Genomic DNA, 144,179 nt, shown 5'->3' on the forward strand with positions numbered 1-144,179 from the left:
ACATGTGCACCACCAAGTCAGAACAGTAGGATAAATTATGAGGGGAAAAGGGACCAAATTATTAGGATGAGGCACATGGGCTACTAACAGCTTACTACACAACCTACACTTACTACACAACATACACTTAGTATTACTTTCTTAGCTACAGTATACATATCTCCCTCATTTATGCAGCAGCATACAAGACATTTTTGGACTCACCTTGTTGTCCTGTGCTCACTTGAACAGGAAGGTGGTGCGGCAGTCCTTCGTGGGCAAAGTTTGTCATCAAAGTCTGTCATTCTCTGGATTTATGGTGCTTTCAAGACAACTGGGAACTCGGAAAAAACAAGGTTATCTTCACGACGTCAATGATCTTCTGGTCGGAGCTCTAGAAAGAGGCCCGAGTTCCCGACTTGGAATTCCGAGTTGGATGACCGTTCAAAATGTATTTTCCCAGTCGGAGCTCGTTTTTTTCCCCAGTTGTCTTGAAGTCTGAGATTTCCCAGTTCAGAATTTCCAGTTGTTTTGAACGCGGCAGAAGTCATGCTGGATTGACAGCATGCCCAATGTTGAATGTTTATCCTTTTAAGCTTGGAAAAGAGACCCTTAAATACAGACTTGGACCACACTCCCACTCCACTGAATAGCAGGCTAGTGATTGCTTTGCAATGCTTGCAGTTAGCCACTGATTCCTTCCAAACCACTCATTGTTGAATTTGCAATTTCCAAACTTGTGTAATGTTTATGTCCAGTGGCTGATGAGCACCGATACGAATTATCTATAATTTCTCTTCATAATTTGTTTTCATATGACAAGGTTTGAAAATAATTTGCCAGTAGATTGTTGACTTGATTCATGATCATGACTACTAGCTTGTTAGCTAAGATTTTGAAAGTATGATGTTGACATGATCAGTCCAAGCAAAGCTACGGTAGATATAACGTGATTTGATGTCATTTTATCTGTGGCCAATGACCTTGAGGCTTCATGGATGGGCACTTCTAATGTAACTCTATGGCAGCACCCAAGGGGCTTGAATTTCCGAGCTCTCCCCGTAGATTTTACATCATGTAGTGTCCCCATGAGTGACAGAATACTGAGCCAATCACGGTGCAACTAGAGAACATTACCAACCCCTACGCTCCATATTTTACGCTGGCTGATATGTGGCACGTATTAATGCCAAAATAACATGCAAAACAGGCACACAAAAAAAGCTAAACAGGTGGGGCTCAAAACAGCCCTGAATGACGGGTCGCCATTGATAATGTGTACCATTTTGCACAAGACACTGTAGATGTGATCAAGGCGTAAAACATCCGGTGCTGCAGCGCCATAATTGCTAACTAGGAAATTAATAGTAGTTGGCTACTTAGCTAGCATAAAATGATAAGTTCGTATTTCTTGATCCAACCAACAAATGAGTTATATACGCACATTGACTTGTTGCTACCAGATCCACTAAAAATCATTGGGCAATGTTTATTTCCCGTTAATTATCAGTTTGCTCTGGTGGTGTTACTTTTGGCTAGCACAGCAAAGCTCTTCGTGTGCTTCCTCCAAAACGTAACTATATTTTACCCAGGTGTATTGCTCACTTAGTTTCAATTAAGAAACATACTGTAGTTTTAATGAACCGCTAGCTTGTGCTAGGCATGTATTATTGACCTCACGTTACGAGACCAAGCTATTGGTTTGTTTACATGTAGTAAAACAATTGCTAGCGCTGACACCTTGTGGTTATAATGTTGAACTGCATATTAGTTACACTAATTTGTGAATCCTGTTTCAGTATAGAAATGACAAGCCACATGTACAAGTGCATTGGACATGCCCACAAGGCCAATACTAATCCCACCATGTCTGCATTGGGCATGCATACCATAAATAATCTCACATCCACTGTAACCAAAAGGGTAGAGCACGGATAGTGGAGGCAAGAGAAAAACACCCTGGAGTGACCACAGTTAAGGGTAACTTTTATGTGGGCTGCAAAGTAGCTATGTAATGTATGAGTTCCATCCCTGTATGGCTGTCCGGCCAGGACACAAGCCCTAATAAAATTACACTTGTAGCTAGCATGCCAACCACTGGAGAAGGAGGACAGTGAGTGTAGCAGAATGAAGCAAATTGGCGCAAAATTGCAGGAGGAGATCCTCCCGCAGCCGAGATGCTTACAGTATTAAAATATAGATACATTCATGACAAGACAGGAGGAGACACTACTTCAAGTCTCCTCTGCTACAGTCACACCCATTTCACCTCTTACCCCACCGACAGTATAACTCAGCCACCGAATGTGATCTGGGCAATGTAGCAGAATTAAATACCCACAAAATTAATTATGTGGGTGCTAGATTGACTCAGTTCACAGTCTGCTCTGCTGGCTGCTGAGGTTGATGAGGAGGAGGTCAGTGAGTGTAGCAGAGGGGTGAGTGTGTTGAGGTTGATGAGGATGAGGTCAGTGAGTGTAGCAGAGGGGTGTGTGTAGCACATGTGAGCTAGTTTACAGGTGAGTGCTAGGTTCTTTCTCAATTCATCCTTCCTCGATTCCTCTCCTCGTCTCCTTCTAAAAAACCCATTGGAGAAGAAGGTCAGAGGGGAGGGACCTTGTACCTTCTCCTCCAATACAGATGCAATACAATACAGGTGGGGAGATAGGATGCGAGTAATCAAGGAAAGACAAAGTGAGAAAGCCCTAGTAGCCATTGTGTGGTGATGTCACCCGCCCTGAGACCTAAAGTACTGTTATCCTAGCCCAACCAAGAACATGGTTTTGGTATGATAATGGATGCTGCTTTGTGGGTATGAAGTGCTGTTGTGAACAGGGGTTGCATCCTAGGTCAGCCATACAGGGAGTGTTACACCCACACCAATGATCAAGGACATCAGCTACAGCTGCAAATCTGTGCAATATCATCAGACAACATGAGACTGAGTGACAACAAAATAAAACAGACAAACAGGGAATGTTCAATGACAAAAAATACACTATATTTAATTCAAAGAATCAACACTTTATTTCATTTCATACAATGAATGCCTATGTAAATGGTTAGTGGGTTTAGACATTAATCTTACTCCAAAACAAGAGATGATTGAATAGTTAAATTAATAGTGTGTAATACAAATAATAACCAGAATGTCAGGGTTGGGCAGGAACAGAAACCTGCACACCCATTTGCTAGATCTCTAGGAGCAAGTTCGCCATGCATGTTCTAGGTCTATGCATTGTTACTTTTAACATAATTTTTGTAGTCCTGCAACCAATTCTAACAGTAAACCAGTAGCACGTATAACCCATTGGCAATATACCCTTCAGTGTCTCCAGGATTTGGGACTTTCTTTGGGACTTTCATCCACAGACAGGGTTCAGCAGCTTTCACAGGTCTCTCTGTATCAGAAACCTAGAAAATAGACCAGGGCTTGCTTCATTATTTTCAAGTGATATAGCATTTGATATTTCGTTGTAATTGAGTTTTTGTACTGTCATAGTTCTCTCTTTGGGACTGGAAATATGTTCATTAGCTAGTTAGCTTAGCTACTAGCTAGGGTGCTAACTTGTAGTTTTTAGCAGATTAAGCTAACGTTTGTGTAATAAAAAAAAAAAGAATATTGGATGTCTGTCTATCCTATTTATATACATTACCTAGAATAGATGGTTAACTTGATAAACAGCTTAGCCTGTGTGCTACACATCATCCTGGCGCCGCCACCTCCTTCTGCTGATAACCCTTACTGTCCATGCAGGCAATGCAGCCGGCTGCGATGTTTCTTTGGAAAATCTAGCAATACATTTACATTTTCCCAGGACGTAAGGACCATTCCATCCAGGAATACTATTGTCAAAAACTATCATTTAGAAACTCTGTGGTTAATCTTTGGAACCAATGACTGGCCATTTATCAATTAGATTTCCTCACCTCCTGCGTCCTCTCTTCTCAGTCTTCTGGAGAGTGAACGTGGATGGGAATGTGTTTGCTTGAAAGGTCCGTGCTATTCGGGATCCTTATTGGGACGTCCATACCCCATTGAAGTTGACATTTAAAATAGTTAAGGTTAGGGTTGGAACGTCCAAACCCAGTGGGCAAAACCTGGTTGAAAAGACGTCAGTATGACGTCTTATTCTGGTCGCAAACTGGTTGAAAAATGACTAATTTTAAATATATATATTTTTACTGACCAAAATATGACATATTTTTCTGACCACCATAAGACCAGTTGGTCATAATATCTGACCAGCTGGTCATAATTCTGACCACTATATGATGTGTTCTATGATGTTATATTGTGTGTTATATAGTTAAGACCTCATCAAAACCACCTAACTACAGTTTATTACCTACTGTAAAAAGTATTGCAGAGGATAAAGTTGGATATTGAAAACATTGTTCATTACATTTCTATTTGTTTCCATAGTCACCAATTAAAGTTTAAATCTGCAACATATTCTTACATTTAAAAATAAATCAAGCAATGGCAAAAACAAATCAAAGAATTTTGCACATCTGCATTCAGTAATTGTTTCATAATTCACCCAAATATATTACATGCATAGAAAGCCTGGGACACAGAGTATATAATAGCAGATTGTTTTATTTTATTAATGATTAATACGAGTGGTGTGATGGGTCAGATCTGCATTGAAGAGAATCAGCACATTACAACTTTATCAATTTGAGATTTTAAAAGAAAATTAGAAAAGGACATTCCTGAAGAAACTGTAGAAAATGTAGTCTGTCTATTTCTATGATGAAACACACCGATATGTAGTTATACCCAGAGGCGTTATTTGGGTTCTTGCATTGGAATTATATTGAATCTCGCTTCACTCTATCAGCACCATGGACAGTGCCCTACACACTAAAGCAAGATTTTGATATAAACCAGCCAGCTAGATTGTTTCAATCTTACCTTTTCAAAAGTTGCAGCTTCCTTGATGCTCTGTGGAACTTCCTGAGTAATCGGTCATTCCATTCTCCCCAAAATCTTCTAGTAAGATCCCCCCTCAAATACCAGTTGGATTAGTTGAGTTTTCCTCGGGTGTAGCATGCTTCTTCTGTGCTCACTGAAAACGTTTGTCAAAGTGGAAAATGGGTTCTCTCATGTAGCTGTGGATGCCCTAAAAGTCAGTCTATGTTTCAGTGCAGTAAGCACGGTCGGCATAGCGGAGAGAATCCCTGATAATCGTTGCAGGATATCTAGTGGGGTCCATTTGTCCTCATTGGCACCAGAGCGGGCGATTTCAGTCTTGGCGAGCAACACTAAACTCAGCTTCCACCCAATCTGTTTTGCTTATATCCAGCAGTGGTTTCACCTTTTTCACATCTAGAAAGTTATGGCTCTCTGGGTCAAGGGCACACAGGGCCTCCACCAGTTGGCTGTTGCGTTTGCTGAATCATTCTGACATTCTCACCAATGACAGCATCCAACGTGCTGAATAACAATATTTTACACTCAGTCTCTTCTCCTCTGTCCTGCTGGCCTACTGTACTGTCCACCACATACTGCTGGAGATTTGTACTTACATAACGACATACTATCAATAGCATTCTTCCAGTTAGAATACCCAGCTTGGGTGAAGACCTTGTCTGCGTTAGCATTGGACCCAACACAGAACTTTTGACGTGGGAATAAAATGCAGCATCTGCAGTAAACGAGTATTCCAGCCACTCTTTTGAACCAGTTGCTATTAAATGAAGGTTTCTGGACAGAAAACGATTAGTTACCGGAGTGTAACTCCAGTTCTATGAGTGGAGCGGAGCCCCATAGGGTAGCTCTGCTCCTATTGGTTTACCCACTGCCCTAAGGCAGCATCAGCCTGGGACAAAATTATGCACACACCTGCAGCCAATAGGAGTACAGGTGTCCCTATAAGAGGGGATGCCTCCCCTCAATCAGCCTCCCGAGATATTTATCTTCAGCGAGACTAGAGAGGGTCGGCAGGGCCTTAAGTCCTATGGGGCTTACTCCGGTAACTAATCGTTCTATATCGTGGAGCTCCGCCCCATAGGGGAGCTCTGCTCCTATTGGTTTAAGGCGGAGCGTAGCGCTCCAAAATGTACTCCCTGCCGAGCCCAACACTTCCCATCAAAATGAAAAGGTCAGGCCTAGCAATGGCTGCAACCAATTCCCGCAGTACTGTAACCACTGTACCCACACAGGTGTCACAATATACCGCGTCATCGGTTAAAGACCCGCCCCACCTAGTCCAATGGCAACACCAATGACTAGTGGGCAGATCACCAGAATACAGGCCATACTAATCTGAACTAGCAGGTAGATGGTACCTCAGTATCCTGTTACAATACTACCAACCACTAATGGAATGACACAAAGTGTCACTACATTGTGTACACGGTAGGCCGCCTCACTCAATCAATGGACCCCAGAGATTAGTGGGCAGATCCCAAAACATGATTCATACTAATCTGAACAAGCAGATAGATGACATCACATTCTGTCCAATTGTCATGACCGGTCTAATAGTATCATAACCCAGGTTACTACTATTATCCCTCATCATCCCGCCTCACTCCAGTGAAACACTGGTGGGCAGATCAATACATGACCTCTACTGTACTGAACCTGTCAGTCAGGAGTCATGCCAAAAATATGTCCTTCTATCGGAAGCAGACCTCATAGAGACCTTGTCTCCACAGTCCTGCATTCCTCTCCTCCTAGCTCAAAGTCTCCCTTCAGCCACGCTGAGTACAGACTGAGCCAAAGAGTTAGAAGACATATCCAAGAGATAGAAACGGATAAATGGAGACGGTGTTGACCATGACGCCGCTCTACATATATCCTCTACCCCTGTTCCTCTGAAAAGGGCAGTAGAAGCTGCTACTCCACGAGTGGAGTGAGCTCTGATACCCTGAGGCAACTGTCGCCCTGCTGCCTCATAAGCTGTCTCAATGCTCTCACAGAGCCAATGAGACAGACGCTGTTTCGAAAGTGGTCTACCTAGTGCAGCCGCACCATGACACACAAACAGCTGAGGCGATGACCTAATCGCTGCTGTGCGCTCAACGTAACACGCCAAGGCGCGTACTGGGCACAGGCGATGGAGCCTTTCTTCACTCCTCTCTTTATGAGGAGGAGGAGAAAAAGCCCACAGCTCCACGGTCGTGATCTATATGAACTCCTAATAACCTTTGGCACAAATGCCGGGTTAGGACGTAACACCGCTCTGCTCAGATCGCCATTAATTAACCCCTCATGACAAGCTGAAATCGCCGCTGCAAACACCTTAATGGTGGCGGGCGATCGCTGCTTGTCAAACGTAAGCTGTAGGAAAGAGAGAATACTCTCAACCTGACATGCATACAGAAGAACTCTCGGCCACGGGTGATGGGCAAAGGCGTCTCTTCCTAGTGGCGGTTCTTCCTGTTCCCTTAGAGAGAACCATAGGGGACATTGCGCGTTCACACGTGACGCGAATAGATCCACCTCGGCTCTCCCGAACTGTTCCCAAATTTGGAGAACAATGTCCGGATGCAGACACCACTCGTCGTCTCGAGGACCCCCTCTTGACATGAGGTCTGCTCCTACGTTCAAGTAGCCCGGAATGTGTGCTGCTCTCAATGAGCGAAGGTGCTCGTGAGCCCACAGCCACAATTCCTCTGCCGCCCGATGGAGAGCAGGAGACCTGACTCCTCCCTAGCGATTTATGTGGGCTACTGTGGTCCGGTTGTCTGACCAGACCAGCACATCGCGACCCCGAAGGGTAGACGCGAAGTGGGTCAAAACCAGTCTAACCGTTTCCAACTCCAGGAGGTTGATGTGGCGACTCGAAGGAGGCCACACACCTCCTATCGCTTGGGTCTGACATGTCCCTCCCCATCCCGTCAGAGACGCATCTGTGAACACTGGGATGTAAGAGGACACTTTGCCTATCGGGACTCCGTGCGTGAGAACGCGCGGGTTTCTCCAATAGTTCAGATCTGCACTGAGCGAGAGGGGAACCACCACCAACCGATGACGTTGACGCAACGGGTCTAGTCTCAGTTGGGCGAACCATCGCTGCATCCTGCGCATGTGCAGGAGTCCCAGCGGTACCACAGAGTGGGCTGACGACATGAGACCCAAGAGTGACATGATCGACAGCGTCGTCACCGTGTGATTCGGACGACACTTCCTCAGGGCTAGCAACAAGGCTATCCTTCGGGGGTCCGAAATTCGAGCCCTCATCATTACAGTGTCTAGCTGTATCCCCAGGTAGACAATCTGATGACTGGGCCAGGGCGTGCTCTTTTTCCAATTCATAGCGAACCCCAGACGTGTGAGATGAATCACTGTCTGTGTTGTGTGAGTGATCGCCAGCTCTGCTGACGGGGCGAGAACCAGTAGGTCGTCTAGGTAGGCTAGTAGCCGTATTCCCTGACGACGCAACGGTTCCAATGCCGCCTCCACACACTTGGAAAACGTGCGAGGTGCCAGGGCGTACCCGAATGGCATCCTCGTGTATTCGTACGCCACCCCTTGAAAGGCGAATCGCAGAAACTTCCTGTGACGCGGCTGTACCGGCACATGAAAGTACGCGTCCTTTAGGTCTATGCTCGTACAAAAGTCTCCTTTCTGGACACATTCCAGCAGACGTTTTGTCGTTAGCATTCGAAAGGGCCGTTTGGTTACGCTCTCGTTGAGAATGCATAAATCCAATATTGGCCTCATTCCCCCCGTCTTTTTTGGCACTACACAGTAAAAACAGAAGTGTTAATTTAACTCCTATCGAGTTGAATTTAACTCTGTTTCAGATAACATTTGGTCCCACTCAAAATCAGTGTAAAATGTACTCTTTGGTCAGTGTAAAACTTTTAGAGTTAATTCTACTCCATATTGTGTAAAAAATAACAATGAAATGTGTCAAAATATTTAACACTGTAGTTTAATCACACTGTTGAGAGTAATATGATTACACTGTATAGAGTTAAGTCAACTACAATTTTACTTTAAAAAATGACACTTTAAAGTGTAATGATATTTACTTTTCATTTCTCTACAGTGTTTTTTTTTTTTTTAAATTTAAATCATATGATGTAGTGTTACTGAATTATAGAAATATCAATACTATCAAATAAAACAAAGCACAATAATACAAGATGAGAGCACCCACATTTATTGAAAAAAAAAAAAGTATAATTTCAATGTCCGTGAATTTACATTGTACACCCATTGCCTTGTCTATGACAGAAGTATAACATCATAAAAATGTTCACCAGAGAAAGCAATATGGCACAACAAGGAGAGCTGTGTCATTTCCTCCATATGACCTTTGTATGTCAAAAGGTCTAGGGTAGTGCAGGTTGTCGACATGAAAAAAAACTAAATCATGCTTTGATCTGATCACCTCATATGCATGGAAATGTTCTTGAAAAGTTACTGTAACTAAAGGCACTGTGAGTAGTAACAGTTTTTCACACATTATCAGAACTGACTCAATCTGATAAAACAAGGGCACTTCAGAGTCAACTTCGCCACAGATAACCAAGTGTGGGCGATAAACATACCCATTATGTTTAGCCCAATTAACCTTCATAACCTGAATGCTACTGGGCACTTGCATTGCCAAAGCAATTTCAGAACCTCCTTTTACCATATTTAAAGCCACCATTTTTCCTGGACCAATATCTAACCGACTAAAAGTTGTTGATCTTCGCCAACTATATGCCATATGATTCTGATGCTTTTTTGCCAGCGTTTTGGTAATATTTTTAAACGATTTAAGCTGTTTTTTGAAAAAATTATGTTTGCCTTCATACCTCATACACCAACTATGAAGTACAGGCCCTATTTTCTGGATGCAGCGGGGATAGTGGATAAGAAAATGGTGCTTTGGTAAAAGTTTTTTCTGAGGATACAACTTCTTAAACAGTGTATGGTGATCAACAATCAAATGTTTTAAATATACACATAGACCTTGAGATAACATGGGCGAGAATATAATGTTAATTATTTGCAATAATAAAAGAAGCAGGCCCCAGTGTTGGTCAGTAGAAGTTACCAAATCTCCAAAGATAAGAGGAACATTCCTAAGTAAGCACCAGGACTGAATTGCATTCAGTCCCAGATCATTAGATCCTTCACTTAAATTAACAGTCACAGGCCTGTTATTTCTCTCTGTGAAACCATAATCAAAACTTTGTATTCTTGAATGTATTTCTCCTGATGTAACATGTTTTTCATTCAAATACAGAAATAATAACTTCAATTCGTACTGGCCAACCCCTTCTAACACATCATGCATCACATCAACTGAGAAGTTCTCAGTTGTGTGAAAATACCTCAATGAATTTAATATGCATGACCTTTTCACACCAAAAACATACGGAAGGGATGGATTACAAGCCATTTCTTGACAGTGAGCAGTATGCATATCTTTGGTGCGTAAAACTATTTTGGAAGAATCTTCAGAGAATTCTGTTTGAAAGTCCTCCTTTTCTGCTAAACAGAACCTGCAACAGTACCTTGCACTGAAAGACTCCACCAGACCAAACAAACTATGCAAACCCAAATTATCACCTGTTACCTGTACTACAGTGCCACGTACATAACCACTGTATAATGGAATCTCAATACCATCGCTCTCTAACACTTTAATGTCTCGAACAATGGGAGCAAAAATTTCACTAAAACCATATCGTTTAACATCTTGAGTATGAAATAAGGCGCACAGGTGTATGTTAGCCAAAAAAGAATTCCATTTTGGAGAGAAGTTTCTTAAAGTAAAATATACTCCACCCAATTTATGAATACCTCGCTTGGAACCCAATGGGTTGGCGACCTCAAAATCATCATAGAACATCTGGACCTGTATTGTCTGCTTCTCAGTTGAGAACAGGGGGTGACTTTTAAAAAAAGATCCATCACAAATATCTCTCAGTCTAGAGTTGCTGGTAGCTGAGCTTTGCAACATTTCTGCAAAATACTGACTTTTAAATATTGACTGCAGTGTAGATAAAATTGGAATATACATGAATTTATCTTGAACTACTACCTGATCATATGTTCCAGTCTTTTTATTTAGTCTTGTGTCAAATCTTGAACCAATCACACATTCAACTGGTTCTACTATTTCCCACTTGGCAGTCATAAATTTTGATCGCTTGTATTCCGAATTTAGAACTGTGAAAGGATTCTCTAACCCCTCAAAACACGCCTCAACTTTCTTGCACATTTCTGTTTCTCTTTCATTACTAAATACATGCTTTATCACTGTTTCTTTAGCATGCTGATGAATATCTTGAACAATCTCTTCCATGGAAATCACTACAGTATTTACTGTACTTTGACCAACACCTGCTGCCTTTAGATCAGAAATAACAGCTGCACAACTATTTACAATGTATGGCGAAGATAACTCTGACTCAGCCTCTAAACATTCAGTCGACACTTCAACATGAGAAATATTACTGGTGTTGACGGTACTTTGAGGGTCTGAAAGATCATCTTCTATAGAATCTACTAAACTTTCTCCGTGGCACTTGTTAAGATGTTTTCTAAAACCAGAAAAGCTACCAAAAGAACGTGAGCATCCTTCTTGACCACATTTCAGAAAAAGAGTCCTGCCTGTACATAGCCCATGAATTATCTTAAGGTGCTTAACAAGGTTGTTTGGACTTCCATGGTCACTTTTGCAAAGAAAACACTTCATAGTTTTATCTCAACTAACGCACCATTCTTGCTCGCAACTCAGCAACTCTAGGAGTCTCCTTTGTTTCCCCCATGTCGATGTTATAGATGGTTGTTTGCACAAAAGTGAAAAAGCTGCTCAAGGAAGAACTGTATGACGTACCAAATACGTAATGGGCTTTAAAGACTTCGTCAAAAGCTCCTACTGAACCTGTTGCCTTGCATGGAAGAGCATGCTTGTCAACCACAATGAAGTAGGAGTGAATGCTGCTCTGTGTGGATCCCTGGGCGAGAAGGTAGGGCTGACTGCTTTGGGTGATGTTGTCAAGATGCTGCTACACACTGGTTCCAACCTACAAAAAAAACACATTCAACAGAATTGTTTTGGTGACTAACCTCTGACAATAGATAAGATCACCTCAAACTGTGCACAAGATTGAGATGATGGAATATATATTTTAAACAACTGTTAAGCATACCTTTTGAAATCTGATGAGCTGATCTACAGCTTGATATGCAGACATCTTTCCCGGCCTCTTTCTACCTTGTGCAGATGGTGGTAGCAAATGTAGCAGCAGCAAGATGGCAGACATGTCACTGTCCCAGCCTACAAATAAGTAAATAAAAACCTGGTTAACATTGTGCCGTAGCATAACATTCTTATTCACAACTTGCACCATTATGGACATATAATGCACACCTACATTATCCACATAAAAAGTAAAACAGTTCATTCATACCATTCTCAACTTCAGCAGCTGACTCAGCATTGCGCATCAAATCCAAGAGTTCTGTGGTGGATACAAGTCCATGGCTTTCCTTTAGTACTTTTGCTTTGAAAGTGGTTGGCCACTTCTCCAAGAATTTGTTGGCTGTGGCCTCACCAAACAGAAGTCTGAAATCTTGTTCTATCTGCAATGTAACACACAAAGACAGAAATAATGAGTGTTACCTTATTCTTCATTGGATATTTTTGGTGATGCAGTGAATTAAGTTGTCATACCAGTCCTGGTGTGTCCAGAAATCTTGGGAAGACCGAGAAGACATCTGATGATTTGGCTTCATCGTTGACCATTGCTTGCCGATATATGAAGGTCATTTTCATCTTCTCACGGACAGTGTTTTCATCAGCAGAGTGTCTCAAAACAGCAATAGCTGCTTCCACATCCTCATCAGATGGCTCTCTGTCATAGGTGAAGGGCTGACGATCACGGCCTGGCCCACCAACTTAAGACAAAATACAGTGTTAAGAAATCCTTTCTGTACAATTCACAGGTCACCATTATAATTACATGTCACTGATCAGAAAACATACCTTTAGGAGATTTGCTGACTGAGGCACCTCTTTCCTCTGCTGTTTTTCTTTGTATGGTCTTCAATCGCCATGCAAGGTATCCGGAACCACTCTCCGGATCGTAGTAATGATCCTATATTATTATAAATAAATTATAAAGGAGTACTATTCCCATTTCATAGAGTGAATATGTGCATAATGTTGCAATAACCCATTTACTTACATATCCATGTTGTGAGTATGGGTCTTCTAGATAGGGAAACAAAGCTACTATCCCCTGTGCATACATCACTCTGACACTTTTGGGGGGGGATGTCCTAGCATATGAATTCAAAGTTAACATCACACTGAATTGATATTGCACAACACATTTTACATAATTAATAACCGGAAAATAATAACAATGTTTCTTTACAGCCCATCTATATGCTTAATGCTTACCCATGTGTTTCTGTCATCTCAGCAGCAAGTATGTTGATCATCTGTCTTCTGGTGGCATCTGTCAGAGATTTGGTTTTTCCATACTCTTGCATAATGCGTTCACCACCAGGCTTTGATGTTAGGATTTTTTCAATCAGCTATAGGTGGAAAGAAATGTGCTTTCCGTAATTGTAAAACAATATGTAATGCTGTCACATGATGAAACAACATTCAGATTGGACTTAACAGCAATGTTCACCACTTACTGCTTTTGCCTCATAGTTTATGTGGCATGGCCTTTTAGGCTGGCTTCCTTCGCCAGCCGCTACTTCTTCAACATCGTCACACACAGTGAAATTCAGAATGATGGTGTCATCAGATGTACCCGAGCATGATGATGAATGAGAGGTATCTGTTCATTATGAAATTTGTGCAAAACATAGAAACATATTACAATAAACTGTTATTTTTAAGACAATAAAGGTTCTCATTCTGGCCTTTAAACTAAAAAACTAATTGAATGAATGAATACCAAGTCCATTGCCCAGCATGATTCTGAAAGTTCCAGGTGACTCCTTTACTAATTCTTCAAAAACATCTGAGTCAACTTCTGTGTCAGACTGGTCATACACCTTAATGTCTGGCTTTCTGCTTTCTGGTATGTTGAATTTTAGACACACTGTTAAAAAAAGAAGAAAAAAAAGAAAAACATGCATTCCCTTCTCACAAGAATCCAAGTTCATACTTAAGGTTGCCTCATGTGTTCACAAAATGATGAAAGACAAGGATCTGCACCTGATTTTATGTTACTGAAAATATAAAGCACAGCAGAAATTACTATAGACCTAAATAGATATCATAAGATACTAGCTTAATGCTGTATTATTTTGTCATTAGGGTGATATGTATTGCTTTAACCTATTATACCTACCTTCTTTCAAGAAAGCATTGAATGTCAGCTCAGACAGCTTGACGTATTTCTGCTCTTCCCCGAGCTGAACACGCAACAGCATTTTGCCTCTGTTAACAAAGAAAATATATATTCAAAATCATCATTTAGTGCTGGTTCAACTAAGCGTTAGCTAACTATCCATTTATCTCAGTAGTACTAGCTACGCAATGCACTATGCATTACTTAGACGTTACACTGCAATTACAAAGGCTGAAGTAGACAAAGTTGTGCTGGTTGAATATAACGTTAAGCTGCCATTTTCTGCAGCAAATGGGTGTAGGCTAGTTCAAGTTTAGAGGCACATTGTCCCATTAGCTACCAAATAACTAGCTATGTGTCAAAGTTAGCTAGCTCATTAGCCATTTTAGTTCGAACAGTAGCTAACCATTAAAATGGTTAAGCAATGTTAAACAAACCCATCATGCAAATCAGTGATCTAAGTTATCGTTTTATAACACCAACATTAGCTGGCTAACTATCAGAAGCATGCTAACATTACCGTTATATATAGCTTTATAAAAAACAGTTAACGTTAGTGTAAGGAAGCCTGGGAAGCTATACAATAACGTTAGCTAACAATACTATCTGTATAAATGTTTTGTTGTTAGCGAACGTTATTTTACGTATTTACCATTCTGACAACCTTCATTCGTGAAAATATTGCAACACAAAGAAAGACAGTTACCGATACTGATTGCAAGCTAGCTAACCGCATGACAAGCACAATCTGCGCTCATGCCAAACGGTGGTGTCCTTCAAACGAACTGATTAGCTAAGTTAACGTTACCTATTTTTAGCCATATGAAACAGCAAGCCATTCACAAAAATATCAAACATATTCCATGGGTATATCATATAACAGTTATTACTGTCAACCATCTGAACTTACAAGCTAATTTAGCTGGCTGATGACGAGCTCACTGCAAGGGGGACCGCCGCATGGAACTCGTAACTTAAAATATGACCTTGACATCAGCACAACTCTAAAATTATGTAAAGTTAAAAAATACCGGTTTGGTGTTGAAAAAACGGGGATGTAACTTACCTAGCAATATCTGTGGCCTAGCTACTCCTTCGCAATCTTCCTCCACCAACGTACGTGCCAAACTTCAGCAAAGCAGAGTGGCGGGTATTCATCACTGCTGTAGAGTTGAAATTGTCACTGCGTATCTGCAGATTTTTACACTCACTTTTAACTCCACTGATAGAGCAACTTTACTCTCAAAAATGTTGAAAATACTCTATCTGGGTTAAAATAACTTTACTCTGAAATATTAACACCCCATTTTTTACTGTGTAGGAAGTAGGGCGAAAATAGCCCCTTGTTCCTTTGCTCCTGGGGAACCACTGTGACTGCCTCCTTCGCCAAAAGTTCCGTAATCTCTGAGACCAGAGCGGCCACTTTTTCGGGCGTTTTCATCACCGTCTCCACCACTCCCCTGAATGGGGGTGGGGTCCGGTGGAATTGGTGAGCATAACCCTTCTGCAACGTCTGTTGTAGCCAGCGTGAGAGGGTGCAGCTTCGCTGCCACTGCCAGCAATACAGAGAAAGCGGCCGAGCGCGAAGCTGAGGTACATTCAGTAGGAAGGACCTGTATTCCTCTATGGCCCTTGCCGCCACTGTTCTCCAGCACTGAGGTGGTGGAACAGCCCAAGGCGGGCCTCCCAAGAAAGGGAGAGGAAACATTAGTGCGTTCTGAACCAAAAGGGGGGGCAGAAACGTCAGTTAAACCCGTAACCGTCGTATTCCTGCCCTCCGTGAACGCAGCGTGGGTCTGAATTGCACTGACCGAGGCCACAGCCTGTGACAGGGCACCATCCCCAGCAAGCGATTGCGTCATCGTAGGTGACTGCAAACCGCTATTAGAGCCACTCACTACAATACTCCTCGAAGTCTGTAATATGAGGTCTCTATGAGGTAACACAAGGCGGCGCCTTGATAACGTCTTACCCTTCACCTTCTGTGTGTGTTCAACTCTGCACCTCTGGTGGGTTGAGTCACGCTCAGTGTGGTGAGTATTAGTGCGTTCAAAGGAAAGTGGGGGCGCCGATACACTGGGCACCTTCGTGACCGTGGTAATCGGGCCCTCCGTGAACGCAGCATGGGTCTGAATCGCACTAACCGAGACCTTAGTCTGCGATAGTGCGCCATCCCCAAATGGCGGCTGCGTCATCATGTCTCCTGACTGAGACTGCAGCCTGCCATGAGAGACACTCACTACAGTACTCCTTGGGGTCTGTAATGTGAGGTCTCTTTGAGATAAACCAAAACGGTGTCTTGGTATCTTTCCTCCTTTCACCTCCTGTGTGCGTTCAGCTCTGCACCTCTGGTGGGCTGAACTACACTCAGTGTGGTGAGTATTAGCGCGTTCAGAAAGAAGTGGGGGCGCCGATACACTGGGCACCTTCGTGACCGTGGTAATCGGGCCCTCCGTGAACGCAGCATGGGTCTGAATCGCACTAACCGAGACCTTAGTCTGCGATAGTGCGCCATCCCCAAATAGCGGCTGCGTCATCATGTCTCCTGACTGAGACTGCAGCCTGCTATGAGAGGCACTCACTACAGTACAGTACTCCTTGGAGTCTGTAATGTGAGGTCTCTTTGAGATAAACAAAGACGGCGTCTAGGTATTATTCCTCCTTTCACCTCCTGTGTGCGTTCAGCTCTGCACCTCTGGTGGGCTGAACTACACTCAGTGTGGTGAGCCTTGGCGCGTTCAGAAAAAGGTGGGGGCGCCGATACACTGGGCACCTTCGTGACCGTGGTAATCGGGCCCTTCTTGAACACAGCATGGGTCTGGGTCGTACTAACAGAGACCTTAGTCTGTGATAGTGCGCCATCCCCAAATAGCGACTGTGTCATCATGTCAGAGTCTGACAGAGACTGCCGTCTGCTATGTGAAGCACTTCTTATACCTGAAGTGTTATGTGAACCTACTTTGAATGCCTGTTCAGCAACGCACCCTTGGTGGGCTGAACGGCGCTTAGAGTGGTAAGGGAGAGAGGGTGAGATTTGAACGCTCTCGGACGTATTATGGAAAAGGGGCTCTTTTTTGACAAAGTCAGGTGAAGCCAACTCTTTATTAAACACATCAACAAAAGCATTTACATCATCACCCATCCCTTCAACCGAAGGGTGGGGGGGAACAGTGGTCACGTTCAAGGATGGCGTGTCCTCCATTCGCTCCCCCGCGTCCCGTCATGTGCACCTCCTCTTGTGGCCTCCCTTAGGGGCCCAGGTCGGCGCTCTCACCACCTCCCTCGCCGGCTGCAATGGGGCCACCGTGGCTGCTGGGGGGGCTGGGCCCGCTCTCCTGCCTCCTGTGGCCGCCGACTGACGCCGGATACGCCGCCTCGCTGTAGATCCCTGTCTACTCTGGGGGGTGGAAGTGGATGGTTTACGAGACGGTGCAGGGCCTAACCTCCCTGCCAGTGGCAGGTGTCTGGCCAGCTGCTTCTTTTCCTCGTCCAGTTTGGAAAACCTCTCAGTCGCCTCTTTGACGGCGACTCCAAAGAGCCCGACGTCAGAGAGGGGGGCGTTCAACAGGGACGTTCTGTCTGCTTCCTTCATGGTTGTCAGTGACAACCAGAGGTGTCGCCCCGCGACCACCGAGGTGGCCATGGACCTCCCCAAGCAGACGGCCGATGCCTGTGGTAGGTGTAGGATGGCGCCAGAAATTCTAGACGCCTCCTCCACCTCCTCTGGCTCCAGCTCTGTCTTACCCGTGGTTAAACGGGACAGAGCGGCTGCCAAGAGGGCAATGTTGTTAGCTGCTGCTACAGCTTGGGCTCCCAAATTGAAGGACTTCTCTAACAGCTGTGCTGTGAGACGGTCCTTCTGAGATGGCAACGTGGCTTTCTTGGAAGAGGGCCAGGGACTCGAACCCGGTACGAGATACGCCGCCATGGCGCTCTCTAACCTGGGGATTCCCTTAGCTTGGCCCTGGAACCTTCCCTCCACTCTAGTGAATGGGAGGTACGTTTTAGCCGGCGAACGCGCCGCTAAAGGTGCCTCCCATGAGCCCTCGACGTATTTCGCCAATGAAAGCATGGCAGGAGCTAAAGGCTCTGCCGCTCTTCTTGGCCTGGAATAGGGGCCGCCCTCCATTAAGTCAACCTCTGGTGCGGAGGGAATAGGGGGCAGCGGTATTTCCAGCCGTCTAGCAGCTCTCTCAATGAGACCCGGAAAGTCCGTTCTCAGAGACGCTGCGGTGAAGGACAGGGCTTCTGACTTCTCAGAGCCCGTGTCGTCATCACTATAGGAACTACAAGCCCTCTCTCTAACCAAAGGAAAGGGGAGCTTGAATGTATGAGGGACGGGGTCTGACTGTTCCATTGGAATGTCAGCCTCCTCCTCATAGTACCCATCATCCCCTGAGTCTGCGCCGTCTGATGACGCCTCTGAAGCAGAGGCTAGTATCGACAGCACGTCCTCTAGGGGGATATCCTTCCTAAAAAACGCCCAACGCTGCTTCCTCTCCTTTTTAGAAAGGAGGGCGCAGGAGGCGCAGTTAGGGGGATTGCAGACGCCCTCTTTGGCATGCTGGGACCCTAGACACACGAAACATAAGTCGTGGGAGTCGCCGGCCGCCATGGAGGAGCATCTGCATTGAGCTCTGAAAAGAGCTTTTGGGGGTGGAAAATCTCCTGGTGTGCTCATTTTAGGACGACGTCGATGACTGGAAATTCGACGGCGTTCTCGTCCTGAGTCTTCTCTTCTTTTCTTCGTCTCTTCTTGGCTTCTTCAGTCTAGTCCAGTCGCTGAAGATAAAGGGAGGCTGATTGAGGGGAGGCATCCCCTCTTATAGGGACACCTGTACTCCTATTGGCTGCAGGTGTGTGCATAATTTTGTCTCAGGCTGATGCTGCCTTAGGGCAGTGGGTAAACCAATAGGAGCAGAGCTCCCCTATGGGGCGGAGCTCCACGATATAGAATCTGCAGCTAGGGTAGGATTCTAGGCTAACCTGGGCTGGCTCCTATGTTCCAAGATAATCAGGAACATTCGGAGGTGGAGGCAGCTGTGGAACCATTATCCTGGCAGCGCTTGTGGAAGGGTGGGTAGGCTCTGCACACGGAGCTAGCTGGGGCTCGGCAGCATCATCGCTGTTGGGCTTGGCGGTGGCCTCGGTGGTTTGATGCTGCTGCTGCTGCTCATCACTCTGCTTCTCCTTTGTTTGGTACTTTGGTGAAGCCAATATCTGCAAATTAGTTGATTCGAGCTAGCTAAATAGGCTAAGGCTAACAACACTAACGCTTTTAACAGCTAGCTAGATTTCTTTTGCACCAACCTGTCACTCAATCATTTAAACTTTTTTGCTATTTTTATATAGGGACATAAAAAAACTGAGGGGGCTAAAGTTTGATCTGAGGGGGCTACGCCCCCTTTAGCCCCCTCGTCCAGCCGGGCCCAAAGCAGGCTGCCTGCGTGCAGAGCTCTATTGCTGTGCAAGGCACAGATTCCAATCCAAGTTTTAGCTGGAACTGATATGCCTACCTCTTTATTTAGATACTGAAATTAAAATAAAATTATTGCATGCATTATGTTAATTGCTTAAAATCTTTAAGGGAAAATATAATTGTCATATTCTTAGGGTCAATCAGGTGTTTCATTTATTTCAGCTTTTATTTTTTTCATCACGTTCCTAGTGGGTCAGAAGTTTACATACACTCAATTAGTATTTGGTAGCATTGCCTTTAAATTGTTTAACTTGGGTCAAACGTTTCGAATAGCCTTCCACAAGCTTCCCACAATAAGTTGGGTGAACAGAGCTGGTGTAACTGAGTCAGGTTTGTAGGCCTCCTTGCTCGCACACGCTTTTTCAGTTCTACCCACACATTTTCTATAGGATTGAGGTCAGGGCTTTGTGATGGCCACTCCAATACCTTGACTTTGTTGTCCTTAAGCCATTTTGCCACAACTTTGGACCAATACAAAACAATACATACAAATCACAAGAAGAAAAATAAATTAAGAAATAACAGAACGAGCAATATCTCCGGAAGTCCGGAATATATACAGTACCAATCAAAGGTTTGGACACACCTACTAATTTCATGGTTTCTCTTTATTTTTACTATTTTCTACATTGTAGAATAATAGTGAAGACATCAAAATATGAAATAACACATATGGAATCATGTACAGTGAGGGAAAAAAGTATTTGATCCCCTGCTGATTTTATATGTTTGCCCACTGACAAAGACATGACCAGTCTATAATTTTAATGGTAGGTTTATTTGAACAGTGAGAGACAGAATAACAACAACAAAATCCAGAAAAACGCATGTCAAAAATATTATAAATTGATTTGCATTTTAACGAGGGAAATAAGTATTTTAACCCTCTGCAAAACATGAGTTAGTACTTGGTGGCAAAACCCTTGTTGGCAATCACAGAGGTCAGACATTTCATGTAGTTGGCCACCAGGTTTGCACACATCTCAGGAGGGATTTTGTTCCACTCCTCTTTGCAGATCTTCTCCAAGTCATTAAGGTTTCGAGGCTGACGTTTGGCAACTCGAACCTTCAGCTCCCTCCACAGATTTTCTATGGGATTAAGGTCTGTAGACTGGCTAGGCCACTCCAGGACCTTAATGTGCTTCTTCTTGAGCCACTCCTTTGTTGCCTTGGCCGTGTGTTTTGGGTCATTGTCATGCTGGAATACCCATCCACGACCCATTGTCAATGCCCTGGCTGAGGGAAGGAGGTTCTCACCCAAGATTTGACGGTACATGGCCCCGTCCATCGTCCCTTTGATGCGGTGAAGTTGTCCTGTCCCCTCAGAAGAAAAACACCCCCAAAGCATAATGTTTCCACCTCCATGTTTGACGGTGGGGATGGTGTTCTTGGGGTCATAGGCAGCATTCCTCCTCCTCCAAACACGGCGAGTTGAGTTGATGCCAAAGAGCTCGATTTTGGTCTCATCTGACCACAACGCTTTCACCCAGGTCTCCTCTGAATCATTCAGATGTTCATTGGCAAACTTCAGACGGCCCTGTATATGTGCCTTCTTGAGCAGGTGGACCTTGCGGGTGCTGCAGGATTTCAGTCCTTCACGGCGTAGTGTGTTACCAATTGTTTTCTTGGTGACTATGGTCCCAGCTGCCTTGAGATCATTGACAAGATCCTCCTGTGTAGTTCTGGGCTGATTCCTCACCGTTCTCATGATCATTGCAACTCCACAAGGTGAGATCTTGCATGGAGGCCCAGGCCGAGGGAGATTGACAGTTATTTTGTGTTTCTTCCATTTGCGAATAATCGCACCAACTGTTGTCACCTTCTCACCAAGCTGTTTGGCGATGGTCTTGTAGCCCATTCCAGCCTTGTGTAGGTCTACAATCTTGTCCCTGACATCCTTGGAGAGCTCTTTGGTCTTGGTCATGGTGGAGAGTTTGGAATCTGATTGACTGATTGCTTCTGTGGACAGGTGTCTTTTATACAGGTAACAAACTGAGATTAGGAGCACTCCCTATAAGAGTGTGCTCCTAATCTCAGCTCGTTACCTGTATAAAAGACACATGGGAGCCAGAAATCTTTCTGATTGAGAGGGGTCAAATAGTTATTTCCCTCATTAAAATGCAAATCAATTTATAACATTTTTGACATGCGTTTTTCTGGATTTTGTTGTTGTTATTCTGTCTCTCACTGTTCAAATAAACCTACCATTAAAATTATAGACTGATCATTTCTTTGTCATTGGGCAAATGTACAAAATCAGCAGGGGATCAAATACTTTTTTCCCTCACTGTAGTAACCACAAAAGTGTTAAACAAATCAAAATATATTTTATATTTGAGATTCTTCAAAGTAGCCACGCTTTGCCTTAATGATAGCTTTGCACACTCTTGGCATTCTCTCAACCAGCTTCATGAGGTAGTCACCTGGAATGCATTTCAATTAACAGGTGTGCCTTCTTAAAAGCTACTTTGTGGAATTTCTTTCCTTCTTAATGCGTTTGAGCCAATCAGTTGTGTTGTGACAAGATAGGGGTGGTATACAGAAGATAGCCCTATTTGGTAAAAGACCAAGTCCATATTATGGCAATAACAGCTCAAAAAATGACAGTCCATCATTACTTTATGACATGAAGGTCAGTCAATCTGGAAAATTAAGAACTTTGAAAGTTTCTTCAAGTGCAGTCGCAAAAAACATCAAGCGCTATGATGAAACTGGCTCTCACGAGGACTGCAACAGGAAAGGACCCAGAGTTACCTCTGCTGCAGAGGATAAGTTCGTTAGAGGTAACTGCACCTCAGATTGCAGCCCAAATAAAGGCTTCACAGAGTTCAATTAACAGGCACATTTCAACATCAACTGTTCAGATGAGACTGTGTGAATTAGGCCTTCATGGTCGAATTTCTGCAAAGAAACCACTACTAAAGGACACCAATAAGAAGAAGAGACTTGCTTGGGCCAAGAAACACAAGCAATGGACATTAGACCGGTGGAAATCTGTCCTTTGGTCTGATGAGTCCAAATGTGAGATTTTTGGTTCCAACCACCGTGTCTTTGTGAGACGCAGAGTAGGTGAACAGATGATCTCCACATGTGTGGTTCCCACCGTGAAGCATGGAAGAGGAGGTGTAATGGTGTGGGGGTGCTTAGCTGGTGACACTGATTTATTTAGAATTCAAGGCACACTTAACCAGCATGGCTACCACAGCATTCTGCAGCGATATGCCATCCCATCTGGTTTGCGCTTAGTGGGACTATCATTTCTTTATCAACAGGAAAAGGACCCAAAACACACCTCCAGGCTGTGTAAGGGCTATTTGGCCAAGAAGGAGTGTGATGGAGTGCTGCATCAAATGACCTGGCCTCCACAATCACCCAACCTCAACCCAATTGAGATGGTTTGGGATGAGTTGGACCGCAGAGTGAAGGAAAAGCAGCCAACAAGTGCTCAGCATATGTGGGAACTCCTTCAAGACTGTTGGAAAAGCATTCCTCATGAAGCTGGTTGAGAGAATGCCAAGAGTGTGCAAAGCTGTCATCAAGGCAAAGGGTGGCTACTTTGAAAAAAATATATTTAGATTTGTTTGACACTTTTTGGGTTATTACATGAGTCCATATGTTATTACATAGTTTTGATTTCTTCACTATTATTCTACAATGTAGAAAATAGTAAAAATAAAGAAAAACCCTTGAATGTGTAGGTATGTCCAAACTTTGACTTGTACTACATACAGTGCCCTCCACTATTATTGGCACCCCTGTTTAAGATGTGGTCGAGGACTTCCAAATATTCTCATTTTTTTTTTAAACAACATAGAACCCAAATGCAAAAAAAGAGAAAAATCCAACCTTTTATTTAAGTACATTACTTTGGTGGTAAAAAAAAATCACACATTTAGAAAAAAAATAACTTGAAATCATGTGTCCCACAATTATTGGCACCCCTAACAATTCCGCTGAACATTTTAATTGATTTTTTTTTAAATATATTTTTCTGTAGTTGCTAGTTGGTCAGGGTATCTAGGAACTTTTAATTAGTCATTCATGACTTCCTGTTTCCCTGGGGTATAAATATGACGTGACACAGAGGCCTAATTATCTTACCCATTTGTCAACATGGCAAAGACAAGAGAACACACCATTCAAGTAAGGCAGATTTGTGTCGACCTTCATAAGTCAGGCAATGGCTACAAGAAAATAGCCACTCGCCTTAACTTGCCCGTATCTACAGTCAGAGGAATCATTAAGAAGTTTAAAACAACTGGAACAGTGACAAACAAGGCTGGAAGAGGTCCCAAGTTTATCTTGCCACAACGCACAGTGAGGAGGACGGTAAGAAAAGTAAAAAAAAGTCCTAAGCTCACTGTCACAGAATTGCATCAAAGAGTGGCATCTTGGGGTCACAAAGTCTCCAAAACAACCATCAGACGCTCTCTACATGCCAACAAGCTGTTTGGGAGGCATGCAAGGAAAAAGCCTTTTCTCACTAACACTCACAAATGTAAACGTCTGGAGTTTGCTAAGCGGCACTGGGACTTCAACTGGGATCGTGTGCTTTGGTCAGATGAGACTAAGATTGAGCTTTTTGGCAACAAACACTCTAAGTGGGTCTGGCGTAATACAAAAGATGAGTATGCCGAAAAGCACCTCATGCCCACCGTGAAGTATGATGGAGGATCTGTGATGCTGTGGGACTGTTTCTCTTCCAAAGGCCCTGGGAACCTTGTTAGGGTGCATGGCATTATGAACGCTTTGAACTACCAGGACATTTTAAATAAAAACCTGATGGCCTCTGCCAGAAAGCTGAAGATGGGTCGTCATTGGGTCTTTCAGCAGGATAATGATCCAAAACATGTGGCAAAATCTACACAAAAATGGTTCAGCAGTCACAAACTCAAGGTCCTCCCATGGCCATCTCAGTCCCCAGACCTCAACCCAATCGAAAACCTGTGGGGCGAGCTAAAGAGGAGAGTGCATAAGAGAGGACCCAGGACACTGGATGATCTAGAAAGATTGTGCAAAGAAGAATGGTCAAAGATCCCTCTCTCTGTGTTCTCCAATCTTGTGAAATGTTATAGGAGGAGATTAAGTGCTGTCTTGTTGGCAAAAGGGGGTTGTACAAAGTATTAACATCAGGGGTGCCAATAATTGTGGGACACATGATTTCAAGTTTTTTTTTTTCTAAATGTGTGATTTTTTTTTTTTACACCAAAGTAATGTACTTAAATAAAAGGTTGGATTTTTCTCTTTTTTTGCATTTGGGTTCTATGTCGTTTAAAAAAAAGGAGAATTTTTGGAAGTCCTCGACCACATCTTAAACAGGGGTGCCAATAATTGTGGAGGGCACTGTATATATATATATATATATATATATATATATATATATATATATATATATATCAGTGCATTTGGAAATTATTCAGACCACTTCCTTTTTTCAACGTTAGTCTTATTCTGAGATTGATTAAATTAATGATTTTCCTCATCAATCTACACACAATACCCCATAATGATCAAGGGAAAACAGGTCTTTAGACATTTTAGCAAATTTATAAAATATAAAAAACAGATACCTTAAATATTCAAACCCTTTGCTATGAGACTCGAAATTGAGCTCAGGTGCATCCTGTTTCCATTGATCATCCTTGTGATGTTTCTACAACTTGATTGGAGTCCACCTGTGGTAAATTCAATTGATTGGACATGATTTGGAAAGGCATACACCTGTCTATATAAGGTCCCACAGTTGACAGTGCATGCCAGAGCAAAAACAAAGCCATGAGGTCGAAGGAATTTTCCGTAGAGCTCTGAGACAGGATTGTGTTGAGGCACAGATCTGGGGAATTGTACCAAAACATTTCTGCAGCATTGAAGGTCTCCAAGAACACAGTGGCCTCCATCATTCTTATATTGAAGGAGTTTGGAACCACCAAGACACTAAACTGAGCAATCGGGGGAGAAGGGCCTTGGTCAGGGAGGTAACCAAGAACCCAATGGTCACTCTGACAGAGCTCCAGAGTTCTTCTGTGGAGATGGGAGAAACTTTCAGAAGGACAACCATCTCTGCAGTACTCCACCAATCAGGCCTTTATGGTAGAGTGGCCAGACGGAAGCCACTCCTCAGTAAAAGGCACATGACAGCCCGCTCGGAATTTGCCTAAAGGACTCTCAGACCATGAGAAACAAGATTCTCTGGTCTGATGAAACCAAGATTGAACTCTTTGGCCTGAATGCCAAGCGTCACGTCTAGAGGAAACCTGGCCCCATCCCTACAGTGAAGCATGGTGGTTGCAGCATCATGCTGTGGGATGTTTTTCAGCGGCAGGGACTGGGAGACTAGTCAGGATCGAGGCAAAGATGAACGGAGCAAAGTTCAGAGAGATCCTTGATGAAAACCTGCTCCAGAGCGCTCATGACCTCAGACTGGGGTGAAGGTTCACCTTCCAACAGGACAACAACCCTAAGCACACAGCCAAGACAATGCAGGAGTGGCTTCGGGACAAGTCTCTGAATGTCCTTGAGGGGCCCACCCAGAGCCCGGACTTGAACCTGGAGAGAACTGAAAAAAGCTATGCAACGACATTCCCCATCCAACCTGACAGAGCTCGAGAGGCTCTGCACAGAAGAATGGGAGAAACTCCCCAAATACAGATGTGCCAAGCTTGTAGCGTCATACCCAAGAAGACTCAAGGCTGTAATCGCTGCCAAAGTTGCTTCAACAAAGTACTGAGTAAAGGGTCTGAATGCGTATGTAAATATTATATTTCTGTGTAATGTTTTTATTTTTTTGCTAAAATGTCTACAAACCAGTTTTTGCTTTGTCATTATGGGCTATTGTGTGTAGATTGATGTGGAAAATAAACAATTTAATCAATTTTAGAATAAGGCTGTAACCTAACAAACTGTGAAAAAAGGCACTGTATATGTATATATACAGTGGGGAAAAAAAGTATTTAGTCAGCCACCAATTGTGCAAGTTCTCCCACTTAAAAAGATGAGAGAGGCCTGTAATTTTCATCATAGGTACATGTCAACTATGACAGACAAAATGAAAAAAAAAAATCCAGAAAATCACATTGTAGGATTTTTAATGAATTTATTTGCAAATTATGGTGGAAAATAAGTATTTGGTCAATGACAAAAGTTTCTCAATACTTTGTTATACACCCTTTGTTGGAATGACACAGGTCAAACGTTTTCTGTAAGTCTTCACACACTGTTGCTGGTATTTTGGCCCATTCCTCCATGCAGATCTCCTCTAGAGCAGTGATGTTTTGGGGCTGTCGCTGGGCAACATGGACTTTCAACTCCCTCCAAAGATTTTCTATGGGGTTGAGATCTGGAGACTGGCTAGGCCACTCCAGGACCTTGAAATGCTTCTTACGAAGCCACTCCTTCGTTGCCCGGGCGGTGTGTTTGGAATCGTTGTCATGCTGAAAGACCCAGCCACGTTTCATCTTCAATGCCCTTGCTGATGGAAGGAGGTTTTCACTCAAAATCTCACGATACATGGCCCCATTCATTCTTTCCTTTACACGGATCAGTCGTCCTGGTCCCTTTGCAGAAAAACAGCCCCAAAGCATGATGTTTCCACCCCCATGCTTTACAGTAGGTATGGTGTTCTTTAGATGCAACTCAGCATTCTTTGTCCTCCAAACACGACGAGTTGAGTTTTTACCAAAAAGTTATATTTTGGTTTCATCTGACATTCTCCCAATCCTCTTCTGGATCATCCAAATGCACTCTAGCAAACTTCATACGGGCCTGGACATGTACTGGCTTAAGCAGGGGGACACTTCTGGCACTGCAGGATCTGAGTCCCTGGCGGCGTAGTGTGTTACTGATGGTAGGCTTTGTTACTTTGGTCCCAGCTCTCTGCAGGTCATTCACTAGGTCCCCCCGTGTGGTTCTGGGATTTTTGCTCACTGTTCTTGTGATCATTTTGACCCCACGGGGTGAGATCTTGCGTGGAGCCCCAGATCGAGGGAGATTATCAGTGGTCTTGTATGTCTTCCATTTCCTAATAATTGCTCCCACTGTTGATTTCTTCATACCAAGCTGCTTACCTATTGCAGATTCAGTCTTCCCAGCCTGGTGCAGGTCTACAATTTTGTTTCTGGTGTCCTTTGACAGCTCTTTGGTCTTGGCCATAGTGGAGTTTGGAGTGTGACTGTTTGAGGTTGTGGACAGGTGTCTTTTATACTGATAACAAGTTCAAACAGGTGCCATTAATACAGGAAACGAGTGGAGGACAGAGGAGCATCTTAAAGAAGAAGTTACCTGTCTGTGAGAGCCAGAAATCTTGCTTGTTTGTAGGTGACCAAATCCTTATTTTCCACCATAATTTGCAAATCAATTCATTAAAAATCCTACAATGTGATTTTCTGGATTTTTTCTCCTAATTTTGTCTGTCATAGTTGACGTGTACCTATGATGAAAATTACAGGCCTCTCTCATCTTTTTAAGTGGGAGAACTTGCACAATTGGTGGCTGACTAAATACTTTTTTCCCCCACTGTATGTGTGTGTGTGTGTGTTTCTGTGTGTATAATGATGTGTATGGACAGTATATAGATAGTATGGACAATATATGAAAAGAAAAGGTGTGTAGATCAGTAGTTATATAGGATGAGCCTTGACTAGAATACAGTATGAACATATGAAGTGGGTAAAACAGTATGTAAACATTATTAAAGTGACCAGTGTTCAATGACTGATTCCAAGATGGCATAACAGTGCGGTCGTGTTTTCTGTAGTGTCCTCATGTAAATAGCCAGTTTTTAGTTTTTTTGTATTTTTCGTATATATTTCTCAATCTCACTTTCCATCCTTTAACTAAATATACTTTCCTGCAACCCGCCTCACCCAATGTGGAACGGATTCTGTTGTTTCTTCATACATTTTTATCCAGAACCTCTGGCTGAAACTAGCCAGCTAGCCAGCTAACTAGCTACTTGCTATTAGCCACCGTTAGCGGTCTTCACCATTGTCCGTGGCCGTGGCCTGCACTACCTACCAGCCAGCTCTAGCCTGGACAATTGTCGGCCAGTCTGCACAGTCTGCACATCGCGCTATCGCGCCAGAGCATATCAGATTTTCTGCCGGAATCACTGAATCACTGGACCTTAACACCGGATCATCGCAACTAGCTAGCTGCAACCGAATGGCTGTTGTCATTGTTGGATAATCACCACTGTCCTGAAGCTAACCCCAGTTAGCCTTGAGCTAGCCTCGAGCCAAGCCCATCTCCCGGCTATCTACCTCTCTGTCAACCGGACGGGACCTCCTGGTGTTGACACGGAGCCCCGCCGATCCATCACGACTGGTCTGCCGACGTAATCGTCTGATGTGGTTCAACAGGCTTCCCGTTGCGACGACCACGAAGATCCATCTGCTAGCCCCGGCCCGCTAGCACACGCAATCAACAGCCGTGCCTCCAGCTCTCCTGTAGCGTAGCAGCCACTGAACTGCTCCCGGACTTACTTATTGCTGTTCACTGGACCTTATGATCACTCAGCTACACTGCTGATGCCTGCTGGACTGTTCCTTTATACGGTACCCCATCTTGTTTAGCCTCAGCTCAAACTTTCGTCGCCATTACCAGCTGTTGTCTTAGCTCTCTCGAATAGCATCTGTGACTGCTTTATGCCTCTCTCCCATGTCAATTTGCCTTGCCTATTGCTGTTTCGGTTAGTTCTAACTGTACTTTTTAAATGTAGAGCCCCCAGTCCTGCTCAACCTGGCTCAGATAGCTCCTTTGTCCCACCCCCCACACACGCGGAGACCGGCTCAATCGGTGCCTCCAGTGATGCTATCTCTTTCATCTTTACCCAACGCTTAGGTTTACCTCCACTGTACTCATATCCTTCCATATCCTTGTCTGTACATAATGCCCTGAATCTATTCTACAACGCCCGGAAATCTGCCCCTTTTTTTCTCTGTACCCAACGTACTAGAAGACCAGTACTTAAAGCCTTTAGCCGTATCCTTATTCTACTCCTCCTCTGTTCCTCTGGTAATGTAGAGGTTAACCCAGGCCCTGTAGCCCCCAGTATCACTCCTGCTCCCCAGGCGCTATCATTTGTTGACTTCTGTAACCGCCAAAGCCTTGGTTTCTTGCATGTTAACATCAGATGCCTCCTCCCTAAGTTTGAGTTATTCACTGCGTTAGCACACTCCGCCAACCCTGATGTTCTAGCAGTCTGAATCCTGGCTTAGGAAGGTCACCAAAGATTCTGAAATGACCCCCCTCAGCCCCCAGCTGTGCCCTGAACACCATATGTGAATTGATTGCCCCCCATCTATCCTCAGAGTTCGTATTGCTTGGTGACCTAAACTGGGATATGCTTAACACCCCGGCCGTCCTACAATCTAAACTAGATGCCCTCAATCTCACACAAATTATCAAGGAACCTACCAGGTACAACCCTAAATCCGTTAACATGGGCACCCTCATAGATATCATCCTGACTAATTTACCCTCTAAATACACCTCCGCTGTCTTCAACCAGGATCTTATCCGATCACTGCCTCATTGCCTGCATCCGTAATGGGTCCGCGGTCAAACGACCACCCCTCATCACTGTCAAACGCTCCCTAAAACTCTTCAGCGAGCAGGCCTTTCTAATTGATCTGGCCCGGGTATCCTGGATGGATATTGACCTCATTCCGTCAGTAGAGGATGCCTGGTTGTTCTTTAAAAATGCTTTCCTCTCCATCTTAAATAAGCATGCCCCATTCAAAAAATTCAGAACAAAGAACAGATATAGCCCCTGGTTCACCCCAGACTTGACTGCCCTTGACCAGCAGAAAAACATCCTGTGGCATATTATATTAGCATCGAACAGCCCCCGCGATATGCAACTTTTCAGGGAAGTCAGGAAACAATATACACAATCAGTGTATATTGTAGGTTGGTGCTGTTGTTATTGTAGGTTTCCGTGGGTAGTTGTAGGTTAGTATCGAGGCACGAGGCTAGCTAGCTAGCGGGTAGCTACTGGTAACGATTAGCAACGCTGGAGAGCTGGTTCCAACGTTTATTTTTATTTTTTTTTATTTTTTTATTTTTTTATTTTTTTATTTTTTTTTATTATTATTTTTATTTTAAATTTAAAAAAAATTTTTGCTGCGTTGTGAAGGGAACTCGACACGGACTTGAATTGTCTGTTTGGTGTGCTGACACACTCTTGGCAGTTTGTTGTGGCCAGGTGTTGATGCTAAGTTGTGTGCTAATGGATGCTAGCTTGCAGGTTGGCTACGGCGTCATAGCTAGGCTTCGTGGGTTGTTGTGGGTAGTTACTGTGTCTTGGCAGTGTCCTCGGCCGTGCCGGCTGTAGCACGAAGCTAGCTAGCTAGCCGTTCTTCAAACAGAGTCAACACAGTGGCCATTGCTAGCTACCCAACATGACCAGCTGGCTGTACTGTAGTAGCTAACCACAATATAATTGTCCTAGCTAGCCAACGTCTAATCATTGCTGCGTCATGAAAGGAACTTGACACAGACACGAATGATCTGTTTAGTGTGTTATCACATTATTGGTGGTTTGTTGTGACCAAGTGTTGGTGCTAAACGGTGTGTTATTGTTATTGGATGCTAGTCTGCTAGTTGGCTATGGTGTCATAGTTGGCTAGCTGAACAAAGTGGGTTGAGTCTATTCCTTTAAACATTGAACCGCTGTGGTTCACAACAATTCTGATTTCCAAAGGCGGAAGTTGGGAGAGTTTTTTGTTCGGGTGGTTCAGTGAAACAATTTTAGTTTCTGAGGTAGAAGTTTTTGGTGAGGGAGGCCCTGCTCTCTCCGCTCCCAGATGCTTAGTCCATTTCATTCCGATCTCCTCTGCATTTTTGTAGCCATTTGCTACAGCCTGTCAACTATGCCTCTGCCTATCCCTGTTCTCTCCTCTCTGCACAGGCTACACAAACGCACCACACCGCGTGGCTGCTGCCTCTCCAACCTGGTGGTCCCTGCACGCACCACCCACGTGGAGTTCCAGGTCGCAGGCAGCCTCTGGAACTGCCGTTCTGCTGCCAACAAAGCTGACTTCATCCCAGCCTATGCCAACCTCCAGTCCCTCGACTTCCTGGCGCTGACGGAAACATGGATCACCACTGAAAACACCGCTACTCCTACTGCTCTCTCCTCGTCTGACCATGTGTTCTCGCATACCCCGAGAGCATCTGGTCAGAGGGGTGGTGGTACAGGAATCCTCATCTCTCCCAAGTGGACATTCTCAATTTTTCCCCTAACCCATCTGTCTATCTCCTCATTTGAATTCCATGCTGTCACAGTCACTAGCCCATTTAAGCTTAATATCCTTGTCATCTATCGCCCTCCAGGTTCCCTTGGAGAGTTCATCAATGAGCTTGACGCCTTGATAAGTTCCTTCCCTGAGGATGGCTCACCCCTCACAGTTTTGGGGGATTTCAACCTCCCTATGTCCACATTTGACTCATTTCTCTCTGCCTCCTTCTTTCCACTCCTCTCCTCTTTTGACCTCACCCTCTCACCGTCCCCCCCTACTCACAAGGCAGGCAATACGCTTGACCTCATCTTCACTAGATGCTGCTCCTCTACTAATCTCACTGCAACTCCCCTCCATGTCTCCGACCACTACTTTGTTTCCTTTTCTCTCTCACTCTCCTCCCACACTACTCACTCTGCCCCTACACAGACGGTAATGCGCCGCCGCAACCTTTGCTCTCTCTCTCCCACTACTCTCTCCTCTTCCATCCTATCATCTCTTCCCTCTGCTCAATCCTTCTCCCTCCAATCTCCTGATTCTGCCTCCTCAACCCTCCTCTCCTCCCTTTCTGCATCCTTTGACTCTCTGTGTCCCCTATCCTCCCGGCCGGCTCGGTCCTCCCCTCCAGCTCCGTGGCTTGATGACTCATTGCGAGCTCACAGAACAGAGCTCCGGGCAGCGGAGCGGAAATGGAAGAAAACTAAACTCCCTGCCGACCTGGCATCTTTTCACTCCCTCCTCTCTACATTTTCTTCATCTGTTTCTGCTGCTAAGGCCACCTTCTACCACTCTAAATTCCAAGCATCTGCCTCTAACCCTAGGAAGCTCTTTGCCACATTTTCCTCCCTCCTGAATCCCCCCCCCCCCCCTCCTCTCTCTCTGTGGATGACTTCGTCAACCACTTTGAAAAGAAGGTTGACGACATCCGATCCTCGTTTGTTAAGTCTAATGACACTGCTGGTCCTGCTCACACTGCCCTACCCTATGCTTTGACTTCTTTCTCCCCTCTCTCTCCAGATAAAATCCTGCGACTTGTGACTGCAGGCCGCCCAACAACCTGCCCGCTTGACCCCATCCCCTCCTCCCTTCTCCAGACCATCTCCGGTGACCTTCTCCCCTACCTCACCTCGCTGATCAACTCATCCTTGACCGCTGGCCATGTCCCTTCCGTCTTCAAGAGAGCGAGAGTTACTCCCCTTCTCAAAAAACCAACACTCGACCCCACTGATGTCAACAACTACAGACCAGTATCCCTTCTTTCTTTTCTTTCCAAAACTATTGAGCGTGCCGTCTTTAGCCAACTCTCTTGCTATCTCTCTCAGAATGACCTTCTTGATCCAAACCAATCAGGTTTCAGGACTGGTCATTCAACTCAGACTGCTCTTCTCTGTGTCACGGAGACTCTCCGCACTGCTAAAGCTAACTCTCTCTCCTCTGCTCTTGTCCTTCTAGACCTGTCTGCTGCCTTTGATACTGTGAACCATCAGATCCTCCTCTCCACCCTCTCCGAGATGGGCATCTCCGGCGCGGCTCACTCCTGGATTGCGTCCTACCTGACCGGTCGCTCCTACCAAGTGGCGTGGCGGGAAGCTGTCTCCGCACCACGTGCTCTCACCACTGGTGTCCCCCAGGGATCGGTTCTGGGCCCTCTCCTTTTCTCCCTATACACCAAGTCACTTGGCTCTGTCGTATCCTCACATGGCCTTTCCTATCATTGCTACGCTGACGATACACAACTAATCTTCTCCTTTCCCCCTTCTGATAACCAGGTGGCGAATCGCATCTCTGCATGTCTGGCAGACATATCAGTATGGATGACGGATCACCACCTCAAGCTGAACCCTGGCAAGACGGAGCTGCTCTTCCTCCCGGGGAAGGACTGCCCGTTCCATGATCTCGCCATCACGGTTGACAACTCCGCTGTGTCCTCCTCCCAGAGTGCGAAGAGCCTAGGCGTGACCCTGGATAACACCCTGTCGTTCTCCGCCAACATCAAGGCGGTGACCCGCTCCTGCAGGTTCATGCTCTACAACATTTGGAGAGTGCGACCCTGCCTTACACAGGAAGCGGCGCAGGTCCTGGTCCAGGCACTTGTCATCTCCCGTCTGGACTACTGCAACTCGCTGTTGGCTGGGCTCCCTGCCTGTGCCATTAAACCCCTACAACTCATCCAGAATGCCGCAGCCCGTCTGGTGTTCAACCTTCCCAAGTTCTCTCACGTCACCCCCCTCCTCCGCACACTCCACTGGCTTCCAGTTGAAGCTCGCATCCGCTACAAGACCATGGTGCTTGCCTATGGAGCAGTGAGGGGAACGGCACCTCTGTACCTTCAGGCTCTGATCAGTCCCTACACCCAAACGAGGACATTGCGTTCATCCACCTCTGGCCTGCTGGCTCCCCTTCCTCTGCGGAAGCATAGCTCCCGCTCAGCCCAGTCAAAACTGTTCGCTGCTCTGGCACCCCAATGGTGGAACAAGCTCCCTCACGACGCCAGGACAGCGGAGTCACTCACCACCTTCCGGAGACATTTGAAACCCCACCTCTTTAAGGAATACCTGGGATAGGATAAAGTATTCCTTCTAACCCCCCCCCCCCCCCCCCCCCCCCAAATTGTAAAGTGGTTATCCCACTGGCTATAGGGTGAACGCACCAATTTGTGAGTCGCTCTGGCTAAGAGCGTCTGCTAAATGACGTTAATGTGCCCTTGAGCAAGGCACTTAACCCTAATTGCTCCTGTAAGTCGCTCTGGTTAAGAGCGTCTGCTAAATGACTAAAATGTAAAATGTAAATGTAAGTTAGGAAAGCAAAGGCTAACTTTTTCAAACAGAAATGTGCATCCTGTAGCACTAACTCCCAAAAGTTTTGGGACACTGTAAAGTCCATGGAGAATAAGAGCACCTCCTCCCAGCTGCCCACTGCACTGAGGCTAGGAAACACTGTCAATACCGATAAATCTACGATAATCGAATATTTCAACAAGCATTTTGCTATGGCTGGCCATGCTTTCCACCTGGCTACCCCTACCCCGGCCACCAGCTCTGCACCCTCCGCTGCAACTTGCCCATGCCCCCAGTATCTCTATTTGCACATCATCTTCTGCACATCTATCACTCCAGTGTTAATACTAAATTATAATTGTAATTATTTTGCACTATGGCCTATTTATTGCCTTACCTCCCTAACTTACTACATTTGCACACACTGTATATAGATTTTCTATTGTGTTATTGACTGTACGTTTTGTTTATTCCATATGTAACTCTGTGTTGTTGTTTTTTTATCGCACTGCTTTGCTTTATCTTGGCCAGGTCGCAGTTGTAAATGAGAACTTGTTCTCAACTGGCTTACCTGGTTAAATAAAGGTTAAATAAAATAAAAATGTACATAGGGCAGCAGTCTCTAAGGTGCCGGGTAGAGTACCAGGTGATAGCCGTCTAGTAACAGTGACTAAGGTTCAGGGCAGGGTACTGGGCGGAGGCCAGCTAGTGGTGACTATTTAACAGTCTGATGGCCTAGAGATAGAAGCTGTTCTTCAGTCTCTCGGTCCCAGCTTTGATGCACCTGTACTGTCTCCGCCTTCTAGATGGTAGCGCAGTGAACAGGCCGTGCCTCAGGTGGCTGAGGTCTTTGATGATCTTCTTGGCCTTCGTGTGACACCGGATGCTGTAGATGTCTTGGAGAGCAGGCAGAATGCCGCCGGTTATGCGTTGGGCTGACCGCACCACCCTCTGGAGAGCCCTGCGTTTGCGGACGGTGCAATTGCCATAGCAGGCGGTTATACAGCCTGACAGGATGCTCTTAATGGTGCATCTGTAGAAGTTTGTGAGGGTCTTAGGGGCCAAGCCTAATTTCTAAAGCCTCCTAAGGTTGAAGAGGTGCTATTGTGCCTTCTTCACCACACTGTCTGTGTGAATGGACCTTTTCAAGTTGTCAGTGATATGCACGCCGAGGAACTTGAAGCTTTTCACCCTCTCCATTCAATGTGGATGGGGCGTGTTCTCTCTGCTGTCTCTTGAAGTCCACGATCAGCTCCTTCATTTTATTGACATTGAAGGAGAGGTTATTTTCCTGGCCTCACACTGCCAGGGCCCTCACCTCCTCCCTGTAGGCTGTCTCCTTATTGTTGTTAATCAGGCCTATCACTGTAGTGTTGTCAGCAAACTTGATGATTGAGTTGGAGACGTGCGTGGCCATGCAGTCATGGGTGAACAGGGAGTACAGGAAGGGGCTGAGCACGCACCCTTGTGGGGCCCTGAGGTCGGCCCATCAGGAAGTCCAGGACCCAGTTGCACAGGGCAGGGTTCAGACCCAGGCAGCCTTGTGAGGGTTAACACGCTTAAATGTCTTACACACGTCGGCCACGGAGCTGACAGTCCTCGTGAGCGGCGGTGGCCTGCGTCAGTGGCTCTGTGTTTTGCTAGAAGCAGGCTAAGAAGGTGTTTAGCTTGTCGGGAGCGATACGTCAGTGTCCGCGACGTGGCTGGATTTCCCTTTATAATCTGTGATTATCTGGAGTCCCTGCAACATACGTCTAGTGTCTTGTTATTGCGACTCCACTTTGACCCTGTACTGTCATTTTGCCTCTTTGATTATCTTACGGAGTACATAGCTGGTCTGTTTGTACATGTCCATGTTGCAAGTCACCTTGCCGTGGTTAAATGCGGTGGTTCGCACTTTCAGTTTTGCACGAATGCTGCCAGCTGCTACTCGCTAGTTATCGTCACAGATGGGGTGTCCTGAATCAGGCAGAAGTTAGCTAGCTTAGCTAACTACAGTGGCTTGCAAAAGTATTAACCCCCCTTGGCATTTTTCCTATTTTGTTGCCTTACAACCTGGAATTAAATTAGATTTTTTGGGGGGCTTGTATCATTTGATTTACACAACATGCCTACCACTTTGAAGATGCAAAATATATATATATATTTTTTGTATTTTACCCACTTTTTCTCCCCAATTTTGTGGTATCCAATTGGAAGTTACAGTCTTGTCCCATCACTGCCACTCCCGTACGGACACGGGAGAGGCGAAGGTCGAGAGTCCTCCGAAACACAACCCAACTGAGCCACACTGCTTCTTGACACCGTGCCCGCTTAACCCGGAAGCCAGCCGAACCAATGTGTCGGAGGAAACACCGTACACCTGGCGACCGAGTCAGCGTGCACTGTGCCCGGCCCGCAAAAGGAGTCGCTAGTGCGCGATGGGACAAGAACATCCCAGCCGGCCAAACCCTCCCCTACCCTGAACGACGCTGGGCCAATTGTGCGCCGCCCCATGGGTCTCCCGGTCGCGGCCGGCTGCAACAGAACCTGGACTCGAACAAGGATCTCTAGTGGCACAGCTAGCACTGCGATGCCCCCCCAAAGTCAATACTTTGTAGAGCCACCTTTTGTAGCAATTACAGCTGAAAGTCTCTTGGGGTATGTCTCTATAAGCTTGGCACATCTAGCCACTGGGATTTTTTCCCATTCTTCAAGGCAAAACTGCTCAAGCTCCTTCAAATTGGATGGGTTCCGCTGGTGTACAGCAATCATTAAGTCATACCACAGATTCTCAATTGGATTGAGGTCTGGGTGTTGACTAGGCCATTCCAAGCCATTTAAATGTTTCCCCTTAAACCACTCGAGTGTTGCTTTAGCAGTATGCTTAGGGTCATTGTCCTGCTGGAAGGTGAACCTCCGTCCCAGTCTCAAATCTCTGGAAGACTTAAACAGGTTTCCCTCAAGAATTTCCCTGTATTTAGCTCCATCCATCATTCCTTCAATTCTGACCAGTTTACCAGTCCCTGCAGATGAAAAACATCCCCACAGCATGATGCTGCCACCACCATGCTTCACTGTGGGGATGGTGTTCTCGGGGTGATGAGAGGTGTTGGGTTTGCGCCAGACATAGCATTTTCCTTGATGGCCAAAATGCTCAATTTTAGTATATCTGACCAGAGTACCTTCTTCCATATGTTTGGGGAGTCTCACACATGCCTTTTGGCGAACACCAAACGTGTTTGCTTATTTTTTTCTGGCCACTCTTCGGTAAAGCCCAGCTCTGTGGAGTGTACGGCTTAAAGTGGTCCTATGGACAGATACTCCAATCTCCGCTGTGGAGCTTTGCAGCTCCTTCAGGGTTATCTTTGTTGCCTCTCTGATTATTGCCCTCCTTGCCTGGTCCGTGAGTTCTGGTGGGCAGCCCTCTCTTGGCAGGTTTGTTGTGGTACCAGCAATTAGGGTTAGGTGCCTTGCTCAAGGGCACATCGACAGATTTTTCACCTAGTCGGCTCGGGGATTAGAACCAGCGACCTTTCGGTTACTGGCACAACGCTCTTAACCACTAAGCTACCTGCCGCCCCAGGTAGCTTGAATATAATGGATGTAATGGTGCTCCGTGGGATGTTCAAAGTTTCTGATATTTTTTTATAACCAAACCCTGATCTGTACCCTTCCACAACTTTGTCCCTGACCTGTTTGGAGAGCTCCTTGGTCTTCATGGTGCCACTTGCTTGGTGGTACCCCCTTGCTTAGTGGTGTTACAGACTCTGGTGCCTTTCAGAACAGGTGTATATATACTGAGATCATGTGACACTTATTATGTGACTTCTGGAGGTAATTGGTTGCACCAGATCTTATTTAGGGGTTTCATAGCAAAGGGGATGAGTTATTTTTTTCATTTCACTTCACCAATTTCAACTATTTTGTGTATGTCCATTACATGAAATCCAAATGAAAATCAATTTAAATTACAGGTTTTAATGCAACAAAATAGGAAAAACTCCAAGGGGGATGAATACTTTTGCAAGGCACTGTATGTTAGTAGTAGATTGCCACTCCTAAGTCCTAACATACTGTAGCTAGCTAACTGTTGCCTAGCTTATACTCGCTTAGCTAGCTAACTTGAGGGCAGCCCATCTGATACAGTGTTGCTAGCTAATATAGTGTTGGTAGCTAACTACCTTAGCTAGTTTGTCCCTACATTGTTAGCTATCCAACAACTTCTGTCTGACAATGTCTCCCCCATGCCATGATTATCCCCATCATTGCTGGCATGCCACTGGTGATACTCATGAAATGTCTAACTAGCTAAATTATTAAAAGTTCAAGTGTTGTTGTTTTTTACCTAACCATGACCATGTTTGTTTGACAGATGAAGACAACTGTGCTGATACTCAATGGGAGGTTTCAGCACTGACTGATCAAAGCTACGTGTCAAGTGAACCAGTCAACAAGCCCTCCTGCCACAAACAAACCCAATGTGGTGGTGGAGAGACATTCACCCACACCATCCTGAAGAATGACACTAGCTCAGCGTTGTATACGGACCTTCTTCTTAGTGTTTTCTTTGACCATGTAGCTTTACTGCAGAAATTCTACACGGCTAACTTCAAAATGTATATCACTGATCAAATACTGATAACCTTGATGAAGCTGAAGCTGAATCTACTCCAGGGTGATCTTGCTGAATGCTTTGCTGTGTCCCAGGGAGTAGTGAGAAGAATCCTTTCCTACTGGATTGACACAATGGAGGAGCACATTCCATGGCTGCCGAGGGAGACAATCCAGCCTCAGTGCTTCAAAGTGAAGTTCCCCGACACCACTTGCATCATCGACTGCCCTGAAACCACTCTTCAGAAAGCACACAATCTTGATTCCAGAGTCATACAGCCACTATTATTCCAGCAATACTCTCAAGTATTTGGTTGACATTGCTCCATGTGTACTCATTATGTTAATTTCTCCTGTATATAGAGGCAGTGGCAGTGACGTGACAAGTTCATCACCCAAAACTCTAGCTTCCTGGAATACCTTTGGCCTGGCGATGAAGTTATGGCAGACAGGGGCTTCACCATCCGAGATCTGCTGTATGAGAGGAAGGTGAACCTTGCCATACCAGCCTTCTCTTATAAAGGAGGCCAGCTGTCTGACGAGGATGTCACAAGCACAAGAAGGATAGCTAATGTGCGTATACATGTTGAGAGAGTTATCAGACAACTCAAGGTGTTCAAAATCCTCTGCCAGACTGTTCCCATCAACCTGACACACAAAATGGACAAAGTCCTTAGAATCTGTGCAGCACTTGTTAACATGCAGGGTGAGATCATCCATGAGGATCCTGAGTGAGCAGTGAGAATGTTCATACATCTGAAATGTAACTTTATACAATATAATTTAATCCACATGAGATACTGTGTATATACAGTGCATTTGGAAAGTATTCAGACCCCTTGACTTTTTCAACATTTTGTTATGTTACAGCCTTATTCTAAAATTGATTAAATAATAAATGTTCCTCATCAATCTACACACAATACCCCATAATGACAAAACGAAAACACATTTTTAGACATTTTTGCAAACGTATTAAACAGAAATACCTTATTTACATAAGTATTCAGACCCTTTGCTATTAGACTCGAAATTGAGCTCAGGTGCATCCTGTTTCCATTGATCATCCTTGAGATGTTTCTACAACTTGATTGGAGTCCACCTGTGGTAAATTCAATTGATTGGACATGATTTGGGAAGGCACACACCTGTCTATATAAGGTCCCACAGTTGACAGTGCATGTCAGAACAAAAACCAAGCCATGAGGTCGAAGGAATTGTCAGTAGAGCTCTGAGACAGGATTGTGTCGAGGCACAGATCTGGGGAATTGTACCAAAAAATGTCTGCAGCATTGAAGGTCCCCAAGACTCTTCCTAGAGCTGGGCGCCCGGCCAAACTGAGCAATCGGGGGAGAAGGGCCTTGGTCAGGGAGGTGACCAAGAACCCGATGGTCCCTCTGACAGAGCTCTAGAGTTCTAATATAATATAAAATATAATCAGGTAAATGTGCATATGAAGAGAACTGTGCAAGACAAAACAAAGCATAAATCAAGAGTTATGCTTAGATAATAAGGTAGAGCTGACAGAGAGAGCTTTACAAGGCACATAATATAAGAACTAAAATATTAGGCCCGAGCCTAGATACCACATAGATGACTATATTTGGAGCACAGAGTTAGTCTGCCTGACTGGAACTCATCTACTATCCTTGGCAGCATATGTGTGAAACAGATTGCCGTCAGTTTAGGGATGACATCAGCACAGAACTTCACATCAAATGGCACACCAATAACAACTTGCTCGGATGGAGCCCAGACAAGCAGTTTGCATCTCTCCAGTCCTGTGCAGAACATGCCCATTTGCACCATGTAGTACCCACGGGCTCCATTAGGTTGCAGCTGACGAACCCCATCCACCAGCTTCACATCGGTGAGTTTGCCAGAAAACAGTTCAGTCAGAGACTCACATTTCTTACTCAGAACAGGACATTTGATTTCTAGAAGTTCTTGAGAGATTAACACTCCATCTGGGCTTGCAGAAAGCCTTGGCTCCTTGACACTCACTACTGTGCCTCTAATTTCCAGACTAAACCCACAGCTCTCCATCCATGTGTAGGCCACCTGCTCGTTCTCCTTGCCATATGTGGTTGCTGAGTTCCCATGGAACGTGGGGAAGAGATGCTCCCGCACAAAGTTGTCAGGATTTGTTGAGGTGCGCACAGGAACCTTCTTTGCTGAGCTGGTAGTTATCTGAAATGTATGTGTGTCATACCACACATGGGAGGCACTCTGCTTTAGTGACCTCCTCCAAGCTGGCACATTTACACTCCTCCAGCTTAACATAAGCATCATAAAATGACAGCATTTCTGACACTGCATGTTGATGCCATGTTCACCATGAGGCTGCTGTTGCTGTTGCTGGAACTTGATGACGGTTTGGTTTAGCTTTGATACACTTGTGCAGAAGGCTCCCCCCTGGAACATTGGCCCCTTCCAAACTCTTCTTAAGTGCGTTTTGAGGTCACTAGCTAACGTTTGCAAAACGGCAAGAACGCCAAAACGGAAGTCCTCCACAAAACAGAACGTGACATTGTTTTGTTTCCGGGTTCTTAAATAAGGTGAATACATAAGGCCAACTTTAACTTTAATATCCTGGAGGCATACTTACACATCCTGTCTCATTACTTTGCGTGAATGATATCTCTGAACTTTAAACAATGCGAAATTCTAATACAAAATTATTTGCTTAGCTTCTTTCTATTCTGTGGCTGCATGAAATAGCAAACATAATGTGAATTCAACAATTACATTTACGTCATTTATGACATTACATTCTTTGTTACTCCCTGATAAAACAATAACATCCATACTGTAGTTAGGCAGTGGGTTGAAAATAGACTCCAAGATCCGGATTTAAGCAAGCTCTTGGCTCAGTTCTCGCCCTGTGTGCATCCATATGTAACCGGTGTGAAATGGCTAGCTAGTTAGCGGTGCGCACTAGTAGCGTTTCAATCGGTGACGTCACTCGCTCTGAGACCTTGAAGTAGTTGCCGCGGATTTTGAGGAGCGACGGGTAACGGTGCTTCGAGGGTGACTGTTGTCGATGTGTGCAGAGGGTCCCTGGTTCAAGCCCAGGTAGGGGCGAGGAGAGGGACGGAAGCAACACTGTTACACATATGCGTGCAGAAATGTACGCCCACCTTGATGTATAGCACCGCCCACCTTGATGTATAGCACCGCCCACTGGGCGAAATGACGTGAAAACAGTGTGTCCCCCAAGGAAAGAGGACTACCGGAGAGGAAGCATGAAGGTTCATGTAGCCAATGGGAGTCGTTTGACGAGCGGATATGGCTTGTAATAAATAATGGAGCCAATCACAATATCAGTTTCCGCATAGGGGCGGGACATAATACGGAAACGATACCCACACACGCCAATCAAAACCAGGCACCCCTTTCCATTGGCAGATCGAGATATGAATGAGGTGGGGCTTGTAGCAACGCTCGCGGTGTTCTGTTGAAATTCCTTTGCCGAACATTAGCTAGCTAAAATAATTGGAACTAAAGCTATAGCTACTGAAGTGTGGACAACGACAAATACGACCCAAATGTGGATTTAATTGCAGAAAAATGTCAAAAATCTGGAATGGGATTACTCAAGGATTGCATTGATGTGTACTGCATTAACCTCCGATTTAGCTGTGGCTACCTCTCAAGCTAGCCAAATCGGAACAATCGGTGGATAGCTTGCTAACTAACGTTAAACGTAACTAGATAGCTAATTATTTAACGTCAGGACAAGGACGGAGCACGTTTCATTGCTAAAAATACGCAAAACGAATGTTGTTACTGTCATGAGTCCAGCCGGGTGCCCCCATGTGAACGGGTTCAAAGTGGATAACTGGAAACAGAATCTACGGGTCATTTACCAATGCTTTGTGTGGAGTGGGTCTGCCGAAACCAGGAAACGCAAGGTAAATATTTAAACGTTAGTTAGCTACTACTAACTAGTTCAGAACATGTATGCGGACCGCTTCTCGAGAGAACAGTGCCTACGACGTCTCGCTGGCTAACTGTCGTACATAGTCATTGTTACCAAGCCACACACGAAGAGGCAACTCAAACAGTGTGTGACAGACCCTGTTTTGTCGATTAACTAGTGATATTTGCTACAGTTTCCCACGCACGGATAGAACTTGTCGAACGTTAGCTAGGTAACGTTTTACATTTTCAGGAATGGCTGTTTCTATCGGCTTGGGCACTTGTACATTTGCTAACGCGGACTGGTGCAGTTTTAGATAGAATTGACACTGACTGAGGGGTGTGTGAGATACTGTTAGCGAGCTCAGCTCACTACCTAAACCCCCTACATCTCTTGCATCACAAAATCAACCCTGCCTGCTATGTGTGCGCGCGCCTGTTTAAGCAGTCCCAGTTTTTTTTACGTCATTGCATTCCCAGCTAGCTACATCTCTAGTCTCTCTGGAAAGTCTCTTCTGGTTACTTTGAAAATATGTAAATCATGCCATGCTTCCTGAAGAACATGAACACAGTACTTTGGTTGTCTCATCCAAATGTGCATTTCCTCTGATATATCTACTTTTATGATACGCAATCAGCGCTCATCAAATGACATTGTATGTGTCACGTTTCGTAAAAAGATGTAGACTAACAATGAAATGCTTACTTACTGCCCTTTTCAGACAATGCAGAGAAACATTGAAAAATAACACGAGGAATAAATTCATAATGAGTAACAATAACTTGGGTATATACACTGAGTTTACAAAACATTAGGAACACCTTTCTAATAATGAGTTGCACCCCATTTTGCCCTTAGAACAGCCTCAATTCGTCGGGGCATGGACTCTACAAGATGTTGAAAGCGTTCCACAGGGATGCTGGCCCATGTTGACTCCAATGCTTCCCACAGTTGTGTCAAGTCGGCTGGATGTCCTTTGGGTGTTGGACCATTCTGGTCCTCTGTAGCTCAGCTGGTAGAGCACGGCGCTTGTAACGCCAAGGTAGTGGGTTTGATCCCCGGGACCACCCATACACAAAAATGTATGCACGCATGACTGTAAGTCGCTTTGGATAAAAGCGTCTGCTAAATGGCATATTATTATATTATATTATATTCTTGATACACACGGGAAACTGTTGAGCGTGAAAAACCCAGCAGCTTTGCAGTTCACACACAAACCAGCACGCCCTGCACGCCAGGCAACTACTACCATACCCTGTTCAAAGGCACTTAAATATTTTGTCTTCCCCATTCACCATCTGAATGGCACATGTACACAATCCATGTCTCAAGGCTTAAACATCCTTCATTAACCTGTCTCCTCCCCTTCATCTACACTGATTTTAAGTGGATTTAACAAGTGACATCAATAAGGGATCATAGCTTTCACCTGGATTCACCTAGTCAGTCTGTCATGGAAAGAGCAGGTGTAAGCAATGTTTTGTACACGCAGTGTACACGGGGTACCGAGTCAATGTGAGGGGTATGAATTCATTGGGGTAGATATGTACATATAGGTAGGGGTAAAGTGACTAGGCAATAGGATAGATAATAAGCAGTAGCAGCAGCGAATGTGATGAGTCAAAAGAGTTAGTGCAAAAAGGGGTCAATGTAGATACTCCGGTAGCTATTTGGTTAATTATTTAGCAGTCTTATGTCTTGAGGGTAGGGTCCTGTTGGTTCCGCACTTGGTGCATCAGTACCGCAACGGTACAGACAGACACAACATACGACTGATAATCTTATGTTCATTGTGACCCGAGTATGATCTGGGGATATTACTAACTAGCTGTTGTAAAATCAACATTACATGCATGTATCTCCATGGCATGTTAATGTAACCCATGCTCCCATTGGATACAGGCAGTGCGTATTAACGGACTGTAGAAGAGATGTCAACATTCCACTTTCAGACAGCTTTGGGAGAACCTAATCTCAAAGCATATTCAGCTAGTGTGCATTAGAATTCTCATGCAGTACTGTGTCTGTGTCCACACAATGCGTCATACACTACATGACCAAAAGTGCTCGTTGAACATCTCATTCCAAAATCATGGGCATTAATATGGAGTTGGTCCCCCCTTTGTTACTATAACAGCCTCCACTCTTATGCGAAGGCTTTCCACTAGATGTTGGAACATTGCTGCGGGGACTTGCTTCCATTCAGCCACGAGCATTAGTGAGGTCTGGCACTGATGTTGGGCAATTAGGCCTGGCTCGCAGTCGGCGTTCCAATTCATCCCAAAAGTGTTCGATGGGGTTGAGATCAGGGCTCTGTGCAGGCCAGTGAAGTTCTTCCTCACCAATCTCAACAAACCATTTCTGTATGAACCTCGCTTTGTGCACAGAGGCATTGTCATGCTGAAACAGGAAAGGGCCTTCCCTAAACTGTTGCCACAAAGTTGGAAGCACAGAATCGTCTAGAATGTCATTGAATTGAGTGTGGGTGGGCATCGACATCTCCATTCACATATCTTTTCAAAGGTTAGGCCAACTTAATCCCATTCATCCCACCGTTGCGTTTTGTCTGAGTTCATCTGTCAAGTTACACTGAGAGGCTGCAGTGACAGTTTCAGTGTACAGTGTAGCTTCCTTCTTAATGGTTTCAACATTGAAGAAATGTAACTGTTTCATCTCGGGGACCCTCAGCTTGCTTAACAGCAACACACACACACACAGTGTAGCCAGTGTTGGTAACGTAAATGGTAACCATCTCACTATCTAAAAACATTATGAACAGTACTGTCCTTCTGACTGACTGAGTCTTCATAACACTGCTGGTTTGTATCAGTAATGCTACATAAAAATCTGCAATGGCTCTTGAAAAGGGGCTGCATGAAAACAGACAATTCATAAAATCCCCCCCACCAACTGTCCATTTCTGCTGGAGCCTCTATATTTGTTTGACTCCATGCCACCCCATCATATAAGACGTTGAAGTGCTGTCATCCTGCGTTATGCCGGGCAATCTTAGATTTAATGCATGGATTGGTATCTGTGCACTGGATAGTGGTGAGTTATGGGGAGGGAAGGTGACACCTGTGTTCAGAGCTGTCACAGACCAGGCTTGTATTTAATCAGGGCTGGCGCGACTGTCTGGGGGGCGTGGACCGGCGACTACACAGAGATTTATCATTTATTCTTTCTCGCCCTTTTTCTTTCTCTTTAAGCTGTCCTTTCCTACTCTCACTTATTTTTCACTTCCCCATTCCCCCCACGCAGTTGCCCCTGCTCCATGGTTACCTCAATTAGGATAAATGGAGTGAATGATGCAGGGATGGCAACGGTGGGATGGAGGGATGAGGAGGAGGAGGAGGACTAACAGATAAACCATCTGGGGAGGACCTCCTAATGAGCTGTTGAATTGCTCATCGGTCTGCTTTATGAACACCTCGTTTCTGCCCTGAGATGAACAGACCCAAAGAGATGAGGTGACATTACGTTTGCAACCATCCAGGTTGTTGTGTACTGTACAGCACACCGTAGCAAGACGTTTTGAAACAGAAAATAAAACGGAGCGTTTCTAATCGGGAAAATGCAGGTATTATCTCCCCGTATCACTCTCTTTCAAACCTGTTCCGTGCCTCAACCGAGTCTGTTTCTCTTTTGATACTGTGCCCACCTCCTAAACCCCACACAGGCTCCATTTGAAGAAGAAGCAGTTGTTTTAAACACACCTTGTGATGTCCCCTCACCACCTTGGACCAGCCACTCTGCCCAATTAACTTTGTGAATTTCACTAGCATGAAATCCTCTGGCAGATGGGTCTTTGAGTGATCTGATTGTTGAGGAAAGCGTAGCGCCTAACAGGCTATATAGCAGCAGTACATCAATAATTCATGCACATTATAACCAGCAGCCATTCTTCATACTCATATATAGGCTACAGCGAGTGTGTTCAGAATACATATGATCTCCAGCCTGCTGGTTGAGATGTGGGGCTTGAGGTTATTTTCTACTTTGTTACCTCTTGAGAGAGACTAGTCCTGGAGACTGCAGGTCATTGACCACATGCCCAGTCCCTGCTGGGTTTTAGTGAGTGTGTGCTAATGCAATGGTAGGAGGAGTGGCTTGCACACACAGCCTCACACACACAGTTGCATATTTTTGCATCTTCATAATTCATGGACACATAATGAGGAAGTGGATAGATCTTGTTTCTTATGATTACCAGAAAAAAATTATGAATTTATAAAATATTGATTACTTTGTATAGCTTTTTAAGACTATACATTTATTTCCCTGCTTTTGAGAGGAGCTGGCTACTGTACTGGGAGACATTCAGCAATTGTGCTAAGCTCACGATATGCTAACTTCAATCTCCAAACTGCACGCAGAGACATAAAAACGGTATCCATGAGTTTCTCTGACTCTGAGTAAGTAAACGTCCTAAATCTCAAAATATCGCAGTATCCCTTTGAACATGTGGCAGCGTTCTGACTGGAATATACATTTATGTAATGTGTATTCATACAGGCTGGCGTCTGTCATTTTATATAAAAGCTCTGAGAGATAGCCTAAGGATTCTATTTTTGTTAACTTCAGGACTGTACGTACATTTCCCAACCAGAAGCCATGGATTACAGGCAACATCCGCACTGAGCTAAAGGCTAGAGCTGGACACTAATCTGGACGCTTATAAGAAATCCTGCTACGCCCTCCGACAAACCATCAAACAGGCATAGCGTCAATACAGGACCAAGATTGTACTCCCTGTTCACCCATGACTGCGTGGCCGCGTACGATTCCAACACCAGCATTAAGTTTGCCTGCGACACGAAGGTGGAAAGCCTGATCAACAACAATGAGACAGCCTACAGTGAGGAGGTCAGAGACCTGGCAGTGTGGTGCCAGGACAACAACCTCCCTCAACGTCAGTAGGACAAAGGAGTTGATAGTGGACTACAGGAAACAAAGGCTTGTAGTGGAGCAGGTTGACAGCTTCAAGTTCCTCGTGTCCACATCACTAAGGAATTATCATGGTCCACACACACCAACACAGTCGTGAAGAGGGCATGACAATGCCTCTTCCTCCTCAGGAGGCTGAAAAGATTCGGCATGGGCCCTCAGATTCTCAAAGTTCCACAGCTGCACCATTGAGAGCATCTTGACTGGCTGCACCACCGCTTGGTATGGCAACTGCTTGGCTTCCGACCGCAAGGCGCTACAGTGGGTATTGCGTACGGCCCAGTACATCACTGGGGCCGTGCTCTTTGCCATCCAGGACCTCTATACCAGGCAGGGTCGGAGGAAGGCTAATGGTTCATTATTTAACTACCTGCATTGACCCTGTTTGCACTAACTCTTTTGACTCATCACATACGCTCCTGTTACTTTTTTAGTATCTATCCTGTTACCTAGTCACTTTAGCCCGACTTATATGTACATATCTACCTCAATTACCTCGTACCCCTGCACATCGACTAGGTACTAGTACCCCGTGTATATAGCCAAGTTATTGTTACTCATTGCATATTTATTCTTCATGTTATTATTTTTATATTATATCTCGTTTTTTCTCTCCGCATTGTTGGGAAGGGCCCGTAAGTAAGCATTTCACTGTTAGTCCACACCTGTTGTTTACGAAGCATGTGACAATTTTGCGTTTGATTTGATCTATCTGGCACTTCTGAGCTCATTGCTTTCTATCCCATCATATCTTGCATTTCACAGTCACGCTCTCTGTCTCTCTGTTGGCCAGTTTATCAGTCCGAGCAGAACAGTGAGTCTTGTTGGTCAGTTCAGAGGTTCTTTCCATCAGCCTGCTGCTCGCCTCTCCTTTTGATGTTTGTTTCATTTAGTCGCCACTGTTACATGTCTGCTGCCTAGCCCCCTTTCCCCCTCACCCTCACTGCAGCATGCCCCCTCGCCAACACAGAGGAGCCCTTCTCTCACTCCGGCCCAGCCAAGCACTGATGTCATCCCTGAAAAAGACCAATCAACATTCTTAGACCTCTCTCACTCTTGTCCAATTTCACTTCCACATTGAACACATTGTGTCAACTAAAACACATCAGCATGAATGGGTTTGTGCTTGTATCATTTGTGCGTGTGTGTCAGGGTTTCCATGACCGGGAAGATTTTTATTTACCGGCCATTTGAGAAATGTACCGTACCCATATGCATTGCAAGTTACAGAAATATTTTAATTGACAAGTAACTCCTATGCTGTCAAGATCGCCTCTGAACACTGAATATTTTAACTTTACAAATAGATAAACATCTTTAGTTAGCTACATCACCCACCTTAGCCATTTGATCCCTGGTTCATTGAATGAGGGAATTATTTCATAAGTATTCGGTTGGAATTGTAATGTTGCAGAGTGGCCAACCATCCTCCAGGAGATTCCAGGAGAGCTACTGGGTGTGCAGGCTTTTGCTCCAGCCCTCCTCGAAAACGCCACATTGTAAAACATCAGCTGCTCAACAGGACCTTGATAAGCTGACTGCTGTGTTTTGAGCAGAGTTGGATCAAAGGTCTGCACACCCAGTAGCTCTCCAGATGGAAGGTTGACGGGCCATGTGTTTTATACAGTAGCCTATCAGTGCAGTATTTTACTTTGTGGGGGGTTAAGTGCCTTGCTCAAGGCCACAACGGCAGGAGATACTGTATAATACATGGGATCAGAGACCAGCAGCCTTCCATTGTCAATACCAGTGATAATAATGAAGGTTATTTTGTGAAGTGGTTCCTTGTACAATTTGCAGTGACATTTTTGGCCCATGGTGAAATACCTTTTTTTGGGGGTGGGGGGTGGAATTGACTTGAGCTTTTGGACAAGTGAAAAATCAGTCCTACTTGTCTAAATGAACAAGTGGCTAAAAAAGTTGATGTCAAGCCCTGGGCTTGCTAATATGACTAGGATTGTGCCTTTTGCTTCTGGACAACGAAAGAAAGTTGATATGAAAACCAATAGAACACGAGAGAAATGGCATAGCGTTGGGTCCAATAGGGAAGTAAATGGAAATAAATTATATTACTCCTGTCTATACAGAAAGAAAGAAAATAATTCACAATACTTCACCAAAAAGCATGACATGGCCACAGAGGAGACGAGGATCATTAGCTTATTTTTTAAAAATTGCTGTGGATTGTTTCAAACCACAAGCTCGTAGGTCTATGCCTATTTGGGAAGCCTGCAATTTGGGCAGCGCGTAGAGGCCTAGCTGATTATTGAGTTGCGGCTGTTGGTGAAAAGCATTTAAAATATGTGTGAAGATAATGTGTCTAGAGTATGATTTAAAATTGAGACAAGAAGGGGAGGGGCGTGTGTGCCGTAGATATAGGCGAGTCTCTCCAGAATGGCTCAGCTATCTCCATCCAATTCTTGCACATTCATTGTGTGAATTGTTTGCCCTTTTGATTTTTTTAATAAATTCCCAATTACATACACTACCGTTCAAAAGTTTGGGTCACTTAGAAATGTCCTTGTTTTCTAATGAAAAGCAAATTTGTTGTCCATTAAAATAACATCAAATTGATCAGAAATACAGTGTAGACATTGTTAAAATTGTAAATGGCTATTGTAGCTGGAAACGGCTGATTTTTAAAAAGAATGGAATATCTACATAGGCGTACAGAGGCCCATTATCAGCAACCATCAGTCCTGTATTCCAATGGCACGTTGTGTTTGCTAATCCAAGTTTATAATTTTAAAAGGCTAATTGATCATTAGAAAACCCTTTTTGCAATTATGTTAGCACAGCTGAAAACTGTTGTGCTGATTTAAAGAAGCAATAAAACTGGCCTTCTTGAGACTAGTTGTGTGTCTGGAGCATCAGCAATTGTGGGTTTGATTACAGGCTCAAAATGGCCAGAAACAAATAACTTTTTTCTGAAACTCGTCAGTCTATTCTTGTTCTGAGAAATGAAGGCTATTCAATGCGAGAAATTGCCAAGAAACTGAAGATCTCGTACAACGCTGTGTACTACTCCCAGCGCAAACTGGTTTGAGAAACAAACGCCTCACAGGTCCTCAACTGGCAGCTTCATTAAATAGTACCCGCAAAACACCAGTCTCAACGTCAATAGTGTAGAGGCGACTCCGGGATGCTGACCTTCTAGGCAGAGTTGCAAAGAAAAAGCCATATCTCAGACTGGCCAATAAAAAATAAAATATTAAGATGGACAGTCTGAGATATGGCTTTTTCTTTGCAACTCTGCCTAGAAGGTCAGCATCCCAGAGTCGCCTCTTCACTGTTGACGTTGAGACTGGTGTTTTGCGGGTACTATTTAATGAAGCTGCCATTTTGAGGACCTGTGAGGTAATAGTTTCTAGGTCAAACCGTTCGGATGCTACAGATGTTTTCGTGAGAAGACCGATTTTTCGGGATGTCTCCATGGTCTGACAAACACCGCTCTAGCTCTACCATTTACTGTTCTCATTCTCGGAGTGGAAACATTGTGTGCAGAGTTCACAACCTGCTACCCTTGTGAGAAACAAGTTTTGGTTTATAACCATAATTGACGAGATCTGTAAAAAAAAAATCATTGTTCGGAGTGCTCCATGTGAGCAATAAGTAGGTCTGGTTTCCCTGTCCTGATAATGTTGAAGGAGCGCGCACGCATAGAGGTACCTGGCCTGCTGCGCGCAAATGTAGGAGTGTTTTTAACATCCATTGCGAATTATAATATATAAAAAATATAGTTCCTTAGGGTAAGTTATTTGTAAAATCTTTCCAATAATCTCCCGCTTGATAATCACCAATCCTCAGTGTGAAAGCGCAATGGAAGTTAGTCTCACTGCTGCATTGGCCTATAGGCTATGAGTTCCACATGCTAATTTCTTTAGCCGGCAATGGATCAGTGTATCAATGCAATAATAATATAATTCAGATTTTTATGATTAACCACATGAAACGAAAACAACATTATTGAAATGAAACAAAAATGCATTTATGAAAATCATAACTCGCACGCAGAACAGTAGAAATGGTAGGATAAATTGTAAGCTTCCCCAAACTTTAAACTCACGCGCACCGCCTATGAAGTCTTCATAAAATAATTGCCTCCACGTTTCCATGCTCGGATTTTGCCTATTGGCTACCTTGAAACAAGGTAAGACATGCCTCATAATATGAAATAAAACATTCAGGATTCAAACAATTAAGTATGTTTTCAAAATGCATACTGCCTCCAGCTCACATTGTTAAGTGGTGGGTGACGCGCTGATATAGCCTGTTGCCTGCACTTGAATGGTGAATGGGAGACGCACTTCAATTACCAGTTGAAAAATGAAAAGTCGCTATTTTTAATCGTGCACCAAAAGTCTTTAAGAATTGTTGCACAATGAATGGGCTTATAAAAGCACGTGTTTTACTCCAAGAGCAACCAGCTGAAGAGTTGCAGGAGAAATCCCGTTCAAAATAGGCTCTGTATGCTGTGCGCGTGTGGTAGTTGTGTTGGATGAATAAGATGTATTTTGACAAATACACACTGGGCAATTTTAATTTCACTAAATTATGCAAATTAACCTATAGACCGATAAGCATGACGGTGAAATGTATTTTATTATTTTATCGGCTTTTAATAATTTTTTGGGGGGTGGGGCGCAAAAGCCGGCTAACGGAAACCTGCGTGTGTGTAATGTATCGGTGTGTTGGGAGCCAACAGCAGTCTTTTTTTGATTTTATATATTATACAGTGGGGAGAACAAGTATTTGATACACTGCCGATTTTGCAGGTTTTCCTACTTACAAAGCATGTAGAGGTCAGTAATTTTAATCATAGGTAAACTTCAACTGTGAGAGACGGAATCTAAAACAAAAATCCAGAAAATCACATTGTATGATTTTTAAGTAATTCATTTGCATTTTATTGCATGACATAAGTATTTGATCACCTACCAACCAGTAAGAATTCCGGCTCTCACAGACCTGTTAGTTTTTCTTTAAGAAGCCCTCCTGTTCTCCACTCATTACCTGTATTAACTGCACCTGTTTGAACTCGTTACCTGTATAAAAGACACCTGTCCACACACTCAATCAAACAGACTCCAACCTCTCCACAATGGTCAAGACCAGAGAGCTGTGTAAGGACATCCGGGATAAAATTGTAGACCTGCACAAGGCTGGGATGGGCTACAGGACAATAGGCAAGCAGCTTGGTGAGAAGGCAACAACTGTTGGCGCAATTATTAGAAAATGGAAGAAGTTCAAGATGACGGTCAATCACCTTCGGTCTAGGGCTCCATGCAAGATCTCACCTCGTGGGGCATCAATGATCATGAGGAAGGTGAGGGATCAGCCCAGAACTACACGGCTGGACCTGGTCAATGACCTGAAGAGAGCTGGGACCACAGTCTCAAAGAAAACCATTAGTAACACACTATGCCGTCATGGATTAAAATCCTGCAGCGCGCGCAAGGTCCCCCTGCTCAAGCCAGCGCATGTCCAGGCCCGTCTGAAGTTTGCCAATGACCATCTGGATGATCCAGAGGAGGAATAAGAGAAGGTCATGTGGTCTGATGAGACAAAAATAGAGCTTTTTGGTCTAAACTCCACTCGCCGTGTTTGGAGGAAGAAGAAGGATGAGTACAACCCCAAGAACACCATCCCAACCGTGAAGCATGGAGGTGGAACCATCATTCTTTGGGGATGCTTTTCTGCAAAGGAGACAGGACGACTGCACCGTATTGAGGGGAGAATGGATGGGGCCATGTATCGCGAGATCTTGGCCAACATCCTCCTTCCCTCAGTAAGAGCATTGAAGATGGGTCGTGGCTGGGTCTTCCAGCATGACAACGACCCGAAACACACAGCCAGGGCAACTAAGGAGTGGCTCCGTAGGAGGCATCTCAAGGTCCTGGAGTGGCCTAGCGAGTCTCCAGACCTGAACCCAATAGAAAATCTTTGGAGGGAGCTGAAAGTCCGTATTGCCCAGCGATAGCCCCGAAACCTGAAGGATCTGAAGAAGGTCTGTATGGAGGAGTGGGCCAAAATCCCTGCTGCAGTGTGTGCAAACCTGGTCAAGACCTACAGGAAACGTATGATCTCTGTAATTGCAAACAAAGATTTCTGTACCAAATATTAAGTTCTGCTATTCTGATGTATCAAATACTTATGTCATGCAATAAAATGCAAATTAATTACTTAAATCATACAATGTGATTTTCTGGAGTTTTGTTTTAGATTCCGTCTCTCACAGTGGAAGTGTACCTATGATAAAAATTACAGACCTCTACATGCTTTGTAAGTAGGAAAACCTGCAAAATCGGCAGTGTATCAAATAGTTGTTCTCCCCACTGTATAGGTCTAAGCCTATACTGTATTTATATTTTAATACAGTCATCTCGGTTTTCATTTGAAGCATCTTTTATATCCTTCGCTTGTTCGTAACAATTGCAAAGGAATTGGCAACTTTGTATTTGTTGTCCCATTCGTTCTGAAATTATCAGCGGTCACAGAAAGACAGATAAACATCTTGATTTTGTGTTTTAGCAGAGATCTTCTGTGTATAAAGTGATGCGGAAAGGCAAAAAAGCATCTAACGACGCAATTTAACGATGCTCCAACTAGGCTTTGGCGGGGTATTTGGAAAAAGCCACAGGATGCTCTTTCAATTACGTCATTACTGTCACAACTAATTTTTTCAATAAATTTGAATATTTGTAGCTACTTTAAGTTATTACCTGCAGTCAACTTGTGTAATACCTTAGGAGATAAAGCAGATTGCTTCTTCATTTCACTTGTCACATTATTTAAAATTATGATCTTACCGTAGTTCCCCAGAACAGTTGAGCCAGTCACGTGCTTGTTTGTAAATAGCACAAAGGGAGAAGGCGAGCTGGTGAGTCCATAGCGTTCTATATTTATCGACGAGTCTCTGTTGTGCGGCGCACATGAGATGATGAACTTAAACTTGTATGCAATTCACTACTAAATGTTTGCCATCATATATCTTATAATGGCTTTCTGCCAGAAGTCAAAGAGCTTTGGATGAGTTATCTGTACAGCTGCCATTTTTTTCCTGTGCTTCCTTATGGTGTTTTTTTTCTCCTCTGTTCTTCTCCCATCTGCTCCGTGTACACGTGCTGCTCTTCTTTCAGAAAAGCATGCATCACAACTTTGTTCATTTGCACAATTTTTCTCGTTCACTTTCTCTTGTAAATGACCACACTCGCTGAAAATGACATTTGGTAGCTACTAGCTATGCTTGTATAACTTTATGAGCTGGATTTGCCTGTCTTTGCAATTAGTTTAGGTTAGTTTTCACTCGTTAGCATTTAGCTATGTGATTTCGCTATTAGTTTGTGCTAGTTCTGCAGTCTGGTAAGAGGCCCAATGGGCTTTTCTTGCATTTTTAGCGCCCCCTTTTGTGCTATACCGGTAATGCCGTAAATCCCGGTATGAAAGAAGGACGGTATGACAATATGAAAATCTGTATACCACTCAAGCCTAGCTCCTACGAAGGTTTTAATGATGAATTTAGCCTTAAGATGGGCCCTGTTCTGATCTGTCTCCAGCTCTTTTAATCAGATGGTCTGGTCACAGGGGCGAGGCTGTGATCGATACACCTCCTAATAGGACATCAACACCAACAGGAAAGACTGCTGACAACACTGCCCTACCCTGGTCTGCCTGCTGCAGAGGAGGGAAGGAGGGATGGCGGGAGAGGAAGAGGAAGGTGGACTGTGGAAAAAAGAGAATGGGAGAGAGGATAGAGAATGCATCCATACTGGGTAAAATACAGATGGAGGAAGTGAAGAGAACGATGAGAGGAATAGATCGAAAGGAAGAAAAGAGGGGGAGTGAGCAATGTAGGAGGGATGTATGACGACGGGGGTGTGCGAGGGCAGGCTGTGAGTCTGGGACAGACCGAGGGGCTGAGAGCAGCTGTACTGCAGTGCAGAATACTGTTGTCACGATACCAATTTTAGGCCTATTAGCCAAAGTCACAGAATGGCACTTGATCCAAACAGATCTTTTGAGTTCAAGAGACAGCCATGTATGCGTTAATGAATCCATTATGCAATCATACAATCAATTTGACTTTGGTAAAAACAATCTAACTACATAACAACATAATGGTAATAATTTATTTGAATGGTAAATCGCATGATAAACTGGCTCTTCTTTAAATGTATTCGTAATCTTCATTTAAAAGGTTTTGGCTCCCCTTCTCTTCAACATGCTAGCACAATAAATGTAATTCTACATTTCAAAGGAAAAATGATCTCAGCTGGGATTTGAACTTGCCGCAAATGGCTAAAATAACCAGGTGCCAGGTGTGAGCTAGCTTAATCGTCCAATTTGAAAATTGGTGCGTGTTGTAGTATCTTTGATTAGCAGACGGTGCCATAGAATTGCTGTTAAGGAGGCTGTCATGGAAAAGTGTTCTATCATGTCCAACTACGTCAACAATTTTAATTGGCTGATATGGAATTTGAACCGTTTATAATAATATAATAATATGCCATTTAGCAGACGCTTTTATCCAAAGCGACTTACAGTCATGTGTGCATACATTTTTGTGTATGGGTGGTCCCGGGGATCGAACCCACTACCTTGGCGTTACAAGCGCCGTGCTCTACCAGTTGAGCTACAGAGGACCAATAATTATAATCACGGCCACCTGGTGAGGATGGCATAGGGCTAAATGGGCCAGGTTATGGAATGGGAATGGCTAACATGTAGCCTTTGATCACGTACAACTACGTCTACGATTTTAATTGGCTGATGCTTAAAGGGTTTTATGGAGATTTTGTCTTGTCTGTGTTTTCTTTCTCATGCGTGCACTCTCTCCTCTGACACTGTCTCTGTGTGTGATTTGTGCTTCCACTGCACCAACTGATTTTGTCTGAGGCAATAGTCATGGTGTAAAAATGTGTCACTGATCTCTCGGCTCATTCAGGTGGCATGTCACTAGGGACACGGTGGCAGGACAGCTTGCCATGTCAAAATGGGCTCGGTGCAAAATGGTACAGCAAAGAGACTGTAACAGTAAGGCTACCCTAACGGCAGCCTAAAGAAAAGGAAACCAAAAAGGTCTAGGTCTATTTCAAGATCAGGTTGTAAGCCTGGTTGTAGACCTACCAGTATTATTGATATAATGCCAAATGGGTTCTCTTTAATGTGAATACATTGTGTGTAGTGGACTTGTGATCTCCAGGCTGATGATGTCTTTGGTACATGAAATGGGATAAGGGAGGGGTTTGGCGTGTGTGGGAGCTGCTGATCTGGCAACCCTGTTCTCAATCTTCTCCACCCTGCAAAAGGTGCAGAGATGAGGCAAGAACAGTGTAACCAAACACCCACACGCCAGCTGAAAATGACACTGGCTTTCTCTTGCCCTGTCTCTCTCCATGACAAAAGGGATATGGTGTTTCATCATGTGCCCTTCATCCCTTTGTGTCCCAGAGATGCCAGGTGTTCTGTGCAGCCTGTTTGTCTTTGGTGAAAAGAAAGTAAAGTACAACAATTTTGTTGCAGCCTTTCTCTCTGTTAGGCTCCAACATGGCTGCTCACTATAAACTCGGTCTGATTCACCGACCTGAGACTTTGAGTTTATGATGGTAATGATGACCCTTTTGGTTTCTGTCAGTGATCCTCAACCTGAGGCCCTCTCTTTCTCGCCCCCTGCAGGCCAAGTCGTGTGTCTGTCACATGTGCGGTGCCCACCTGAACCGGCTCCACTCCTGCCTGTCCTGTGTCTTCTTTGGCTGCTTCACCAAGAAACACATCCACGAGCACGCCAAAAACAAACGACACAACCTAGGTAAGACCAGCGCGCTCACACACACGAGCACAACAAACGACACAACCCCGCTTGAGATCATCACAGCAAACTGCTCACTGTCCTATCAGGTTGGGTGGTGCTGTAGTGTAGCTCTCCTCTTCTCATATGGACCACAGTCCCCACCAGCTCTACTCTGCCCTCACAGAGGAGAAGCCATAGAATAGTGATGTGCCATACTGGTCAACCTATACGTAAATTGATAGTTGGATCAGATGATACTCGTGATTGGAAAAGTGTTTTAATATGCCTAAGTAGATATTGGCAAAATACCTCCCTGCACATTCTCACTGAAAAAAAACTGCAGATTAGGATCAGCGCACAGAGGTTTGCCTGAACTTGCAGCGGGCAGCCAAGTTTCATCTTTTTTTCCATACCCTTGCCCCGCTTGTTAGATATTATGCACATTGATAGCTTGATAGCAAACGTCCTTGCCGTGTGATTTATTATAGTAGCAGGCAGCAGCAATCTAAATGATCAGACCAAAAAACAGTGGACGGAGAAATACAGTTTCACTTTATCCAATCAGAGCAGCAGGCTCAACGTACAGCCCGCCCTTCTCTTTACAGACAGCCAGATGAGTTATTTAGACCATGTAGAACCTCGCACATGACTGACTGACATGAGAAAGATGTGTGTTGGCACCCGATTTTATATTTTTTATCACGGACAATTACTAAAAATACTCGGATCATAATCGTATCCACAAAATTCCCCATATCCGTTACAATACTCGTTTTGTCCGACTACTCGGCACACCCCTACCATGGAACATCTGCTCTGCTCCTCTACCTCAGTCTTACTCCATTCACATTCGACACATCAGACCTGTACAGCACCACCACACCACTCCGCCACCTGCCAGGTCTCCCACCCACACCCCTGAAACATTAGACTCCTAATTAACCCCCTCCGCTTAACTAGGCAGGCCTCCGCTGCCCCCATTCAGCCTCCAATCACACACTGGCCCAAACAAAGACTGCTAAGTAGCAAATTATACTGTTGAGGAGGGTAATAAGCACCCAGTAAATAAAATTGTGTGTCCTTTTGTTCTGCTCTAGGGAAAGCACTGCTTTTTTATGGTGGCAGAACCCCAAATGAGCCCATGACAAGCAGAACATGTCAACAAACCTTATTGTGTTGTTATCAGTGCTGTTGTTACTTCCACCTCACAGTACCACATCAGAGATGGAGCTGATGGTGACATAAATCACCAACTCGTTATGCAACATAATCGCAACACAGTGCAACACGCCAGGATTGATGCCCCAGGGGCTATTGAATGTCACCTGTGTATTTGGCCACACATAGGCACTAGGCACCAATGGGTTGCTGATTCTCTGCCTGAGCAGCTCAGTGCATTGCAGCCCGGGTCTATTAGCATATTGGCCATAGATAGATTTACGCTACAGCGGTAGGAGAAGAAAAGAAGGACAGATCTCACTAGACAAGTGTGCAGAGTAATTAACACATCTTAATAAACCCAACATAATTCAATTAAACCAGTTCCTTCTCCTGTTCTGGATTCTTTTCTTTTCACCTAATTTTCCGGTTATTTTTTGGTTTCTTTCTTCCTTTCAGATATTTGGTCTGTTCTTCCTCAATTTGGCTCTTGGTATTATGTTTGTCTCCCTGTATCGGGTTATTTATCTTTCTCTCCGTCCTTTTTCTGGGTTCCCATGGTAACCTGCAGGTCTGTGGGTTTATTTTCGTTTAGTCTTCTCTCAGCAAGTCTCACCTTGTTACGCAACCTCTCTCTCTCTCTCTCTCTCTCTCCAGTTCTTATTGTGCCATTAACAGTGTGCCTGTCATTCAATCTGAGGCCTAAGGCTAGGGTTTTACTTTTCAGTCTCTATCCTATTTTATTGTGCTCGATTAGGTAAATTGCCTCCCTTGTTGATGTGGCAATCTGCAGGAAAGTTATATCTTCACTACAATGACAGCATTATAGGCTGATGTCCAATATCCACGGCATATTACAGCTGTAAAACTTGTAGTATTTGGTTTGGTGTGTGAATTGAATCTACAGGCAGACTTGATGTTCCACTCTTTGCTATTAGCTGCAGCTTGGTATTCACCAACACCTGCAGGGCCCAGTGTGACATTTCAATACATTCAGTCACAGCTGGCTCTCCAGTCAACACTATCTATCCACATTAATACCGTAATTAATCATTTGGGTGATCATTTAGACACACACACACACACAACCTGCATGTCCCTTGCTTTCTCCACATACACCTGATGATCGTTATGTCTGCCTCAAGCAGCCAATTGAATAGGCATGTTGTCATGGGAACTGCAAACAGGTATTGGAGCTATGGTTGCTGACAAGGTGAGGAGGATATGAGGGATAAAGAGAGGTGCAGCTTTTACCTGGCTCTATCCTCTTCATATCCCTCTGTCTGTGTGAGTACCTACATGCATGGTAGCTGACTAGTGACAGTGAAAGGGGGATTTTCAGATGAAATGGTGGAAAAGATGTCAACTATGGCTGATGAAATGATGAAATGTTCAAGTGGGGATGTGTTCACATTGACTAATCCCTTTGCACTCCCTCTCACTCCGTATCTTTTTCTACACCTCGTCATTACTGTGCTAAGGATGTTAGCAGAAAGTCAAGATGTCAGCACACAAGCTGGCCTTGCAGAGGTAGAGAACTAGCTAGCTGCATACTCTCCTTTCTCCAGGACTAATCTTGGAATTGCGTCCCAAATGGCACCCTTTTCCCTCTATAGTGCACTGGGCCCTGGTCAGAAGTAGGACACTATATATAGGGAATAGGGTGCTATTTGGGACACACCCTAGAGCTACAAATGAACGGAATGTTCCAACATAGCCTTGAGCTGTTTCATAACTCCTTCTCCTCTCCATCGATCATTTTTCTCTCATTCATTCCCATTCTCTTTGGGTTTTTTTCTTCCAGCTATAGATCTATTGTATGGAGGGATATACTGCTTTGTGTGCCAAGACTACATATACGACAAAGATATGGAACAGATTGCCAAAGAGGAACAAAGGAAAGCGTGGAAATTGCAAGGTATGTTCTTTCCCCTTTTCAATCCCCCAGTATTGCCCTCTGACTTATACAGTGACCCCTTGGCTATAGTCACAGATGTATGGAGCCATAGTACAGTATAGGGTTGCATGATTAATCACATTTTAAATGGAATTGTGATATTGATATGCACAATATCCATATAACAAGAGGCTGTGATATTTAGAAACGCCACTTAGGAGCCTCTTTTTTTGTGTGTTTTTTTTTAAACTACTTTTGATGTATTGCTCGAGTTTAGCGTTCTCTCTCTGTCTCTCTTTTGGCATGTTCCCAATCCCACACACCAAGCCCCGCCCCCTGTCACTCAAGCAGGCAGTTTCTCATGCTCAAGATTCACTCTGCAATGCATGCATTGACCAAACAACAGCATGCAGTCAACAGGTTTTTCCAAAAAAGAACGACACGCCTTTCCACTTTGCTTCTTAATATAAATCCACATGTTCTCTATATTATACTATTCTTTTTGTGTAACTTGCTCGCTAGTAAGTTGGTTTTAGCAAGCTGCAAAAGTGCCCCAAAACATTTTTTTAGCCGCTAATGCCAATTGCTTGCTAGCTAAATCTGGGAAACTGTCTTTTCACACCACATCGATATCAGGTTAGGAGACTGAGGTTAAGGTTAGGAAAAGGGTTAGTGAAAATGCTCTCTAACCTGCTACGAAAATCTCTTATCGAAGTGGTGTGAAAAGAGTGTCTCAGCTTTAGGGCTGTCCCCGACGACATTTTCTTTAGGTCAACCAAAGTCTGTTCTTTCAACCAATCGATTGGTAGAAATTTTTAAACGTGTATTTTTCTGTGTTTTAATAAAATCAACTATATACAGTGCATTCGGAAGGTATTCAGACCCCTTTCTTTTTCTAAAATTGATATTTTTTAAACACCCCCATGACAAAGCAAAAACACTTTTTTTTGACATTTCTGCTAATATATTACAAATAAAAAACAGATACCCTATTTACATACGTATTCAGACCCTTTGCTATGAGACTCGAATTTGAGCTCAGGTGCATCCTGTTTCCATTGACCATCCTTGAGATGTTTCTACAACTTGATTGGAGTCCACCTGTGGTAAATTTAATTGTTTGGAAATTATTTGGGAAGGCACACACCTGTCTATATAATGTCCCACAGTTGACAGTGCATGTCAGAGCAAAAACCAAGCCATGAGGTAGAAGGCATTGTCCGTAGAGCTCCGAGATAGGATTGTGTCGAGGCACAGATCTGGGGAAGTGTACCAAAAAAATTCTGCAGCATTGAAGGTCCCCAACAACACAGTGGCCTCCATCATTCTTAAATGGAAGAAGTTTGGAAACACCAATACTCTTCCTAGAGCAAAGTACAGAGAGATCCTTGATGAAAACCTGCTCCAGAGCGCTCAGGACCTCAGACTGGGGCAAAGGTTCACCTAAGCACACAGCCAAGACAACGCAGGAGTGGCTTCGGGACAAGTCTCTGAATGTCCTTGAGTGGCCCAGCCAGAGCCCAGACTTGAACCCGATCGAACATCTCTGGAGAGACCTGAAAATCTCTGAGCAATGATGCTCCCCATCCAACCTGACAGAGCTTGAGAGGATCTGCAGAGAAGAATGGGAGAAACTCCCCAAATACAGGTGTGCCAAGCTTGTAGCGTCATACTCAAGAAAACCAGAGGCTGTAATCGCTGCCAATGGTCCTTCAATAAAGTACAGAGTAAAGGGTCTGAATACCTATGTAAATGTGGTATTTCCGTTTAGTTTGTATTTTTTACAAAAAATGTGTTTTGCTTTGTCATTACGGGGTATTATGTGTAGATTGATGAGGAAACAATTTAATCAGTTTTAGAATAAGGCTGTAACGTAACAAAGTGGAAAAACTCAAGAGGTCTGAATACTTTCCGAATGCACTGTATGCATTGAGCTTGTCTGATGCTTTAAGCGCACTGTTTGAAATAAGACACAAACAAGAGGGAGCCAGAGATCAAGAAAAAAAAACATACTCGACCATCCTCCTCCCGATCCTTCTGGCTTTCGCAGATTCTGATGTTACTCTCCTGAATTTGCCGGTAATAGGTTACACGAGGAGTCTGCAACCTTTCTGATGTGGAATTTCAATTTATCTTACAATTTCTACCGATCTGCGTGCCAGTTGTGGTTTTCATATGCACATTTTCGTGTAACATTGTCATTTCATTTATAATGTCTTTGTATCTCAAGATCATTGTTATGTGGTTAATAAAAATTTGATCTAAATAAAAATGATACAAACCTAAAAAGTAACTTCTATTGCCATTGCCAACTATGTAAAAATAGCCTATAAAGCCAAAAAATTAAAACATTGCAGCCTGCAGGTAAAAAATATCCTGATAATAAAATAATAATAATAATCCTATAAATCACATTGGCTATGCATGGCCTGTCTGCAATGAACTTGAAACATTGCATCAACTATTAACTTGGGTCTGGCCTGAAGCTCATGCTAGCAAACTTGCAACATTGTATAAAATATTCTGGGCCCTCACAGTTTACAAAGCCAGTGAGCTCGGGACGGACACAGCTGTCAGCTATTTGCGCAAGGGATAAGAAGTAATCAAGTGGGCCTATTTTATGACGTTTTTGCCTTTCACACTGAGTGGTTATCGAAAGGGAGAGGGCTGGGAAGATTTTTCATATAGATTGAGGAACTGTTGTTCTCAATGGATGTGAAAACAGACTTAGTTTGCTTGCTGTTTGAGGTGAAGAAAACATTACTTTGAGAAGCTCCACACCTCATTAGTGGTGGTGCGTTAAGCCAATCAGAAATACTATCAGATCCCCAAATGGTTACATTTAAATGCCTACATTTGTGCGCAGGCCAGGTAGCCTATAGGCCTGCTTCTATGCGTAATCAGGTACGTGTCCTTACGCAATATTGACAATTACTCAATTGACAACTCTACAGCATACAATGACATTCTAGACGATTTTCTGCTTCCAACTTTGTGGCAACAGTTTGGGGAAGGCCCTTTCCTGTTTCAGCATGACAATGCCCCAGTGTACAAAGCGAGGTCCATACAGAAATGGTTTGTCGAGATCGGTGTGGAAGAACTTCACTGGCCTGCACAGAGCCCTGACCTCAACCCCATCGAACACCTTTGGGATGAATTGGAACACCGACTGTGAGCCTAATTGCCCAACATCAGTGCTCGAACTCACTAATGCTCTTGTGGCTGAATGGAAGCAAGGCCCCGCAGCAATGATCCAACATCTAGTGGAAAGCCTTCCCAGAAGAATGGAGGCTGTAATATCAGCAAAGGGGAGACCAACTCCATATTAATGGCCATGATATTGGAATGAGATGTTCGATGAGCAGGTGTTCATATACTTTTGGTCATTTAGTGTATTTATTTATTCATGTAATTGCTACTGCTCAACCAAACAATCAACTAGTCGACTAATTGAGGTCAGCCCTACTCAACTTAATCCACTGAGCTAGGGCAAATCTTGCTAGCAAGTATATAAATATTGTTTGTGCAACAGCTTGTTCTTAATCAGAGAGGAAAAGGCAAAGAATATTCTACCCATCTTTTTAAATGTAATTAGGGTCCCATGGGAAACACTGACCAACATTTTGGTTCCTGCTTTGTCACAACAATCTCCTGCCTTACTTTTTCATTCGTTGTCATGCCAAACAAAACTGCATTCCGAGTGCCCACTGTATTCCAACCATGCAATTAGAATGATCATTCTGTTTCTATCATTCCAACAGTTTACCCAAGTGTTATCTATAATCGCAATTAAAATCGCAATATTTGGTACAGAAATCGCAATTAAGATTTTTGTTGCCCATATCGTGCAGCCCTAGTACATTACTGCACCTCTGGTAGACACAATGTAAAACACCCATATTGTCTAAGTCCTCCAAGGTCTCTGCTTTGCACTTGTTTTTTTTAACGTTTTCTTTCCTGTCGTTTGTGTGTGTCAGGTGTAGGGGAGAAGTATTCGACGTGGGAGCCCACCAAGCGAGAGCTGGAGCTGCTGCGGCACAATCCAAAGCGTCGGAAAATGACGACAAACTGCACCATCGGTGAGGGCTCCTCCAGTGCCGCACTGGCTGGCTACAGCAAGAGTTGTCTTGTGCCTGGTGTGAAAACAAACCATAGTCCCTTATCCTAGCTCCTTACCCTGCCTAGCCCCTACCCTCTCCCCTTTCTGTGTTTCCAAATCTGAAGAAACCCAATAATGGGATAAGCAATATGACAGAAGGAAGTTGTAAGGCTTGGTGGAGCCATTGCCATTTTGAACACGCCATATTGGTCCATTCAGACCCGCAAACACAGAAGTGTTAGGGGAAGGGACTAGGGCTAACACAACTCTGGTCTGCTTCTCTCTATATGGGTGTAGTTAATTCCCAAGAGGTTCAGTGTGATTACAGCAGCTGCAGTACAGACTGTGATGTCTGGAGTATGTGGGTAGATAGAACCCCCAGTCTCTCATTAATCTCATTGCAGACTCTCCTGTTGGCTATGTCTGAAAAAGTGTGTGTGTGTCCATGTGTGTGCACAGTAGTAGTATGTTATTGATCAGGGATTTAGAAAGTGCTGTCCAGTGGAGAAATAAGACATTCCTCTCCTTCTCTCTCATTCTCACCCCTCCCCCTCCACACAGCTATGGAGCAGCTCAGACAGGGTTGGAGAATGAATGGTGTTAAACCACATCGCAGCAGTCTACTGCTAGGTGCTAAACATTCACGGTTTCTCTCTCGCGCTCTCAAATCTCAATTTGTATTTTTGTCAAGGTGCCCTGTACCGTGTCTAATGGTGCCCTGTGGGGGGTGTTTTCGTATCCAGAAGGCAGCAACCTCCTCGCTCTCTGACAGGTGCTCACAGCCGGAGCTGCTTGTCTCTCCATTCCTTTTCTGTTTAGTTAAATACTAAACTCAGGATTCTAGGGTGAGCAGCTGGTCAGAAGCAACATGTTTTTTTAAATATGTCATTGTGTATTTGTTGTAAATGTTTTCGTGGCAGTTGTGTAAAAAGTAAATAGTTGGAAGAGTTCATTGGAAATAATGCCATTGTTGAGTAGATGCTATTTTCTCTTGAACCATATGGTCTATCTACTAGGAACTCATGGACAACATGGATTGCAGTATAAACAATATATACTGTATATATGAATCATTTTATAAAAGGTTATACAAAAATATATAAAAATGTCACATGCTTCGTAAACAACAGATGTAGGCTATTAGTGAAATGCTTACTTACGGGTCCTTTCCAACAATGCAGAGTTAAAGATGAACAAAAAAATTAATAATGAAATTGTGACATGAGGAATAAACGCACAGTGAATAAAGAATAACGAGTAAAAAATAACATGGCTATATACAGGGAGTACCAGTACCGAGTCGATGTGCAGGGGTACAAGGTCATTGAGGTAGCTATGTACATAAAGGTAGGGGTAAAGTGACTAGGCAACAGGATAGATAATAGACAGTAGCAGCAGCAGCATATGTGGTGAGTGTGAAAGTGCATGTGGCGTCAGTATGCATGTGTGCGCGTGTTTTGTATGCGTGTTGGGGTGTCAGTCTAAGTATGTGTGGGTAGAGTCCATTGTGTGTGCATAGTCATTCAGTGCAAAAGTTAATACAAAGAAGGGTCAATGCAGCTAGTCCGGGTAGCCATTTGATGAGCTATTTAGCAGTCTTATGGCTTGGGGGTAGAAGCTGTTAAGGGTCCTGTTGGTTCCAGACTTGGTGCACTGACATCGCATGTCATGTGGTAGCAGAGAGAACAGTATGACTTTGGTGGCTGGAGTCTTTGACAATTTTGTGGGCCTTCCAATGACACAAGCTGCTATAGAGGTTGTGGATGACAGGGAGCTCGGCCCTAGTGATGGGCAATACTCACCACCCTCTGTAGCGCCTTGCGCTGTGTGGGTGGGTGTGTGTGTGGGCCGTGTTTATTCCTTAGTGATGTGGACACCAAGGAACTTGAAGCTCTCAACCTGCTCCATTACAGCCCCATCGATGTGGATGGGGGCGTGCTCGCCCCTCTGTTTCCTGTAGTCCATGATCAGCTCCTTTTGTCTTGCTGACGTTGAGGGAGAGGTTGTTGTCCTGGCACCACACTGCCAGGTCTCTGACCTCTTCCCTATAGGCTGCCTCATTGTCGTCGTTGATCAGTCCTACCACCGTCGTGTCGTCAGCGAACTTGATGGTGTTGAAGTCATACGTGGCCACGCAGTAGTGTGTAAACAGGGAAAACAGGAGGGGACTAAGCACACACCCCTGAGGGGCCCCCGTGTTGATGGTCAGCATGGCGGATGTGTTGTTGCCTACCCTCACCACCTGGGGGCGTTCCGTCAGGAAGTCTAGGATCCAGTTGCAGAGGGAGGTGGTCAGTCCCAGGGTTCTGAGCTTGTGATGAGCTTGGAGAGGGGACTATGGTGTTAAATGATGAGCAGTAGTCAATTAACAACATTCTTACCTTGGGTATTCCTTTTGTCCAGGTGGGTGAGGGCAGTGTAGAGTGCCATAGAGATTGCGTCATCTGTGCATCTGTTGGGGTGGTATGCGAATTGGAGTGGGTCCAGGGTGTCTGGGATGATGGTGTTGATGTGAGCCATGACCAGTCTTTCAAAGCATTTCATGGCTAGAGATGTGTGTGCTACGGGGCAGGTTACCTTGGCGTTCTTGGGCACGGGGACTATTATTCAAGTATAAATTACCAAAGTTACAATAGATTGAAATTACCGGTAGCTTTGCATGCAACCCTACCTGTCAGGGTATCCCAGCTCTGTGGGTCTTACCCTGTTGTCCTCCTGACAGTGTGGGGCTGCTGTGTTCACTCCAACCTCCGTCTAGGGACCACTGTGACCATCTGTTACAGCCTTGGCTCCACTGGTTCTCATTTACTGTAGTGGTTTTGGAACTGGAAATAATATTCAAGATTGGTATGATCTCTGTGTTTCTACATCTCTCTCCCTCCCTCCCTCCCTCCCTCTCTCTCTCAAGCTCTTTTTCCCCCCCATTCACTTGTCTGTTCCTTTTTCTCTCCATCTCCTGCCTCCTGCTTCTCTCTCTGTTGCTCTTCCCCTCTCTACCTCTAACCCTCCCCTCTCTCCCTCAGGTCTTCGAGGTCTGATCAATCTGGGCAACACGTGTTTTATGAACTGTATCGTCCAGGCTCTCACCCACACACCCCTGCTGCGGGACTTCTTCCTGTCCGACAGACACAAGTGTGAAATGCAGTCCAACTCCTGTCTGGTGTGTGAGATGTCCCAGCTCTTTCAAGAGGTAAGGGGTTAAACATATATTTCTCTCTTTCAGGCTCACACCTCCTCCATTCTCCTCCCTCTTTGTTTCTCAGCCCACCTCTACTGCTGTCTAGCACTCTTCTTCTAAATCTTTCATCTCAGCCCAAAACGATCTTCTCTTTCATTTTCTCTTCCTCTAAAACCATTATTGTGGAAAGTACTTAGCTAGCTAAGTCATTGTCACATTGAGTCAGTACGTGGTGGGATTTGCATGGTTTAAGGGCCTGTTTCATCCCGCCCCTTCGCCAACCCTTATTCTCTCTTATCCCTCTTTTTCTTTTCCCTCGCCTCACTTTCTTTCTCCCTCTCCATTCCCCCGTTCCTTCTCCCCTCCCATTTTTAACATTTCCGTTCTTTCTCTCCTCTCTCTCTCTCTCTCTCTCTCTCTCTCTCTCTCTCTCTCTCTCTCTCTCTCTCTCTCTCTCTCTCTCTCTCTCTCTCTCTCTCTCTCTCTCTCTCTCTCTCTCTCTCTCTCTCTCTCTCTCTCTCTCTCTCTCTCTCTCTCTCTCTCTCTCTCTCTCTCTCTCTCTCTCTCTCTCTCTCTCTCTCTCTCTCTCTCTCTCTCTCTCTCTCTCTCTCTGTCAGTTCTACTCGGGCCACCGTTCGCCCCACATTCCCTTCCGACTGCTGCACCTGGTGTGGACTCACGCGCGCCACCTAGCAGGCTACGAGCAGCAGGATGCCCACGAGTTCCTCATCGCTGCCCTGGACGTGTTGCACCGCCACTGCAAAGGTCTGCATCATAGTACAGGAGCATATACACACACACTACATTATAAGACCTACCTTTTTATATATAGTGGCAGACACCCTAAAATTACACAGCCTTTCACCCACATACATGTACACACACAAACTTGTACAGACAATCCGATTGTAGAAAGCAATACTGCTCTACTCAAATGGCACCCACACTCTGTACTTCTGCTACGATCAAACGATTGGAGGAAAAGTAGGAATATGAGAAAGGAAGAGGACAGCGAGTGGGGGAGAATGAACTAGAGAGGAGGAGAGTGAAGGAACTGGCTGGTCTGCTATCTGACTGCCTGGATGTGCTGAGATGAGAGGCTGCTAATTGACACAGAGCCTCTTTACATAAGTGCTGATTGTGTTTGCTTGGCTGTGTCCTCCTCCAACATCCCTCATTTTCTCACTCTTTCTCTCGATCTGTCTTTCTCTGATACTGTGGGTGGGGGGGGGTTATGCGGCAGTCGACAAGCTTTAATTCTCAATCGTGTGTATGTTTGTCCCTGTGCTCTCCATGTTCACCAAGGAGATGATAACGGGAAGAAGGCCAACAACCCCAATAACTGCAACTGCATCATCGACCAAATCTTCACTGGGGGCCTGCAGTCTGACGTCACCTGTCAAGTCTGCCAGTATGCTCCTCTCTCTTTCTCTCTCTCTGTGTGTGTGTGTGTGTGTGTGTGTGTGTGTGTGCTTGTCAGCAGTGTGAAAGTTATTTTTCCTCTACATCTTTATGTTTCACCCTTACTGTGTGTGTGTGTGTACTCTTGTTGCATCATGTTGATCAGGCTTCAAACCAACACTTTTTTTACATCACTCACTCATCCCTGATCTGACCCCTTCTCCTCTGCAGGGAGTCAGGGAGAGTGGGACTGATTTTGAACACACACTACCCACTGCTCCACTCCCACTGCTTTAGCAGCCAGGCCCCCTACTGGCCAGTGTAGGCTCTGACATAGTGTTCTACCCACATCTGGGGGACACATAGATCATTGCACAATATTTACTCATTCACAAAGAATCAGTGATTTCATTTTGAGTTTGCAACCCTGATTGAGAAGCATTAGTGCAAATGTTTTTTTGATTTGTATAGACGGATTGGTTGTTTAGCAACAAAACCGACGTGTGCGCAACTATGGGGCAAAACAGACAGGGTTGGCTTAGATTGTTGACATGTAAACTATATTTAGTCTCCAATGTTTATTAAAAACATAAATTTGCACAATGAGCACTTGTTGTCTCTCAAATACATCGTTAAAGTTGTTGGTTAGCTAACTAGATAATTTTAGCCATATTAGCATTGGCATGAAATCAGTCAAAATACCTCAAAACAAGACATCTTATCAAGAAGATGAAACTAGCTGAAACGAGTCACTTACGATTGCCCACATTGCAGTTTCTTGACATTGTTGGTAGCCATCCCGAATCACTTAAAGGACTCAGACTTCTACCCCATTGAAGCGTGCGTGTCGTTGTCAGCTAACACGTCTAAATATACACTTGCATGCAAACTAACATTGTCAAAGTGTTGTTACTGTGACTACTTAGGTAGCCTAGCGGTTAAGAGGTTTAGGTCAGTAACTGAAAGGTCGCTGCTTCGAATCTCCGAGCCAACTAGGTGAAAAATCTGTTTGTGTCCTTGAGCAAGGCACTTAACCATAATTGGTCCTGTAAGTAACTCTGGATAAGAGCGTCTGCTAAATGACTAAAATGTACTTATATGGTGGGGGTCATAAGATGGTTTAATAGGCTTTGGGTCAGTCAAAGCCCAAACGTTACAGGGCCATTCCCTAACAGACCCCTCCCCTCTCGTCCTGTAGTGGTGTTTCCACGACGATAGACCCATTCTGGGACATCAGTCTGGACCTGCCGGGGTCGTCCACGCCTTTCTGGCCCCTCAGCCCCGGGGGGGACGGCAGCACACTCAACGGAGAGAGCCACCTATCAGGGGCCACCACACTCACAGACTGTCTACGCAGGTATCTCATCACTCTATCCCTCTCTCCACCTCTCAGGGGCCACCACACTTACTGATTGTCTAGGCAGGTACTACTCATCCCTTTATCTTCATCACTATCCCTTTCGCTGTTGCTCTCTTTCTCTCTCCCGCTCTCCGTCTATCAGCGGCCATCACTCTCACTTTGTCTATGCAGGTAATCATCCCTCTGGCTATTTCCTTCCACTTCCACTCATCGCTTTAACCTTCTCTGTATCTCTCTATTCGGCTGTCCATCTTTCTACCATGCACACACACTCACACACGCACGCACGGAGTGTGTTCTTACCCTTGTCCGTCTTCTGCAGGTTTACCCGACCAGAGCACTTAGGGAGCGGCGCCAAGATCAAGTGTAGCGGTTGCCATAGTTACCAGGAGTCCACCAAACAGCTGACCATGAAGAAGCTCCCCATTGTGGCGTGTTTCCACCTCAAAGTGAGTGTTTTTTCTCTGTATTTGTGTAAAGAAATATAACTTTAGTACGTTCTACCACTGTAATATCTCTTAACCGCTCCCTTTGTCTCGTGCTCTCCTCTGTCTCTCTCTCTCTCCAGCGGTTTGAACACTCTGCGAAGTTGCGGAGGAAGATCATTACGTACGTCTCGTTCCCCTTAGAGCTGGATATGACTCCCTTCATGGCCTCCAGGTCAGTCTGAACAATGAGCCAGTCACACAGTGGAGGAGACCAGGGCTGCATCTCAATAGTCTGAAGTCCCTTCCTTTATTCATATTATCCTTCTTCTGCACTGATCTGAGAGAAGTGACTAAGTGAAAATCAGTCCACTGATGGTCTCTTTGCTATGTAGCCTTCACCTGCCGATTCTTAAATCAGTGATAATGAAGGAAAGGAGAACGGGAAAGGCCCCTTGAGTCAATTGAGATGCACCCCCTCTCCCGCATAGAATTATACGTGTGTGTGTATGTGCTGTCCGACCAACCACATCCATTTGCTGTGTATGTAATTGGTGGTTTAACTTAATTAGCCAAACACAGGTGTGCGCGCACACACACACTCATCCGTAACTCCCCATGCGTATCCCCTGATGTTCCGCATGTCAAAACGGCACCTGCTGCTGAGGGGACTCAAATTAAGTCAAATGGATTCAGATCGCTCTCCTCCAGAGAGAAAGAAAGGGATGACTGCAACTGCATGAATTGAATGAATAAGTGTACGTATGAAAGGGATGTGTTACATTGGTGCGAAGGTGGGAATGTAATCTATGATTAGTGTCAGTAAGTCAGGGGCCTCATTAGAAACAGTGCCTGACAGGGTGAGGTGTTAATCTCATAGCTAAGTCAACTTCAAAGGGGTGCTCTGAGGATTTATTGTAATGTACATGTATGATATTAAGCTAGAGGATGGCTTAGTGTGATGGTCTTTGTTCGTTGTTGCTGACATATTGTGTGTCTTTCAGTAAAGAGAACAGGATGAACGGACAGTACCAGCAGTCAGTAGACGTTTTCAACGACAATAAGTAAGTGCACTGTCCCTCTAACAATGGTATTACACTGAGTATACAAAACATTAGGAACACCTGCTCTTTCCGTGACAGACTAATAACCAGGGAAATCCAGGTAAAAGCTATGATCCCTTATTGATGTCACTTGTTAAATCCACTTCAATCAGTGTAGATGAAGGGGAGGAGACAGGTTAAAGAAGGATTCTTAAGCCTTGAGACAATTGAAACATGGATTGTACATGTGCGCCATTCAGAGGATGAATGGGCAAGACAAAAAATGTAAGTGCCTTTAAACGGGGTATGTTAGTAGGTGCCAGGCGCACCGATTTGTGTCAAGAACTGCAACGCTGCTGGGTTTTTCACGCTCAACAGTTTCCTGTGTGTATCAAGACATCCAGCCAACTTGACACAACATGGGGCAGCATCCTTGTAGAGTCCAGGCCTGGACGAATTGAGACTGTTTTGAGGGAAAAAGGAAGGGTTGCAACAACATTTTAGGAAGTTTTCCTAATGTTTGGTATACTCAGTGTATGTTGCATGTAAAGAACAATACAATGACAGTGAATTGCTTTGATTTGAACCAATTCTCACCCATTTTCTGCCTCCCTTTCTCGCTCTCTTCCCCCTCTCCCGTTCTCTCTTTCTCTCCCCCTCCTTCCCTCCCTCCACTCTCTCTCCATGCCTTCCCCTCTCTCCCTCCAGGTATTCTCTGTTTGCGGTGGTCAACCACCAGGGTACTCTGGAGAGTGGTCACTACACCACGTTCATCCGGCAGCACAAGGACCAGTGGTTCAAGTGTGACGATGCCGTCATCACCAAGGCCAGCATCAAGGACGTGCTGGACAGTGAAGGGTGAGCTCAGACCACTACAACCTCAACCTTTATGGTGTTAACCCCTTAAGGTCGATGTCCCTGCCCCCGCGGAAATCAAATTAGCATAGTTTAAAAATCTGTCCGTTTAAGCTAGAGAAATGTATTTTTTTGTTGCATTGAAGGCATCTCAATCCACCGTATCCACTGATGTCGCACTTCCGCATCTGCAGTGACAGAGCTAGAGCGGTGTTTGTCAGACCATGAGACATCCTGCAAAATTGGTCTTCTCACAAAATCGTCTGTAGCGTCCAAACGGTTTGGCCTACAAACTATTGTTGGCCAACAAACGGTGGTGTTCTCCGTTTTGCTCTACGACCCCCACAAGCGTCACGGGACTCGTCTGAAGTCAGTACAGCCAATCTGCCAACTTCTGTCTGTAGCGTCCGAACAGTTTGGGCTACACACTAATATTACCCCTCTGTAGAAAGGTGAGACTCTCACGAACACATAATGTCATTTTGTTGTTTTGCTCTAGGACGCCCACAAGACTTGTCTGAAGCTTCCCTGGTACCAGTTGAAAACATTAATGGAAGTATATATGGACACTGTTTAGTGCCAAAAATAAGGGGTTAAATACATAAATACAAAAAAAAAGAATATATACAAATGTGTCCTGATCTTTCTTATATCTCTCAGATATAGGTCAGACACTTCAGAACAAACTTTCTTTAGGTTTTTTGGGGGGGACTATCTGTTGTTCCATGTATGGGCTAATAGCAGTAAGCCAAAAATATGTTTTCATCAAATTATATTTAAATATTTTTTGGGGATACTTCAAGGGGTCCTAACATTCAAAATCAAATAGCTAAATGATCATCGGTATGACCTTCTTAAAACAATTCCATATAGCTTAGTAGAACTGGGCCGCAGGTAGCCTAGCGGTTAAGAGCGTTGGGCCAGTAACCGAAAGGTTGGTGGTTCGAATCCCTGAGCCTATTAGTTGAAAAATCTGTCGACGTGCCCTTGAACAAGGCACTTAACCCTAGTTGCTTTGGATAAGAGCAGCTGATAAATGACTCAAATGTAAAAATGTAGAACTCCCCTCCCCTGGCTTAGACAGGGCTTAGACTCTTATGGGTTAAAAGCTCATACAATCCTTACCTTTACCATTACGGGGTTAAACATATAGCAGATCTGGTGTCAGGGGTTAGGGGCAACATCTACCCACTGTCTTTTGAGGGAGGTTTCCCAGACATCGATTAAGCCTAGTCCAGGAGTAAAAAGCACTTGGAGATTCTCCATTGAACATGCTTTTTAGTCCAGTTTATATTGTATTGTCAATCAGTAGACTTCAAAGCCACATTATTATTATTATTATTATTATTATTATTATTATATATTATTATTACATTATACACTTAGTATACATAATGAACACTTGCTATTAGGAAGGTGTTCTCAATGTTTTGTACACTCAGTGTATATTATTTAATCCTAAACTCCATCTCCCCCATTCTTTCTTTTGATGTATCATTCTGCAGTAGCTTCTACCTTGTGTTTTTCATCCTTTTTCATTATCATGAGGAATTATCTGTATGAGTGTGAAATCTGATCGCTGAGTCTTTTTCTGTTGTCAGGTACCTTTTGTTCTACCATAAACAGTTTCTGGAGTACGAATAGCCTCCTTCCTTCAGCACTGATGTCATCAGCCCCCAAGAGTTGTGCAACAAAAGATGGCAACGTAACACAAGCCTACCTGAAACTCTACATCAGTGAAGATTGAAGCTGTGGGAATGGAGGCAAAGGAAAATGAACCACGCATCTTTTCTAACTAAAGGACACTCCAAAACCAATCTGCATGGAAGCTACTACGTAGGATCTACTTAATAGGACTGAAAGGAGGAAGAGGAGGGGGGGGGGGGAGTCGAGCCTTTGTTGGAAGATGAGGTGCTTCGCTCTCTCCTCTTCTATTGTTTTGGGCAGATGGAGGAACAGGCCGACAGTGGCCACATCTGATAAAAACGGTCAACTTCACATTGTCATTTTAGAATTTTTCTGAAATCCATAATTCCACCCCCGAACTCACACCCATCTCCAAGTGACCAAACATTTGAAAGGAGGGAAGACATTTGGTTGTGTAATTTCTTTATATGCATTATTATTGCCCTGAATGCAAAACAAGCTGACAAATTATATTAAGAACATTTCAAAGACAAGAAGATATGACTATAATCATTGTTTGAACTTTTTAGTTTGTAAAATACTGTATGATTAATCTTGCGCACATTTTTTTTTACTGAGGAAAAGATGGAGGTAGAAAAAGGGAGGTTGTTGTTCTGTGAAAAGTCTACCCCCCCCTCTTTTTTCTTCTTCTTTGAGGGCAGGGAATATATAGAAGTATATTTTTACAAGTCATTTGAATCCTTATTCACGGTTTCCCATGTTCCCCCCTCCCTCGAACCCCTATCCTTGTTATGTTGTGCAGTCAATCATGTATTTTTCAAAAATAGAAAAAATGTATGCTTCTTATGAGACTGCTGTTGTGGAGCCTTTTTCACGTTTGTTGGTTGGTTTGTTTGTTTCTTGTGATGATGGGATAATGATTGTGTTGCTGACATGGTTGTGAAGATGTTTCAGGTGATGCGTTGTTGTGAATAAGAAAAAGACGAGCACTCTTCTGACATGGTGTGTATCCTGCCGGCGGCCGCGGCTTGATCCAACAGTGTTAAACTTTGGCCACATGTTGCTCTAATTGTGTGTGCGTACGCACATGTGTTGTGCCCATGTTTGTGTACTGAATCAGTACTTTTTTTCACATGTTAATTATGTATGTTCAAGTATGTATGTACAGTACGTATGTTTAAAAAAAAAAACAAGGTATAAACTGAGTTCCTTTATCCATGTTGCTGGAAATAGCCAAGCGTCGTCATGCTAGTCAAATACATCCCCAACACTTTATCTGCTGCAAGAACTGGACACAATGATGGTGAGATACACATAATAAAAATCTATATCTATACTCTCCTGTGTGCTTCAGGGTTTTATTAACTTGTACAAGATTTACTGGAGGTCTTTGCTGAATCATGGCACAAGGAGGCCACCCACATGTGAATGTCTCCCAAGAGATGTAGCAGGTGTCATTTGTTTGGTGTAAGTACATACAGGCATATATCATGTTCTCTGTTACTCCCTTGTCACTCCCTCGATACAGTTTCTCGTGTATCCTTCCATTTTCCTTCACCACCTATTCATTTCTGCTCTCCAGACTTCTCACATCACAGGGAGAGTTGTTTCTGGTCTGCGTGGTGTAGGCCAGGTGAAGTTGCCCCTAGACGTGGCTGATCTTGGGCCAGTTTAGAAGATAATTTTTTTCTCACTAATGGTTCCGGTTTGGATTGGGGAGGGCAAGCTGATCCTAGATCTGTACCTAGGGGAAACTTCACCCTGGAGTGGGTGGTGTCAGATCTGTCTAGGGTTGTTTATTGCTATAATAGAATTAGGAATGATAATACTAGAATGGCCATGAACCTCATGATGGTCCAAAGGTCAGCCATGTTGGTCAACCTTGGTTTACCAGTGCTGTGATAAGATATTGTGTAAAACAATGTATGTGAAGAATTGATCTGCATTGTATGGGAGTTTGCTTGCTAGCTAGCTGGCCAGCCAGTTTTAGAGGAATGACTCCATACGTTTTTCTAATTAACATCCAATATGCAAACGTTCCATTCAAATAAGGCAGTCAATCCACAGTCATACACTGGCTCAAATCAGTTGATGATAGGACGTAAGTACTGATATTGTATCATAGAATAGCACTCTGTTTTCCAAGAAAACAGTCTGAGACGTATGGTCTGTTTACATATATTTTAGAAGGTATTTGTACAGAAAATTGGTATTAAACCTTTATCAACTGTATTTATAATTATGACACTATTTTAGGTTGACTATAATTCCATTACACAATTTCTAATACATCCCCTGCCTTACTTTTATTTTCCTGCATAACTAAAAGCAAGAAATGCATCACCTATGCCTCTGCCATTCATTCCAATTAGTCTGGTTTTGGATTTCTCCCTGACCAAGATGGCTGCCATTTTCGGCCCATTATGGAACTTTGAGGGTTTATGACAGCCCCTCTAGTAATTTAATAGGATCTCTATGATTGCTGAAGTGTCTAGTCGCTTTCAGTTCTGCTCCTTTCAGAAGATGGGCTGAGAGGGGGAGCAGATTATTTTTTGTGATGATCCACAATGGAGTGGTCTGGTAGGAGTGTGGAGGTCCTGGGGGACAGCCTGCTGGTAGAGGCTGAGAGGGGGTCTCTGCTGCTTCTCTCCCCTGCCGGGCACTCTGAGGTCAGGGAAGCAGTGGACACACACACAGGTCTCTGTGGGGCTGGACAAATGGCCCGCTGTCACACTGTTCAGCTGGGGCAGGGATGGATCCATCAGGCTGTCTAAAGATGGTACATATGCACACACACACACACAGAGATAAACAAGCTAAAAGAAGCCATGTTGAGTTATAAGATTGTGATCTTTTTCACTTTTAGATCTTAATGAATAGGAATAAATGAACGGGGGAACCTGATTGATTAGCACTCCAACTCTGAGTGGCTTTATGAAGACATGCCCTGAGCTACATTTTAGACTAGAGTTGTGCCCAAACTGACCTTTGGAGGACTGGCTATGCTGGTTAGGTTCTTGGGCCTCCTTGCTTCCACGGCCCTGGTTGTGACTGCTCTGTGTGGCCCCTGTTCGGCGGCCCCTGGCACTGGCCCTCCTCAGCAGCACAAGCAGGGCCAAAGACAGGGTCAACAGCAGCAGAGCCAGAGACAAGCCCAGTAGAGAGTACACCAGGATGGCTGAGTTAGGCAGACCTCTGAGTAGGGAGCCCCCCCTGGTGGTAGGGTTCTGGAAGACAGTCCCGTCCACAGGCCTCAAGGTTGCACTCAAGGCAGGCTGTTGGGCTTAAGGGAATTAAATTACTTAAATTACTTAATTTAAATGTTAATTTACCTTGCAATAACATCCATGTAATGCAAAGAGTGTCTAAACAAACGTATGCACCATTTCCAAATGTCAAAGCTCTACTTCTAAAAGGTTCTCAATTCAAAAGATCAAAACCAAATGCATTTAATACCAAGGTTATCCTATTTAAATGTGACTGAATTAGAGAAGACACCAAATGGCACCCTATTCCCTAAATAGTGCACTATATTTAACCAGTGCCTTATGGCAGGGTGCCGTTTGGGACGTAGACAATACATTTCAGCCATTCACTAAGAATGGTGCTGGGATGTATAGCGGCTATTTTACAGGCTCCTGACCAATTATGCTATTTTGTGTGTTTTTTTTGCGCTGATCTTAACTATTTTTGTACATAATGTTTGCACCATCTTATGACTGAAAAGAGCTTCTGGACATCAGAACAGCGATCACTAGCCTCGATTTGGATGAAGAATTCTACTTCCCTGATTCGGCCGGCAGGACATAATGCCCTAATCCCCAACACTCGAAAGAGGAAAAGACGGCGATATAGAGGCCGATGTGGGGGCACCCTGATGAAACCCTCTGTTCTATTGGCGAATGTACAATCACTGATTTCAATGCAGGAAAACTGAAATCCATTTGACCTAATTCCTACTAGCATGTCACCTGTGCAACTAAAGGGAAAAAATACTCTAGATCACCTTTACTCCACACACAGAGACGCATACAAAGCTTTCCCTCGCCCTCCATTCGGCATCATCCAAGATGGCGTAGCAGTGCGGTCGTGTTCTTTGTTGTGTGTCCGTGTAAATAGCCAGTTTTTTTGTATTTTTCGTACATATTTCCCTATCACATTTTTCATCCTTCTACTAAATATACTTTCCTGCAACCCGCCGCACTCAATGTGGAACGGATTCTATTATTGACTTACCTTTTATCTAGAATCTCCAGTTGAAACTAGCTAGCCAGCTAACTAGCTACTTGCTATTAGCCACTGTTAGCGGTTTTCACCCAGAACATCGGATTTTCTGCCGGAATAACTGAATCACTGGACATTAACACCGGATCGCAACTAGCTAGCCGCAACCGAATGGATGTTGCTGTTGGCTAATCACCACTGCCCCCGAAGCAAGCACCAGTTAGCCTTGAGCTAGCCTCGAGCCAGGCCCATATCCCGGCTATCTACCTCTCTGTCTACCGGACGGGAGTAGCCAGCTAACTAGCTACTTGCTATTAGCCACCGTTAGCGGTTTTTCACCATTGTCCGTGGCCTGCACTACCTACCAGCCAGCTCTAGCCTGGACTATTATCGGCCAGTCTGCACTGTCTGCACAGCGCGTTATCGACCCAGAACATATCGATTTTTTCTGCCGGAATCACTGAATCACTGGACCTTTAACACCGGATCATCGCAACCAGCTAGCTGCAAATAATTGAATTTTGTTGTTGGCTAATCAGCCTTGAGCTAGCCTCGAGCCAGGCCCATCTCCCGGCTATCTACCTCTCTGTCAACCGGACGGGACCTCCTAGTGTTGACACGGCGCCCAGCCGATCCAACACGACTGGTCTGCCGACGAAATCGTCTGACGTCGACCACGAAGATCCATCTGCTAGCCCCGGCCCGCTAGCACATGCAAGCCGTGGCCTCTTGCTCACCAGTGCTGTAGCAGCCCCCGAACTACCTCCGAACTCTGCTATTGCTGTTCACCGGACCTTATGATAACTCAGCTATACAGCTGATGCCTGCTGGACTGTTCCTTTACATGGTACCGCATCCTGTTTATGTTTAGCCTCAGCCAAACTTTGTCGCCATTACCGGCTGTTGTCTTAGCTCTCTCGAATAACACCTTTGATTGCTTTATGCCTCTCTCCCATGTCAATATGCCTTGCTTATTGCTGTTTCGGTTATTTCTTATTGTACTATTTCACTGTAGATCCGCCAGCCCAGCTCAACCTGCCTTAGATAGCTCCTTTGTCCCACCCCCCATACACGCGGAGACCGACTCAATCGGTGCCTCCAGTGATGCTATCTCTTTCATCGTTACCCAATGCTTAGGTTTACCTCCACTGTACTCATATCCTTCCATATCCTTGTCTGTACACAATGCCCTGAATCTATTCTACAACGCCCGGAAATCTGCCCATTTTTTTCTCTGTACCCAACGCACTAGAAGACCAGTACTTAAAGCCTTTAGCCGTATCTTTATTCTACTCCTCCTCTGTTCCTCTGGTGATGTAGAGGTTAACCCAGGCCCTGAAGCCCCCAGTATCACTCCTACTCCCCAGGCGTTATCATTTGTTGACTTCTGTAACCGTAAAAGCCTTGGTTTCTTACACGTTAACATCCGAAGCCTCCTCCCTAAGTTTGAGTTATTCACTGCGTTAGCACACTCCGCCAACCCTGATGTTCTAGCAGTGTCTTAATCCTGGCTTAGGAAGGCCACCAAAAATGCAGAACTTTCCATCCCCAACTACAACATTTTCCGTCTCGATAGAACTGCCAAAGGGGGTGGGGTTGCAATCTACTGTAGAGACTATCTACTCTATCGTACTATCCAGGTCTGTGCCCAAACAGTTTGAGCTTCTACTTCTAAAAATCCACCTTTCCAGAAATAAGTATCTCACTGTAGCCGCTTGCTACAGACCCCCCTCAGCCCCGAGCTGTGCCCTGGACACCATATGTGAACTGATTTCCCCCCATCTATCCTCAGAGTTCGTACTGCTTGGTGACCTAAACTGGGATATGCTTAACACCCCGTCCAACCTACAATCTAAACTAGATGCCCTCAATCTTACACAAATTATCAGCGAACCTACCAGGTACAACCCTAAATATGTAAACATGGGCACCCTCATAGATATCATCCTGACAAATGTACCCTCTAAATACACCTCCACTGTCTTCAACCAGGATCTCAGCGATCACTGCCTTATTGCTTGCGTCCGTAATGGGTCCGCGGTCAAACGACCACCCCTCATCACTATTAAACGCTCCCTAAAACACTTTAGCGAGCAGGACTTTCTAATTGACCTGGCCCGGGTATTCTGGATGGATATTGACCTCATTCCGTCAGTAGAGGATGCCTGGTTGTTCTTTAAAAGTGCTTTCCTCTCAATCTTGAATAAGCATGCCCCATTCAAAAAATTCAGAACTAAGAACAGATATAGCCCCTGGTTCTCCTCAGACTGCCCTTGACCAGCACAAAAACATCCTGTGGCGTACTGCATTAGCATCGAACAGCCCCCGTGATATTCAACTTTTCAGGGAGGTCAGGAACCAATATACACAATCAGTTAGGAAAGCAAAGGCTAGCTTTTTCAAACAGAAATTTGCATCCTGTAGCACTGCCCACTGCACTGAGGCTAGGAAACACTGTCACCACTGATAAATCTACAATAATTGAGAATTTCAACAAGCATTTTGCTACGGTTGGCCATGCTTTCCACCTGGCTACCACTAACCCGGCCACCAGCTCTGCACCCTCCGCTGCAACTTGCCCATGCCCACCCCCGCTTCTCCTTCACACAAATTCAGACAGCTGATGTTCTGAAAGAGCTGAAAAATCTGGACCCCTACAAATCAGTTGGGCTAGACAATCTGGACCCTTTCTTTCTAAAATTAGCCGCCGAAATTACGCAACCCCTATTCTTTCGTAACATCTGAGATCCCCGGAGATTGGAACGCTGCCACGGTCATCCCCCTCTTCAAAGGGGGTGACACTCTAGATCCAAACTGTTACAGACCTATATCAATCCTACCCTGCCTTTCGGAAGTATTTGAAAGCCAAGTTAACAAACAGATCACAGACCATTTCGAATCGCACCGTACCTTCTCCGCTATGCAATCCGGTTTCCGAGCTGGTCATGGGTGCACCTCAGCCACGCTCAAGGTCCTAAACGATATTATAGCCGCGATCGATAAAAGACAGTACTGCGCAGCCGTCTTCATCGACCTGGCCAAGGCTTTCGACTCTGTCAACCACCGCATTCTTATTGGCAGACCTAATGGTTCACCAACTACTTCTCAGATAGAGTTCAATGTGTCAAATCGGAGAGCCTGTTGTCTGGACCTCTGGCCGTCTCTATGGGGGTGCCACAGGGTTCAATTCTCGGGCCGACTCTATTCTCTGTGTAAATCAATGATGTCGCTCTTGCTGCTGGTGACGCTCGGATCCACCTCTATGCGGACGACACCATTTTGTATACATCTGGCCCTTCATTGGACAATGTGTTAACAAACCTCCAAACGAGCTTCAACGCCATACAACACTCCTTCCGTAGCCTCCAACTGCTCTTAAACACTAGTAAAACTAAATGCATACTCTTCATCCGAACGCTGCTTGCACCCGCCCACCCAACTAGAATCACTACTCTCGGCGGGTCTGACCTAGAGTATGTGGACAACTACAAATACCTAGGTGTCTGGTTAGACTGTAATTTCTCCTTCCAGACTCACATTAAGCATCTCCAATCAAAAGTTAGATCTAGAATCGGCTTCCTATTTTGCAACAAAGCCTCCTTCACTCATGCTGCCAAACATGCCCTCGTAAAACTGACTATCCTACCGATCCTTGACTTCGGCGATGTCATTTACAAAATAGCCTCCAACACTCTACTCAGCAAATTGGATGTAGTCTATCACAGTGCCATCCATTTTGTCACCAAAGCCCCATATACTACCCACCACTGTGACCTGTACGCTCTTGTTGGCTGGCCCTCACTACATATTCGTCACCAAACCCACTGGCTCCAGGTCATCTATAAATCACTGCTAGGCAAATCCCCGTCTTATCTTAGCTCACTGGTCACCATAGCAACACCCACCCGCAGTCTGCGCTCCAGCAGGTATATCTCACTGGTCATCCCCAAAGCCAACACCTTCTTTGGCCGCCATTCCTTCCAGTTCTCTGCTGCCAATGACTGGAACGAACTGCAAAAATCTCTGAAGCTGGAGACTCTTATCTCCCTCACTAACTTTAAGTGTCACAGCCATTCTGAAATTAGCCCACCCAACTACCTCATCCCCATATTGTTATTTATTTTGCTAATTTGCACCCAATTATCTCTACTTGCACATCATCTTTTGCACATCTATCATTCCAGTGTTAATACAAAATTGTAACTATTTTGCACTATGGCCTATTTATTGCCTTACCTCCATAACTTACTACATTCGCACACACTGTATATATATTTTCTGTTGTATTTTTGACTTTATGTTTTGTTTACCCCATATGTAACTATGTGTTGTTGTTTTTATCGCACTGCTTTGCTTTATCTTGGCCAGGTCGCAGTTGTAAATGAGAACTTGTTCTCAACTGGCTTACCTGGTTAAATAAAGGTGAAATAGAAAATACAAATACAAATCTGACCATAACTCTATCCTCCTGATTCCTGCTTACAAGCAAAAACTCAAACAGGAAGTACCATCCTTAGCCCCACTGCTGTTCGTCTTCTGTTGCCCAGCACCCTCCATATACATCCCACTTTTCATGTGTCTAAGATTAAACTGTCTCACAGCCCTTTGTCTACTGTTGCCACGCCCAACCCTCTCCCCCGTCTCATCGACGGCCATCCGGCGTACACGGTGAGGCGCCTCCTGAGTGTTCGACCTCGGGGCAGGGGATTCCAATACCTGGTTGACTGGGAGGGTTATGGCCCGGAGGAAAGGTGCTGGGTCCCCGCTAGGAACATCCTGGACCCAGCCCTCATCGCTGAGGTCCGCCGCCGGCACACCGATAAACCAGGTATGTACCCGGGTAGGACGCCAGGTGGCGCCCCTAGGGGGGGGGGGGGGGGGGGGGATACTGTCACACCCTGATCTGTTTCACCTGTCTTGTGCTTGTCTCCACTCCCCACCAGGTGTCTCCTATTTTCCCCATTAGTATTTATACCTGCGTTTTCTGTCTGTCTGTTGCCAGTTTGTCTTGTTTTGTCAGGTCTTACCAGCGTGTTTCCCGTTTCTCCAGTTCTCAAGTTCTTGTTTTCAGACCATTCTGCCTGCCCTGACCCTGAGCCTGCCTGCCGTTTTGTCCCTTTTTGACTCTGCCTTGGATTACGAACCTCTGCCTGCCCTCGACCTGCCCTGTTGCCTGCATTTGTTATAATAAATATTCTGAGAACCGAACCATCCGCCTCCTGTGTCTGCATCTGGGTCATATCCTGAGTCGTGATATAAACTCAACAAAAAGAAGAAGAAACTGTATTATGAAGCCAAGATCAATGGTATAAAGAATGATGGAAAAAAACGTTGGAGTACTTTAAATGAAATTACGGGCAGAAAGACAAATTCAACTCCATCCTTCATCGAATCAGATGGCTTATTCATCACAAAACCATTTGATGTTGCCAATTATTTTAATGATTACTTTATTGGCAAAGTGGGCAAACCTAGGCAGGAAATGGCAACAACGAACAGTGAGCCATCGTATTCAGGCATAAAAAATCAAGTTTTAGAAACATCTCAAGGATGATCAATGGAAACAGGATGCATCTGAGCTCAATTTCGAGTCTCATAGCAAAGGGTCTGAATACTTAAGTAATTTGTAATACATTTGCCAACATTTCTAAAAACCTGTTTTAGCTTTGTCATTATGGGGTATTGTGTGTAGATTGATGAGGAATTGTAATTTTTAAAATCCATTTTAGAATAGGGCTGTAATGTAACAAGATGTGGAAAAAAGGGAATGGGTCTGAATACTTTACGAATGCACTATACATAAAGGCTTACTGACACTTAGAGAATGATCACTAACAGCTAAAACAAATAAACATTAAAGACATGTTCAAACCATACATTTCCTTTTATTCGTACGTTTTTAAAACTATACAAATGCATGAAGTTTCAAAAAGTCCAACAATGCAAATACATTGAACAGGGCTGTGAATAGTGTAGCTTGTCCCTGAGCTGGCGGATGAATGGTTCTTGCCTCTCTGCCTGCTGGAGGTACTGCATGTTGGTTCCAACCTTAAAAGTAACAACAAAGACAGTTTAAGATTTCATTTAAGGTTTAATTTATTTGCACCAAAGAAAATAAGTGATAAACAACAATACAGATAAAAACAAATAAATATAAAATGGTGCGCAGGTGTGTTTGGAAGCCCAAAGGCTTATTCAAAAACCACACCACAAAAAAACTATATACAATACATAGGTAACAAAAATAAAAAAGGTTTGTTAAAACAGATAACAAAACCCACTAATCATACATTTACAAATGAACTGATCAGCAATCACAAAAAATTATAACGAGTATATGTTTTGTTTAAATGTGTGTGTGCATGTGTGGATGTGAGTGTGTGAGAGTTTGGCTATATGGAGGAGATTACTGAGTAGTTTGGTTCATCAGGCTGACCCCCAGTCTTCGCTTGAAGTTATTGAGGGATGAAGAGGTTTTGGCAATGTGAAGATAAGAATTCCAGAGTATGGTACTTCTATATCTGATAGAGAATTGACTATGTGAGCACCACAATACTAACATGTGAGAATTGACTATGTGGGAAGGGTGAAGGTTATCACAGTGTCTTGTGTTATATAGATGGATTTCAGAATTAACCTGGAAGAATCCATTCAAGGGTTAAGGGAAACTGTCTGGGAGGTATGAGTATTTGTATATGAAAATGCATAATTGGCGTACATTAATGTTGTAAATAGACAAGATATTGAGTTTCTTAAACAAAAGGGTCAGATGGAGCCAGGTAATTAGAGGAGGTGTCTAGTCTTGCAAATGTATTTTGTATGATGAGTAATTTGTGTAGGTAGGAGGTATATATACTGGCCCAGACAATATTACAGTAAATGAGATTAAGCTACAGTAAAGAGTTAGGAAGCAAGCCTGATTAACCAAACCACTAATATTTCTGATGATACCAACATATTTCATAACTTTGCTGCAGACAAATTGAAGATGATCTTTCCAGGATAATTTTACATCAATTAGAACTCTGAGGAAGTACAGTAGAAGACACAGCATCAAAGTCATTGATATAGATTAGGAATAACAAAGGTCCAATTATCGAACCCTGTGGGAGATCATAGGATATCTTGGCCCTGGTAGATGCACAGCCGGTTATATAGATACAGTGGGGAAAAAAAGTATTTAGTCAGCCACCAATTGTGCAAGTTCTCCCACTTAAAAAGATGAGAGAGGCCTGTAATTTTCATCATAGGTACACGTCAACTATGACAGACAAATTGAGATTTTTTTTCTCCAGAAAATCACATTGTAGGATTTTTTATGAATTTATTTGCAAATTATGGTGGAAAATAAGTATTTGGTCACCTACAAACAAGCAAGACTTCTGGCTCTCACAGACCTGTAACTTCTTCTTTAAGAGGCTCCTCTGTCCTCCACTCGTTACCTGTATTAATGGCACCTGTTTGAACTTGTTATCAGTATAAAAGACACCTGTCCACAACCTCAAACAGTCACACTCCAAACTCCACTATGGCCAAGACCAAAGAGCTGTCAAAGGACACCAGAAACAAAATTGTAGACCTGCACCAGGCTGGGAAGACTGAATCTGCAATAGGTAAGCAGCTTGGTTTGAAGAAATCAACTGTGGGAGCAATTATTAGGAAATGGAAGACATACAAGACCACTGATAATCTCCCTCGATCTGGGGCTCCACGCAAGATCTCACCCTGTGGGGTCAAAATGATCACAAGAACGGTGAGCAAAAATCCCAGAACCACACGGGGGGACCTAGTGAATGACCTGCAGAGAGCTGGGACCAAAGTAACAAAGCCTACCATCAGTAACACACTACGCCGCCAGGGACTCAAATCCTGCAGTGCCAGACGTGTCCCCCTGCTTAAGCCAGTACATGTCCACGCCCGTCTGAAGTTTGCTAGAGTGCATTTGGATGATCCAGAAGAGGATTGGGAGAATGTCATATGGTCAGATGAAACCAAAATAGAACTTTTTGGTAAAAACTCAACTCGTCGTGTTTGGAGGACAAAGAATGCTGAGTTGCATCCAAAGAACACCATACCTACTGTGAAGCATGGGGGTGGAAACATCATGCTTTGGGGCTGTTTTTCTGCAAAGGGACCAGGACGACTGATCCGTGTAAAGGAAAGAATGAATGGGGCCATGTATCGTGAGATTTTGAGTGAAAACCTCCTTCCATCAGCAAGGGCATTGAAGATGAAACGTGGCTGGGTCTTTCAGCATGACAATGATCCCAAACACACCGCCCGGGCAACGAAGGAGTGGCTTCGTAAGAAGCATTTCAAGGTCCTGGAGTGGCCTAGCCAGTCTCCAGATCTCAACCCCATAGAACATCTTTGGAGGGAGTTGAAAGTCCGTGTTGCCCAGTGACAGCCCCAAAACATCACTGCTCTAGAGGAGATCTGCATGGAGGAATGGGCCAAAATACCAGCAACAGTGTGTGAAAACCTTGTGAAGACTTACAGAAAACGTTTGACCTGTGTCATTGCCAACAAAGGGTATATAACAAAGTATTGAGAAACTTTTGTTATTGACCAAATACTTATTTTCCACCATAATTTGCAAATAAATTCATTAAAAATCCTACAATGTGATTTTCTGGATTTTTTAAAATAATTTTGTCTGTCATAGTTGACGTGTACCTATGATGAAAATTACAGGCCTCTCTCATCTTCTTAAGTGGGAGAACTTGCACAATTGGTGGCTGACTAAATACTTTTTTCCCCCACTGTAACTATATAACCAATTATATGTATAATCATGAAATCTGTAATAATGCAATTTAGAAAGTAATATTTCATGATCAACCGTGTCAAACGCTTTGGATAAATCTAAAAAGCTGCCAAGAGCGTATTCATTGTTGTTAAGGGCTGTAAATATTTTATCCACAAGTTGCAAAAGAGCCATATCTGCGGAGTAGTTTTTACAAAACCCATATTGTTGCTCATATAGAATACAGAGAGTGTTGATTTAAATGTTTCAACTTTCTCTTATACACCAATATTTCTAGGATTTTAGAAAAACATGGTAGTACAGATATTGGGCAATAATTTGTAAAAGATCTTGGATCCCCAGATTTATAGAGGGGGATAACTTTGGCAATTTTCAAATCTTTAGGAACAATACCAGTTTGTATAGATTTGGTGGATATACGTTAGAGGTTTAGTTAGCAGGTCTGTTTGGAAATGTCTTTGTCACACCATCTGGATAAGGGTATTTCTGTGCTGCGCCAGAAACTCTAAATGGGAAGATGGGAAACTCGATTCAATTCGTATGATTATATTCCTCTTTCATTTACAAATCTCATGATGTGACTATGAGACATGGCTGTATCTAGAGGGATTTGTATTTAGCTGAGCCTGCTAGCTAGCTACATTTCGGTTAGCTAGCAATCGCTGTGATGTCACTGAAATAATTTCAAATAACGATTAACCTCTTAAGGATCACACTCTTCTTTTCAATTTCCACCTAAAATGACATACCAAAATCTAACTGCCTGTAGCTCGGGACAAAAAGCAAGGATATGCATATTCTTGATACTATTTGAAAGGAAATACTTTGAATTTTGTGGAAATGTGAAATTAATGTAGGAGAACATAACATAATAGATCTGGTAAAAGATAAAACAAATTTGACATGAAAAATAAAATTGCCATAGATTTGGATAGGAAGCTGCAGGTAATTTAGATGTTGTCCACAAGAGGTCAACAGTGTATGTGCAAAGTTTCAGACTGATACCTTCAAGAATTAGCGAGCTACATAACATTTAGTATGAAGTCACCCAGGTGTCCCTCACGAGTTTGCCCAAATGTACCCAAGTCGCCTCCAAGTGGCCGAATTGGTAAATTGATACATTTTCAAGTACATAACTATAGAGAACATACAAAAATTCTATGGTAACAAAAAAATCTAGTTTACACACTCCCAGGAATGTCATACATGATGGATCATTAGCATCCCTACATAAGACACTAACCTTCACACATCTAGATGGCCAGGCAGGGTGGGTGTGGAGCCAGAGACAGCAGCAAGGGTCCGACTGAATGAACCAGTTTCTACTGGAGGACTTGAATGTGGTCTCTTTGGTGTTGGCTCCCAGAGGTCATCTGAGTCAGAGTCTCTAGCACTATAGAATATTTTTTTAAATCAGTAAGAACTCAAGTTTACTATTACTTATTTTATTGAACCTTTATTTTAGCAGGGTGTGAGCCCTGCATCAATACTTTTACGGATGAGCCCTGCATCAATACATCAAATAAACAACACATATCTATAAACATATATTATGTAGAGTTTGGGGAACACAATCACTATAATGAAATATGTTTACCAATAGTAAATAGGGCACAGACCTACAATGTATTTATACAGACCTAAAATGTATTAGCATAGCCATTGTGCATTTTATGTTGACTGAGTCTCTAGCACTATAGAAGTTTTTTTTTTTAATCCGTAAGAACTCAAGTTCACTATTTCTTATTTTATTGAACATTTATTTTAGCAGGGGCTGAGCCTGCATCAATTATTTTAGCAGGGGGATGAGCCCTAGCCAATTAGTATTTTATGTTGACTATCACATGCTGTGCCTGTGGTTTTCGAGTGCCCTATTTACTATTGGTAAACATATTTCATTATAGTGATTATACATATAGCAATCAAAGAAAAATATCTCAAATAAATAGCATTTAAACAATGCATTAGCATGAGAAGAAAGAAAGTATTTTACTTACCAGTCCAAAGTTACGTCTTTCCCATCCAAAAGAAAGTGTGATTCTACAGTGTAATCACTAACTGAGTCCTCATCAACTTCTATGTCACATCGATTTCTGCAATAATCTCGTCCAAATTGGTATACTTGGTCTTCGATTGAGCTTTTCCAGTTTTATTAGCCATATTCTACTTTCTAAACTAGCAATAAACTTGGTAGATCTAATCGAGCGTGCGTGCGTAATACGAGTCCCTCTTTGTTCTCTCGATTTTATCTGCCCAACGTAGGTTGTTGCGCGCGAGCTCAGCACAATGGCTTTTACTCACACTAAGGACCATCACATACTCCTGTAAAGCCCAGCTCATTGGCTATCTAGCTAGCTATGTTTCAAAACTATAGGTGGTCATTGGACCAAGAGACAGTCAATCAAGTGAACACTGCCCGTCTCATTGGTGCGTAATCATGTCAAACCTTGGTGGGCTAATATACCTTTTGTTTAGCCAATGCGTCATGCAGAATCATGAAACAAGTTCGGTCACCTTCTAGAGTGTCCGAGGATTGCAGAAAAACCTAACTTGACTGGGTGAAACAAAGCGTAGCGTTTATATTACGTTTAAATGTTTTGTTGCAAGTTCAACTAGTCGGAATTCAGGCGAAACGCTGTATACAACATGGACCATGTTAGGATATAAAAATGGATTTGATCAAACAAAAAAAACACTATGTTTTATCTCAAGTGAACACTGCCCGTCTCATTGGTGCGTAATCATGTCAAACCTTGGTGGGCTAATATACCTTTTGTTTAGCCAATGCGTCATGCAGAATCATGAAACAAGTTCGGTCACCTTCTAGAGTGTCCGAGGATTGCAGAAAAACCTAACTTGACTGGGTGAAACAAAGCGTAGCGTTTATATTACGTTTAAATGTTTTGTTGCAAGTTCAACTAGTCGGAATTCAGGCGAAACGCTGTATACAACATGGACCATGTTAGGATATAAAAATGGATTTGATCAAACAAAAAAAACACTATGTTTTATCTCTGGGACCTTCAGGATGACAAATCAGAGCAAGATTACTGAATGTAAGTACATTATTTACCTTCAGAGATGAATGTATCAAACCAGTTGCCTTAATAAAAGTGTTTTGTTGTCCAAACAATAGCATGGTATTTTTTCGCTGTAATACCTACTGTAAATTGGACACTGCAGTTAGATTAACAATAATTGAAGCTTTCTGCCCATATAAGACATATAAATGTCTGTGAAAATGTGCTTTTGTTTACAACATCATTGTAGTCACATTATCCGTATTGAGTAACAACTGTCCCGATTTCGGGACACCCATCCATTAGAGGTTAAGGTAGCTACAGTATGTAATCTAACTCAACACTTTACTACTACAAACTAATTGAAATTATAATAAATAAAGGTTAACTTACTTGTTTTTCACTGTCCAGTGGCAGCACAAGTGGGGCATTTGATTTGCGAACTCATCACATGATCAGCGTCTCATCAGCAACACTAAAAAGTACTTCCGGGTCACGGAATTTCAGAAATGTTCTAAATAAAAGTCCCCAACGTAATAGTAAAAAGTGTCAATAACCATGAATGCTATATGAAAAATGATTGTCTAAACATTAACAATGAATCATATATGTTCATATTTAAGTGACTTTTGCATTAAATTTGAGTTTTAAAACCTGTTCCAAGGTCAAATAAATGCCCCCAATGTGAATCACTGTATATGGAAAACAGATTGGCTTAGAGCAAGAAGTATTCTGGGTGCAGCAGTAAAAGTATTGTAGGGAATATTCAGTAGGGTCTGTAGAATGTATATACGGTGTCATTTCATGGTGCTCTCAATAATACGGAGTGTTGCTGGCCTTTTACTCCACCCATTCCATTGGCGGCCGAATCACCTTACATGTGCGCTTACTGCAACAAAAAAAAAAAATGCACTACAGAAAACCCGCTAACAAAACAACAGTGCAGGGCATGCTCACTGTATTAAAGGGCAACTACACTCAGAAATCTAAGTTTCTTTAATTTTTCCCAAACCTCAAAAGTCCTCCCCTGATTTGGTTTAAGTTGTTTGGTTCTATTATTATAAAAAAAAAATGTAATGGGGTAAACCAGAAACAATTGGGGAAATCTGGAACCTGGAAAAACAAAACCAAGAAAACAGAATTGGAAAAAATAGGCAAAAAATAAAAACTGATTTTAAAAGGCCCTACCAACGTTTTTTGCTGTGCATGACTGCACTTTAGAGTGTGTGTCATCCTGCAGCACAGCATTTTGGGGGAAGTTGAGGTCAGGTCCAATATTGACTATGCACCCAAGGGGGAAAGAGGTAGGGCCATCCTAGAAATGTTTTAGTGAAACATAATATAATATATACAATTTAGCAGACGCTTTTATCCAAAGCGACTTACAGTCATGCGTGAATACATTTTTACGTATGGGTGGTCCTGGGAATCGAACCCGATATCCTGACATTGCAATGCTCTACCAAGATGCGTGACAGGGTTATAAATGCTTTGTGAAGCCTCAATTTAATATGATTTATAAGGCCTTTAGTAAGCGGTGCTTATACCACCCTTTATAAAGCACAGGTTTATGTCATATTTGACACAGTGGTTTATTCCACATTTGACATTGGTGATTATGTCACACAGTTATGCCATATTTATGAACCCTTTATAAAACATGACATACGGTTATAGATGATTTCTAACAAATGTATGTAGCATTTATGAAGCCTTTATAAGCTGCACGTCATTTAAAGCGGGACCAAATTGGTCTAAATATTGGTTCAACAGCCAGAAACTATTTTGGAGATGGCTGTCGGCTCAATTCATTACTTAGTAGTGTACAAACTCTTATGACTGTTTGTGAGAGCTGTGTGTGTGTGAGTGTTTTACAGAGAACGAGAGAGAGAGAACGAGAGACAAAAAGAGGACATTAGCACCTACTATTCTGATGAAAAATGGTTTGCTAGGTGAGTGTTCTATATGTTTTGTGATACATATATTATACTGTTCACACTCACTCTGACATTGGTGGGAACACTCTGAGGGATGGCTGCCACACACCACAGCACACCTCAGACACTTCTTCAGCAGCCTGTCGTAGTACTGCCCTGGGACGGCCTTACACCCTAGAGACACTGGCACAAACATACACACAATGGCACAGGGATGGTATACGTATTATAACATGCCTGGTATATTCTTCCTGTGTTTTGACACAAAATGGCCATTATGTATCAACCACAATTGCACTAGACTGTACTTATTACTTAACCCCACAAAAAGGATCTTGAGATTCATTGATCTTACTACTGATATAACACCATAGAATGAAATATAAAATGTATGTATCTCTATGTATAACTTTGTAGATTGAGTCATATGGACAATCTTGCGGTGCATTGGCCTCTCATTGACTTCTTACGTGTATGTGTTATTTCCTCTGACGAGCGTTTGTGTGTGTGGACTTACCACAGTACTCAATGCATCTGAGGTGGTGTTGAGGCTGCTGGCAGACCATCTGACAGGTCAGACACTTCCTGACCAGGCCGTCCCAGAAGTGACCCTCAGGACAGCCTAAACCCATGGTTCAGCTCAGGTGTCAACTCACACTCTGACTCACCGAATGACAGGCAGGGGGAAATCAGGGTCAGTTCATGGAATCCTTGCGTAATCAGTCTTGTATCACTTGGTTGGAATTGATTCAAACCTGACACTAATCAAGTTGATTTGGGGGTGTTAGGCTTCCAGATTTTACATTACTTTATGATGGACTTCCTTAGATTGTGTGTTCTAGTTTTCTTGTCTTTTTAAAGATTTTTTTTTTTGATGGTGTACGTTCGTCTACAGGCATACAAGCAGGCTCAAACTAACTGGATTCAAAAAAATAATGAATTACTCATGTACAGTATATTATTCTGTCCAAGTAACTCCAGAAGGTATCAGAAGAGAGGGCAAGCCTCTATACACAACTTCAAAGACTGAAATGCCCTTTTCTTGACAGAGGCATACTGCGCTGTGCTCTAATGGGCACAAAATCACTGAGCTGGAGAAAGTACACACTCGACAAATGAAGCTACGCCTCGCCTTGGTCTTCAACTTCAATAAAATGGACTTATACATTTGTTCTTATCTGTGAATTTGCCTAAATCATTCTCCAACAATACCATTTAATGCCTTTACTGATCACTGATTCCTGTAACACTCTATAGCATAAGCAATGGCTCATTGCATTCACCAGTAAGTAATGTATTCAAGGCATGATGTTGATCTTTAATTCTGGATATCCGATTAGTAAATATTGTTTAGTTCTCCTTCAGTACCATTCCCAGGTGGTCTATTAATAATCAAAGACAACATCCATCCATCTTTTAAAAGGTTATAAACCATGGACAGCCTACTCATTAACCAGCTCACATGTAACTAAAAATACATATTATTTACATTTTACATTTTAGTCATTTAGCAGTCGTTCTTATCCAGAGCGACTTACAGTTAGTGAATACATACATTTTCATACATATCATAATGGAATGGAATAATAATGCATATTGTAATAAAACATAATATCGTATGACTTACAGAGAGAAGAAAGACATCTAAGGACCTTGGCTTGAAATGTGCCCCTCTTGCAGTGACCTTGGGCTACATGTATTTGAGTTAGGGGCTGATTTGGGTACAACCACAATGTATTTTCTGGGACTTCCCCCTTACACAGAAGGTAAGCTATTTTCCAGTCATGATGAGTCAGGCTTGATAGGTGTGAATTGTGACTACAATTTGGAGTTTTGTCATATCTACACTACTGGTCAAAAGTTTTAGAACACCTACTCATTCAAGGGTTTTTCTTTATTTTTACTATTTTCTACATTGTAGAATAATAGTGAAGACATCAAAACTATGAAATAACACATATGGAATCATGTAGTAACCAAAAAAGTGTTAAACAAATCAAAATATTTGTTATATTTGAGATTCTTTGTCAACGGGTGCTGAAGGTGGGTGTGGTGTATGAATCATGCGCAGGACGCAGAGGCTCAGTCCAAAGGCTTTAGTGCAATATTCATAAAAGACAAAAGTACAATAAGCCCGAAGGCGAATACACGGCGCACACAGGCGACAAAACAAACGGCGCACAAACATGTGCAAAATAACCTCTCCAAAACACTGGAGGGAAAATGTAGTTCCAACACGAAACAGAAGCGCAATCACACACAAACACAGACACACACAACGAGAACTAAATAGAACACTAACGAGGACTAACTAGACACAGGTGTGCAACATCAAGACCAAACCAAACGAACATGAAACATAGATCGGTGGCAGCTAGTACTCCGGGGACGACGACCGCCGAAGCCTGCCCGAACCAGGAGGAGGAGCAGCCTCGGCCGAAACCGTGACAGTACCCCCCCCTTGACGCGCGGCTCTAGCCGTGCGCCGACCCCGGCCTCGGGGATGACCAGGAGGACGCGGAGCAGGGCGCGCGGGATGGTCCCGGTGGAACTCCGACAGGAGAGATGGGTCTAGGATGTCCCTCCACGGCACCCAGCACCGCTCCTCCGGGCCGTACCCCTCCCACTCCACGAGATACTGGAGACCCCCCATCCGGCGTCTGGAGTCCAAGATGGACCGAACGGTGTACGCCGGAGCCCCCTCGATGTCCAATGGGGGCGGAGGAGTCTCTCCTATCTCATTGTCCTGGAGTGGACCAGCTACCACCGGCCTGAGAAGAGACACATGGAACGAGGGGTTAATATTCTTATATTCAACAGGTAGATGTAACCTATAACACACCTCGTTCAATCTTCTCAGGACTTTAAAGGGCCCCACAAACCGCCGACCCAGCTTCCGGCAGGGCAGGCGGAGGGGTAGGTTTCTGGTAGAGAGCCAGACTCGATCTCCGGGTGCGTACACCGGCCCCTCACTGCGGTGGAGATCGGCGCTCGCCTTGTGACGAAGGACGGCCCGCTGCAGGTGGACGTGGGCAGCGTTCCACGTCTCTTCCGAGCGCCTCATCCAATCATCCACCGCAGGGGCCTCGATCTGGCTCTGCTGCCACGGTGCCAGAACCGGCTGGTAACCTAATACACATTGGAAAGGGGTTAGGTTGGTAGAGGAGTGGCGGAGAGAGTTCTGGGCCATCTCGGCCCATGGAATGTAACGCGCCCACTCCTCAGGCCGGTCCTGGCAATACGACCTCAGAAACCTACCCACATCCTGGTTGACACGTTCTACCTGCCCGTTACTCTCCGGGTGGTACCCCGAGGTAAGGCTAACCGAGACCCCCAAACGCTCCATAAACGCTCTCCACACACGGGAGGTAAACTGGGGGCCTCGATCAGACACTATATCCTCGGGGACCCCGTAATGCCGGAAGACGTGGGTAAATAGGGCCTCAGCGGTCTGTAGGGCAGTAGGAAGACCCGACATAGGGAGAAGACGACAGGCCTTAGAGAACCGGTCCACAACGACCAGGATGGTGGTATTCCCCTGAGAGAGGGGAAGGTCTGTTACAAAATCCACCGAGAGGTGGGACCATGGTCGCTGTGGAACGGGTAGGGGCTGTAACTTACCCCTGGGCAGATGTCGGGGCGCCTTACACTGGGCGCACACCGAGCAGGAGGAGACGTAAACCCTCACATCCCTAGCCAAAGTAGGCCACCAGTATTTAGTGCTAAGGCAATGCACTGTCCGGCCAATACCCGGATGTCCAGAGGAGGGTGACGTGTGAGCCCAGTAGATGAGTCGATCCCGAATCTCGAGCGGAACGTACCTCCGACCCTCAGGACATTGTGGAGGGCTGGGGTCGGTACGCAACGCTCGCTCGATCTCGGCATCGACCTCCCACACCACCGGTGCCACAAGGCAAGACTCCGGTAGTATGGGAGTAGGCTCAACGGACCTCTCCTCCGTGTCATACCGCCGGGACAGTGCATCTGCCTTACCATTCTGGGACCCAGGGATGTACGTGATTTTAAATACGAACCTGGTGAGAAACATACTCCATCGAGCCTGGCGAGGGTTCAGTCTCCTCGCTGCCCGGATGTACTCCAGGTTCCGATGGTCAGTCAAAATGAGGAAAGGGTGTTGAGCCCCCTCAAGCCAATGCCTCCACACCTTAAGGGCTTGAACTACAGCTAACAACTCCCTGTCCCCAACGTCATAGTTACGCTCCGCCGGGCTGAGCTTTTTGGAGTAAAAAGCACAGGGGCGGAGTTTAGGTGGCGAGCCGGACCGTTGAGAGAGAACGGCCCCTATACCAGCCTCAGACGCGTCCACCTCAACCTGAAAGGGAATTGTGGGATCCGGATGCGCCAGCACCGGAGCCGACGTAAACAGGTCCTTCAGTCTCCCAAAGGCCCTGTCCGCATCAGCTGACCACTGCAGGCGCACCGGACCCCCCTTCAGAAGGGACGTGATGGGAGCTGCCACCTGTCCAAAACCCCGGATAAACCTCCGGTAGTAATTTGCAAAGCCCAAGAACTGCTGCACCTCTTTTACAGTGGTTGGAGTTTGCCAATTACGCACAGCGGACACACGATCCACCTCCATTCTCACCCCTGACGCGGACAACCGATAACCCAAAAAGGAGACCGACTCCTGGAAAAACAGACATTTCTCTGCCTTGACATATAGGTCGTGCTCCAACAGCCTCCTCAATACACGTCGCACCAGGGTTACATGCTCGGCTCGGGTAGACGAGTACACCAGAATATCATCAATGTACACGACCACCCCTTGTCCCTGCATATCCCGGAAAATGTCATCTACGAAGGATTGGAAGACTGATGGAGCATTCATCAACCCATATGGCATGACAAGATACTCGAAATGACCTGACGTGGTACTAAACGCTGTTTTCCATTCATCGCCCTCCCTAATGCGCACCAAGTTATACGCGCTCCTGAGATCCAATTTTGTGAAAAACCGCGCCCCATGCAATGACTCCATCATGGTCGCAATCAGAGGGAGTGGATAACTGTATTTCACAGTAATCTGATTGAGACCATGGTAATCAATGCACGGGCGCAACCCTCCATCTTTCTTTTTCACAAAAAAGAAACTCGAAGAGGCGGGGGAAGTGGAAGGCCGAATGTATCCCTGTCTCAAAGATTCGGCTATGTAAGTCTCCATAGCTTTTCTCTCCTCTTGAGACAAAGGATACACATGGCTCCGTGGGAGCGCTGCTCCTGCCTGGAGATCAATCGCACAATCCCGCTGTCTATGGGGAGGCAACTGCGTCGCCCTAGTTTTGCTAAACACAAGAGCTAAATCCCCATATTCAGGCGGAATGTGCAGTGCGGGCACTTGGTTTGGACTTTCCACCGAAGTCGCCCCCACGGAAACACCCAGACATCGCCCCTCACACTGAGCAGACCACCCTTCGAGAGCCCTCTGTTGCCACGAAATAGCAGGGTTATGGGTGCTTAACCAGGGAATTCCCAGCACCACTGGGTACGCAGGAGAGTCGATCAGATACAGCTGTATAGTCTCTTCATGACCCCCCTGCGCACACATCCTAAGTGGCGCTGTGACTTCCCTAATCAACCCTGATCCCAACGGGCGGCTATCTAAGGCATGAACGGGAAAAGGTTTGTCAACAGGTAGGAGAGGGATCCCTAACTCTAAACAAAACTTTCGATCAACAAAATTCCCAGCTGCGCCTGAATCTACGAGCGCCTTATGCTGGGAATGAGGTGCAACCTGTGGAAAACCAACAGGTATACAAAAGTGCGCAACAGAAAGCTCTGGGTAAGTGGGGCGTCTACTCACCTGGGAGGCCCCCCCAGTGCGTGGCCTGTTGTCTTCTCCCCCGGAGAACCCTCCCCAGCACCTGGCCGCAGTGTGCCCTCCACGACCGCACTTGGTGCAGGAGACAGGCCCCCTCGGGCTCTTCCTCCTCCGTTCTCTAGCGCCGGCACCACCGAGCTCCATAGGGCTCAGCTCGGAGGTGCCGGAGGGCGGAATGGACGGACCCCCCTCGGGACGTCCACGGGTGGCCAGCAGGGTGTCTAAACGGATGGACATATCGACCAACTGGTCGAAAGTCAGATGGGTATCCCTGCAGGCCAACTCCCGTTGAACGTCCTCCCGGAGGCTACACCGAAAATGGTCGATGAGAGCCCGTTCACTCCACCCTGCATCCGCCGCTAGAGTCCGGTACTCTAGAGCGAACACCTGAGCGCTCCTCCTCCCCTGTCTCAAATGGACTAGACGCTCCCCCGCCGCTTTGCCCTCAGGTGGATGGTCGAACACGGCCTTGAAGCGGCGGGAGAACTCGGCGTAGGTGATGGTGTTGGCGTCCATCCTCCTCCACTCGGCGTTAGCCCACTCCAACGCCTTGCCCGTGAGACAGGAGATGAGGGCGGAAACGCTCTCGTATCCCGAGGGCACCGGGTGTACAGTGGCCAGGTAGAGCTCCACCTGCAGGAGGAACCCCTGACACCCGGCAGCTGTTCCGTCATACGCCCTCGGGAGCGAGAGCCGAATCCCTCTGGGTTCCGAACCTGGGACTGGTGGACCGACCGATGGGGTGGGCAGGGTAGGTGGAGGTGTGGGTACCCTGCTGGCCTCCCATCGGTGCAAGGTGTTGATTACCTCCTGTAGAGCGGTCTCCAGTTGTCTTATCTGGCCCTCTTGCCCACGGAGATGCTCCTCGAGCGACACAGGCGTCACTGCCGATCCTGCTGATTCCATTATGGTGTGTGATTCTGTCAACGGGTGCTGAATGTGGGTGTGGTGTATGAATCATGTGCAGGACGCAGAGGCTCAGTCCAAAGGCTTTAGTGCAATATTCATAAAAGATAAAAGTACAATAAGCCCGAAGGCGAATACACGGCGCACACAGGCGACAAAACAAACGGCGCACAAACATGTGCAAAATAACCTCTCCAAAACACTGGAGGGAAAATGTAGTTCCAACACGAAACAGAAGCGCAATCACACACAAACACAGACACACACAACGAGAACTAAATAGAACACTAACGAGGACTAACTAGACACAGGTGTACAACATCAAGACCAAACCAAACGAACATGAAACATAGATCGGTGGCAGCTAGTACTCCGGGGACGACGACCGCCGAAGCCTGCCCGAACCAGGAGGAGGAGCAGCCTCGGCCGAAACCGTGACATTCTTCAAATAGCCACCCTTTGCCTTGATGACAGCATTGCACACGCTTGACATTCTCTCAACCAGCTTCATGAGGTAGTCACCTGGAATGCATTTCAATTAACAGGTGTGCCTTGTTAAAAGTTAATTGGTGGAATTTCTTTCCTTCTTAATGTGTTTGAGCCAATCAGTTGTGTTGTGACAAGGTAGGGGGGTATACAGAAGATAGCCCTATTTGGTTATTTCATAGTTTTGATGTCTTCACCATTATTCTACAATGTAGAAAATAGTAAAAATAAAGAAAAACCCTTGAATGAGTAGGTGTTCTAAAACTTTTGACCAGTAGTGTAGATATGACAAAACTCCAAATGTTAGTTACAATTCACACCTATCAAGCCTGACTCATCATGACTAGAAAATAGCTTACCTTCTGTGTAAGGGGGAAGTCCCAGAAAATACATTGTGGTTGTACCCAAATCAGCCCCTAACTCACTTTTACATGGGCCCGTGTAGCTCAGTTGGTAGAGCATGGCGCTTGCAACGCCAGGGTTGTGGGTTCGATTCCCACGGGGGGGGCAGTATGAAAAGAATAAGAAATGTATGCACTAACTGTAAGTCGCTCTGGATAAGAGCGTCTGCTAAATGACTAAAATGTAAAAATGTAAAAAATTGGTAAAAGACGAAGTCCATATTATGGCAAGAACAGCTCAAATAAGCAAAGAAAAACGACAGTCCATCATTACTTTAAGACATGGTCAGTCAATCCGGAAAATACCAACAAATCCTTCTTTAACCTGTCTCCTCCCCTTCATCTACACTGATTGAAGTGGATTTAACAAGTGACTTCAATAAGGGATCATAGCTCTCATTTGGACTCACCTGGTCAGTCTATGTCATGGAAAGAGCAGGTGTTGTTAATATTTTGTATTCTCAGTGTCTGTACAGTATACTGGTGCTGAGAACCAACCCTGGTCTCCCCTACTTACTTTAATAACAACACAACTGCAAAGGAAGGGAATTAGCAATTACTTCACAGCTATACAGATCTGCGTGTTGAGTCACTGTGAAACTAAAACTGGCGACACATAATTGCACCCTCCTCTGCACCTGGTGTACTAGTTCTCTGCCGGCCTGAAGTAGATGTCATGTAGAAACAGGCAACCTGTTTTTGAACAGTTCACCTACAGAAACCTACTAAACCTCAGAATAGGCCTACAGACAGATGTTCAGTCAAATAGGAGGAAAAAAAAGTCAACACACTCAAACCTCAACAGCACTGGAAATGCTAACAAATTTGTCTACCCAAAAGTGTGAAGCCAGCCATTTTGAAATGGAACTGCTTTTAATTGCAAGTAGTAGTAATAGTAGTAGTAGTAGTAGTAGTAGTAGTAGTAGTAGTAGTAGTAGTAGTAGTAGTAACAACAACGGTAGCAACAATATGACATATTTACAAAAACCAGACATTTGATATGAAACCAACATAAACGTTACAGTGGTCTTTGAACACAATGAGAAATCGAACAAATGATCTCCACCCAGGTATTCTCAGATAAACCATTTAGGATCTCACAATGTCTGTTTGTTTGGTTGTGCAGCTGTATGGACAAAGAGCCTTCTTCAAGCCTAACAGAGTATGTACAGTCAGGTCCATAATTATGGCCACCCTTGATAAAGATGAGCAAGAAAGACTGTATAAAATAAATTATACTAATACTGAGCTATATTGTATGCTCCCAAAAAATGGGAAATTATATTATGTTATACTATTACAGTTGTTTAACAAGTAATACAAAAAAAATCAACAACAAAAAACATAGGGGTCAAAATGATTGGCACCCCTGTATTCAATAGCACTTTCCCCTTGCAAAGATAACGTCACTGAGCCACCACTGGTGCACGTGGTCAAGGAGCTCTGTTTTGATGTAATCTGACTATAGCACCGGTTCCAAGTGCCAATGCCGTTTATCAAACTTTAGCCGGTGCTATGGGCAGATAACATGAAAAATAGAAATGTATCTCATACTTACGGTAAAATATGGGGGGGATCTTTGATGTTATGATGCTAGTCCTGGAGTCCTTGTTAAGGTCAACGGCATCATGAACTTTACCAAGTACCAAGACATTTTAGGCCAAAACCTGGTTGCCTCTGCCAGGAGTCTGAAGTTTGGCCTCAAGTGTATCTTCCAGTAACACAATAACCCCAAGCGCTAATCAAAATCCACAAAGAAATTGTAAATTTACCACAAAATCAACATTTTGCAATGGCTATCTCAGTCTCCGGACTTGAACCCATTGAAAATCTGTGGTTTGAATTTAAGAGGGCAGTCCATAAAAGCAGGCGAAGGATATCATGGATCTGGAAAGATTCTGTAAGATTCTTCCTAACATGTTCTCTTTTTGAAAAAGGCTCAGTGTTGTTTTCCTCGCAAGGGGAGAGCAAGAGTATTATAAAAAAACATGGGTGCTAAAAATGTAGAACCATATCTTGTTAAACAAAATCATTTTTGAATATTCACATGAAAATCTGTCGCTAGTTGGATGAAAACCTAGCTAGTATTAGCCATTCAACATGACCTCAACACGTTCAGTTTTCCAATGATTTTATAGAAGATACATATTCCTCCATTTCTATGGCCATTGTGAGTAAAACAGAACCTCTAAACATCTTTCTAATAATAGGCTAACTGTGTGCCACTGCTGCTAACTCAACCTCTCAAATAAAACTAACCAACCATTTTAAAGGTACAGGGTTTCAAAGACAACAACCTGTAAAAGTGTCAGAGGAGATATAAGTAACTGCCAAAATAAAGGAAACATCAACATAAAGTGTCTAAATAGGGCAATGGGCAGACAGAACAGCTTCAATACACCTTGGCATAGATTCTACTAGTGTCTGGAACTCTATTGGATGGATGCCACACCATATTTCCACGAGAAATTCCATCATTTTGTGTTTTGTTGATGATGGAAGAAGACACTGTTTCAGGTGCCACTCCAGAATCTCCCATAAGTGTTCAATTGGGTTGAGATCTGGTGACTGAGACACACACACACACACATACACACACACCCACACACCCACACACCCTTTAAACTCCCTAAACTCCCTATGTGCTCAGAGCATGCGCAGACCAACTGGCAAGTGTCTTCACTGACATTTTCAACCTCTCCCTGACCGAGTCTGTAATTCCTACATGTTTTAAGCAGACCACCATAATCCCTGTGCCCAAGAAAGCAAAGGTAACCTGCCTAAATGACTACCGCCCCGTAGCACTAACGTCGGTAGCCATGAAGTGCTTTAAAAGGCTGGTCATGGCTCACATCAATACCATCATCCCGGAAACCCTAGACCCACTCCAATTTGCATACCTCCCCAACAGATCCACAGATGACGCAATCTCAATCGCACTCCACACTGCCCTTTCCCACCTGGACAAAAGGAACACACCCACAAAGCTCATTACTAAGCTAAGGACCCTGGGACTAAACACCTTCCTCTGCAACTGGATCCTGGACTTCCTAACGGGAAGCCCCCAGGTGGTGAGGGTAGGCAATAACACATCTGCCACGCTGATCCTCAACACGGGAGCCCCTCAGGGGTGCGTGCTTAGTCCCCTCCTGTACTCCCTGTTCACCCACGACTGCGTGGCCAAGCACGACTCCAACACCATCATTAAGTTTGCTGACGACACAACAGTGGTAGGCCTGATCACCGACAACGATGAAACAGTGTATAGGGAGGAGGTCAGAGACCTGGCAGTGTGGTGCCAGGACAACAACCTCTCCCTCAACGTGAGCAAGACAAAGGAGTTGATCATGGACTACAGGGAAAAGGAGGGCCGAACACGCCCCCATTCACATCGGCTGTCGTGGAGCGGGTCGAGAGTTTCAAGTTCCTTGGTGTCCACATCACCAACAAACTATCATGGTCCAAACACACCAAGACAGTCGTGAAGAGGGCACGACAACACCTTTCCCCCTCAGGAGACTGGAAATATTTGACGTGGGTCCCCAGATCCTTAAAAAGTTCTACAGTTGCACCATCGAGAGCCTCCTGACCGGTTGCATCACCGCCTGGTATGGCAACTGCTCGACATTCGACCGCAAGGCGCGACAGAGGGTAGTGCGTACGGCCCAGTACATCACTGAGGCCAAGCTTCCTGCCATCCTGGACCTATATACTGGGCGGTGTCAGAGGAAGGCCCCAAAAATGGTCAAAGACTCCAGTCACCCAAGTCATAGACTGTTCTCTCTGCTACCGCACGGCAAGGAGTACCGGAGCTCCAAGTCTAGGTCCAAAAGGCTCCTTAACAGCTTCTACCCCCAAGCCATAAGACTGCTGAACAATTAATCAAATAGCCACCCGGACTGTTTATATTGACACCCCCCTTTGTTTTTACACTTCTGCTACTTGCTGTTTATTATCTATGGATAGTCACTTTACCCCTACCTACATCTACAAATTACCTCGACTAACCTGTACATTGACCCGGTACCGGTACCCCCTGTATATTGCCTCATTATTGTTATTTTATTGTGTTACTTTTTATTTTATTTTTTACTTTAGTTTCTTAACTCTATTTCTTGAACTGCATTGTTGGTTAAGGGCTTGTAAGTAAGCATTTCACGGTAAGGTCAACACCTGTTGTATTCGGCGCATGTGACAAATACAATTTGATTTGATTTGATTTGCTCCTTTGAGAACTTTCTTTCAAAGTCACTGAGATCTCTAGATCATGGTAGACAAAATAATGTGCAACTGGGCATTTTTATACATGACCCTAATCATGGATTTTAATTGCTTAATTAACTCAGGAACCACACCTGTGTGGAAGCATTTGCTTTCAATATACTTTGTATCCCTCATTTACTCAAGTGTTTCCTTTATTTTGTCAGTTACCTGTACATTGTAGTGTTCTGTACATTGTACCTGATAACTGTCTGTGGTCAGTAAATTACGACCCCAGTAAATGATGACCCCATACCTCAACTATTTCCAGCCCCAGTAAACTACCTCATATAACATCTTAGTACTTTGAGATTGTTTTTCAATAAGCACATTACAAATTACATGTATTATTATTATTTATTATAACTACATACAAAATACTCTTTATCAAAACAATCACAACGCCTATATATAATAATCTCACTTGCTGAGCAGGGATACTGTATGCTCTGTGATCAACTGTATTTGTTAGCCTGAGTGCCAGTTATGCTATCATGCCAACTCTTTGTCACTCGTTGTCAGGCCAGACATGTTTTGCTTGACAATGGCAGCGGTGGAGTTGGCAAGAGCACAAACAGATCTTGGACCAGGCTACTGCATTGCACCTCAGAGCGCAAGAAGAGCAGCTGATATTGAGAAAAACACTATGAGAAAAATACTGTTGGTCTGATGATGAGAACTGCTCCTTCATTTGACTGACATTCAATAGTATATGGCCCCTGTATCATTTAGAGTTCAACCACTTGTGACGTTTGAACCTGAGAGACAGACACTTGATGGTATGGTTTGACCTCTGCACTTTGCGGTCTCTTTTAAACATTAACATCCTGTTTACTTAATGGAAAAGTCTGTGTTTGAGTACAGTGTATGACCCCTTCCTCTAACTCTCTGTGGCTAGTTTGTTTAGTTAGTAATCATTACAAATACAATGTACTGTATGTATGTCATCTCTCCAGATGACCATCTATAATATAATGTTTGTTTAAGGTTCAGGAGCGTTCACTGGGCGCTTCATTCACTAATGAAGTAGATTTTAATGTAACACTAGCACAACTGATACGTAGTAATGAATGGACTAGATAGGAAAATATGTGCACATTAACACAGTGTTTTGTACATACCATAATTGTGAGTCATGGCAACAGAAATGATGAGTGACATCAAGCGGCAGTCCCACACACACACACACACACAAACACAAACACACACACACACACACACACACACACACACACACACACACACACACACACACACACACACACACACACACACACAAATTGCTCTGTATTATGAAAGTACAGTATAATTACTGTCCAATAAAATATAATCAATCTGAGAACTCACACGTGACAATAAACAAATTATGACACATCATTAACAATATTTTACACTGCGCTTACTGTTTGCAAGCTGAAGGAAAGCAAGAGCCCAAGAGAGAAAGATTGCTCACACATAGAGGACAATAGTGCTTACAGTAAAATAATATATGATCTTATATCTTATGTCTGCCCTCCTTGTTCTCATTTAAGACCCCCTGCTCCTCCATTGCAGGAGCAAGCTTTGGTGACGGATAGTCTTAATGGTTGTGTATTCACCACTTGTTCTCCTCAATGTGTCTGGAACTGTGTCTGTGTGTCTGTGTATCTCTCTCTGTGTGTGTGTGTGTGTGTGTGTGTGTGTGTGTGTGTGTGTGTGTGTGTGTGTGTGTGTGTGTGTGTGTACAGGAACAAGATAGTGATTCAGTGATAAATAGACAGTTCATTTTGAACGGTGTACCCAAAGGTTAGCACGTTCTAGCCCTTCACAAATGAACAACACATAGAGAGAAGGCTTAGGTTCCACTCTACTACACCCTCCTCCTCTTGGGTTAAATCTATCTACAGGCCTACCTAACCTACTGTTCATGAGCGAGAGCTATCTCATCTGCCTCTGGCATAATGATGCTAATTACAACGCCTGATTTCACCACTTTAATGGGCTGTGAAATTTGTGGCTCACACACACCCTAACACGCTGAGGCCTTCCAGCGAAAATACATGACATACACGCTTAAACACAAACACAAACACACACACTTAAACACACACACAGGAAGGCAGGCAAGTACACAGGCACACACACACACACACAAACACAAACACATAACCATGGATTCCCCATCCGTACACATTTGGAGAGATTACAACGTTGCCCTTGGACTGTGGTATTGAAGCCCACCCATCTCTCTACCAACCAAAACACTGCAGCTATAGCTCCCTCGCTCCTTTGGCTAGGTATCATCACATGATGCAATGCTGTTCATTCAGAAAACATCAGTGTCACTCTGAAAGCATAGAACTGATGCTGACACACAACTCATTCTGCTGAGTATCAACAAGATTGGCCCCACTAGTTTGGCCTTAAAGCCAACTAGTGCTGACAGCAGAAGGGAAAATGTTATACCAGATTATGAACTGTTACAGTAGCTATATGAACCGCCCATGTCGGAGACAGTGTGTGTGAGTGTGTGTGAGTGTGTGTGTGTGTGTGTGTGCTCTTGCATGTGTGAGGTGAAAGGTTCCCAGTAGGGGATCAGTCCCGTCTGCCTTATTCCAACACTATCATATTGACAATGATAGGTTGTGATGCAATCTGACACTGTTTGGGAGAAAGACACAATTGGCCCTACAAATGGGTTAAACAACCAGTCAGTAGATATGTCTCTGACACCTATAATGGTAAATGGCACAGTGGTCAAAAAGAGCAATAATATTGATATGGCTATTGAGCCTCTTGCTATCGCCCTGTGGGCGGAGGAGAGGATTAAGGGAATACTAAGGGCCGACATAACTCACAAGGTGTCCTTATATGCAGACAATCTTCTTTTGTACATTTCTAACCCTGTGGAGTCTATACCATATATCTTAGACATGCTACAAGGTTTTGGGACATTCTATGGTTCTAAGTTAAACCTTACAAAAAGTGTGCCCCTCCCCATTAACCAGTTAGCAGAAGTTACTAGGTATGCCAATTTCCCATTTAAGGTGGAGCATCAGGTCTTTACTTATTTGGGGATAAAGGTCACACGCTCATTTAAGGCTCTGTTTAAACATAACTTCAAAACACTCCTGGAGCGCACTACGCAGGATTTCATAAGGTGGTCGTCTCTTCCCATTTCATTAGCAGGTCGCACTAATTCTGTCAAGATGACTGTACTACCTAGGTTTTTGTACTTATTCCAAATGATTCCCATTTTTTGGCCAAAGTTGATGTTCATACAACTGGACAGCTGTCCAGTCAAATCCACGAATGAGAAAGGTATATCTAGAGAGACCTAAGCCCGCAGGCAGGCTGGGCCTTCCCAATTCTTTACAGTACTATTGGTCAGCAAATATATCTAAATGTGTTTATTGGGTTTCTATATTTGAAGATAAGATGGTCCAACTTGGGCCATCATGGAGTTACAGTCAAGTCTTTCAACTTCTCCTGTCTCGTTCCTGTGCTCCCCACTGACCATGAACATTGGCACCCATGTTTTGAATCCCATTGTCAAGAACTCCCTTAAAATCTGGTCCCAATTCCGAAATCACTTTTACCTTAACCTCTTAAGGAGAGAAGCAAGCTGCTTCTCCCTATTAACATATAATAATCTCTTCCCAGTGTCGCAGATTGACTCATCGTCTCATTCAAAACTCTGAGGGTTGACCATAATATTCCCAATACCTTCTTTTTTAGGTAGCTGCAAACTAGCAGCTTTGCTAAAAAACAGTTCACTTCATTTCCACTCAACCCCACTAAGTGTCCAGTCGAGAAGTGCTTAGATCTTAACCCTTATCTGAAGGGCACAATCTCCAGATTAAACAACATAATACAGAACATTAATCCGCCTTCCTGGGCAAATACAAAATTGGGGTTGTTGTACTGTTTTTCTGTTCTCGTATCTGAAAATCTATAAATAACGTTGTTTTTTTTTAATGAAGAAAATAGCAATAAACCAATAAAAAGCTATTATTTTCATTGCTGCTACCACTCCTCTCTCTCATTCGCATGCATGCTCTCTTACTCTGCCCGTCATTGGCCGTGCTAGCATCTAAGGTCTAAGCCAAATATAAATCAGAGAGTAATGACTTCCTACAGATGAATGGTGGTAACAAGGGGCAGTAAACATAGTGTGTGATCTAAACTAAACCGGGTTTTACAAGGAGAACAAACACACATCACAGAAAACCACGTCTACAGTGCTTTCAGAAAGTATTCATACCCCTTGACTTATTCCACATTTTGTAGTGTTACAACCTGTGTTACAATTCAACATTTATTAAATAGATTTTTTTCTCACCCATCTATACACAATACCCCATAATGACAAAGTGAAAACTTGTTTTTAGAAATGTTTGCAAATGGATTGAAAATGAAATACAGACATATCTAAATTACATAAGTATTCACACCTCTGAGTCAATACATGTTAGAATCACCTTTGGTAGTGATTACAGCTTTGAGTCTTTCTGGGTAAGTCTCTAAGAGCATTGCACACCTGGATTGTACAATATTTATACATTCTTCTTTTTTAAATTCTTTAAGCTCTGTCAAGTTGGTTGTTGATCATTGCTAAACAGCCATTTTCAAGTCTTGCCATAGATGTTCAAGCCGATTTAAGTCAAAACTGTATCTAGGCCACTCAGGAACATTCAATGTCATCTTGGTAAGCAACTCCAGTGTATATTTGGTCTTGTGTTTTAGGTTATTGTCCTGCTGAAAGGTGAATTTGTCTCCCAATGTCTGTTGGAAAGCAGACTGAACCAAGTTTTCTTCTAGGATTTTGCCTGTGCTTAGCTCTATTCCAATTATTTTTATCCTAAAAAACTCCCTAGTCCTTGCCAATGATAAGCAAACCCATAACATGACACAGCCACCACCATGCGTGAACATATGAAGAGTGGTACTCAGTGATGTGTAGTATTGGATTTGTCCCAAACATAACGCTTTGTCTTCAGGACATAATTTCTTTGCCACATTTCTTGCAGTTTTACATTAGCGCCTTTTTGCAAACAGGTGTTTGCATGTTTTGGAATATTTTTATTCTGTACAGGCTTCCTTCTTTTCAGTCTGTCAATTAGGTTAGTATTGTGGAGTAACTACAATGTTGTTGATCTATCCTCAGTTTTCTCCTATCACAGCCATTAAACTCTGTAACTGTTTTAATGTCACCATTGGCCTCATTGTGAAATCCCTAAGCGATTTCCTTCCTCTCTGGCAACTGAGGTAGGCAGGACACCTTTATCTTTGTAGTGACTGGGTTTATTGATAGACCACCCAAAGTGTAATTAGTAACTTCACCATGCTTAAAGGGATATTAAATGTCTGCTTTTTATTTTATTTTAACCATCTACCAATAGGTGCCCTTATTTGCGAGGCATTGGAAAACCTCCCTGGTCTTTGTGGTTGAATCTGTGTTTGAAATTCATTGCTCGACTGAGGGACCTTACTGATAATTGTATATGTGTGTCACGACTTCGGCCGAGGCTGCCTCCCCTCCTTGTTCGGGCAGGCTTCGGTGTTCGTCGTCACCGTCTTACTAACCACTGCCGCCCCAATCATCATCACAATTGTCTCGTCTTGTCAATCACACACACCTGGTTCCTATCCCCTAATTAGTCTGTGTATAAGTGTTCCCTCTGCCCCCTTGTCCTTGTGGGTGATTGTTAATTGTGAGAGTAATGTAGCTCGGTGGAGCTACTCATAACATTGTGTTAGATTTTCCCCCTGTGCCTATGTATTATTGGATTCCGTTACAGTGTAATTGCCAGGGATGTTTGTTTCCCCTGTGCCTGTTTCGTTGATCGCTATTGGAGCGCATTTGTGTGTCAACAAAGGAATAAACTCTGTATTCGGTGATTACCCTCCTGCGCCTGACTCCTTTCACCACATAGAGATGAGGTAGTCATTCTAAAATCATGTTAAACACTATTATTGCGCACAGAGTGTTATTACTGCATGTGACTTGTTAAGCACATTTTTACTACTGAACTTATTTAGGCTTGCCATAACAAAGGGGTTGAATACTTATTGACTGAAGACATTTCAGCTTTACAATTTTAATTAATTTGTAAAAATCTCTAAAAACATAATTCAGCTTTGACATTATGGGGTATTGTGTGTAGGCCAGTGCCACAATATCTAAATGTAATCAATTTAAAATTCAGGCTGTAATACAACAAAATGTGGAATAAGTCAAGGGGTGTGAATACTTTCTGAAGGCACTGTATATACATCAAGACGAGATTGTCTTGTTTGAAGTCAGAGAAGCTTCACGAAGGCAGTCAGATAGGATTTCCAACCTTCCTCAAATCAATGATCCTGGATGCAAAATTCTAAAGTCTCCAGCTTCAGTCAGACGGTATCTGACTTGGTGAGTAACATCTTCCGTATCAATAAATAAGATGCTTTATCATATCCTGCTCTCAAGACAGTATGAATCAATCCATGTCAATGAAACATGAAAGACATCTTTTTCATCTTCTTCAATTCAATCTTTTTGTCTGTTTTCCAAGACGGTATCTTGGCAGGTCTGTTGTAATGGACAGTATAGACCCCCTTGGTGCTTGGGCCACAGTCCAGGAGTTTATAGAAGAGTGATGTTAACATGACTAGTCCATCTAACTCGTCCACATGCACTCTGGTAGTGGGCATTGGACCATCCATCTGCTCATGGAGACGATACACACAATCAGCCCCACAGCCACCTCAGATGAACCGAGTACTATGGTGATTTCATACCCGCACACACGCATGTACACATGCAAGCACGCACACACACACTGTCTCACACACTCCCTCACACACTCTGGCAAACACTCATATGCTGGTCTGCAGCTCGCCGTTGAGCAGCGCGGCGTTGTGCGTTTCTGCGGTGACGTCTTTGACCATGCGCGTCCGGTCCATGCGGCTGTCGCTGCGCTCCACCTCATCCAGGCCCACCACCTTCTTCAAGCACAGAACGTTCTGAAAGCTCTTCTTGAAGTTGTCCGACAGGAAGGCATACAGGATGGGGTTGGCACAACTGTTGGCATAGCCCAGCACCACCACAAACTCAAAGGTACTCTTGAGGACAGGCGTGGTGTCGATGGTGCCCGTCACTGAGGTGACATTGAACACGTAGAAAGGCAGCCAGCAGAGTACGAACATGGCAACTACGATGGACACCATCCTGGTCACCTTCCTCTCCGAGCGCTTATGCTTAGTTGAACCCACGCGCATGCCTGACGACTTCACCTAGTGGACGGGGAGAGAGGGGACACATCCTTTGTTATTGGTGGTACTACCTTAATCGATACCACAACTGTACCTACAGTGCCTTCAGAAAGTATTCACACCCCTTGACTTTTTGAAAATTTTGTTGTGGAATAAGTCATAAGTCAAGGGGTATGAAGGTACTGTATCTCTATGATTATAGGTCAATAAATACTAGGTCAAACTATATCAGAATGGGTGGGAGAACTTCACCAAAGATGTCAAAGATAAATTAACTTCAGAATAAAACACCTTTAACAGGAATGAGGAGCTCACCTTGACGATGATGAGCAGGTAACAGAGGCAGATGACGGTGAGCGGCAGGAAGAAGCCCAGGATAAAGGTGTAGAACATGAAGGCCGTCTGATAGGCCTCCTGAGGCTCTGGCCACACAATGGTACACACCCACGCCTGGTTCTTATTGGGCATCAGACCGCTGAAGATCATGATTGGCAGGTTGACCAGCAGGGACACTCCCCACACGGTAAGGTTGATGATCTTAGCCACGCGTGGCTTCCGCCACTTGGTGGACTTTATGGGGTGGACCACGGCCAGGTAGCGGTCGATGCTCATGACCGTGAGGCAGAAGATGCTGGTGAACTGGTTGAGGGAGTCCACGGTCATGACCAGGCGGCAGAGCACGGCGCCGAAGGGCCAGTGGACCAGGGCCAGCTGCATGGCGATGAAGGGTAGACTCAGCATACAGAGGACGTCAGCCACAGCCAGGTTCAGGATGTAAATGTTAGTGACTGTTTTCATCTTGGCATAGCGCAGGATGACATAGATCACCAAGGTGTTGCCGGTCAGCCCCACGGCGCAGACCATGAAGTAGACAAAGGTAATGACCACGGAGCTGGTCTTATCGAAGAGCTGTTGGGTCTTGTCCGGAGTGTCATTCCGGGACCTCAGGTCGGACTCGTTCCCTGGGAAGTAGCTGTCATAGTACAGGGGCTCGGGGAGGGAGAGGTTGGGGGATGACGGGAGGAGAGGCCAGAGATCCATACTGACAGGGAGGAGGGCTGGGTTGGATCTGTTTCAGGGTTGAGATAGGAGACACTAGTGTCACATCCCACCTGAGTGCACAGTACAGAGAGAGAGAGAGAGAGAGAGAGAGCGAGAGAGAGAGAGAGAGAGAGAGAGAGAGAGAGAGAGAGAGAGAGAGAGAGAGAGAGAGAGAGAGAGAGAGAGAAAGAACAGAGCAACACCACGATGAGGGAGACTAGTTTCCTTCAAAGCACCATGGCAACTGTTAGCCAATACTATATAAGGGTTTATGACTGCAACATGAAGTTACTTAATAAAGCCTGCCCTTCACTTATAGGCCCCACACACTACATTTGCAGGCCCCCACTCTCCTCCTGTAGGGCTTTTTCACTTTAATGTGTTGAACCGTTGGGACTTTACACCCTTGTGTCTCTTCCACTGTGTCTAGCAGCAGCTATGTGTACTGTACACACTGATTACAAATGTTGACTTAATTGATCTGGATTGGACAAACAACCTCAAGTTGATGTGAGACCCTTTGGAAAAATAGCCATTGATTCCTCAGCAGAAATAAATGACGGAAAGGATCAGAGCTAGGCTATAGTTTTAGGCTATAGTGCATGTGCCAAAGCTGCACCCAGAGGATGGGATTCCTCTGGGTGTTGTAATGAAACTACTCTCTGATGCAAATGATCCAATTGCAAAGGACCAGACAGTGCCAAAATAATGTTGAACCCTTTAATAGCCTATTTGTTTGTGGTTGTTGAGAGATGATTTACTTAGAAAAACAAAACTATTGGAAATGTTTAATTATGGGATCAAATGTATTTGTTGTTATTGTTGGGCATAAGGCTATCTGTGGATCCGGGTTTATTGCGCAAATGCAGGCCCTCTATTGGATTGTTCTAGTGGTAAGGAGCCGCGTGCACTGCATGGCCAACCTTTGCGCTCTAATCACAGACAGTGCCGGTAATTATCTTAAGAGTTAGGTTTTGTTTTTCTATTATAGATCTATTTAAAACGTAGCCAATAGGCAGATGAGAGAATAATTAATATATATTTTTTAGTAGAAATTAGATTAAACTTGTTCAGTATTGATTCTATTCATTTTATGCAGACATATTGGTCTCATAAATGCAAGGTGGTTAAGATTAGTCTGTCTTCTATCATTCTAAAATATTTCTCACCCAAAACAGACTTCACATTGTAATATTTGTTTTCAATATTGCTGGAGAGGTTATTTTATATTCATTTATTATTTGATCTGTTTTGCCACCAAATGTAGGAACTAACATTCAATTCATTTTATATGTCAAGTGAAAATGATGGATACATTGCAGGCATTAAAATTCAACAGCGCGCACAATGGCACACAAATGCGCACGATAAATAACCTTGATCCGACTATAAAATTACAGATGCGCTGTTATAATTTACTACAGGTATAACACTGAACAGAAGGTGACAATTGAACTAAAGAAGTGTCCGATAAAAAATATACATTGGTTATGCATATGGTAGACTATACTCACCTTTGACGACTGGTTATCGATAAAGTCCGAAACGAAATGTCACAGGATTACGCATGCACTTTTGCCAAAACCAAGATCACAATTAATTGACTTATTATTTGTTAATAGCACATGCACAATTTCAAGATGTATGTATAGGTTAAACTTACCTTTATTTGGAAACTTTAACGTCACATTAGATCCATTTTGGAATGGTGTCATTTCAGCAAAGAGTATTCCGACTTCCACTTCTGGCCATCACTGAACATCTAATGGAAGGCAGCATTCTGCCCTGTGGCTTCCACTTAACTTATAATACACCTGTCCTCCCATTGCGCACAGTGGTATCTTGTGCGCCAAAGTGGTGACGGTCATTGCCACATAACAGTTATGTCTAACATTTCAAATAGGCAATATAGTATATATTACATTTCTCTTTGAAATACCTCAGCAATACAAAATTGTGTAAATCATATGTAGATAGTTTTGAGTAATTGATGTATCCAAAAGTAGCCTACTGGCGCTGAATCCGTGGCCAGAGATAATGCGAAATCTGTTCTAGCAGGAGGACTGACGCACAAAGAAGAGCGCAGCCTGTTCAGCGCGCTGATGAGCGGTGCACTCACTGCTGCGTTCAGTGGAATTGGATGATGGATGAGTGCGCGTACGCTGCAGGTTTCGTCTCTGCATGCAGATGGAGCTGCGGATCCGCTATGCTCTCGCCCCCTCCTCCCCCTCCTCCCTCCCCTACTCACCAAACTCCCCAAATAGGGTTGTGCGTCAGTGTCTGGACATCGACATGCGTGAAGGAAACTGCCATAGAGTTCCTCGCCCTGATATTTTGTAAGGGGGATATGTGCTCATACTAATGACCTTAATTGTAACGGTTGCCTCAGTCACCCAGACCGGAGCATTTTCTCTGTTTATATGAGAGCTACAGCGCGACAGACTCTGTGCAACCAGACTTTATAGTGAAGCATGGAAGGACAAATTAGGCGCACAGATGGTTGACATCATCTGAATGATCTCTGTCAAAAGTCTCTGAGAAAGTGTGCCTTGTTCAAGCACATTCTTCCGCATGGGGTATTTATTGCACACTAGGTTAACTTCCTTTCAAATGTATAACAAATTAATCTCCAAATAAAGAGTCCCACAAATGGAACAGTTTATGTTGCTTGGATACAACATCACTCACTCTCAATTCAAAACCATCATCAGGGGCCAAACTTCCATGTAGGCATCTTCAAGAAACTGAAAAAGAGGAAATCCTTCTGAAAAGATTTGGTAGCCACAAGCGTTCTGGACTATTAAAAGCCTTGAACAAAGTAATCAAACGCTCCAGTAAGCCTTAACCCACCAAGACAACACTTTTTGAGTCAACATCGAGCTGATATCAAAGTAAGGGTTAAATGTTAGCAATGGAAAAAGCCACACAGACCTTGGTATATATATATTTTTGAAAGTCATGCAATTCTACTAATTTTGCCATGGGGCAGAGAGAAAAAATGTGCACTTTTACAGCTAATTTTCTGCAGTTCTGCCCATTTTGCCAATACTTATACCATGTTAATGATATCTGAGTCAGAGTGACTAACAAAATCAATGGGGGCCCCCTGGAGGTCAGGGCCCCTGGGATCTTGCCCTACGTGCCCTGTCGGTATTCGGCCATGATTACTACAAGTTTAGATAGCTGGCTAGACTAATTTACCAATCAAAAAATTGTTAGCTGACATGGCTAATTGAGTGACTGTCAGGGATTGACATAACAAGAGAAAAACCGCTGAAGCACAGCCAAATGTCGAAATTTCACCTTGTGTATTCTTCTATTCTAACTCTCAAAAGTAAATTGATTAGCTGTTCAGGAGTCTTATGTCTTGGGGGTAGAAGCTGTTAAGAAGCCTTTTGGACCTAGACTTGGCGGTCCAGTACCTCTTGCCGTGCGGTAGCAGAGAGAACAGTCGATGACTAGGGTGGCTGGAGTCTTTTTAGGGCCTTCTGAAACCGCCTGGTATAGATGTCCTACATGGCAGGAAGCTTGGCCCCAGTGATGTACTGGGCCGTACGCACTACCCTCTGTAGTGCCTTGCGGTCGGAGGCCGAGCAGTTGCCATACCAGGCGGTGATGCAACCAGTCAAGATGCTCTCGATGGTTTAGCTGTATAACTTTTTGAGGATCTGAGGACCCATGCCAAATCTTTTCAGTCTCCTGAGGGGGAATAGGCTTTTTCTTGCCCTCTTCACGACTGTCTTGGTGTGTTTGGACCATGATAGTTTGTTGGTGATGTGGACACCAAGGAATTTGAAGCTCTCAACCTGTTTCACTACAGTCCCGTCGATGAGAATGGGAGTGTGCTCAATCCTCTTTTTTTCCTGTAGTCCACAATCATCTCCTTTGTCTTGAGGGAGAGGTTGTTATCCTGGCACCACATGGCCAGTCTCTGATCTCCTCCCTATAGGCTGTCTCATCGTTGTCGGTGATCAGGCCTACCACTTTTGTGTCGTCGGCAAACGTAATGATGGTGTTGGAGCCGTGCCTGGCCATGCAGTCATGGGTGAACAGGGAGTACAGGAGGGGATTGAGCATGCACCCCTGAGGGGCCCCCGTGTTGAGGATCAGCGCGGCAGATGTGTTGTTACCCACCCTGAGGGGGCGGCCCGTCAGGAAGTCCAGGATCCAGTTGCAGAGGGAGGTGTTTAGTCCCAGGGTCCTTAGCTTAGTGATGAGCTTTGAGGGCACTATGGTGTTGAACGCTGAGCTGTAGTCAATGAACAACATTCTCACGTAGGTGTTCCTCTTGTCCAGGTGGGAAAGGGCAGTGTGGAGCGCAATAGAGATTGCATCATCTGTGGATCTGTTGGGGCGGTATGCAAATTGGAGTGGGTCTAGTGTTTCTGGGATAATGGTGTTGATGTGAGCCATGACCAGCCTTTCAAAGCACTTCATGGCTACAGACGTGAGTGCTACGGGTCGGAAGTCATATAGGCAGGTTATCTTAATGTTCTTGGGCACAGGGCCATGGTGGTCTGCTTTAAACGTGTTGGTATTACAGACTCAGTCAGGGACATGTTGAAAATGTCATTGAAGACACTTGACAGTTGGTCAGCGCATGCTCAGAGTACACATCCTGTGATCCGTCTGGCCCTGCGGCCTTGTGAATGTTGACCTGCTTAAAAGTCTTACTCACATCGGCTACGGAGAGCATGATCACATAGTCATCCGGAACAGCTGATGCTCTCATGCATGCTTCAGTGTTGCTTGCCTCGAAGTGAGCATAGAAGTGATTTAGCTCGTCTGGTAGACTTGTGTCACTGGGCAGCTCGCGGCTGTGCTTCCCTTTGTAGTCTGTAATAGTTTTCAAGCCCTGCCACATCCGACCAGCGTCGGAGCAGTATGATTAAATCTTAGTCCTGTATTGACTCTTTGCCTGTTTGATGGTTCGTCGGAGGGCATAGCGGGATTTCTTATAAGCGTCCGGGTTAGAGTCCCGCAGAAGTGACTGATGTGGTGTACTCCTCAATGCTATCAGAAGAATCCTGGAACATATTCCAGTCTGTGCTAGCAAAACAGTCCTGTAGCTTAGCATCTGCCTCATCTGACCACTTCCTTATTAACCTAGTCAGTGGTGCTTCCTGCTTTAGTTTTTACTTATAAGCAGGAATCAGGAGGATAGAGTTATGGTCAGATTTGCCAAATGGAGGGCGAGGGAGAGCTTTGTACGCGTCTCTGTGTGTGGAGTAAAGGTGGTCTAGAGTTTTTTTTCCTCTGGTTGCACATTTAACATGCTGGTAGAAGTTAGGTAGAACAGATGTAAGTTTACCTGCATTAAAGTCCCCGGCCACTAGGAGCGCTGCCTCTGGATGAACGTTTTCCTGTTTACTTATGGCCTTACACAGCTCATTGGGTGCAATCTTAGTGCCAGCATCGGTTTATGGTGGTAAATAGACAGCTGCGAAAAATATAGATGAAAACTCTCTTGGTAAATAGTGTGGTCTACAGCTTATCATGAGATACTCTACCTCAGGCGAGCAAAACCTCGAGACTTCCTTAGTATTATATTTTATGCACCATTTGTTGTTTACAAATATACACAGACCGCCACCCCTTGTCTTACCGGAGTCAGCCGTTCTATCCTGCCGATGTAGCGTATATCCGGCCAGCTGTATGTTTTCCATGTCGTCGTTCAGCCACGACTTGGTGAAACATAAGATATTACAGTTTTTAATGTCCCGTTGGTAGGATAACCTTGATCTTAGGTCGTCCAATTAATTTTCAAATGATTGAACATTGGCTAATAGGATTGATGGAAGAGGCATTTTTCTCGCTCGCCGTCGGATCCTTACAAGGCACCCCGACCTACGTCCATGATATCTCCGTCTCTTTCTCATGCGAATGACGGGGATTTGGGACTTGTCGGGTGTCTGTAGAATATCCTTCACGTCTGACTCGTTGAAGAAAAAATCTTCGTCTAATACGAGGTGAGCAATCGATGTCCTGATACCCAGAAGCTCTTTTTGGTCATAAGAGACGGTGGCAGAAACATTATGTACAGAATAAATTACAAATAACGCGAAAAAAACACACATAATAGTACAATTGGTTAGAGGGCTGTAAAACGGCAGCCATCTTCTCCGGCGCCATATTCAAGCATTGATTATTTGAATCAGCTGTGTGCACCCAGGGGGGTGGAGATACTAAGTATGGCAGAAAAAATGAAGGGGCTACACAGGATTTCTTTTGAATTTTTGCATTGTAATTACAGAAAATGTCCATAATATGTCTGCCACTAACAGTGGAATGATAGTTTCACCTTATTGCTTACCCGCCAGTGTTGTGATTGGCTGTGATATTCGTCTATTAATCTCTCCCGCCGGTTCGGCATCTGTTGTCAAGCTGTTCTGACTTTGTGGCTGTGTTATCTAGTGGAAATCACTGTCATTTCCTGGTTGCTAAAATTCTACACATGCACCCGGAAAGTATTCGGACACCTTCCCCTTTTCCACATTTTGTTACGTTAAAGCCTTATTCTAAAATTGATTAAATACAAACATTTCATCATCAATCTAAACACAATACCTCATAATGACAAAGCAAAAACAGGTTTTTAGAAATGTTTGCAAAAAAACAGAAATACCTTATTTACATAAGTATTCAGACCCTTTGCTATGAGACTCGAAATTGAGCTCAGGTGAATCCTGTTTCCGTTGATCATGTTTGAGATGTTTCTACAACTTGACTGGCGTCCATCTGTGGTAAATTCAATTGATTGGACATGATTTGGAAAGGCACACACCTGTCTATTTAAGGTCCCACAGTTGACAATGCATGTCAGAGCAAAAACCAAGCCATGAGGTCGAAGGAATTATCCGTAGTGCTCCGAGACTGGATTGTGTCGAGGTACAGATCTGGGGAAGGGTACCAAAACATTTCTGCAGCATTGAAGGTCCCTAAGAACACAGTGGCCTCCATCATTCTTAAATGGGAAGAAGATTGGAACCACCAAGACTCTTCCTAGATCTGGCCGCCTCGCCAAACTGAGCAATCGGGGGAGAAGGGCCTTGGTCAGGGAGTTGACCAAGAACCTGATGATCACTTTGACAGAGCTCCAGAGTTTCTCTGTGGAGATGGGAGAACCTTCCAGAAAGACAACCATCTCTGCAGCACTCCACCAATCAGGCCTTTATGGTAGAGTGGCCAGAAGGAAGCTACTCCTCAGTAAAAGGCACACGACAGCCCACTTGGAGTTTGCTAAAAGGCACCTAAAGAACTCCAAGACCATGAGAAACAAGATTCTCTGGTCTGATGAAACCAAGATTGAACTCTTTGGCCTGAATGCCAAGCGTCACGTCTGGAGGAAACCTGGCACCATCCCTACGGTGAAGCATGGTGGTGGCAGCATCATGCTGTAGGGATGTTTTTCAGCGGCAGGGACTGGGAGACTAGTCAGAATCGAGGGAAAGATGAACAGAGCAAAGTATAGAGAGATCCTTGATGAAACCCTGCTCCAGAGTGCTCAGGACCTCAGACTAGGGCGAAGGTTCACCTTCCAACAGAACAACGACCCTAAGCACACAGCAGGAGTGGCTTCGGGACAAGTCTCTGAATGTCCTTGAGTGGCCCAGCCAGAGCCCGGAATTGAACCCGATCTAACATCTCTGGAGAGACCTGAAAATAGCTGTGCAGCAACGCACCCATCTAACCTGACATAGCTTGAGAGGATCTGCAGAGAAGAATGGGAGAAACTCCCCAAATACAGGTGTGCCAAGCTTGTAGCATCATGCCCAAGAAGATTCGAGGCTGTAATCACAGCCAAAGGTGCTTCAACAAAGTACTGAGTAAAAGGTCTGAATACTTACAGTGAGGGAAAAAGTATTTGATCCCCTGCTGATTTTGTACGTTTTCCCACTGACAAAGAAATGATCAGTCTATAATTTTAATGGTAGGTTTATTTGAGTGAGAGACAGAATAACAACAAAAAAATCCAGAAAAACGCATGTCAAAAATGTTATAAATTGATTTGCATTTTAATGAGGGAAATAAGTATTTGACCCCCTCTCAATCAGAAAGATTTCTGGCTCCCAGGTGTCTTTTATACAGGTAACGAGCTGAGATTAGGAGCACACTCTTAAAGGGAGTGCTCCTAATCTCAGCTTGTTACCTGTATAAAAGACACCTGTCCACAGAAGCAATCAATCAATCAGATTCCAAACTCTCCACCATGGCCAAGACCAAAGAGCTCTCCAAGGATGTCAGGGACAAGATTGTAGACCTACACAAGGCTGGAATGGGCAACAAGACCATCGCCAAGCAGCTTGGTGAGAAGGTGACAACAGTTGGTGCGATTATTCGCAAATGGAAGAAACACAAAATAACTGTCAATCTCCCTCGGCCTGGGGCTCCATGCAGGATCTCACCTCGTGGAGTTGCAATGATCATGAGAACGGTGAGGAATCAGCCCAGAACTACACGGGAGGATCTTGTCAATGATCTCAAGGCAGCTGGGACCATAGTCACCAAGAAAACATTTGGTAACACACTACGCCGTAAAGGACTGAAATCCTGCAGCGCCCGCAAGGTCCCCCTGCTCAAGAAAGCACATATACATGCCCGTCTGTTTGCCAATGAACATCTGAATGATTCAGAGGAGAACTGGGTGAAAGTGTTATGGTCAGATGAGACCAAAATGGAGCTCTTTGGCATCAACTCAACTCGCCGTGTTTGGAGGAGGAGTAATGCTGCCTATGACCCCAAGAACACCATCCCCACCGTCAAACATGGTGGTGGAAACATTATGCTTTGGGGGTGTTTTTCTGCTAAGGGGACAGGACAACTTCACCGCATCAAAGGGACGATGGACGGGGCCATGTACCGTCAAATCTTGGGTGAGAACCTCCTTCCCTCAGCCAGGGCATTGAAAATGGGTCGTGGATGGGTATTCCAGCATGACAATGACCCAAAACACACGGCCAAGGCAACAAAGGAGTGGCTCAAGAAGAAGCACATTAAGGTCCTGGAGTGGCCTAGCCAGTCTCCAGACCTTAATCCCATAGAAAATCTGTGGAGGGAGCTGAAGGTTCGAGTTGCCAAACGTCAGCCTCGAAACCTTAATGACTTGGAGAAGATTTGCAAAGAGCAGTGGGACAAAATCCCTTGTGAGATGTGTTCAAACCTGGTGGCCAACTACAAGAAACATCTGACCTTGGTTTTACCACCAAGTACTAAGTCATGTTTTGCAGAGGGGTCAAATACTTATTTCCCTCATTAAAATGCAAATCAATTTACAACATTTTTGACATGCGTTTTTCTGGATTTTTTTGTTGTTATTCTGTCTCTCACTGTTCAAATAAACCTACCATTAAAATTATAGACTGATCATTTCTTTGTCAGTGGGCAAATGTACAAAATCAGCAGGGGATCAAATACTTTTTTCCCTCACTGTATGCAAATGTGATATTTCTGTTTTTTGTTTTTAATAAATTTGCAAAACTTTCTAAAAACCTGTTTTTGCTTTGTCATTATGGGGTATTGTGTGTAGATTGATGAGGGGGAAAAACAATGTAATCAATTTTAGAGTAAGGCTTTAATGTAACAAAATGTGGAAAAAAACAAGGGCTCTGAATACTTTCCGAATGCACTGTATATCTGTCTGAGGATGAAAAATGACGTGCTATGTGTGTGTGTGTGTGTGTGTGAGAGAGAGAGAGAGAGAGAGAGAATGAATGAGAGAGTTATTGATGACAGCTGACAGCTATTAGACATAGATTGTGTAATTGAACTTTATTGATTCATTTCCCACCCACACTCCCATGGCGGCCATTATTATTCTTTACTGCAGTCTCTCACCGGCAGTTAGCAGCTGCTTCTAATTACTGAAGATCGGTGAAGGTTGGATCGCATCTAGCAGAAATAACAAGGAAAACAAACCATCTGCAACATCAAGCCAAGTCTTTAATTAAAACCTTATAGGAGGATGACCTTTCAAATGTTTTATTTGCACTGACCCTTATGGACCCATTTCCAGATAGCCATAATCCCTATGGATTTGCACATCATAGAATTGCACATATACAACCTTGGAGTCACAGTAAAGGATTATCTCTTCCTTTTATGTTGCTCAAACCCAGAATGAGCAAACATGCCCCTATTGGCCCTTGACATTGATCAAGCGTGGCTATGTGTTGAAATTGGAAGTCAACGACAGTTAACATAATTTCTGCCTCATTGTCACTCAAATATGGACAGACACAAAGCTTCAGAATCTTTTGGAATGTCTTCCCTTTGCAATAAGAACTCGTAAAAAAATGTTATAACAAAAAATAAGAGACAATGTACCAGAAGCACACTAGTTTGAAATCTGTCAGTGAACCCTTGAAGAGGGGCACATTTTAACCAGTGGAACGCCAACTCCTCTTATAACTTACTGTAAACGCTGCACATTTTATTGCCTCTTAAAAGTAGTCCACATGCCAGACATTAGCTAGTCCAAGTCCCTAGTTAACAGAGTGGTATACTACGAAGCAAACTAGATCTACTTTTATAAAGCTAGCCAGCTTCAGTTAGCTTCACATTCCAGGTCAGGCTTCATCCGTACTACGAAGGTGGATATAGCTTGTCCACCTGCCGCTAACTCTAGCAGGCCGAACGTCAAACTCTTTATTGAGACAATGCTGAAACATCAATCCATGGGCAAGTCAGTGCCACATTTTCATTTGTGCTGAAATCAAAATGAAAGAAAAGTTATCTTGCACATTCAGCAGGCTACGGTGTGAAATAGGCATTTAGAAGTGCCATCTTTATTTAATGAGTTATTGTTAATGCCGTCTTTGGTGTGATTTGGTGTGCTTATCAATGCCCAACCACCTTTTCCCACTCCTATCGCTCCTTCTTCTATCTGTGGAACAGCTTGTCGCGTTGTGGCCATAGACATATCATTCCTAGAAGGATTCTGGAACCTCTAACCCTGGCAATTTGACTGTTAAACCCATGGGTACGCTAACAATGGCTGCCAGTCTTGACTTGAATGGGAGAGATTCCGTAAAAACACGCCACTTCGATACAGCTGTATAGAAGTGCTGTGTTTTTAGGGAGTCCCTTGAATGGGAACTGCCATCTATGGATTATATGTCTATGGTTGGTTGTAGCTGTCAGTTTGCCTTTCGCAAATTTCTAAATACAATCGCGCGAAAAATGTACAGTTGGAAGCAAATGCTGTCATTACTAAATGTGTAATGTGATATGTATTTTAACATTACACACGACAAATTTGATTAATAAAATATTGAATCAGTCATCTTCATCAAATGAAGGGGATGATGACAATCTTTGCCAGAGAGAGGGTATGTCAGAGTGTTGAGTGTGGATGTAGTGCAGGAATCAAGCGCAGGGACAAGGAGGTTCTTCAACGGACTTTAGTATATATATGTATCCCAACACGGGAAATGAGTCGCCAACCCAACCGGGCGGCACGAACAATTACGCACAACACACAGTGCGGAAAAACAAGAAAAGGCGTACGCAGTGCGAACTCTCGAAAATGCTAAATAAACGAGAGAGAGAACTACTCGGAGGCAAACTGACAATAACAATCACGCATAACACCTGCCCCAAACAAACCAACTAAATAAGGAGAATAATCAAGACACAAATAAGGGACAGGTGTTATGCACAGACAAAACCAAAAGAACAAAACACATCGAACGGTGGCAGCTAGTACTCCGGAGACGACGACCGCCGAAGTCCGCCCGAACAAGGAAGAGGAGCAGCCTCGGCCGAAACCGTGACAGGGTATCTGATTTAATTGGTCCTCAACTCGTGACTCAGCACCTCCAATCTTCCCGTGGCCATGGAAGGATTCGTTGTCATAGAAATTTACCTGGCTAAAAGGTGAGCCACTTTCATGGTACTGGTTATCCCGAGTTGAACTCAGAGTTGACGAAAGTTACTTAACTAACTCCTCAAACCTGATTCGTAGTATAGGTGTCACGAATTCCGCCGAGACTGCTCCTCCTCCTTGTTCGGGCAGGCTTCGGCGTTCGTCGTCCCCGGAGTACTAGCTGCTACCGTTTGATGTTATCTATGTTTGTTTGGTTTTGTCTGATTAGTGCACCTGTCCCATATCACGTATTGATTATGTCACCTATAAGTTTCCTTTGGTTTTGTTTGCAGTTGTGTGTTGTTGTCCGCCTGTCCGTTGGTGATTTGATTTTGCTCACTTGTATTTTGTGTATTGACGCACAGTATGCGTAATCGCTCACCTCCGTTGTGTTGAGGCCCGTTATTTTTGTATTGTCGTGTTTTGACAAGTAAAGTCTGTTGGACTAAGCTTCTGTGTCCTGCGCCTGACTCCAACACCACATCCACATCAGCACGTGACAGAACAACACACCATACAATGGAGTCAGCAGGAGCAGCGGCGGCGACCGAGTCGCTGGAGGATCGGGTCAGCTGCCAGGACGCCATGATCCAGCAACTCGGCTCCGCCATGCAGGAGGTAATGAACACCCTGCGCCGATGGGAAAGGGGAGGCGTGCCCACACCTCCTCCTACATTACCACCACCATCGGCCAGCCCCACCAGACCAGCTCCAGAATCCAGTGGGATTCGGCTCTCGCTCCCGAGGGCTTATGATGGCACCGCAGCCGGGTGTCAGGGGTTCCTCCTTCAGGTGGAACTCTACCTGGCCACCATACACCCGGCGCCCTCGGGATACGAGAGCGTTTCCGCCCTCATCTCCTGTCTCTCCGGCAAGGCGTTGGAGTGGGCCAACGCCGAATGGAGGGGAATAGACGCCGCCACCATCAGCTACGCGGATTTCTCCCGCCGCTTCAGGGCAGTTTTCGATCATCCTCCTGAGGGTAAAGCGGCGGGGGAGCGTCTGTTCCACCTCCGACAGGGGAAGAGGAGCGCACAGGAGTTCGCCCTGGATTTCCGGACTCTAGCGGCGGATGCGGGGTGGAATGAGAGGGCCCTCATCGATCACTATCGGTGTAGCCTGCGTGAGGACGTTCGTCGAGAGCTGGCCTGCAGGGACACCAATCTGTCCTTCGACCAGCTAGTGGACATGTCCATCCGTCTGGATACCCTGCTGGCCACCCGCGGACGTCCCGAGATGGGGCCGTCCATTCCATCCCCCAGCACCTCCGAGCCGAGCCCAATGGAGCTCGGGGGTGTTGGCGCTAGAGAAAGAAGGAGAGAGAACCCGAGGGGGGCCGTCCCCTGCACCAGCTGTGGCCGTGGAGGACACACTGCGGCTAGGTGCTGGGGAGGGTCTCCAAGGAATCGAGGCAACAGGTCACGCACTGGGGAGTCATTTCAGGTGAGTAGTCGCCCCACTCACCCAGAGCTCTCTGTTGTTCACTTGTGTATACCTGTGGTATTTCCTCAGGTTGCATCTCATTCCCAGCATAAGGCGCTAGTCGATTCAGGCGCAGCTGGGAATTTTATTGATCGGAAATGTTGCTCTAAGTTAGGGATTCCCCTCCTGCCCGTTGATGCACCCTTTCCTGTCCATGCCCTAGATAGCCGCCCGTTGGGATCTGGGTTGATTAGGGAGGTCACAGCGCCACTAAAGATGAAGACGCAGGGGGGTCATGAGGAGATTATTCAGTTGTACCTCATTGACTCTCCTGCGTATCCCGTGGTGCTGGGGCTTCCTTGGTTAATCACCCATGACCCCACCATTTCGTGGCAACATAGGGCTCTCAAGGAATGGTCTGGCCAGTGTGTTGGGCGATGTTTAGGTGTTTCCGTTGGGGCGACCACGGCGGAGAGTCCGAACCAAGTGCCCGCAATGCACATTCCCCCTGAGTATGAGGATTTGGCACTCGTGTTCAGCAAGACGAGGGCGACGCGATTGCCACCTCATAGACAGGGAGATTGTGCGATAAACCTCCAGACCGGTGCGGCACTTCCGCGGAGCCATGTGTATCCTCTGTCTCAAGAGGAGACGGCGGCTATGGAAACATACATAGCTGAGTCCCTGAGACAAGGATACATACGGCCCTCCACTTCCCCTGCGTCCTCGAGTTTCTTTTTTGTGAAGAAGAAGGACGGAGGTTTGCGCCCGTGTATTGATTATCGTAGTCTCAATCAGATCACTGTGAAATACAGTTACCCTCTACCTCTGATTGCGAGTATGACTGAATCATTACGCGGAGCGCGTTTCTTCACAAAACTGGATCTCAGGAGCGCTTATAACTTGGTGCGCATTAGGGAGGGAGATGAATGGAAGACGGCATTTAGTACCACCTCAGGTCATTATGAGTATCTTGTCATGCGATACGGGTTAATGAATGCTCCTTCAGTCTTCCAATCATTTGTAGACGAGATCTTCCGGGACCTGCATGGGCAGGGAGTGGTAGTGTACATTGACGACATCCTAGTGTACTCTGCTACACGAGCCGAGCATGTAGCCCTGGTGCGCCGAGTGTTGGGTAGGCTGTTGGAGCATGACTTGTATGTCAAGGCAGAGAAATGTCTGTTTTTCCATGAGTCCATCTCCTTCTTGGGTCATCGGTTGTCCGCGTCAGGGGTGAAGATGGAGATTGACCGGGTGTCAGCCGTGCGTAACTGGCAAACCCCAACCACTGTTAAAGAGGTGCAGCAGTTTTTGGGTTTTGCCAATTACTACCGGAGGTTTATCCGGGGTTTTGGACAGGTGGCAGCTCCCATTACTTCCCTGCTGAAGGGGGGCCCGGTGCGTTTGCAGTGGTCGGCTGAAGCGGACAGGGCGTTTCGTAAACTGAAGGACCTGTTCACTTCGGCTCCGGTGCTGGCGCACCCGGACCCCACTTTAGCGTTCCAGGTAGAGGTGGACGCGTCAGAGGCCGGTATTGGGGCAGTACTGTTGCAACGCTCCGGCACGCCTCCTAAGCTCCGTCCCTGCGCTTTTTATTCTAAAAAGCTCAGCCCGGCGGAGCGTAATTATGACGTAGGGGACAGGAAGCTGTTAGCCGTGGTTCAAGCCCTAAAGGTGTGGAGGCATTGGCTTGAGGGGGCTCAACACCCTTTTCTCATTTTTGACTGACCATCGTAACCTGGAGTACATTTACATTTACATTTACGTCATTTAGCAGACGCTCTTATCCAGAGCGACTTACAAATAGGTGCATTCACCTTATAGCCAGTGGGATCACCACTTTACAATGTTTATTATTATTTATATTTTTTTGGGTTGGGGTTTGGGTTGGGGTAAGGGGGGGGGGTAGAAGGATTACTTTATCCTATCCCAGGTATTCCTTAAAGAGGTGGGGTTTCAAATGTCTCTGGAAGGTGGTGAGTGACTCCGCTGTCCTGGCGTCGTGAGGGAGCTTGTTCCACCATTGGGGTGCCAGAGCAGCGAACAGTTTTGACTGGGCTGAGCGGGAACTATGCTTCCGCAGAGGTAGGGGAGCCAGCAGGCCAGAGGTGGATGAACGCAATGCCCTCGTTTGGGTGTAGGGACTGATCAGAGCCTGAAGGTACGGAGGTGCCGTTCCCCTCACAGCTCCGTAGGCAAGCACCATGGTCTTGTAGCAGATGCGAGCTTCAACTGGAAGCCAGTGGAGTGTGCGGAGGAGCGGGGTGACGTGAGAGAACTTGGGAAGGTTGAACACCAGACGGGCTGCGGCATTCTGGATGAGTTGTAGGGGTTTAATGGCACAGGCAGGGAGCCCAGCCAACAGCGAGTTGCAGTAATCCAGACGGGAGATGACAAGTGCCTGGATTAGGACCTGTGCCGCTTCCTGTGTAAGGCAGGGTCGTACTCTCCGAATGTTGTAGAGCATGAACCTACAGGATCGGGTCACCGCCTTGATGTTAGCGGAGAACGACAGGGTGTTGTCCAGGGTCACGCCAAGGCTCATCACACTCTGGGAGGAGGACACAACGGAGTTGTCAACCGTGATGGCGAGATCGTGGAACAGGCAGTCCTTCCCCGGGAGGAAGAGCAGCTCCGTCTTGCCAAGGTTCAGCTTGAGGTGGTGATCCGTCATCCATACTGATATGTCTGCCAGACATGCAGAGATGCGATTCGCCACCTGGTTATCAGAAGGGGGAAAGGAGAAGATTAGTTGTGTGTCGTCAGCGTAGCAATGATAGGAGAGGCCATGTGAGGATATGACAGAGCCAAGTGACTTGGTGTATAGGGAGAATAGGAGAGGGCCTAGAACTGAGCCCTGGGGGACACCAGTGGTGAGAGCACGTGGTGCGGAGACAGCTTCTCGCCACGCCACTTGGTAGGAGCGACCGGTCAGGTAGGACGCAATCCAAGAGTGAGCCGCGCCGGAGATGCCCAGCTCGGAGAGGGTGGAGAGGAGGATTTGATGGTTCACAGTATCAAAGGCAGCAGACAGGTCTAGAAGGACAAGAGCAGAGGAGAGAGAGTTAGCTTTAGCAGTGCGGAGAGCCTCCGTGACACAGAGAAGAGCAGTCTCAGTTGAATGACAAGTCTTGAAACCTGACTGGTTTGGATCAAGAAGGTCATTCTGAGAGAGATAGCAAGAGAGTTGGCTAAAGACGGCACGCTCAATAGTTTTGGAGAGAAAAGAAAGAAGGGATACTGGTCTGTAGTTGTTGACATCAGAGGGATTGAGTGTTGGTTTTTTGAGAAGGGGTGCAACTCTCGCTCTCTTGAAGACGGAAGGGACATAGCCAGCGGTCAAGGATGAGTTGATCAGCGAGGTGAGGTAAGGGAGAAGGTCACCGGAGATGGTCTGGAGAAGAGAGGAGGGGATAGGGTCAAGCGGGCAGGTTGTTGGGCGGCCTGCCGTCACAAGTCACAAGATTTTATCTGGAGAGAGAGGGGAGAAAGAAGTCAAAGCATAGGGTAGGGCAGTGTGAGCAGGACCAGCAGTGTCATTTGACTTAACAAACGAGGATCGGATGTCGTCAACCTTCTTTTCAAAATGGTTGACGAAGTCATCCACAGAGAGGGAGGGGGGGGGGGGGGGAGGGAGGAGGATTCAGCAGGGAGGAGAATGTGGCAAAGAGCATCCTAGGGTTAGAGGCAGATGCTTGGAATTTAGAGTGTAGAAAGTGGCCTTAGCAGCAGAAACAGATGAGCAATGAGTCATCAAGCCACGGAGCTGGAGGGGAGGACCGAGCCGGCCGGGAGGATAGGGGACATAGAGAGTCAAAGGATGCAGAAAGGGAGGAGAGGAGGGTTGAGGAGGCAGAATCAGGAGATTGGAGGGAGAAGGATTGAGCAGAGGGAAGAGATGATAGGATGGAAGAGGAGAGAGTAGCGGGAGAGAGAGAGCGAAGGTTGCGACGGCACATCACCATCTGTGTAGGGGCAGAGTGAGTAGTGTTGGAGGAGAGCGAGAGAGAAAAGGATACAAAGTAGTGGTCGGAGACATGGAGGGGAGTTGCAGTGAGATTAGTAGAAGAACAGCATCTAGTAAAGATGAGGTCAAGCGTATTGCCTGCCTTGTGAGTAGGGTGGGACGGTGAGAGGGTGAGGTCAAAAGAGGAGAGGAGTGGAAAGAAGGAGGCAGAGAGAAATGAGTCAAATGTAGACGTAGGGAGGTTGAAATCCCCTAGAACTGTGAGGGGTGAGCCATCCTCAGGAAAGGAACTTATCAAGGCGTCAAGCTCATTGATGAACTCTCCAAGGGAACCTGGAGGGCGATAGATGACAAGGATATTAAGCTTAAATGGGCTAGTGACTGTGACAGCATGGAATTCAAATGAGGAGATAGACAGATGGGTCAGGGGAAAAATTGAGAATGTCCACTTGGGAGAGATTAGGATTCCTGTGCCACCACCCCGCTGACCAGATGCTCTCGGGGTATGCGAGAACACATGGTCAGCGAGGAGATTGAACCCTCGTCAGGCTAGGTGGAACATGTTCCTGACCCGGTTCGTTTTTAAGATCACTTACATCCCAGGGTCCCAGAACGGTAAGGCAGACGCACTGTCCCGGCGGTATGACACAGAGGAGAGGTCCATTGAGCCCACTCCCATACTGCCGGAGTCTTGTCTGGTGGCACCGGTGGTATGGGAGGTCAATGCGGAAATTGAGCGGGCGTTACGCACCGACCCTACTCCCCCAGAGTGTCCAGTGGGTCGGACGTACGTGCCGCTCGAGGTCCGTGATCGTCTCATCTATTGGGCTCATACTTCACCCTCCTCTGGACATCCAGGTATTGGCCGGACAGTGCCATGCCTTAGTGTTAAGTACTGGTGGCCAACATTGGCTAGGGACGTGAGGGTTTATGTCTCCTCCTGCTCGGTGTGCGCTCAGTGTAAGGCGCCTAGACACCTGCCCAGGGGGAAGTTACAACCCCTGCTCGTTCCACAACGGCCGTGGTCTCACCTCTCGGTGGACTTTGTCACGGACCTTCCCCCCTCTCAGGGGAATACCACTATTCTGGTCGTTGTGGATCGGTTTTCTAAGGCCTGTCGTGTCATTCCAATGCCGGGTCTCCCTACTGCCCTACAGACCGCTGAGGCTTTGTTCACCCACGTCTTCCGGCACTACGGGGTTCCCGAGGATATAGTGTCTGATCGGGGTCCCCAATTCACCTCTAGAGTCTGGAGGGCGTTCATGGAACGCTTGGGGGTCTCGGTTAGCCTTACCTCGGGTTACCACCCTGAGAGTAATGGGCAGGTGGAGAGAGTGAACCAGGATGTGGGTAGGTTTCTGAGATCCTATTGCCAGGGCCGGCCAGAGGAGTGGTCGTGGTATATCCCCTGGGCAGAGATGGCTCAGAACTCTCTCCGCCACTCCTCTACTAACCTGACCCCCTTTCAGTGTGTGTTAGGTTATCAGCCGGTTCTGGCACCATGGCATCAGAGCCAGATCGAGGCTCCGGCGGTGGATGAGTGGTTTCGGCGCTCGGAGGAGACGTGGAACGCTGCCCACGTACATCTGCAGCGGGCCATCCGCAGGCAGAAGGCGAGCGCCGACCACCGACCACCACCGCAGTGAGGGTCCAGTCTACGCCCCTGGAGATCGAGTCTGGCTCTCGACTCGAAACCTGCCCCTTCGCCTGCCCTGCCGGAAGCTTGGCCGGTGGTTTGTGGGGCCATTTAAAGTCCTGAGGAGATTGAATGAGGTGTGTTACAGGTTGCAACTGCCTAATGACTATCACATTAACCCCTCATTCCATGTGTCTCTCCTCAGGCCGGTGGTAGCTGGTCCACTCCAGGAGAGTGAGATAAGAGAGACCCCTCCGCCCTCACTGGACATCGAGGGGGCTCCGGCGTACTCAGTCTGGTCCATCGTGGATTTGAGACGTCGGATGGGGGGTCTACAATATCTCGTGGAGTGGGAGGGGTACGGTCCGGAGGAACGGTGCTGGGTGCCTAGGACGGACATTCTAGATCCATCCCTCCTGACTGAGTTCCATCGTAGTCATCCTACGCGCCCTGCTCCACGTCCTCCTGGCCGTCCCCGAGGCCGGGGTCGGCGCACGGCTGGAGCCGCGTGTCAAGGGGGGGGGGGTACTGTCACGAATTCCGCCGAGACTGCTCCTCCTCCTTGTTCGGGCAGGCTTCGGCATTCGTCGTCCCCGGAGTACTAGCTGCTACCGTTTGATGTTATCTATGTTTGTTTGGTTTTGTCTGATTAGTGCACCTGTCCCATATCACGTATTGATTATGTCACCTATAAGTTTCCTTTGGTTTTGTTTGTAGTTGTGTGTTGTTGTCCGCCTGTCCGTTGGTGATTTGATTTTGCTCACTTGAATTTTGTGTATTGACGCACAGTATGCGTAATCGCTCGCCTCCGTTGTGTTGAGGCCCGTTATTTTTGTATTGTCGTGTTTTGACAAGTAAAGTCTGTTGGACTAAGCTTCTGTGTCCTGCGCCTGACTCCAACACCACATCCACATCAGCACGTGACAATAGGGCTCAGGTCGTAAATATTTAGACTCAGAGCAGCTCTAGAACCACAAATTGTAACAGAAAGTTGGTCAGAACATCTCTCATAGTGCCAACTCACCACACAATCCACCACAAATAAACTGTTTATACACTGAATATACAAAACATTAGGAACACATTCCTAATATTGAGTTGCAACCCCTTTTGCCCTCAGAACAGCCTCAATTTGTTGGGGCATGGACTCTAGAAGGTGTCAAAAGTGTTCCAAAGGGATGCTGGCCCATGTTGACTCCAATGCTTCCCACAGTTGTGTCAAATTGGCTGGATGTCCTTTAGGTGATGGACCATTCTTGATACACATGAGAAACCTTTGAGCGTGAAAAACCCAGCAGCGTTGCAGTTCTTGAGACACTCAAACCGGTGCTTCTGGCACCTACTACCATACCCCATTCAAAGGCACTTAAATATTTTGTCTTGCCCATTCACCCTCTGAATGGTACACATACACAATCCATGTCTCAAGGCTTAAAAATCCTTCTTTAACCTGTCTCCTCCCCTTCATCTACACTGATTGAAGTGGGTTTTACAAGTGACATCAATAAGGGATCATAGCTTTTACCTCGATTCATCTGGTTAGTCTATGTCATGGAAAGAACTGTTCCTAAAGTTTTGTACACTCAGTGTAAACCAGGTAGGCTACAGTCATACACACATATAACTAAGTAGTTTACTAACTTGAGCCTCACAGATAAGAAGAAGAAAAACACAACATTGTGATTTGTATGTTTTTAATGCAAACCTCCTTCTGTTAGTTTTCTCTCGTGTGATTTTATATTTCAAACAGGAAGGTGAGGATACAGTAGTGAGTAAGTGAGTGAGTGAGATTCAAGTAGCAATGTGTAATACGTATCCATAAACAATATTTGTAAACTGTGAAACTAATTTGACACGACAATAGGTTGAGCTTAAATTCAACATGAAAGCAACTACAACAAAAATTGTTGATGACAAAGGTGGTGATGGTTATGATTTTTATTATGATGATGATTATACCATCAATCTCTAGCTTGTATTTTCTTGGTCCATTATCTTGATAAAGAATCAGTTGCTTGATCATAAAGTTTGCATAAAGTAATACATATTTCATTCATCTACCTCTATCAGTATAACCCTCACGCTATTCCATTTAGGCAAATGCATCTAAATGATAACTAATACAAAATGTAGTCTGTTAAGACTGAATAACTTAAAAATATTAAGCCACATACAACAAGCATTTTTAATAAGTATAAACCATCCATAGTTACAGTATGAACATTTTTACTCGATGAACATCCAATAGGACTTATCTTGGGATGAACCAAACATATTTTCGTCTTGTCCTTTGTATCTCACCCTAAACAGTTCTGTAGGAAGAATTTCCCCTAAAGAAATCCACTCTGAGCTGACTTCCATGACAACGATGACATCACCAAAAAGTCATTAAGTCAACTTCTTTTGTGGGTCTTCTGGGAGCTATTTTCTTGGCCAGCGGCACATAGCTGCTATCTTGTTTACATGCCACCTTTCACTGTCTCTCTGTTGTCGCATCATTTATGCTTCATTTCATGAGTTATGGAAAATCAAATAACAGAGGTGTGATAGAGCAGCTGGACCAACGCACCACAGCTTTACTCTAAATAAAATTAGAGAAAAAGTCAGAGTGGAGCGGAAATATAAAGTCTATTATCCAGTAGAAAAACTACAGCTGTACAGAAACACCTGTATAGAAAAACACTTGGCATTATAATCTTTACCGAACTCCTTATATACACAGGAATGAAGGTAATAATTGATAGGGAAAGTTTGCATACTGTACATACAAAAAAGTTTTCACATTTCCATATTGCCCCTTTGGGCTGATGTGGAATGTTTTTCTGACTTCTCTATGCCACCACACTGATGTCCCTCCCGCTCGTGTCATTGAGGTTATAGCGCTCCGTGTCAGGGTTGCAGTGAACGCTGGGAGACCTCTTGGTGGGGCAGAGGAGGGTGAGGAAGTGGCGTCCAAAGGTTTCGGAGAGGCAGGCGTACAGGATGGGGTTGGCACAGCTCCAGGAGTAAGACAGCAGCACCACAAACTCAAAGCCCCTCGCGAAGGTCAGCACCAGGTCCGTACGGTACAGTGAGCAGAAGTTGAAGGCGTAGAATGGCAGCCAGCACACGCCGAACACCAGCACCACCGCCACCACCATCTTGGTGACCTGGGTCTCCAGGCAATGGCTCTCCTGGCCTGGGGAACTGGCCTGGCAACGGTGGGTCCTCAGGGTGACCACCAGGGCGGTGTAGGAGACAATCATGACCAGGGAGGGCAGAGCGAAGCCCAGGACAAAGGTGTAGCTGAGGAAGGCCAGCCACCAGGAGTCGGAGGCCACGTGGGGGTCCACCGTACACAGGCCGTCCCTGGCTGAGAAGTGGATGGCCATGGGCAGGACAGGCAGCAGAGAGAACAGCCACAGGAAGCCGCTGATGATCTTGGCCCGCCTGGGCGTGCGCCAGCGGGCGAACCGCAGCGGGTCGACCAGTGCCATGTAGCGGTCAATACTCATCACGGTCAGGCAGAAGACGCTGGTGAACTGGTTGATGCCGTCCAGGACCATGACCAGCTTGCAGGCCAGGTCCCCGAAGGCCCAGTGGTTCTGGAAGTTCTGGATGGCGATGAAGGGGAGGCCCACCATAAAGAGGCCGTCGGCCAAGGCCAGGTTAAAGATGTAGACCGTGGTGGCGGAAGCCATCTTGTCCAGCTTTAAGATGGCCACGATGACCAGGGTGTTTCCGGCCAGCCCTACGATGCACACAACCAGGTAGAGAACAGCCATTGTCACACTGAACACATCCAAATCCTCCTGCACATAGATGTCCTCATCCAGGTAACTAGCGGTGGGATCTGCGATCGACCCCGCATTGTAAAACATCTCTGAGGTGAATGAGTTGTCCATCTTCGCTCAAGCCCTCAGTTTTTCAATACTTGGTTGGATAAATTGTGGAGAATGTGAAAAAGATGAAAGACGTTAAAAAGCGGCAAAATAGTCACAACAGTGGGTTTGAATTCAAAAACATTTCTGGCTTTCTATCTTTTCCTCTGCAAACAGCTTGACAGTTCCCGTCCACCATTAACATCCACATCACAAAAGTACTCCCAAAACCTGACTGTTACTTAGCCGCAAAAACATCCAATCTTTAAAGACAGGCAATTTCTGTGGTCACATGCTGTCCAAACCAACTGTCTCTTTTTCCTTTAAAACCTTTCAAGTTGGGTCCTGTGGTGTATTGGAGGAAGCATTCTCTGTGGTGAGAAACTCACACCCAAGTCAAATGGAGCCCTTCAATGAAATGTGGAGTGTGCCAGACGGCTGGACGCTGTGTGTGAGAGTGCTTTTATATCTCCCCCCGCAGCGCTGAAGTGTGTGTCCGCAGCCGCAAGCCCCGTCAGTCAGCCTCCCTCTGGCTCCCCTGTGAGCCTGATAAGCTCCGCTGTTATGCCGTTTCCAAGGTGCAGCTGGCCCCATCTGTTACAATACTTTTGTTTTCATAACTAAACATTCTCCACAAAGTGCTCTCCAGCTTTTTTCTCTTCCTCTCCTCTCTTCACCCCTCACCCCATCCTTCTCTCTCAACCACCCCAACCCTCTGCTCTCCTATACTCCCCTTACAGTTCAGTGTGGGGTCACTCTGATCTAAACTACCCCCCACTTCCACACACACCCCACCACCTCCCAGCTAGGGCCACCCACCTTCTAGATTGGCTGTAATGGATGAACTGTGGACAGGAATGAAGCCCCTGTCAGTTTTTCAGGGTTGTGTTTTTAGCAGTTGTTTTTTGGTCTTTTGTCTTGTACTTTTCTCTCTGATTGGCTTTGTTCCGTGGCAGTTCATTCATCACGGAGACAGCGAGAGAGAGAGAGAGAGAGAGAGAGAGAGAGAGAGAGAGAGAGAGAGAGAGAGAGAGAGAGAGAGAGAGAGAGAGAGAGAGAGAGAGAGAGAGAGAGAGAGAGAGAGAGAGAGAGAGAGAGAGAGAGAGAGAGAGAGAGAGAGAGAGAGAGAGAGAGAGAGAGAGAGAGAGTATGGCCCATTGTGGGTGCGGGGGGATGAATGGTGGGCAAATAGAATGCGGGATGAATGATTGCATCTGTCCTGTTTCCCCTCAGACACGCATAGCTGGAATACCCCGGCAGCCCACCGACCCAGGAGCTGCCTAGCACTGAACAAACACATCAACACGTCCAGCACATCCTCAACACATCCAGGTGCCAAAGTGGTTCAGGCGAGCATAACATTCAGTACCATCATAGTTACCAGTCTGCTCCACTATCCCCTGTATATGAGAATAATAAAAATTCTTGATTTTTCCTAAATGCTCACTTTCCATTCCCCACACCCATCAACTCCTAGTGCCTGGCATTTTACAGGCCCCTGTAAAGTGAGAAATGCCTTTGTAGTCTCGGTACCTGATTAGGTTGCTAGTCCCTCCCCAGAGGAGTAGTAGCCTACTTCATAGAAAGGTGCTGGTTTTCCTCTCATAAAACCACTCTAGAGACACTCGGTTTCATGAAGCTAAATGTTCTGAATTTCTCAAGAGGCCTTGGATTTCACGGATAACTTTGTCATTCTATTCTGATGGACAAGACACATAATATATGTAAGATGTCCTTACTAAAGTGCAGAGGTGTTTGTTTGTGATCAAAAACAGTCAAGGTCACGAACACAGAACTCACAGACCACCTTGATTCTTCCAGATGACAATAAGTGGCCTTCAATATAAAACACCAGGGACATAATCTGTGCCTTGTTCATCTGTTACATGGGTCGTTCTACAAAAATGGTTGCTTTTGACCAGCCAATTTAAAATATATACAGTACCAGTCAAATGTTTGGACACACCTACTCATTCAAGGGTTTTTCTTTATTTTTACTATTTTCTACATTGTAAAATAATAGTGAAGACATCAAAACTATGAAATAACACAAATGGAACCATGTAGTAACCAAAAAAAGTGTTAAACAAATGAAAACATATTTTAGATTCTTCAAAGTAGCCACCCTTTGCCTTGATGACAGCTTTGCACACTCTTGACATTCTCTCAAAAGGCTTCATGAGGAATAATTTTCCAATAGTCTTGAAGGAGTTCCCAAATCATCTCAGTTGGGTTGAGTTTGGGTGATTGTGGAGGCCAGGTCATCTGATGCAGCACTCCAGCACTCTCCTTGGTGAAATAGCCCTTACCAGCCTGGAGGTGTGTTTTGGGTCATTGTCCTGTTGAAAAACAAATTATAGTCCCACTAAGCGCAAACCAGATGGGATGGCGTATCGCTGCAGAATGCTGTGGGAGCCATGCTGGTTAAGTGTGCCTTGAATTCTGAGGTGCAGTTAACTCTGATTAACTTCTCCTCTGCAGAAGAGGTAACTCTGGGTCTTCCTTTCCTGTGGCGGTCTTCAAGAGAGCCAGTTTCATCATAGCGCTTGATGGTTTTTGTGACTGCACTTGAAGAAACTTTCAAAGTTCTTTACATTTTCCGGATTGACTGACCTTCATGTCTTAAAGTAATGATGGACTGTCGTTTCTCTTTGCTTATTTGAGCTGTTCTTATCATAATATGGACTTTGTCTTTTACCAAATAGGGCTATCTTCTGTATACCACCCCTACCTTGTCACAACACAACTGATTGGTTCAAAGGTTTTAAGAAGGAAAGAAATTCCACAAATTAACTTTCAAGAAGGCACACACACCTGTTAATTGAAATGCATTCCAGGTGACTACCTCATGAAGCTGGTTGAGAGAATGCCAAGAATGTGCAAAGCTGTAATCAAGGCAAAGGGTGGCTACTTTGAAGAATCTGAAATATAAAATACATTTGGATTTGTTTAACACTTTTTTGGTTACTACATGATTCCACATGTGATGTTTCATAGTTTTGATATTTTCACTATTATTCTACAATGCAGAAAATAGTAAAAATAAAGAAAAACCCTGGAATGAGTAGGTGTGTCCAAACGTTTGACTGGTACTGTATATATAAAAATTGTTTGCAATATAACTGTTTTAGATATGTTTTATTGACAATAAAACACTTCAATATACAAACAAACACTTCAATATACATATATTTTGTGTTATTATCTGACATAAAAATAAAAAAATCCTGGTGAAGTCATATCGATGATGGACGATCGCTTTAGGGGTCAGAGGTCAGGGGAATTCTAAAGATCCATTAGGATTTACTGGTAAACAGGTTCATGAGATCAAAACCAGACAGAAATTCTAAATGTTCCCACCGGGTCTGTGTGGAAAGAACATTCCTGAGTGCCACTACGTTTACATCGCCTCCCATCTTTATCAAAACACAGCATGGACCACTCAAGCAGAGCTGTGAAGCAATTTCGACAGCACACACACAATACTTAAAGGGATAGTTCACCTAAATTACCAAATTACACATAGGTTTCTTTACCCTGTAAGCAGTCTATGGACATGGTATAACAGCAATCCATGCTTTGGTTTTATTTCCCTGGCACTGTTTCCAAACGCTAACGTTTTAGAATTTGTGGCACAAATCAAATCCAAATCCTAGTACCGATATTATCATTTTTCATGCATCATGTCCAAATCATCCAAAAGTATCTCAAATTGATTGTGAAGCTCAACAAAGTCACTTATAGATTATTTAACATGATGCACGAAAAATGCTAATATTGGTACCATGACTTTGTGGCATTTGTGGCACAAATTCCACTCAAGTCATGGTACCAATATTAGACAGTACCAGGGAAATAAAACCAAAGCATGGATTGGTGTCAAACCTACTTACAGGGTAGAGAAACCAATGTGTCATTTTGTAATTTGGGTGAACTATCCCTTTAATGCTTTTAGATGGTAGACTAGAAAACTGCGCTTCCCTCCAACCTCTTTCCTGTGTATCGTCGGAAGATTCCACAGAACTAAATATAGGGCGGTGTGACCCACACAGCCTGACCATTCAGGGCTACTTGTTGAATGGAACCAACTGAATACAAACTAATTCAAGTTGGTTAGCTGGATAATGGCACCTTGATTATGATATTTCTCTAAAAAATAAGGAAAACTCACTAGCTTAAAAACCCTGAACCATGCATTATTCGCACCTCTAGAACAACTCATTCCCTTATTTATAAGAGCTGGTCTGTGATTGATTTAAAATACAAGGAACACTTAACCAGCATGGCTACCACAGCATTCTGCAGCGATATGCCATCCCCTCTGGTTTGGGCTTAGTGGGACTATCATTTGTTTTTCAACAGGACAATGACCCAACACACCTCCAGGCTGTGTAAGGGCTATTTTACCAAGAAGGAGAGTGATGGAGTGCTGCATCAGATGACCTGGCCTCCACAATCCCCTGACCTCAACCAAATTGAAATGGTTTGGGATGAGTCGGACCGCAGAGTGAAGGAAAAGCAGCCAACAAGTGCTCAGCATATGTGGGAACTCCTTCAAGACTGTTGGAGACGCATTCCAGGTGAAGCTGGTTGAGAGAATTCTAAGAGTGTGCAAAGCTGTCATCAAGGCAAAGGGTGGCTATTTGAATAATCTCAAATGTAAAATATATTTTGATTTGTTTAACACAATTTGTTTTTGGCTCCTACATGATTCCATATGTGTTATTTCATAGTTTTGATGTTTTCACTGTTATTTTACAATGTAGAAAATATTAAAAATAAAGAAAAACCCTTGAATGAGTAGGTGTGTCCAAACCTTTGACTGGTACTGTATATATATATATATATATATATATATATATATATATGTATATATACTGTGTATATATATCATTTTAATAGCAGGACACTGTAATGTCCATTATTCCTCTGAAAAGTATGAATTAGGCTGTTTCAGAAGGTTTGAATCCTAAGCACCCTGCATAAACATTGTTTGAAGTAATAGACTAACATAAAGTAGCTACTACAGTAGGTCAAAGCTGTGTGCTGGAAAACCTTGGTAGACCATGGGTGGAGTAGTCATTGTGGTGCTTCTGGGAATTTTCTTTCTTTTTCGGCTTCAGCGCAATGCATACCTCTAACCTAAATGTTTTTTTTTACACCGGAAGGTGGTTTTCTGTAAGTAGGGTTTTTTTTGTAATCAAAAGTCTGTCATTTGGCAGTGCTATTGTAACCTTTAATTTTGCCAAAAGGCCTGGGCCTTAATGGCACAGGTGATGTGCTTGCATAAATGCAAGTGTTACTGGTTTAAACCAATGATGTATATAAACCTTGGATTGCTGACACTATGTATTGGCCGTTGAGAACTATGAAGCCACCAGTCGGCCATATTGGCACTCCCCAGTAGGAACAGTGCTCCATAGGAATTAATGGAATTCTACAGTATTTGAAGTAAATGTTTCAATTACAAAATTACAGGTATTTAAGTATTTTTCGTCGTTGTAGTTGGGACAGTAACATTAGTCATCTAAAAGAAGAATACTTTAAGGAAAATTTTTCATATATTTTTCCATTTTTTATTGTTATGTTTAGCTCACACAATATATTGTAAAAGTATGTATTAAGGTGACTGTAATAGAATAAACGTGTCAAAACGAATGTAGACATTAATAAATGCATTTCTATAGCTTCCAATATCTTTTTTTACAATGGAGGAGGACTACCAAGATGGCTGCGCGGTGGCTTCAATACAGCGACCATGTCAGTCATCCAGGGTTTATACACGTCATTGGTTTAAACACTGGTCTTCTGGCCTTGTTGCCCTCTAATAGCTCAAATCAATTTTGAACCAACTATTAAAGTATGTGTAGAATTTACCATGTACAGTCAAAATGAATTTTCTGCAGTTTTCAGAAGGTGAATTGTTCAATTGATTGTGACAGTCTTAAATTGTAAAATATGACTAAATTCTCATTTAAAGCAAAGTAAAAGAAAACAGTTTTAAGTCATTCACTTTTGAAGGTCATATAACTCAGCTGTAGAGACTAAACAAAAATATCCCCATGTACACTATAGCCATGTCTTTCTTGTGCATTTTACAGCTTGTTTCTAGCCTAAAGAGTTGCAGAGTTATGGATCCTTTATATTTACTGTATACACAGCTCATAAAAATAAAGGGAACAATAAAATAACACATCCTAGATCTGAATGAATGAAATACTCTTATTAAATACTTTTTTTTTTTTACATAGTTGAATGTGCTGACAACAAAATCACACAAAAATTATCAATGGAAATCAAATTTATCAACCCATGGAGGTCTGGATTTGGAGTCACCCTCAAAATTAAAGTGGAAAACCACACTACAGGCTGATCCAACTTTGATGTAATGTCCTTAAAACAAGTCAAAATGAGGCTCAGTAGTGTGTGTGGCGTCCACGTGCCTGTATGACCTCCCTACAACGCCTGGGCATGCTCCTGATGAGGTGGCGGATGGTCTCCTGAGGGATCTATTCCCAGACCTAGACTAAAGCATCCGCCAACTCCTGGACAGTCTGTGGTGCAACGTGGCGTTGGTGGATGGAGCGAGACATGATGTCCCAGATGTGCTCAATTGGATTCAGGTCTGGGGAACGGGCGGGCCAGTCCATAGCATCAATGCCTTCCTCTTGCAGGAACTGATGACACACTCCAGCCACATGAGGTCTAGCATTGTCTTGCATTAGGAGGAACCCAGGGCCAACCACACCAGCATATGGTCTCACAATGTGTCTGAGGATCTCATCTCGGTACCTAATGGCAGTCAGGCTACCTCTGGCGAGCACATGGAGGGCTGTGCGGCCCCCCAAAGAAATGCCACCCCACACCATGACTGACCCACCGCCAAACCGGTCATGCTGGAGGATGTTGCAGGCAGCAGAACGTTCTCCACGGCGTCTCCAGACTCTGTCACGTCTGTCACGTGCTCAGTGTGAACCTGCTTTCATCTGTGAAGAGCACAGGGCGCCAGTGGCGAATTTGCCAATCTTGTTGTTCTCTGGCAAATGCCAAACGTCCTGCACGGTGTTGGGCTGTAAGCACAACCCCCACCTGTGGACGTCGGGCCCTCATACCACCCTCATGGAGTCTGTTTCTGACCGTTTGAGCAGACACATGCACATTTGTGGCCTGCTGGAGGTCATTTTGCAGGGCTCTGGCAGTGCTCCTCCTGCTCCTCCTTGCACAAAGGCGAAGGTAGCAGTCCTGCTGCTGGGTTGTTGCCCTCCTACGGCCTCCTCCACGTCTCCTGATGTACTGGCCTGTCTCCTGGTAGCGCCTCCATGCTCTGGACCAGTGGCGGCTCCTGAAAAAATTCTCAGGAGGGGCAATTTTTCTGATGATTTAGGTGACCTACACACATTTTTAAAAAGATATATCCAGCAACAACATGAAGACAGGGGCAGCATATAAGTCAATACCAGAAGCATTTATTGACTGATCTCAAAAGTGTTGGCTTACAAAAGCAAAATAAGTTATCACAGTAAAAATAATCAAGGGTGTTCTTTCACATTCCTCAACACTGCATAAACAATATGTATGGCTTTGTAAAAATGAACAACCATATTCTGGCCAATTGTATAGATTTGTAAATATGAACAACCATATTCTGGCCAATTGTATAGATTTGTAAAAATGAACATGAACAGATTTTTTATTTTTTTGAATGGCAGTACCTTTCAAACATGTCTGCTTGCAGTAAGGTAGCACTCACAAGGTGGCCAGAGAAAGAGAACCTTTCTTTGGTGTGATCCAGGATGGTGTTGCAGACCTCTTCAGACAGCCTCTGCTTCTCCTCTTCTCTCAAAGCTGTTCTGGGTCTTTTGGCTCCTGTTGCTTCTTGCAGCTGCTGTTGAGAGGAGTCCCTGAAGGCAAACAGACCAATGTGTTTGTTGGCTTTGTACAGTATTGTTGTCTATGTGATGCACAGGTATATGCAATGTATCCATGTATAGTACAAATACTTCAGTTCCACTTAAAATGGGCAGGGATGCATAAAGTCTTTAGTGTTTAAGTTAGCCTTTGTGTCTCACATAGCCTGGATGTTCAGCACAGTATACAGTGGTGCTCATAAGCTTATGATCCCATGCTAAAGTTGACTAAAAAGAGGAATAAAAAAGAAAAGAAAATTGGTGTCCTTAAAGGTTGGATTTTCCAACTTTTTTAATTAAGTCATTAAGATCAATTTCCAAAAGATGAT

General features: G+C 44.6%; 6 protein-coding genes and 1 long non-coding RNA gene across 11 annotated transcripts in view; 2 read left to right on the forward strand and 5 right to left on the reverse strand.

The window, feature by feature from the left end:
- Positions 1-9,775: 9,775 nt before the first annotated feature.
- LOC311101098 (uncharacterized protein) lies at positions 9,776-15,566 on the reverse strand. Its single transcript, XM_084142156.1, has 11 exons — positions 15,329-15,566; positions 14,263-14,351; positions 13,864-14,010; positions 13,598-13,743; positions 13,353-13,489; positions 13,135-13,228; positions 12,933-13,044; positions 12,621-12,844; positions 12,358-12,529; positions 12,097-12,224; positions 9,776-11,970 (listed from the first exon to the last, which is right to left on the reverse strand). The coding sequence occupies exons 2-11, from the start codon at positions 14,342-14,344 to the stop codon at positions 11,953-11,955; spliced, it is 1,260 nt and encodes a 419-aa protein (XP_083998282.1). The 5' UTR covers positions 14,345-14,351; positions 15,329-15,566; the 3' UTR covers positions 9,776-11,952.
- A 27,211-nt stretch (positions 15,567-42,777) lies between these two features.
- On the forward strand, positions 42,778-76,757 carry LOC311101141 (ubiquitin carboxyl-terminal hydrolase 22-like). 3 transcript variants are annotated; one of them, XM_084142211.1, is made up of 13 exons: positions 42,823-43,264; positions 57,898-58,030; positions 60,975-61,088; positions 65,045-65,146; positions 68,190-68,356; positions 68,962-69,109; positions 69,650-69,755; positions 70,944-71,102; positions 71,428-71,554; positions 71,674-71,765; positions 72,535-72,594; positions 73,282-73,431; positions 75,030-76,757. In XM_084142211.1, exons 1-13 carry the CDS (start codon positions 43,145-43,147, stop codon positions 75,070-75,072), a joined length of 1,521 nt encoding a protein of 506 aa, XP_083998337.1. In that variant the 5' UTR covers positions 42,823-43,144; the 3' UTR covers positions 75,073-76,757. The 3 variants fall into 3 exon arrangements, with proteins under 3 accessions (XP_083998339.1, XP_083998337.1, XP_083998338.1); XM_084142212.1 differs by having other exon boundaries at positions 69,653-69,755; XM_084142213.1 differs by lacking the exon at positions 70,944-71,102 and having other exon boundaries at positions 42,778-43,264; positions 69,653-69,755.
- Positions 76,758-76,850: 93 nt separating this feature from the next.
- Positions 76,851-94,772, reverse strand: LOC311101142 (uncharacterized protein). Its single transcript, XM_084142214.1, has 5 exons — positions 94,651-94,772; positions 93,541-93,682; positions 93,090-93,206; positions 78,062-78,358; positions 76,851-77,845 (listed from the first exon to the last, which is right to left on the reverse strand). The coding sequence occupies exons 2-5, from the start codon at positions 93,653-93,655 to the stop codon at positions 77,592-77,594; spliced, it is 783 nt and encodes a 260-aa protein (XP_083998340.1). The 5' UTR covers positions 93,656-93,682; positions 94,651-94,772; the 3' UTR covers positions 76,851-77,591.
- Positions 85,165-90,761, reverse strand: LOC311101143. 2 transcript variants are annotated; one of them, XR_014609882.1, is made up of 3 exons: positions 90,064-90,761; positions 89,310-89,459; positions 85,165-85,347 (listed from the first exon to the last, which is right to left on the reverse strand). It is a non-coding gene; the product is annotated as an uncharacterized lncRNA (long non-coding RNA). The 2 variants fall into 2 exon arrangements; XR_014609883.1 differs by having other exon boundaries at positions 89,310-90,761.
- Positions 94,773-105,258: 10,486 nt separating the features above from the next.
- On the reverse strand, positions 105,259-115,377 carry LOC311100963 (somatostatin receptor type 2-like). 2 transcript variants are annotated; one of them, XM_084141957.1, is made up of 4 exons: positions 114,856-115,377; positions 114,707-114,764; positions 112,467-113,263; positions 105,259-112,172 (listed from the first exon to the last, which is right to left on the reverse strand). In XM_084141957.1, exons 3-4 carry the CDS (start codon positions 113,190-113,192, stop codon positions 111,756-111,758), a joined length of 1,143 nt encoding a protein of 380 aa, XP_083998083.1. In that variant the 5' UTR covers positions 113,193-113,263; positions 114,707-114,764; positions 114,856-115,377; the 3' UTR covers positions 105,259-111,755. The 2 variants fall into 2 exon arrangements, with proteins under 2 accessions (XP_083998083.1, XP_083998082.1); XM_084141956.1 differs by lacking the exon at positions 114,707-114,764.
- Positions 115,378-134,914: 19,537 nt separating this feature from the next.
- On the reverse strand, positions 134,915-135,967 carry LOC311100614 (somatostatin receptor type 2-like; the record flags this gene model as incomplete). The annotated part of the gene is made up of 1 exon (XM_084141541.1): positions 134,915-135,967. The coding sequence occupies one exon, from the start codon at positions 135,965-135,967 to the stop codon at positions 134,915-134,917; it is 1,053 nt and encodes a 350-aa protein (XP_083997667.1).
- A 5,703-nt stretch (positions 135,968-141,670) lies between these two features.
- The window catches only part of LOC311100531 (zinc transporter ZIP11-like), a gene marked incomplete at its 5' end in the record, with an annotated part of 179,726 nt that continues 177,217 nt past the window's right edge, over positions 141,671-144,179 (forward strand). The window contains one exon of the mRNA XM_084141445.1: positions 141,671-141,703. Coding sequence (XP_083997571.1) covers positions 141,671-141,703 — 33 coding nt within the window. The remainder of the gene's footprint in view (positions 141,704-144,179) is intronic.

This window comes from Coregonus lavaretus (assembly GCF_964263955.1).
Source record: "Coregonus lavaretus genome assembly, chromosome: 25".
NCBI classification, from domain to species: domain Eukaryota; kingdom Metazoa; phylum Chordata; class Actinopteri; order Salmoniformes; family Salmonidae; genus Coregonus; species Coregonus lavaretus.

Coding starts and splice junctions, on each gene's coding strand:
- LOC311101142 (XM_084142214.1), bottom strand. CDS start 93,655: ATGGGTTTAGGCTGTCCTGAGGGTCACTTCTGGGACGGCCTGGTCAGG. Junction 93,207..93,540: donor CAGATGCATTGAGTACTGTG/GTAAGTCCACAC, acceptor TGTTTGTGCCAG/TGTCTCTAGGGTGTAAGGCC. Junction 77,846..78,061: donor GCATAGCCAGTCCTCCAAAG/GTCAGTTTGGGC, acceptor TACCATCTTTAG/ACAGCCTGATGGATCCATCC.
- LOC311100963 (XM_084141956.1), bottom strand. CDS start 113,192: ATGGATCTCTGGCCTCTCCTCCCGTCATCCCCCAACCTCTCCCTCCCC. Junction 112,173..112,466: donor ACCTGCTCATCATCGTCAAG/GTGAGCTCCTCA, acceptor CCCGTCCACTAG/GTGAAGTCGTCAGGCATGCG.
- LOC311101098 (XM_084142156.1), bottom strand. CDS start 14,344: ATGCTGTTGCGTGTTCAGCTCGGGGAAGAGCAGAAATACGTCAAGCTG. Junction 13,744..13,863: donor CATGCTGGGCAATGGACTTG/GTATTCATTCAT, acceptor CATAATGAACAG/ATACCTCTCATTCATCATCA. Junction 13,490..13,597: donor TAAACTATGAGGCAAAAGCA/GTAAGTGGTGAA, acceptor TTCCACCTATAG/CTGATTGAAAAAATCCTAAC.
- LOC311101141 (XM_084142211.1), top strand. CDS start 43,145: ATGAGTCCAGCCGGGTGCCCCCATGTGAACGGGTTCAAAGTGGATAAC. Junction 69,110..69,649: donor GTTGCACCGCCACTGCAAAG/GTCTGCATCATA, acceptor ATGTTCACCAAG/GAGATGATAACGGGAAGAAG. Junction 72,595..73,281: donor GACGTTTTCAACGACAATAA/GTAAGTGCACTG, acceptor CTCTCCCTCCAG/GTATTCTCTGTTTGCGGTGG.